This window comes from Prionailurus bengalensis, chromosome D4, assembly GCF_016509475.1.
Source record: "Prionailurus bengalensis isolate Pbe53 chromosome D4, Fcat_Pben_1.1_paternal_pri, whole genome shotgun sequence".
NCBI lineage: Eukaryota > Metazoa > Chordata > Mammalia > Carnivora > Felidae > Prionailurus > Prionailurus bengalensis.
Genome location: NC_057359.1, coordinates 57,479,011 through 57,612,062, shown reverse-complemented (window position 1 = coordinate 57,612,062; position 133,052 = coordinate 57,479,011). Strand labels below are relative to the sequence as shown.

The 133,052-nt window shown below is 48.9% G+C and overlaps 10 protein-coding genes and 1 long non-coding RNA gene across 26 annotated transcripts; 6 read left to right on the top strand and 5 right to left on the bottom strand.

Annotated features, from left to right (window-relative positions):
* Nucleotides 1–33,658: 33,658 nt before the first annotated feature.
* On the top strand, nt 33,659–34,750 carry LOC122474970 (microseminoprotein, prostate associated). The gene is made up of 3 exons (XM_043566415.1): nt 33,659–33,788; nt 34,015–34,123; nt 34,460–34,750. Exons 1-3 carry the CDS (start codon nt 33,659–33,661, stop codon nt 34,638–34,640), a joined length of 420 nt encoding a protein of 139 aa, XP_043422350.1. The 3' UTR covers nt 34,641–34,750.
* On the bottom strand, nt 34,686–39,331 carry RGP1 (RGP1 homolog, RAB6A GEF complex partner 1). 2 transcript variants are annotated; one of them, XM_043566403.1, is made up of 9 exons: nt 38,870–39,331; nt 38,350–38,484; nt 37,833–37,969; nt 37,007–37,090; nt 36,753–36,902; nt 36,332–36,478; nt 36,000–36,127; nt 35,599–35,788; nt 34,686–35,091 (listed from the first exon to the last, which is right to left on the bottom strand). In XM_043566403.1, the coding sequence occupies exons 2-9, from the start codon at nt 38,463–38,465 to the stop codon at nt 34,868–34,870; spliced, it is 1,176 nt and encodes a 391-aa protein (XP_043422338.1). In that variant the 5' UTR covers nt 38,466–38,484; nt 38,870–39,331; the 3' UTR covers nt 34,686–34,867. The 2 variants fall into 2 exon arrangements, with proteins under 2 accessions (XP_043422338.1, XP_043422339.1); XM_043566404.1 differs by having other exon boundaries at nt 38,804–39,297.
* GBA2 (glucosylceramidase beta 2) lies at nt 38,428–50,574 on the top strand. Its single transcript, XM_043566398.1, has 18 exons — nt 38,428–38,510; nt 39,295–39,879; nt 43,214–43,305; nt 43,604–43,719; nt 45,826–46,044; nt 46,319–46,558; nt 46,791–46,893; nt 47,055–47,208; nt 47,296–47,421; nt 47,620–47,792; nt 48,030–48,134; nt 48,345–48,452; nt 48,555–48,706; nt 48,832–48,938; nt 49,086–49,228; nt 49,307–49,422; nt 49,522–49,713; nt 49,992–50,574. The coding sequence occupies exons 1-18, from the start codon at nt 38,464–38,466 to the stop codon at nt 50,262–50,264; spliced, it is 3,051 nt and encodes a 1,016-aa protein (XP_043422333.1). The 5' UTR covers nt 38,428–38,463; the 3' UTR covers nt 50,265–50,574.
* Nucleotides 50,438–55,536, bottom strand: CREB3 (cAMP responsive element binding protein 3). The gene is made up of 9 exons (XM_043566405.1): nt 55,298–55,536; nt 55,035–55,182; nt 54,891–54,958; nt 54,704–54,793; nt 52,429–52,535; nt 52,250–52,318; nt 51,296–51,380; nt 51,115–51,199; nt 50,438–51,035 (listed from the first exon to the last, which is right to left on the bottom strand). Exons 1-9 carry the CDS (start codon nt 55,388–55,390, stop codon nt 50,719–50,721), a joined length of 1,062 nt encoding a protein of 353 aa, XP_043422340.1. The 5' UTR covers nt 55,391–55,536; the 3' UTR covers nt 50,438–50,718.
* A 55-nt stretch (nt 55,537–55,591) lies between these two features.
* TLN1 (talin 1) lies at nt 55,592–87,411 on the top strand. 7 transcript variants are annotated; one of them, XM_043566391.1, is made up of 59 exons: nt 55,592–56,031; nt 62,064–62,226; nt 62,471–62,568; nt 62,823–62,952; nt 63,059–63,211; nt 63,471–63,613; nt 63,728–63,855; nt 64,574–64,634; nt 65,279–65,383; nt 65,714–65,869; nt 66,618–66,719; nt 66,883–66,959; nt 67,183–67,363; nt 67,512–67,625; nt 67,748–67,856; nt 68,076–68,284; nt 68,403–68,501; nt 68,897–68,947; nt 69,501–69,668; nt 69,833–70,127; nt 70,698–70,864; nt 71,676–71,804; nt 71,983–72,099; nt 72,187–72,300; nt 72,492–72,626; nt 72,779–72,907; nt 73,448–73,550; nt 73,674–73,882; nt 74,240–74,359; nt 74,567–74,764; nt 74,960–75,099; nt 75,282–75,375; nt 75,478–75,567; nt 75,677–75,799; nt 76,965–77,108; nt 77,583–77,744; nt 77,979–78,119; nt 78,213–78,394; nt 78,586–78,718; nt 78,925–79,026; nt 79,116–79,286; nt 79,378–79,527; nt 79,637–79,738; nt 79,815–79,934; nt 80,788–80,934; nt 81,110–81,276; nt 81,391–81,574; nt 81,665–81,790; nt 81,886–82,002; nt 84,362–84,547; nt 84,675–84,782; nt 85,098–85,100; nt 85,329–85,434; nt 85,635–85,759; nt 85,856–85,981; nt 86,104–86,166; nt 86,263–86,445; nt 86,584–86,712; nt 86,842–87,411. In XM_043566391.1, the coding sequence occupies exons 2-59, from the start codon at nt 62,097–62,099 to the stop codon at nt 86,965–86,967; spliced, it is 7,680 nt and encodes a 2,559-aa protein (XP_043422326.1). In that variant the 5' UTR covers nt 55,592–56,031; nt 62,064–62,096; the 3' UTR covers nt 86,968–87,411. The 7 variants fall into 7 exon arrangements, with proteins under 7 accessions (XP_043422326.1, XP_043422329.1, XP_043422328.1 ...); XM_043566392.1 differs by having other exon boundaries at nt 55,749–55,990; XM_043566394.1 differs by lacking the exon at nt 68,897–68,947.
* A 1,861-nt stretch (nt 87,412–89,272) lies between these two features.
* LOC122474971 lies at nt 89,273–98,854 on the bottom strand. Its single transcript, XR_006295057.1, has 3 exons — nt 98,507–98,854; nt 96,995–97,092; nt 89,273–89,575 (listed from the first exon to the last, which is right to left on the bottom strand). It is a non-coding gene; the product is annotated as an uncharacterized LOC122474971 (long non-coding RNA).
* TPM2 (tropomyosin 2) lies at nt 94,835–102,883 on the top strand. 4 transcript variants are annotated; one of them, XM_043566412.1, is made up of 9 exons: nt 94,835–95,191; nt 95,656–95,781; nt 98,854–98,987; nt 99,084–99,201; nt 99,296–99,366; nt 99,505–99,580; nt 100,077–100,139; nt 100,547–100,616; nt 102,730–102,883. In XM_043566412.1, the coding sequence occupies exons 1-9, from the start codon at nt 95,078–95,080 to the stop codon at nt 102,810–102,812; spliced, it is 855 nt and encodes a 284-aa protein (XP_043422347.1). In that variant the 5' UTR covers nt 94,835–95,077; the 3' UTR covers nt 102,813–102,883. The 4 variants fall into 4 exon arrangements, with proteins under 4 accessions (XP_043422347.1, XP_043422346.1, XP_043422345.1 ...); XM_043566411.1 differs by having other exon boundaries at nt 94,878–95,191; nt 101,645–102,883; XM_043566410.1 differs by lacking the exon at nt 99,505–99,580 and adding an exon at nt 99,825–99,900 and having other exon boundaries at nt 94,926–95,191.
* A 984-nt stretch (nt 102,884–103,867) lies between these two features.
* Nucleotides 103,868–109,799, bottom strand: CA9 (carbonic anhydrase 9). 3 transcript variants are annotated; one of them, XM_043566401.1, is made up of 11 exons: nt 109,184–109,793; nt 108,303–108,332; nt 107,854–108,024; nt 107,564–107,706; nt 107,395–107,487; nt 106,254–106,320; nt 105,239–105,396; nt 104,890–105,034; nt 104,725–104,751; nt 104,230–104,311; nt 103,868–104,086 (listed from the first exon to the last, which is right to left on the bottom strand). In XM_043566401.1, the coding sequence occupies exons 1-11, from the start codon at nt 109,563–109,565 to the stop codon at nt 104,020–104,022; spliced, it is 1,365 nt and encodes a 454-aa protein (XP_043422336.1). In that variant the 5' UTR covers nt 109,566–109,793; the 3' UTR covers nt 103,868–104,019. The 3 variants fall into 3 exon arrangements, with proteins under 3 accessions (XP_043422336.1, XP_043422335.1, XP_043422337.1); XM_043566400.1 differs by lacking the exon at nt 104,230–104,311 and having other exon boundaries at nt 109,184–109,796; XM_043566402.1 differs by lacking the exons at nt 104,230–104,311; nt 105,239–105,396; nt 106,254–106,320 and having other exon boundaries at nt 109,184–109,799.
* Nucleotides 109,800–114,454: 4,655 nt separating this feature from the next.
* On the top strand, nt 114,455–118,514 carry ARHGEF39 (Rho guanine nucleotide exchange factor 39). Of its 2 annotated transcripts, XM_043566407.1 has the most exons (9): nt 114,881–115,113; nt 115,317–115,411; nt 115,673–115,793; nt 116,047–116,165; nt 116,771–116,841; nt 117,089–117,217; nt 117,398–117,627; nt 117,881–117,969; nt 118,137–118,514. In XM_043566407.1, exons 1-9 carry the CDS (start codon nt 114,976–114,978, stop codon nt 118,150–118,152), a joined length of 1,008 nt encoding a protein of 335 aa, XP_043422342.1. In that variant the 5' UTR covers nt 114,881–114,975; the 3' UTR covers nt 118,153–118,514. The 2 variants fall into 2 exon arrangements, with proteins under 2 accessions (XP_043422341.1, XP_043422342.1); XM_043566406.1 differs by lacking the exon at nt 115,673–115,793 and having other exon boundaries at nt 114,455–115,113.
* Nucleotides 118,515–118,782: 268 nt separating this feature from the next.
* Nucleotides 118,783–121,310, bottom strand: CCDC107 (coiled-coil domain containing 107). Of its 2 annotated transcripts, none has more exons than XM_043566414.1 (6): nt 121,140–121,310; nt 120,899–121,050; nt 119,501–119,561; nt 119,319–119,409; nt 119,110–119,222; nt 118,783–119,028 (listed from the first exon to the last, which is right to left on the bottom strand). In XM_043566414.1, the coding sequence occupies exons 1-6, from the start codon at nt 121,243–121,245 to the stop codon at nt 118,811–118,813; spliced, it is 741 nt and encodes a 246-aa protein (XP_043422349.1). In that variant the 5' UTR covers nt 121,246–121,310; the 3' UTR covers nt 118,783–118,810. The 2 variants fall into 2 exon arrangements, with proteins under 2 accessions (XP_043422349.1, XP_043422348.1); XM_043566413.1 differs by having other exon boundaries at nt 119,501–119,564; nt 121,140–121,309.
* An 813-nt stretch (nt 121,311–122,123) lies between these two features.
* SIT1 (signaling threshold regulating transmembrane adaptor 1) lies at nt 122,124–126,877 on the top strand. 2 transcript variants are annotated; one of them, XM_043565395.1, is made up of 6 exons: nt 122,124–122,161; nt 125,300–125,377; nt 125,492–125,627; nt 125,713–125,771; nt 125,889–125,950; nt 126,041–126,877. In XM_043565395.1, exons 2-6 carry the CDS (start codon nt 125,332–125,334, stop codon nt 126,272–126,274), a joined length of 537 nt encoding a protein of 178 aa, XP_043421330.1. In that variant the 5' UTR covers nt 122,124–122,161; nt 125,300–125,331; the 3' UTR covers nt 126,275–126,877. The 2 variants fall into 2 exon arrangements, with proteins under 2 accessions (XP_043421330.1, XP_043421328.1); XM_043565393.1 differs by lacking the exon at nt 122,124–122,161 and having other exon boundaries at nt 123,764–125,377.
* Nucleotides 126,878–133,052: the final 6,175 nt, after the last annotated feature.

Genomic DNA, 133,052 nt, shown 5'->3' with positions numbered 1-133,052 from the left:
TCACAACAGCTTCTAGAGAATGGAAATGTATTCATCACTTCTTAAATCTTTTGCTCTATTTAGAATTTCCCAGAGAAGCCACAGACTGGGAAGAGGAGGAGAAATCTGAAGCAAGATCTGACCAAACTGTACTCTTTTCTGTGCATGGTTGCAATATGTCATGAAAAAACAAAGAAGTAGCTAGCTGTGGCAATGTAGGCAGACTAAAAGCAGGAAGACCATTCTGAGGCTCCTGGAGAAATTGGAGCATGAAATGCTAAGTGCCTTATCTAAGATGATGGAATAGTAATGGAGAGAGAGAAACAAATATGAGATAATATGAAGGAAGAAACAGCAGGACTTGGTGGCAGCCTAGGTCTACAGGATGAAGAGGAAGGAGTCAAAGGTTACCCAAGGCAGGGGTCACACAGGCAAAGGCCAGGTGGAAAATGTCAATGTGAGAAGCAGCTGAATGGGGAGGAAGCCCCATGAAACCCCAGCTCCAACTAAAGTGGATGCCCCCACCCTGGGATGGAGCCCAGAGCTGCCGGCTGTTACAGTTTTCCCTCTGGACTGTTTGAACAGCCTCTGTGACAAGTCTCTGGGCCTCCCGTCTCACCTCCCTCCAAGCCATCCTCCACAATGTGTTCGGATGCCAAAGTGGCCTTTTGAAACAAAAACCTAATTATGTCACTTCCCTGCTTAAAATCCTTAAATGGTTCCCCATGGAAAATGTGTTTTTCAAACTGTTATTTTTAGCAGCAAAACCCTTCTTCAAATAAAAATGCAAGTGTAAAACGGAAGCGAAGCCCAGCTGCCTAGATGAAGTAGTAGTGGCAGGCCCAGAAACCAGTGCCCCCTGACCTCAGTGCCTTCTCAGACCGGGCCGCCAAGCCTCTGAACCTCTACCCTTCAGACAGGGGGAGCACAGATTTTCCACAGTGTACGTAGGTAAGATGGTTTCAAGGAATCCATTTCCAGATCCTCGTCTTCCCTCCTAACGTTTTAGGAGGCAGGTTTTAGGAGGTAGACCTGCCAAAGAATGACCTTGTGCTCACACAATCCTCCTGCTTTATAAAAGACAGACATGTCCCTCGCTCGTGCCAAATCTAATTATGATGAATTGTTCTAGGGTGTGAAAACTGCTGGGACACCAAGCAAAGGGATATATAAATAAAGATATTGATCTAGGCAAACTTTTAAAGATGAATCAAGGTGCCTTAAACTAATAGGGCTTCCTGCCTTTTCCCACCATATACATATTTCTGTTAAGGGTATAACAACATTGGAAATGGCACATTTAGCCCATGCTGGGATTCTCTACAATCAGCACAGACAAAGGAGGATACATTAGTGACCTATTTTGTCTTAAAAGTAACTGGAATACACTTAAAATAGCTAGACTTTACTGTATATAAATTATACCCTAATAACTTGACTTAAACCAAAAAAAGTAGCTGGAAAGTTCTGCAGGCCACCAAAAAATTCAGATACACTAGGGGCACCTGGGTGGCTCAGTTGGTTGTGTCCAACTCTTGATTTTGGCTCAGTCATGATCTCACAGTTCGTGAGTTCGAGCCCTGCATTGGGCTCTGTGCTGACAGCGTGGAGTATGCTTCGGATTCTCTGTCTCCCTCTCTCTCTTTCAAAAATAAATACATAAACATTAAAAAAATTCAAATACACTAAATAAAAACCATGGATAAAGTTAAGTAACTTATTTAGTATTTAGTGTGCTTTATTTACAAGATAGCTACAAATCTTACTTACAAATCATCATGAAATATTTGTTCCAATTACAGTCAATCCTCAGTTTATTCCAACTTATAAAATGATCAATATATTCTATCTCCTATTAACAATACATAAAGGTACCTGGGTGGCTCAGTCAGTTAAGCATCCAACTTCAGCTCAGGTGATGATCTTGCAGTTCGTGGGTTTGAGCCCCACATCAGGCTCCGTGCTGGCAATGCTTGGGATTCTCTCTCTCCTCTCTCTCCTGCCCCCTCCCACTCACACTGTCTCCCTCTCTCTCTCTCTCTCTCAAAATAAATAAATAAACTTAAAGAGAGAGAGAAGCTTGGGTAATAAATATGAGATTTCAACTTAAAAAATTGTGTGAGTAGGTTATTATTATTTTAGGGAGCTCATGAGCAAAGAAAAGTTGGAGGTCTGTGGCTCAAAATAACACTTTGAAGGGTGCCTGGCTGGCCCAGTCTGTAGAATGTGTGACTCTTGATCTCAGGGTTGTGAGTTCAAGCCCCACATTGGGCATAGAGCTACTTAAACAAATTAAATGAGGGGTCCCTGGGTGGTTCAGTCAGTTGAATGTTAAACTCTTTTTTTTTTTAATATTTATTTATTTTTAAGGAGAGAGAGACAGAGTGTGAGCAGGAAGGGGCAGAAAGAGAGGGAGACACAGAATCCAAAGCAGGCTCCAGGCTCTGAGCTGTCAGCAGAAAGCCTGATGCAAGGCTCGAACTCACAAGCCATGAGATCATGATCTGAGTCAAAGGCGCTCCAGTTGAGCGTCCAACTATTGATTTCAGCTCAGGTCATTATCTCACAGTTTCATGAGCTCAATCAAGCCCCCTGTCAGGCTCTGCACTGATAGCGTGGAGCCTGCTTGAGATTCTCCCTCTCTCTCTCTGCTCCTCCCCTGCTCGCATTCTCTCTGTCTCTCAAAATAAATAAACTTTAAACACTTTTTTAAATTAAATAAAAAATAATAAAATAAAATAAAATAAAATAAAATAACATTTGAAAATCAATGGTTACATATTGACTCCCAGTCCTACCAGATGTTAGTCTCCCTTCTGCTAACAATTTTTTTTAATTTTTTAATGTTTATTTACTTTGAGAGAGACGGAGACAGAGTGTGAGTGGGGGAGGGACAGAGTGAGGGAGACACAGAATCCAAAGCAGGCTCTAGGCTCCAGGCTCTGAGCTCTCAGTACAGAGCCTGATGAGAACCTCAAACTCACGAGCCGCAAGATCATGACCTGCTGAAGTCAGAAGTTTAACTGACTGAGCCACCCAGGTGCCCCATCCCTTCTGCTAATAAATATTTTAAATAACAGCACCTTTACTAACTAAAATGAAATTCATAGATAATGTAAGCTATCTATACACATAATTTCAAAACATCAATAAATCAATAAAATGTCCTAACTATAATATAAAACAGAAATAAAAGACAATAGCTGGTGGTAAAATAATAGGTATTTTAACACACAAATAGTTGGACATAACTATGATAGAAGACTCAAGGAAGCGCTCAGATGTTTGCATCTAATTATAAGGAGCGAGTAAATTAGGATTTAAGAGAAGATCAGAAGCCATTCCATGAAAAAAAAAAATACTAGATTAAACACTAGTGTTAGGATAAGTAATAACAGACCGAATTATTTACATAGGATACCCTATACAAGTGTTTGATGGAACATTTGAGAATCACATTGAACTCAGGAGATCTAAATCATGCAGAATTCAGGGCTTTTGACAAACAAAATTTATTGCCAGTGTTGAAGTACAAAGACTGACAATATAAATTCTTTCTCTTGTGGAATACATAACCTAATAGGACAGGTAGAAAAGTAAATACCTACTTTAAAATAATATTCCTAATTACGTGTATCTGTTCTCACACTGCAGTCTAGCATCTGTGGCCCGACTACAAAACCTCCCATCACCATGGCAATGAAAAATGTCCCACAAATGTCCAGAATGCCCCTCCACAAGCAGTACCACTGCCATTCAGAACTGCTGGCCTACAGGCTAGAGAACAAGCTCATTAGCGTATCAGGACCTGGCCCCAGCTTTTCTTTCCAGCCTCCTGTATGGCCACAGTGCCTAAACTAGATGTCTAACATCTATCTACAACTATTTGTAGTTCCCTAAGTTGGTTTTTCCAACAGGCTAAAAGGTCTCCTCTTCCCTTGCTTTCTGACTAACCACTCATCTTTGAGGCCTTGCAGGCCGCTTTTTATAACCCTTACTACATTGTTTTTAAAGTGAGTAGCTACTTTTATCTGTCGCACTAGACTTTACCTCTTTACCATGAGGTAAAGAATTCCATCATATCTAATACTGGATTATTATATTATTATTATTATTATTATTATTATTATAAACACTAGAACCAGTGATAGGTAAATTTAACTTCTTTGTTGAGCACCGAACTCATTTGGGCAGAAACATAACCTCCCACCCTACCACAGTCTTGATCTGTGCCATGGCAAATGTCTCCTTCCCACTCAACAGCATGGACAGATTCTATAACTCTCTGTCCCCTCCAGTTTTGCAAAAACTCAATCCAAGCCAACTGGCTTAAAAGCTCATCTCAGGTCCAATGAGAACTCATCTCCTCCCTTCTTCCAGCCCAAGCTTGAGCTGTGGCTTAAGGAACCTGAAGCTGGGAGGACAGTATGGTCCCTTCTATGGTTTCTCCTTCTCCTCTGCTAGTTCTCTAGAAGGTTCTCTAGAAAGGTTCTAGCTCTTCAGGGGCTGGGAACCAGGAGGACAGCAGAGAGGAACACTAAACAAGGTAGTTATTGCAAACCACTGCTGGCTGTGGGTGACAGGCCATTCCAGCCTGTTCGGCAGAGAGCAAACTGCCACATCTCTTATGGGGAGCTTGTCTAAATTCTCTAAAAAAACATGTTTTTAATGTTTATTTATTTTTGAGAGAGAGACAGAGTGTGAGTGGGGGAGGGGCAGAGAGAGAGGGAAACACAGAATCCTAAGCAGACTCCAGGCTCCAAGCTGTCAGCACACAGCCCAACATGGGGCTCAAACCCATGAGCCCTGAGATCATGACCTGAGCTGAAGTCAGCCACCCAACCGAATGAGCCACCCAGGTGTCCCTGTCTGAGTTGTTTATAAAGTCCTGTGAGGCCTTTCCACTGAGCTGTGCCCTAAAGTAGATAATCCTCTTCCAAGTCACTTCCTTTAACCTTTCTAACTTCTTGAATGGGCTACCAGTAAGATGGCTGAAGCCCAGCTATCCTTTTCAGGGTCCCTTTGACCACAAGAAACGCATATATCCTTGCTAAGCCAAACAGAAGGAATACAGGCTTCTCAAATATATGCCGAGCTGAACAAATCCACTGTCCAAACAGATAATCTAAACAGGAAATGAGAAATCAGTCTCTCCTTTATGTAGACTCTCTTTGATACCTTCTTGCTTAGTTTGGGGGCAAAAGGAGGGCTAAGTACACCCTGCTGGGCTCATGACTCCCTCGCTTGAGTCATCTTATATCTTAACATAGACTGCGAATGAGGTGGGGTGATAAGGAATGGGTAGAGTTAGTGGTTGGAAGTACCAGGGCCAGATTTGCTACCTCTCTGTAAGCCCTGGAGAGGGTGACTGACCCCAATTATTAGCAACTCTCTCTAGAACGAGTGTTACTTAGTGTTTCTTTGTCCCCATCTTTGGACCCTAGTCACCAATTCTGGGCAAAAATAAAGATTCAACTCAGTATCTTCTACAATATGCTGAAATGAACCAAAGCTTATATGAAAAAAAGCAGCTCAGCTGCATTCCAAAAAGAGGAGGTAAGGTCATCTTCTGAGCGAAAGAACCAGCAATTAAAAGTCTAGGTGGAATAAAGAAGACAGAATCAGACTGTGGATAGAACATCAGATAAAAGCCATGGGTAATTTCTCCCCAATTAAAAAAAAAAAGGGCACATACACATATATCACACAAAAGTTTGCATAACATTTCAGGGGCACATGGATCCCAGCTCTTCTACAATATCCGAAGGAGCCAAAGGACCCCAGACTAACAAGTTTTAGGCTAAGAGAAAGCCAAGCAAGGAGGTAACAGTTCATTGTTTGTATGTGTAGGAAGGAGTGGTATTTAGGCAAATTTAACTAAAGGTCAGACATTTAGGGACATGCAGACACCCAGAAGCAGTCCATGCCAGATGCCAGTTTTCTAAATGCCTCTTTTAAATGTTTAGTTATTTTTGAGAGAGAGTGTCAGTGGGGGGTGGGGGGAGAGGCGGGCGGGGTGGGGGGGAGGGGCGGACAGAGGATCCAAAGCCGGCTCTGCACTGACAGCCATGAGCCAGATGCAGGGCTTGAACTTATGAACTGTGAGATCATGACCTGAGCCAAAGATGGATACTTAACTTACTGAGCCACCCATACGCCCCTCTAAATGCATTTTAATCCAAACTATTCTGATTATTTAACACAATTCAACTTATTTTTCAGTATCATGCCATGATATAGCCTTCTATATAGTAAATATAACAAATAATTGAGGGAGTTCAGAAAAAGGGCCAAGTATTTAATTATGCCTTAAAATATAGATATTGGACTAGAAATTAGTAACACTGATTGTCTCCCTATGGGTAATGAGGTATCTAAGGGACAAGATGGGTAGGAGATTTTTTTTTTCATTATCTACCATTTGTACTTCTTTAACTTCGTAACATGTGCAAGTATTATTCAAAAATTTTACTTGAAAATTCATAAACAAGTATAAAAAATATAATATTGATATAGGTTGCTTGATATTTTGGATGTTTTAAAGGAAGGCAATGGGACATCAAAGAGAAAGATGGCATTTCCTTAAATAGGTAAACCCACATCATAAGTCCCTAATAACTGCACTAGGAATTTTTTAAATATTAGAGGGTGGAATGGTGACATCAGAGCTGCTACAGACTAAATGTTTGTGTCCTCCCAAATTCATACGTTGAAATCCTAACTTCCAAGGTGATGGTATTAGGAGGTGGGGTCTTTGGCAGGTGATGAGGTCATGAGAGTAAGCCCTCATGAGTGGGATTAGTGTCTTTATAAAATAGACCCCAAAGAGCTCCTTCACCCATGTGAGGACACAACAAAAAGACCACTGTCTATGAGGAAGCAGGTCCTCACCAGACATGGAATCTGCTGGCACCTTGATCTTGGACTTCCCAGCCTCCACAACTGTGAGAAGTAAATTTTTGTTGGTTATAAGCCACCAGGCTAAGGTAGTTTATTATAGCAGCCTGCATGAACTAAGATAAGAGCTAAGAGGCTTTTCCTGAAAACCAGTAACTTGGGACAAAAAGATAATAATGAAACATTATAGAAAGTATAATCCAAGATGAGCAGATCAGTTAGGACTAGAATATTTTATAAGGAATGGGTATCAAAAAAAAAAAACCTCTCCAAACATGATTTAGATAATTTGACATATAATGTGATAAAAACAAAGCTAAGATCGGTTGGGGTATCTCTGGACCAAGAATAAAGTCATGAAAACAATTTGATTTTCCACAAAGCAAATCCTGACCAAACACCGGACAAGATGAACTGTAAGGCTGATTTAGAGTATTCCTTGAGGACTGAGGCTGATTATTAAAACACATACATACATACATACACAGTCGGATGAGACTAGGGCTCTAAAGACAAGTGTGATATGTATGACTGCAAGACCTCCATGTAAGTAGATGAGTCAGTCATTGTCCTCAAACACCTGCTAGGTCCCTGAAAGAGAAAAATGGAGTGGTAATGTGATGCCAGCCTCTCCCACCAAATGACAGCTGAGAACATCTCTCATCGACTCTGAGAATAAAACTGTCTAACAAAAAGGGCACAGAAGGTTGCCTAACATCTAAGTTTCAAAAGAAAAGAAACTGATGTTTTTCTTTTTAATATATTTTTTTAAATGTTTATTTATTTCTGAGATAGAGACAGAGCATGAGTGGCGGAGGGGCAGAGAGAGAGGGAAACGCAGAATCTGAAGCAGGCTGCAGGCTCTGAGCTGTCAGCACAGAGCCCGACGCAGGGCTCGAACTCACGACCCGTGAGATCGTGACCTGAGCTGAAGTTGGGCGCTCAACTGACTGAGCCACCCAGGCACTCCTGATGTTTTTCTTTCAAATCTAAACTTTAACACTAAACTGACAGGGGTCAAATAAACAAATTCCAGAATCCCCAGATCAAAACCTACTTATAAGGAAAATACATGTAAATTGTACTTTGTAAATTATAAAACACTGTATAAGTGTTAATTATTATGATAATTACTAGGGATATTTCCTACCCAAATAATGAACTAGCCCCCACCATCGGCAGTTTGAGGTCATATTCTGGAAGGTGAAATGTTTTAAAAGAATGAGTATGGGGCGCCTGGGTGGCGCAGTCGGTTAAGCGTCCGACTTCAGCCAGGTCATGATCTCGCGGTCTGTGAGTTCGAGCCCCGTGTCAGGCTCTGGGCTGATGGCTCAGAGCCTGGAGCCTGTTTCCGATTCTGTGTCTCCCTCCCTCTCTGCCCCGCCCCCCCCCCCGCCGTTCATGCTCTGTCTCTCTGTCCCCAAAATAAATAAATGTTGAAAAAAAATTAAAAAAAAAAAAAAGAATGAGTATGTTTGTTTTTATAACATTGTGCAAAGGTTTTCAAATTTTTTCTCTCTTCATTGAAAAGAATGAGAAGAGGAGCCAGTCAGTGACACATAACTAAAAAGAGTTCAGAAACTGTTAAATTCAGTTCAATATAACACATATTTATTGAGGGGCCCTCAAAAGATACAGTTATGTCAGAATGTAGTTCCCCGCCTCACCCACCCTTAAGAAGTATACTAACTAGGAAGAGACAGACACCCATTCATGTGGCAAAGTGATTATGTGATTATGTGAAGTAGGAATGGATGTGCGAGCAACCCCAGTCAGTCCGCACTGTTTCTTATCAGATCCACTCCTCTCCCTTTCCAGTGAAGCTGGCACTCACACATTGAGTCCTCAGCATTGAGCCCCTGCTGAATTCAGTCAATGAGAGGCACTGGCAGAAAAGATGGAATCAGAAGGAAGTCGGAAGCCAAAATTTTCTTCCCCTTCTCCTGGTCTCGGCCAGCACCTCTGACAGAAGCTGTGTCATGCTAATGACCCCAACCGCCCTAGGCTGGCCCTCCAAAGTTTCAGCTTCTAATTTATCCTGGCCTCTGGGGTTCCTCTCCTTGTTCCTTCAACCTAGGGATGACAACAAAGTCTGGCTGTTGTTAATCTCCGGATTGCCTCACCTTCCCTTGAATGGTTTCTCAGCTCCTCCTTCACTTTTATAGCTAATTCTCTGGATGAAATTCTCTCTGGTTTCAGCATTTAGAGTGATTTCCATTTTCCCAGCTGGACCCTAAATGTGGCAACTAAATCAAAAGTGAATTTACTAGTGCGTGCCTGGGTGGCTCCATCGGTTGAGCATCTGACTCTGCTCAGGTCATGATCTCACTGTTCCTGAGTTTGAGCCCCATGTCTGGGTCTGTTCTGACAGTTCAGAGCCTGAAGCCTGCCTGGATTCTCTGTTTCCCTCTCTCTCTCTCTGCCCCTCCCCCATTTATGTTATGTCTCTTGCTCAAAAATAAACATTAAATACAAAATTTAAAAAATAGTTTACTAGTATTAAGAGCAAAGACCAATTCCAAAATCTGCTAAATTCAAAGTTGACTACTATCAGCGTGAGTCCAGATGAGTTATGTAAAGAAGTGCAGAGACAGATTGATTTTCTACTTTTACCTAAAGAACACAGGAGAGAAAAAGAGTTTGGGGTAAAGAGAGAGAAGAGAACATTATGGATTTCTTACTTGCCTGTCCTCCGGATCATATGGAGAAGGGGATGTTGATAAGGACCAAAGTGAATCTCTCCTTAAAATCTGGGATTAAAGAATGGACCTGCACAGGGCCAGACTAAGGCCTTTAGAAACCCAAAACACTGAAAGATTATGGTATTCCTTCCCATGCCAAAATAAATAAGATCAATCCTTTACACTTACAACGTAAGTGTATTTTTTTAAGTTTATTTATCTATTTTGACAGAGAGAGTGAGAGAGAGAAAGAGCATGAACAGGGGAGGGGCAGAGGGAGAGGAGAGAGAATCACAAGCAGGTTCCACACTGCCAGTGCAGAGCCCAATGTGGGGCTCAAACTCGAGAATTGTGAGATCATGAACTGAGCTGAAATCAAAGTCAGACACTTAACCAACTGAGCCACCCAAGCACCCCTCAAGTGTAAAGAAGTATAATAAACTCTTATTTTTTTCCAAAGTAACTACTTTCACATTTTAAAAAAATATATCAAAATCCTAACCGCTATTTGGTGGCCCTGCTTTGCTGGTACAGGAAGCACACATTTAGTCTGCCCTTTGGGTCATCCAGTGCAGCCTGCCTGGTCCAAAGCTCCAGCGGCCAGCCTCTTGGTGATGGTGCCTGTGTTTCTGTGTGGGCGCAGGGTGTTGAAGGAGGAGTCTCCTGAGGACCCAGGAGTGGAGAAAAGGGACTCTTAGGTTCACATGGGCCCAGAGGAGCTGTGGGATTTAGAAGTGAAGGTGAACTAGTATGCCAACCCTAAGAGTCTCTGAAAGAGCAAGAGAATGCAGGGGTCACCTCCTAGTGGTGAGGTTTACGGTGGATATGTTTCCAAGGGGTTATCATGTATGGAAAAAGCTAATACACATCCATCAAAATCATCATCCATCAAAACCACCACTGGCCATCATCTTCTTAGAACCACCTGTGCAGGAGGAAAGAGCATGACAAGCTGTTGCAGAGAGAGGAAACCACTAAGATGAAACCAATAACAAGATTACAAACCTCCCCTATAAGGAGCGAGCTGTGTACAAGTTCTGACAGAACCAAATAGGCAGGGAACAGGCAGTAAGCCCAGAGATGGAGCTTCGAATTGACCTGGGAGTTCTAAATCATGAATCATAGTTTACACACACACACTGAATTGAACCAAATATACTTGAAAAGTACAACATTAAGTTTTCTTCTATCAGTGGGAGGAAATGTCAGTTGTAAAAGCAAAAGCTAAAATCTCTGCATTTCCAAATCTGTGACTACATGATTATGTATTTATCCACTTTATGATTTCAGCTAGTGTCTAAGGTTATTAATGCCTACATTTCCATGTCCAGCTTTACTTGTCTTCAGGCTTAAGTGATTGATTCCTTCTGCCAACAATACAATCTCCACTCCTATCCCATATTTCGCATATTCGAATCCTAACACTTCAAGGTCTGGTTCAAGTTCTGCCTTCTGTAGAGAACTGCCTTTCACTTGAACCTTCATGGTGTTACATCCATCTCTACCATGGAGGCTTTCACTTTCTGCCTCATATACAAGCAATATGGGTATATCTCATTCTTCCTGCTAGGCAGTAAGCTTCTTGAAAACAGAAGACAGGGATGCCTGGGTGGCTCAGTCGGTTGAGCATCTGACTTTGGCTCAGGTCATGATCTCGCGGTTCGTGAGTTCGAGCCCTGTGTTGGGCTCCGTCCTGACAGCTCAGAGCCTGGAGCCTGCTTCGGATTCTGTGTCCCCCTCTCTCTCCGCCCCTCCCCTGCTTGTGCTCTCTCTCTTTCAAAAATGAATAAACATAAAAAAAAATTTTTTTTTAAACATTTAAAACAGAAGACATGCTTTATTCATTTTTGGATCTCCTTGGCACCTATAGTACTTGTTGATAGAAAGAACACTATCCTTCAGAGTCTAGATGATTACTTCTAAAATGATGCCTTTAAAAACTGTTCCTGAAACTCCACTTAAAAAAAAATTTTTTTTAATGCTTTTTATTTTTTTTGGTGGGATGGGGCAGAGAGAGAGGGAGACATAGAATCTGAAGCAGGCTCCAGGCTCTGAGCTGTCAGCACAGAGCCTGACGTGGGGCTCGGACTCACAAGCCACAAGATCATGACCTGAGCCAAAGTCGGATGCTTAACCGACTGAGCCACCCAGGCACCCCAGGTGCCCCTTGAAACTTCACTTTTGATGCTGCCTGCAATCAGTTTCAAAGTCACTCAAGAAAATCAGTCTCAAAAAAAAAAAAAATCAGTCTCACCAATAATTATTGCTAATATTTATTTTGTGCCATATGCCAACTACTGGGCCTGAACTTTGCATCTAGTATCTCATTTAATCTGCCTAACAGTCCTCTAAGGCTGGTACTATTATAGTTCCCATTTGGTAAAGACACTGAGGCCTAGAGATATTAACCAATTGCCTAAGACTACCCAGTAAGTGACAGAGCTGGGATACGACTACTTCAGAGTCACAACTACATTCAACCAAAAACAATGTTACCCAGGGGTGCCTGGATGGCTCCGTCAGTTAAGCATCCAACTCCTGATTTCAGCTCAGGTCATGATCTCACAGTTCGTGGGATCAAGCCCCATGTAGGGCTCTGTGCTGACAATGTGGAGCCTGCTTGAGATTCTCTTTCCCTCTCTCTCTGCCCCTCCTTTGCTGGCATTCTCGCTCTCAAAATAAATAAATAAACTTAAAAAAAAAATCATAGATTTAGTTTCAAAGATGCCCAACATAGCAATGTTTATAATAATAGAAAATCAGTAAAGATCTAAATTTCTAATAGGGCATTGAATAATTAAATTATGTTACATATACATTAAAATCAGTCCATTAAACACTGTTTCAGAGATGTATGATATCAAACACTGCTCACTGCACATAGGTAAGTGAAAACAGAAAGTTGAAACATCTATGTCATGAGCCCAGTTTCATTAAATACACACACACACACATACACACACACACAGAGTAGAAACCTGGAACAATATAAATCAAATGCTGAGAATGGCTATTTCTTGGAGATAGTATGGTTTAGAATTTTATATATCACTGTATTTTCAATGATATGTATTACTTTTGTAATTAAGAAAAAAATTGAGATTTAAAAAAAAATTTTTTTTAATGTGTATTTATTTTTGAGACAGAGACAGAATGCGAGTGGCTTAGGGGCAGAGAGAGAGGAAGACACAGAATCCGAAACAGGCTCCAGGCTCCGAGCTGTCAGCACAGAGCCCGATGCGGGGTTCAAACCCGCGAGCTGTGAGATCATGACCTGAGCTGAAGTCAGACGCTCAACCGACTGAGCCACCCAGGTGCCCCGAGATTTTTTTTTTTAAACGATGTAAGAGATGGAAGGATACCAAAAGATTTGTTTTGTTTTGTTTTTTAAGTAGCCTTCACGTCCAGCATGGAGCCCAATCCGGGGTGTGAACTCACAACCCTGAGATCAAGACCTTAACTGAGATAGAGTCCAATGCTTAGCCAGCTGAGCCATCCAGGTGCACCCCTCCCAAAAGATTTTTTAAAATCTCACTGATATAGGTCTGCAGTTTGCATTTAACAAATATACCAGTCAAAATTGATGGAGTTTTTATGTATAAATTACCAGTTTATTTATTCAAAACACTTAATGCCTCTTTTATACAATGCTACCACAGTTCGTGTAGAGATCAATAAATAATTGTTGAATTTAATTATCTAGTGTAAGATTTTTATAAATGATTAGGATGAGGTTGGGGCGCCTGGGTGGCTCAGTTGGTTAAGTGTCCGACTTCAGCTCAGGTCATGATCTTGTGGTTCATGAGTTCAAGCCCCGTGTTGGGTTCTGTGTTGACAGTTTGGAGCCTGCTTTGGATTCTGTGTCACCTTCTCTCTCTGCTCCTCCCCCACTCGTGCTCTCTCTCTCTCTCTCTAAAATAAATAAACATTTTAAAAAGGTAATTAGGATGAAGAGAAACACAGAGAAGTTCCTGCTAACCACCACCTTGCTCTTGAAACTCTCATGACTTTTGCCACGGCTCATTTGCCTAGTCATGCTCCCATCTCAGTGTCTACTAATCTATCACTGTGGTGAAGGTCCTCTTCCTCCTCTGAACTGTGAGCTTCCTCCCCTCTCCCCACGCCCTGGTCCTCAGCTTTCTGCATTCTTCTTTCTATGCTCATTTCCTTGGTGAGTTCACCCCTAGTCATGGCATCATCACCTGTCACCTCAATGTAGATAATTTCTGCTGGAACATGACCTTGTTTCACTGGGTGTGGGCATGTGTGCTGTCACTGTTACATATATAAGGTATTTTAGCATTGCACAACAGTAATGATTAGAATTTTACACAACTCACCATGGAAAAGATTGCTTGGCGGATTTGAGGAAGAGTTGTTGGCATTAATGACGGTGAACTCTTTCCCCCACCTCATAAAGTAAACCAAATAAAAATACATAAATAGAAAAAAAAAGTCAGCAAATCAGGTATTTAAAATTTGCAGGTTAATGGTATACCTTTGTTTGGAGAAGGAATAAACTAAGTAAGTGAATTAATTGGCCAACAGAAGAATTTTATTAAGGTTCCACATTTATAAAACTCACTTAAATGAAGAAAGCACACATTTTTATCAATCACATCTTTGTTTTATTATTTTTCTGGTAGTCAGTCCTAGTCAGCTGATCATATTACTCTTGTGGACTCAGCTTCAAGACAAATCTTCTAACTGCCTCCCTCCCCTTCCAATCAGATTCCTGCTCTTAAGCTTCTCCTATATGAAACTGTAACCCACAGGAGTCTTGCAAATTCATTATTTAGACCCAGGGTATGTTAATCATAGGTCCTGAAATAGGCTAAGGGCTACAGACATTCCTCAGACCCAATACCCAGAGCAAAGAGGTTACAGGCTTTTAGAATAGGAAGATAGAATTTTTAAATTAATTTTTAAAAAAATTTTTTTTAACATTTTTTATTTATTTTTGAGACAGAGAGAGACAGAGTATGAACGGGGGAGGGGCAGAGAGAGAGGGAGACACAGAATCGGAAGCAGGCTGCCGGCTCTGAGCCATCAGCCCAGAGCCTGACGCGGGGCTCAAACTCACGGACCGTGAGATCGTGACCTGAGCTGAAGAGTCGGACGCTTAACCGACTGAGCCACCCAGGCGCCCCAAGAATTTTTAAATTAATTTTTTACTAATCCTGGCAGGAAGGAAAGAAAGAAAGCACATGGTAGGAAGTTCCACAGAATATTACTCCATAGGAAAGGTCATCAAAACCCTTAAGACCACAAGCAAGGCTAGGCCCAGATACCACCAGCTCAGAATAATAGCAATAGAACCCAAAATTCACTGAAGGGTAGAACCAGCCTTAACATCTAGCTAATAATAACGCTCAGACAAGCAAAACAGGAGAAAAGGAGATGACTGAGGAAAACAAAAATTCTAAGGCTTAGAGTCACTAACACCTCTAGATACCTAGGCCTATAATCCTGGGCCATACTCTGTGGTGACTGCTTATTAGGTACATAAAGAGTCAGCTTCTGCAGCTTGCCAGCCATGCAGAGGGGTTATTAGAAGTATGTATATATGGGAGTTACTGCTCAGAAAGGGAGAGCTAGCCAAAGTAAACCAAAGATCAAGAACCAAGGGGAATGAGTTAGGCATCAGAATCAGAGTGGCAGAGACAGAAAAAAAGGGTGAGCTGCTAGGAAGTGGTAAGAATGTAACCAAATTTGTAGGATGGCTCAGGTCCACAAACTGGGATTCACTTGCATCTTGCTGAACCTCACCAGGTTAAAGGCAGAGCTCTGAGGGTATCACATCTCTGTGGGAGCCTTCTCCATCCTCTCAACCCCTGCTACCTCCTAGAGTCCAAGTTTCTTCAGATTTGACAGGCAGAAGGCTGCCACGTTATTAGTGGTCTGGGAGCTCCAGGTCTGCTCCTCTGATCCTCTGTAGCCCACCCACCCTATCAAATATTAGGGGTAACTTCAGCAGCACCAGGAGTCCAGCCAAACACTCTGACATCTCTCTACAATAGGCTGTAATGGTACACCTTCTGTGACACCATACTGTAGCTTTCTCCCAAACCACCTGGCAGCTGTCTCTTACTGACTCTTCCTTCTCTACCTGTCCCTTGGGTTGATTGGTATTCCTTGAGGCTTTATTCTAAATATTTTTTTCTCCACTCAGCTTTCTCAATAATTATATCTATACCCATGCATAACTCCAATAACTATTTCTATGTGCCAAGCATGGATTGCCAATCCATTTCCATCACCTCCAAATTAATATATTCAATTGCCTACTGGACCTCTTCACTTGATGGAGTTGCAAGCACTTCAAATTCAATGTCCAAGATCAGACACATGATTTCCCCCCCAAAATATCTTCCCACCCCAAAGTTCTCTTGCTCAGTAACTGGCACCATCATCCATCTACATGCTGAAGCCCAAAACCTCAGTCATCCCTGAATTCTCATCTCCCTCACTGTCCACATCTAAGTCTTGCTGGATACACCTCCAAAATATGCCCTCAAATCCATGCAATTCTCCACTGTGCTACTCTATATAGTGCAAACCACTATCATCTTTCACCTGAACCAATGTAACTGCCCTTTAACTTGTCTCCCAGACTCTAGTGTTGATCCTCTCCAATCTGCCTATAAAACAGCCAAAATGTAGTGCTGGCCAAGTCACTCCTCTGCATAAAACCCTTGACTTGCCTCCCCTTTAATTTTTTTTAAGCTTATTTATTTTTGAGAGAGAGACAGAGTGAGCGAGCAGGGGAGGGGCAGAGAGAGAGGGAGAGAGAGAATCCCAAGCAGGCTCCACATTGTCAGCAAGGAGCCTAACGAAGGGCTGGATCTCACAAACCATGAGATCATGACCTGAGCTGAAACTAAGTGTTGGATGCTCAACCGACCGAGCCACCCAGGCACAACTGGCCTCCCCTTTAAAGGACGAACTATAAACACCTTAACATGGATTTCAAGGTGCTCCTTGATCTGGCCCCTGCCTACCTCTTCAGCCTCATCTCACCTCACATCCCACCCCCTCTTCATGCTCCAGATACCCTGAACTTCTTTCATTCCTTTCCATTCTCTCACCTTTGCACATACTGTTCCCTCTATCTGAAACACTTCCCACCTTCCACACAATCACCTCAAAATCAGTAAGATCACTGTGTAAACATCACCACTTCCTTTACAGACAAGGTCTCCCCCCAAATATGTATAGTCCAATAATACTCTGTTCTTTCTCCAGAATATTTTTTAAATGTTTATTTATGTATTTTGAGAGAGAGGGAGGGAGGAAGAGAGAATCCCAAGCAGGCTCCACACTGGGGGCTCAATCTCACGAACTGTGAGATCATGACCTGACCCCAAATTAGGAGTTGGATGCTTAACTGACTGAGCCACCCAGCCACCCCCCCTCTGTAATGTTTTTTAAACTTCATATTGTTCAAACTTAATTATACATATTTATTTGTGTTTATTCCATTTTCTCTACAAAATGCTGTATCCTCAGTGCTTAGGACAATGTATGGTATAACAGACTCTCAACATCAGAATAAATTTAAAAAATGAGTAAATGACAAAATCTAGATAATTTGGATGGCTCCTCAAAAAATGGGTTCTTAAAAACAAAGTGGGTTCCTTAGGATGAGGAGAGATAAAAGAGGGATGCTGAGGGAAATAGCAGACTACAAGAATCTGTCCTCACAGGTTTGACAAGGCCAGCGGTAACAGATGTGTTTCAACCATACGCTTTTCTTCCAAAACTGAAACAGGAAGAAATAGAAACTTTGAACAGACCCATAACCAGTCAAGAAATCAAATTAGTAATAAAAAATCTCCCCCCAAAAAACAGGAGTCCGGGGCCAGATGGCTTTCCAGGGAATTCTACCAAACATTTAAGGAAGAGTTAACACCTATTCTCTTGAAGCTGTTCAACCATATGCTTTTCTTGGCAATGAGTGAGTGTAGCCAGCATTGGGGCACGGGTGGTGCTGAGACATGGATAAACAGTCCCCCTGAAGCCAAGTGCACTGAGCTACCTGATCAGGTAGGCCACATGCCTCTGGCATCTATCCTAACCTACTTAGATGGGCCCAATCAGCCCCTCTTGGCAACAGGTACACAGGCCTGCATCATTCCACATGCAGTCTTGCCTTACCTCATCAAAGGTAGTGGATGACTTGACTGGCACCCTCTATTCACATGAAGGTTTTATACATCTTCACAGTTGCTGATACCACATCCTTCAGAAGTGCCCAACCCATTTAAAATAGATCTGATCATTTAATCTTTAAGGTACTGCTCAGACTCTCTTGAATAAAAATTGCTTGGTCTCTTAGAGAGTCACCTCTCTCCCACTTCTCTGAGATGAATTTGGATGTATGAGGGGGAAGGGGACTTTGTAGCAGCAAGAAAAAGTTGGGACTCCTTGAGCGAGTGGGCCTCTGGCTTCCCAGATCTCCAGAGCAATGGATGGATTACATTGCACTGTCTTCCCCTGGCGCTATTTTTCTGAGTCTGGTTATGATGCTTATCACACCACACCCCTCAGATGCTTGTACATTCAGCACAGATGCAACAGAAACCCTTCATAGTCTCTGCACCAAGGACTTCCCTACTGCACCTGGGAAATGCCCCATATCTTGACCTCCTAGGTCAGACATTTTCACAAAGTCTCACTGATGCCTCTTTTACAATATCTCTCCATTTAATGTCTACATTTCTCTTCCTACTATCTAGTTCCAGTTTTACCAGCAAGAATGAGTTCTATGATGGATTAATGATGTCCACTATAAACAGACAGGGGAGTCACACCATGAATGACGCATGTACTGATCCTTCCTCTTGTCTTCCTCAAATCCATTAATCCAAATCAATCTGCCCTGTTTGTATATATCAAAATCTTACTCATCTTTCAGAACTAGTTCAATCCTTATTTCTTCTATGAAGGTTATCCTCAGCCATAGTGATCTCATCCTGCTCTGAATTAACACCACTTGTTATTTGGTTATTAACATTTGTACTAGTTTATTAATGTTAATAGTAAATAACACTTATTACTGATACTTGAGGTGGCTTGTAGAATGGTGGTATCATTAACACAAATAAAGTATGACTGGCTTTAAGGAACATATGATCGGTTAGTTATAGGAGATATCTAGTTCTCTGGTTATCAGGAAAGAGAACTAGGAGTTCTGTGATGATACTAACAGCAAACTCTTTTGGCAAAAAGATATTACCAAAAACAGGATTAGAAACAAAACCAAACTGTTTTGTATAAACCAAAGTCTGGTCACTACATCTAGTGACAGGAGCATGAGATCACTTACTATGATTTCGTGAGTTTGAGCCCCACATCGGGCTCTGTGCTGCCAGCACGCAGCTGGATGGAGCCCACTTCAGATCCTCTGTCTCTCTGTCTCTGTCTCTTCCCCACTCGTGCGCACACGTGCAAGCATGCACTCTCTTTCAAAAATAAACATAAAAAATTAATAAATATTGCATGAAGACAACAGTACACACAACAAATGTTTAAAATCTATTCTACAATATATCCTTTTCTGAGAGGTAATCACCTTTATTTCAGATTCTTCCTTTCCTACCGTATTTGTTATGCAGTGAAGAAAAGCTAAAGAAGTGATCGAAATGGATAGTTAGCACAAAAAGACCTAGGTATAATAGTTAAAATTATAAAATTTCTAGATATAGAAGAAAACACAGGAGAAAATCTGTGACTTTGTTGTAAGCAAAGATTTCTTGTGCAGGGCACAAAGAGCACTAACTGTAAAAGAAAAAAAAAGTAAGAAATTAGACTTCACCAAAATTCAAAACTTCTGCTGTTCAAAAGACACAAGGAAAAATGGCAAGCCACTCACTGGGGGAATATTTTCAATTCATATACTCACATATACTCACAATTCATATACTCACTTGTGTTTTGAATATATAAAGAACTCTTACAGCAATAAGACCAACATTCCAATTTTTTAAATAGGCAAAAGGTTTTTTTTTTTTTTAATTTTTTTTTCAACGTTTATTTATTTTTGGGACAGAGAGAGACAGAGCATGAACGGGGGAGGGGCAGAGAGCGAGGGAGACACAGAATCGGAAACAGGCTCCAGGCTCCGAGCCATCAGCCCAGAGCCTGACGCGGGGCTCGAACTCCTGGACCGGGAGATCGTGACCTGGCTGAAGTCGGACGCTTAACCGACTGCGTCACCCAGGCGCCCCTAAATAGGCAAAAGATTTAAATAGACTTCAAATATGAGATATGGTGGCAAATAAGCACATGAAAAGATGCCCAATATCATTAATTGCCGGGGAAAAGCAAATTAAAACCACAATGAGATATCACTACAAACCTTGGGGCGCCTGGGTGGCTCCATTGGTTGAGCGTCCCACCTCGGTTCAGGTCATGATCTCACAGTTTGTGAGTTTGAGCCCCATGTTGGGCTCTGCACTGACAGCATGGAGCCTGCTTTAGATTCTGTCTCTCTCTCTCTCTGCCCCTCCCCCATTTGTACACACATTCTCTCTCTCAAAAATAAATAAACATCAAAAAAGATTTTAATAGAATGATTTTAAACACTGACAATACTAGGGGTGCCTGGGTGGCTCAGTCAGTTACGCCCCCGACTCTTGATTTTTGGCTCAGGTCATGATCTCATAACTGGTGAAATTGAGCCCTCCGTCAGCTCCGTGCTGACAGCACAAAGCCTTCTTGGGATTCTCTCTCTTCTTCTCTCTCTGTCCCCCCTTAACTTGCACACGTATGCATGCACGCACACGCACACTTTCTCCTTCTCTCTCCCAAAATGAATAAACTTTTTTTAAAAAGTAGAAAGCAACCTAAATGTCCATCAGCAGATGAATGGACAAACTCAATATCATTAAATGCTGGGGAAGTAATTGTGCATATCCAACAATGAAATACTACTCAGCAAAAAAAAAAAGGATAAATTACTGACATACACAAAAACATGAATGGATATGAAAAACGTAATGCCGAATTAAAGAAGCTAAGAACAGGACACATACTGTATGATTCCATTTATATCAACCTCTACAATAGGTAAAACTAATCTACAGTGATAGAAATATAGTCAGTGGATGTCTGGGGTGGGGTGAGGGGAGACCGCAAAGGGTAACGGGGGACTTTGTGTGTGTGTGTCGGGGGGTAACAGAAATGACTAGTCTGGGAAGATGATTATATAAGTGCAAACATCTACGTTGTACACTTGAAAACACATACATCATCTTGCTTGTAAATTATATTTCTATAAAGTTGAAAAAATAATTATTTTGCAACAGTTAAGGAGTTAAACTCTTTTTTATTACCAACAGTGGCTGGCCAGCAAATCATTAGAGGTTTAGCAGCCCATATATAGTATAGAATTATCCTTTACCAGTCAGCCTTCTGAAACACACCAGAGAAATGGGTTCTGTCCAGTGGAAATGCAGTACCTTAGAATTTGTTTTCTAATTCACAGAAGTTAGTGAATTTGCACATCCTCTCCTGATTAACCTAATTTAATTTTTTAAAAATCAGGCTTAGGGTGGGGTGTCTGGGTGGCTCAGTCGGTTAAGCTTCCAACTTTGACTCAGGTCATGATCTCATGGTCCATAGATTTGAGCCCCACATTGGGCTCTGTGCTGACAGCTCAGAGCCTGGAGCCTGCTTCAGATTCTGTGTCTCCCTCTCTCCCTTCCCCTCCCCGACATGGGCTGTCTCTCTCAAAAATAAACATTAAAAAATGGTTTTTTTGATAATAATAATAAGAAAAATCAGGCTTAGGGTGTCTGGGTAGCTCAGTCAATAAGCATCTGACTTTGGCTCAGGACATGATCTCACAGTTCATGAGTTTTGAGTCCCATATCAGGTGAGCTCGAGCCCTACTTTGGGTGAGCACAAGTCCCTCTTTGAGTGAGCCCTGCTTCTTTGTCCCTCCTAGGATTCTCTCTCTCTCTCTCTCTCTGCCCCTTGCTCACTTGTGCCCTCTAAATAAATAAATAATAAAAAATAAAATAAAATAAAATTAGATTTACTTAAAAAAATAAAAATCAGGCCTGTCCTCCTGGGATTCTCTCTCTGCCCTTGCTCACTTGTGCCCTCTCTCTAAATGAATGAATGAATGAATGAATGAATGAATAAAATAGATTTCATTAAAAATAAAAAATAAAAAATCAGGCCTAAGCAAGGATAACAGCTGAAGAAAGCTATTTTTTTTTTATGTTTATTTATTTATTTTTGAGAGAGACAGCACATTCAGGGTGAGGCAGAGAGAAAGAGAGACAGAATCTGAAGTAGGCTCCAGACTCCAAGCTGTCAGTGCAGAGCCCAATGTGGGGCTCGAACCTACAAACCATGAAATCATGCCTGAGCCAAAGTTGGACACTTAACCAACTGAGTCACCCAGGTGCCCCAAAGCTATTTTTTATCTACACCTCCATCTTAGACGTTTCTTTACTGGCTTAGTTCAAGTCCTGTGGTGTGGTTTTAACATTTACTAGGGATTGAGGTGCATTGAGTTAAGAGGATGAGAGAGTGCAAGATAGAGCAGATAGGGAGGGAAGTGGCAGGTTGTATTTTTGCTTTGTGTCCTTCCTGTGCTTAGAAGAAAGCTGAGGGGGCACCCCCCAACAAATGAGGGGGCAGGTGGAGAGGGACACCTGGGTGGCTCAGTTGGTTACGAGACAGTCTGACTCTTGATTCCGGCTCAGGTTATGATCTTGCAGTTCATGAATTCAAGCCCCACGTCATGCTCTGTGCTGACAGTGTGGAGCCTGCTTTGGATTCTCTCTCTATCTGTTCGTCCCCACTTGTGCTCTCTCTCTCTCTCAAACTAAACTTAAAAAAAAAAAAAAAAAAGAAATGAGGGTAGGGGTGATGAATTCAGTGGACATTTGTCATTTCTAGTTCACAGCATCCATGCTCACTTCCAAAGAGTACTCTGATGTCATTTCAGGCAATTAACTCCCCCGTTCTATGTACATGTTTGTTGGGAGAGTAAAATCAAGTTTTCCCTCCCTCCATTGAAACCAAGCAAGATAGCTGAGCAGTTCTTTCTCTGTCAGTTCCAAGCCTGGTTCCTTAGGTCTCCCTTCCATCCTGTGAGGCTCTCCTCAATGGAGAAATAAATCTTTTAAGTCCCCTCTTCCTATGCTCTCTGCCATTGTTTTTCAATCTCCCTCCTTAGAGTCAATGTCTGTTATAGGGGTGCCTTGGTGGCTTAGTTGATTGAGCGCCCAACTTCGTTTCAGCTCAGGTAATGATCTCACAGTCCCCCATCAGGCTCCGCGCTGGCAGTACAGAGCCTGCTTGGGATTCTCTGTCTTCCTCTCTCTCTCTGCCCCTCCCCTGCTTACCCTGTCTCTCAAAAATTAAACTAAAAAAAATTTCTGTTATCAGTTTGGTGTATTTTCTTCCAGATGCTTTCTATACATCTCATTCTTGTTTGTAAACAACTGTATGTGTCACATAAATAGGGTATTATACATATTGTTGTGCAACTTGCCGTTTATGAGCTGTAATCTTCTATTTCTTTTGTATCTTTTCATCATGCCTGATTAAAACTCTCCACACAAAAATCCTGCCAAAAGTGGTGTCTAGAAGTAGGGTGGGACTCAGTTAATCTCACTATTTTATATAGCCCTTTAATTACCCATAACAGGATGGACCTGGGCAAAAGTTCAGCTAGGTGAACAATAAGGATCCTAAAGAATACTAACAATGTGTCAGGCTGAAAAGTCCTTCTAGGCAATACAGAGAAGGTTCTTCAGCAGGGAAATCTCATGATAAAGACAATGCTTCAAGAAGCATAACATGGCAGCTGTGAATATAATATAGACCAGAAGAAAGAGAGATTGGGTAGCAGAGAGACCTGTTCAGCGGCTAACAGGGGATAGATCTGAAGAAATAAAATTCTGGCTTATAGTGGAGCCAGAGAAATGGAGAGAAACTTATTACTGAGTTATAAGAAGTTAGACTAGTAGATTTGAAGCCTGGAATTAGAAGAGCTAAATTTGAATTCCAGCCCTGAAATGTATTGGCTGTGTGACTTCTGGCAAGACACTTCTCTGCTCCGTATCTTAGTTTCTCTGTCAGTAAAATGAAGAACTTAGGATATCAGGGCTTTTACAATTTTTTTCCAGTAGAACCCCCCGCCCCCTTTTTTTTTCAGGGGGGGGGGGAGGCAAGACTCCTCTGGCTGAAGCCTAGGGAAAAGGCTCAGAGCCTCAGCTGTCCTTCATCTCACTTCTCTCAGCCACCTCTGTGACATTATTGAGATATCTCCAGAGGACTAGAGAACATTTGAGAAATTTCTAAAGACTCTACTACCAACTCTAATATTCAATGACTCAGGGGGGTAAACTTGGCAGAGGTGCCTAGGAAAACAGTAATGACTTTAAGAGTTGCCACAGAATCATGTAATAGAAAGGGTAAATTGACCTCCAATAAATTTCCCTGCTTTTCTTCCAGGCCAAACTCAATTTAATGTCCCAAATCTCATCCAAACCTTGTGCAATCAGTACTCTAACCTCCATATAAACAATACCATCACAAATAATTCACTAACAGTTCAGCTCATTCCAGTCTGAGGTCAGCCAATTAATCAAACATTCTTCCTTACTGAACCGAAGTCTGTCCCTCTATCACTGTCATCTGAAATAAAGGTGTTTATTCTACCTTCTGGAACTAAAGCAAGTAAATCTGACCCCTCCTCCACAGGAGAATCCTTCAACTACTTGAAAAGAGCTATCAAGTCAACCTTATCACCCTTTATTTCCTCTTGCTCTCACCTGCCATGATGCTCCATGGAGGTGGCCTGCTCCAGTTCTGGATCAATTCAACATTTTCTAAGCATCTAAGTGTCCATATGTGCAAGCAAATTTTCATTTATTCATGGCTTTAGAGACTTAATCAAACCAGATGATCTACCTTAAAACAAAGACTAGCTTTATAATGAAATGTAAATGGAACTCAAACTCATTATCTGGTAACTATTCTTTTCTTGCTAAACGTTAGCTGTTCTCAGTTTATCAGATTGCTAAATCTTTTGACCCAAAGCTAATTGTGAAAACCTCTATCCAGGGATCCAAAAAGATTCAAGACTCAAGGTTCACTGAAGCAACTATAAATAATAGAAATAATATTATGCATCCTGATTCCAAAGCCTGTAATCACATCAACTCTCAGGTGAATATAATTCTCACCAGTATAAAAATTCAATTACCACCAACATGACACGGAATATCAATGGTGTGAGTAACAGAGCTTCATTTACCCTTCTCCATTCCACCCATTGTAGATTCCACCACCCAGTCTGTATAATTAGGATCTGTGGATTGGGCCTGGGTATCTGCCAGTCTGGGTAGTTTGGGAATGGGGAATAGAAAGTATGACTGAGCCCCCAAGAGAAATCAAGCCAGCATAGCCACAGTCCATGATGCCTGTAGGAGTTCAGAGTCTTTACGGTTTCCTGTGCTCCAGTTGTCCTGGTAACCTGAGGCCTCCTTATTTGTGTTGGCATCATGGGGCCAAGAGCGGAAGCAAAGCTGGAGCACCAGCAAGATTTGCAGGAAAAAAATGTGGGTAATGCAGCAGTTATGCCACAGGAGGGTCAAGCCTAGGGCAAAAGAATTACCTGGTTAGGGGAGAAGAGGGGGTAGCGTCTTGTAAAAATCAGATTTACAGATTCCACTTCCAATGTTTCTGATTCAATAGGTCTAGGATGAGCTCAGAAACCTGCAGTTTTAAGAAGCTACCTCCTACCAAGTAAGACAAAGACCGCACTTTCGAAAACCCAGGCTAAGCAAACAAATTGGCAGCTGGAGAGAAAAAGTACAACCACCTATCCATTTCAGAAAGCCCATATTACAGCATAGTAGTTCTCAACATAGGCAGGGAGGGTAGTGTGGATTTTGCCCTCCAGGGGGACATGTGGCAATATCTGGAAATATTTCTGATGGTCACAGTGGAGGTCAGGGATGCTGCTAAACATCCCACAGTTCACAGGACTGCCCCCCAACAATAAAGGATTATCCAGTCCAAAACATCAGCGCCATGGTTGAGGATATTCTGCCCCTCAACCCCATCACCTCCAATCCACAGAAATCAGTGCTACATACACAGTTTGAGGTCACGGCACAGAGAATTGTGTGAGGACCTCTGGAAAAAATGAGACCCCCAAAATCATTTTAAAAAATAGTAAATGTTATTAAAGATATGGATAAAGAGGAGACTGGAGGAGAGGGAGGTAGGTATGGACAATGATGGTAAGCCAAAGAAAAAATCAAGGGAGGACGAGGCATTGGGTGACAAGAGTGGGAAAGGAATGCCATTCCCTCAATGGATACAGCCCCTCCCTATGTAGAAGACAGGTAAAGAGAAGATAAATCTATTAAAAATAACATAAGTCAAAAAAAAAGAGGGGAGGCACCTGGGTGGCTCAGTCGGTTGAGTGTCTGACTTCGGCTCAGGTCATGATCTCGCAGTTGACAAGTTTGAGCCCCGCATCGGGCTCTGTACTGACAGCTGGGAGCCTGGAGCCTGCTTTGGATTCTGTGTCTCCCATTCTCTCTGCCCCTCCCCTACTCATGCTCTGTCTCTGTCTCAAAAATAAATAAACATTAAAAATTCTTTTAAAAAGAAGAAAAAAGAAAGAAGTAAAGAAAGAAGGAAAGAAATAAAAAAGAAAGAAAAAGGAAAATGGGTAAAGGAACTGTGAAGAAGGAGCTTCATTAGTATGTGTCAAGCATAGACATGGAATGAAAGAAGACAACAGAGATTCTTATGTAAAAGAATGCTAAGTAGAAACTCTTCAGCAATGATAAGAAAACAGGAGGACTCCTAGGAGGAGGTCAGGAATTATGTGAGAAAGGAAAAGAAAAATTATTTATGACACTATAGCCCTAATCTCTCATTCCCGAGCCCCTAGAAAGATAGGTAGGGGGAAAGTTCCTTGATTTTCCCAAGCAGACATACTAAAAGGGAAGGGAAGTTGAAGAGGAGCACAGCTAAGAACTCTCCTCAAAGGAGAAGAGGGTGGTACTCAAAGAGAATAGAGGAGTAAGGTTCAAAGAGGAGAAAATATATTTTGGGGAAAGAAGGAAAAAGAGAAAGGAGAGATTTGTTAGCCACTTGAGGGAGAGGGACTTCAGGGACTCTTTCTCTTTGGGGAAGAGATTAAATGCAGATTTCTCCCCCCTTCCCCCCCCCCTTTTTTTAATGTTTATTTGAGAGCGAGCAAGCACGAGCAGGGGAGGGGCAGACAGAGGGGAAGAGGGAAAGAATCCCAAGCAGGTTCCACACTGTGCTGTCAGCAACAGAGCCTGACACAGCGCAGGGCTTGATCTCACAAACTGTGAGATTGTGACCTGAGCTGAAATCAAGAGTTGGACGCTTAACCAACTAAGCCACCCAGGCGCCCTGAGAAATTTTTTCTTAAGCATTGCTTTTGGTATATGAGAGATGAGATTCTAACCTTCATCTTTTACCCCTTCAATAAAAACTGACATTACTCATCAAGGCTTTGGGTTTGTGTTGTTTCTCAGCTGTGACAACATAGAAGACTGGCCTTTAGGCAGACCAAGAGCCCAGTTACACACATTTTTACCATTTTTTGAAATGACCATAAGATTTATGGAGTAGCCAAAAGACAGCCATATGACAACATACTAACTCTGAGTTTAGAGCTGTACTAACACAACAGCCACTCACCTCATATGGCTATTTACATTTAAATTAATTAAAATTTAAAATTCCAGGGGCACCTGGGTGGCTCAGTCGGTTAAGCATCGGACTTCAGCTCAGGTCATGATCTCACGGCTAGTGAGTTCGAGCCCCGCGTCGGGCTCTGTGCTGACAGCTCAGAGCCTGGAGCCTGTTTCAGATTCTGTGTCTCCCTCTCTCTCTCTGACCCTCCCCCGTTCATGCTCTGTCTCTCTCTGTCTCAAAAGTAAATAAACGTTAAAAAAAAAAAATTTAAATTTAAAATTCCATTCCTCACACTAGCCATATTTCAAGTGCTCAAAAGCCACATGTGACTAGTGGCTACTGATTAGCCAAGACAGGTAGAGAACATTTCTATCATCACAGAAAGTTCTATTAGTGCTAAAGAAAAAAGCTTAGACAAATAGCTAACAAAAAACAAACGCTTTTCAAATCTTTAAAGAGCTGCCGCACTGAAAAACAAGTCGATTTCTTCCATATCATTTCAAAGAGCAGAACTAAGGGGGAAAATGAGATGCTATAAGAAGCCAGATTTCAGCTTAACAAGCCTCTAGTACCTAGAGCCAGATAACAGAAGGGGTGGCCTCTGACTACAGGAGGAAGTAACCCATTTTATTCAATATAGAGAAAGCAAAGATCAACTTGATCATCTTTCAGAGACAACAAAAAACTAGATGCCTTCTAAGTATCTAGTTTTGAGTCTATAATTTTAAGAAGAGAGCAATTTATAAATACAGTGAGTCATAAATAGAATTTTAAAAGTCACTACTGCCATAAATAGATTGTAGAGCAGGCAGGAACAATGAAAATTTATAAGTAGCCAGGTAATTTAGTCAAAATTAATGGTGGTTAGCTAGGGGCTAATTATTGGTGGTAGGGGCTATCATGAACGTAATAGTTCGTAAGGAGAAAAAATAAATGATAAGAACTTGTTAAGAATGGTTCAAATGGCACAGAGACAAGGTAAAAAATTCAATATGGGTTATTAATGGAATCTTGATCATAGTTGAAACCACTACTACAACCAGACAATCTTTTCTATTCTCTGCCAGAGAGAGTACCCAGCTGAGTATAGGAATGTTCTTGGACTCTGGCCCCTCTACCCCATCCTCCTGCCATTCACCAAACCCTTGCTTGTCATCTCTCAGAACTCCTGAAACTCAGCCTCCTTCGTGTGATCTCATCTGTATAGGAATGGCTTCACTCATCTTTCTCATCTGAATACAGAATACCAAAGGATGATGTCTGTTAACCTTCTATCCTAGCTATCAACTTACCCATCCTCATCTTCTACCCCAAAATGCACTTACCTTGATTATAATGTAATATCCTGAACATATATTCATACACACATACTGACTTGTTATACTATCTGTGCATTTTAGCATATACACGAGAGAATTCACACGCACGCATGTGGTAACATCTACTGTTGGCAATTGCTGAGGAAACTGGTGCCAGGATTGTGAAATTCACTATTCAGTGCCTAGCACAACATCAAGCTTAAGTGGAGTCACTCAACGGACTTTACAATTGACCATGTCATGCTGCTGGATGCAAAATGTTGGAAGAAGAGGCTGAAGTCGATGTAAATTTGAAAACCTTTTTTCCTTGTAGGAAAAAGAGTGGAAACATAAGCGTATTCTGCTGTACCTAGAGGAAGAATGCTTAATCACAACGGGAAGTTTGAAGCATTGGTTAAAGCAAGCATAACAGGGTTTACAAACAGCCCCAAATCAGAAAAAGGTGAGAGAAGAGGAAGGAAGACAGATCATGCAGAATAAATAATAAATAAAATCCAATCTTTTAAAAATCTACAGTCTTACCAAACAGAAAGGAGGAAAAAGAGAAGATTTCAACAAGAGAGTGTTAAAGATGGAAAAGAGCCAGAAAGGGCTGTAGGTTTAAAAAAAAAAAAAAATCAATGAAGAAGTAGTGGTGTACATTGGCAAAGAGAAGTGTAGAATTGAAGGAAGGGAGAGAATTTATGGTAGAGGAAGTTGGTGTGAAGTTTTCCTCTAAAGATGCCCCGCAGAGCAAAGAAGGAATGAAGGCAAAAGCCACTGGGAATAAGGTAGGGCTGGGACTGAAACAGCACAGGAGAAAGCAGCAGGGCCCAATATAGTAAATCATTTTCTTTTTTTTAAATTAACTGACCCAGATTTTCTTGTTTGGGGCCAAAGGCAACTGTAGGATTTAAAGATCTTTAAAATAAATTATTAAAATCCTAATTCTTGGAATTGCCTTCAGCCCAAGATAAAATAAAGATCATGATATGATAGAATGAGCATCAGTTTCTGAGACAAATACCATCATAGAGTTGATTTTAGAAATCAGACTAATAAGTACTGTTATATAAATACTATTGTGAATAAAACAGATTTAGCTTTCTCTCTCTTTTTATCAGCCACAGGCTAAACACAGAAACTCCACAGTTACATACATGTGCACAGAAGATAATAATATAATACATATGTAAAGCTGGGTTATTTGTATACTGTAGCCCAGTGCCCACTCCAAGAAATGTTTTACTTGGTTTGGGTTATAGGGCAGTTTAAATGGCTGCACAGAAGAAAGTTAAGGTTAAAAATAAAGACCATAAGATGAAGGAGGGGAAAACTAGAAGGATTGTGCTGATACAAAACTGAGGCACTAGAAACAGAATTCACTCAGGTCACTGCGAGAAAAAGGGGCACAAAAGCACGATAATGCCATGTAACTAATCTTGATAGCCTCAACTTTGGGTTTTAAATCAAATATTGAATCAGATTTTTCAACTTTACTATTTTTAAAAATCCAACACTTAATCGTTTGATAAATGCAGTTACACAGTGTTAAATGACTATAAAAATTAGCATATCCATGCCTAATTCTTCAGCAAAGACGGAATGGGAGGCAGTAATGTTACACACAGATAACCTTGCCTTTAAGTCAGTCACTACTCTTCTTGCTCAGAGGCTGTCATTGCCACCTGCAAGGCCAAATCCAAATTCCTCACCCCAGCATTCAAAGCCTTTAATGACTTGGCTACAGGGTACCTACCTAACCTTAAGTCCCACCACCCCCTAAACCTACCTTCCACTCTCCGAGCACACAGGCCTCTGGGCAGACCTTATGTCTGGGGTCTGGCCATTTCCACCTTCCTACCTGATACGAAGTCTCCTTTCATCTACAGGCTCTGGCTCGCCAAGGCCTACACTGGCGCTGTGATCCTCCAGCACTCCAGTCCACCGTGCTCTCACTCCACAGCCCCACACTCCTCCCCTCCCCAGACAGTCTCACCCACTTGCTGTTTTGCCCAGGGCCCCTTTCCCTTCCCACACGAGCTCTCTGGGGCCTTCTCCCTGCCCCAAGATTCTCCCAAGGGAGGCTCCCTGCCTGCCTCCATTCAGTCACGGGCTCTGTATTCAGTGTCTATTAGGGGTTTCGCGCCTGGGGTGAAACCAGGACCTCGACCCCACAGGACCCTTCCTCCCTTTACTCTCCCCAGCGCTACGGTAACCCTGAAGGGGTTCCCCCCACCACCACCCTCAGGGGCTCCGGCCACCCAAATCTCCCCTCTGCGGCCGGTCCCTCCTATCCGGCAGCGGGCCGCAGGGGTCGGCGGTGACTCACCGGAGGGCCGGCGGCCGGGGGGCCGGAATGCGCTCACTTCCTCGCCTCGCGCACCTGCCTGCTGGGCACTGCTGGAGCGCCGCCCGGCCGGGCCTCCGGCGGATGTTTTTTCTGTCCCAGCGCGCGCGCGCCAATCACCCCCTACTGGCCGCGCCCCCCCCCCCCCCCCCCCCCCCCCCCCGCAACTGGCATTCCCAACGGCCGCGGCCCCAGGAATCAGAGTTGGGCCCTAACCACTGACCTCTTCTACACATAAGCATACACACAGCAACCACAAGCGTGGCCTCGGGGCCCAAGCAGCTATAGAGACGCACACAAGAACGTGCACACCAACAGGAATGCAAGTGGATTCAACCAACACCTCTCCGACACGCCCCCCTCCCCCAAATTCTGTGAGAAGGATTCCGACTCAGCCCCCGGCTTTCTTTCTAGAAAGAAGCCCCCTACTCCTGCCCATATGCCTACCTCCTCTTCATTATAGGTGGCCCCCACTTCTGTCCCCATTACCTCACACACACACCAATCCCTACTGGGCCCCCTTTGCCTGCCGGCATCATCACCACCTTCAAGCTTCCTAGCTCCCCAGTCGTGTCTGCCCCCTACTGGGTCGGCTCCAGGTTGCAGGAGCAAAAGGCTTTCTGTGCCCCAGATTTCCAGGGTATCAGCAGGGCCCCCCTTCCCCAGAAAGGTAGCGGCAGAGCTACTGACCACTGACAAGATTTCTGGGCCCTTGTGCTAGAAAGGACTCCTAATCCACCTGCTCCAGCCAAGAGAGCAGTCCAGGGTCATGTTTCCCACACACCAGCCTACATCAAGGCACCCAGCTTCAACCATGAATTTTCTTTTTTCTCTTGGCACTCCTCTGAAATAGAAAAGGTATCAGACCTGACTAGGGTGAACATGTGGTACATATAGTTGGCATCTCCATCCACTTAAGCCATTACTTGGAAGAGGACAGATAGGGAGTCTGAGGTGGACAGACGAAGTTGTTTCTGAATGAAGAGGAGAGAGGCAGGGTGGCCCTCTAAAAAGGTCAGCCAGAAGTAGTTGTATCTGATCCACTGGGTGGCAGGGAATGAGACTCTTGCAGTAAAATGGACTGGAGACTTAGAAGGAAAAACAGAAGGTCAAAGTGGCCCTCCAGACAGGAAAGGAACAGCTAGAAAAAGGTCTTTGCAGTATGGCAAAGCGAAAGAAAGGTGTCATTAGTACCAAAGAGATGGCTGGCATTAGAGTGGTCAAATAGGAGAACTTGAGAGTTCACATGAGCGGGGATGGGAAGAAATGGATCAAAATCCTAATGAGAAAAGCAGGGGTCCCGATGTTACCTGGAAGGATGAGAAACTGACACCTTCTCCCAGGGCAGAAGTGAGGGTACTGACTGACCTAGGAAAAGTGGGTTTACCCCCAACACTTTTTTCTCAAACCAGAGGTAGTAAGGGTGACATGGAGCATGAATGCACAAAGGGCAGAAGTCTGTGATAGGAGATAGCAGCCCCCGACAGAAGTCCTCAGCTGTGCAGAGCTGCTCAATACCATTCAAACAAAGGAATGTCTCCCCATTTTATCTGAGCTTTAGCACCAACCACAGCAGCTACCATTTCCTGAGGCTCATGTGCCAGGGACAGTGCTAAAAGCATTACACGCATCATCTCATTTAAAGCCTCACAACAACCCTGAGTTAGTATTACTATCCCAATTTAAAGATAAGGAAAAGGGCCTAGAGAGTTGAAGTAGCTTGCCCAAGGTCACACAGCTCTTAAGTGGAATCAGGATCTGAATCCAAGTAGTCTGACTCTATAACCTACAGTCTTAATCACCCATCTTGGCGTTCTCCAGAGCCTGCAGGAAACCCAAAAGAGGACATCGAGGACTCCTCAATTCTCGTTCTTAGAGGAAACGGGGGCACCTCTGTGAAACCGGAGTGACTCATACCAGTAGAGTATTCAGAGATGTCCCTCTTTAAAAGAACTGTCCCCAGATAAGGGAAGATCTTGCATGTGCCGTATGTTTGGGGGTACCAAGCAATGGAAAGCGCATCCCCAGTAGGCTTGTGCAAAAGAGACACCCACCTCCTCATCTCAGAGGAGCACCCACATCTCTAGCATACTTCAGGGAGACTCTGCCCTAGGGTCTGAGAGAAACATTCCCCACTCCAGGTGTCGGTTCGCTCTCCTGGAGCCTCTGGCTGTCGCACCCTACTGCAGCTCCTGGGTTTGGCTGGAGTGCAGGATTAGCCATCCCCAGGAAATGCCTCCCTCCGGTCCAGGCAAGGATCCCAGCACACACACCCCTGGTGTGTATGTGTGTGTTGGGGGTGGGGGGGAATGCTTCCTCCTCTCCAGGTCAGGGAAGAGATGTGGGGACCACCTGGGGGCCCTTACCCCTCCCACCTCCTTGCTGGGGAAGTGCCCAGTCAGTGCCCCTTCCATGGCCACCTCCCTCCCCCTCGCTGTGCCGGGGCATGAATCAGCTCTCACAGCTTGTTAAAGCTAGACCTCTTGTTTTCATGCCCTCACCTCAGGAAACAGAGTTACAGCTTTTCCAGCTCTGCTCAGCAGGGGGCCAGGGTCCTCACTTTATAAACATCCCAAGCCTGTGAGAGCAGAGGGCAAGGAGATGGTGTGAGACAGGAGCCCAGGGGAGAAAGACAGAAACTAAGACTCAAGGAGAAAAACAAAGAAAAGCCAAAGAGACAAGACCAGAGTAGTCTGGAACAGAGGCCAAGAAGGGATCGAGAGGGCTGTGCTGCAGGAATGACCCTAATGATGCTCTGGTCTGGACAGGCGAAGGGAGTCCTGGGAAGCTGGGGGATCATCTGCTTGGTGATATCTCTGCTCCTCCAGCAGCCAGGAGTCCACAGCAAGTGCTACTTTCAAGCTCAAGGTAAAGCTGGGGGAGGTATTTGGAAAGGCCAAGGACAGAGGGAGTTGGGATGAGGGGGGCTTAGAGATGACCCTCTAACAGAAAACCCAGACTCCCTCCAGCTCGGAAATTGGAGAGACTAAATATGGAGGTGATGTGTACTTACTTTCTCCCACTGCAGACCACAAGTGATTTTTGTCTGCTACTACCACTCCCACACACACTAACATCTCCTGTTCTTCCCTAGCCCCCTGCCACTATGAAGGGAAATATTTTAGCCTCGGTGAGTCTTGGCTCCGCAAGGACTGTTTCCATTGTACCTGTCTGCATCCCGTCGGTGTGGGCTGCTGTGACACGTGAGTGACCACAGACTGCCAGGGTATAACCAGACTGTTGTGGTGGGAAAATGAACAGAATAGAGGTATGAGGCTGGCTGAACCTGAAGGTACCAACAAGAGTGAGAGAAAGAGAGAAGGCTGCAGGCTACGAAGTGAGGGATGTAGGGGGCGGTCTGGAGAGAAAATATTTCTGCTATGAAACGAAAAAATCCATATATGGCAGGCCAGGGCTTAGTCACAGGGAACAAGAGGGCACTAAAGACATGGGAAGAATGCTGGCAGAGAAGGAAAGTAGGGCAGGGATAAAGGGGGCCTTCACCATGCTGACTCCTTTCCCATGCTTTGCTTCCCCAGGTCTCAGCATCCCATCGACTTCCCCGCGGGGTGTGAGGTACGTCAGGAGGCAGGAACCTGTCAATTCTCCCTGGTGCAAAAATCTGACCCTCGGCTGCCCTGCAAAGGGGGAGGGCCTGACCCCGAATGGGGCTCAGCCAACACCCCTGCCCCTGGGGCCCCTGCTCCCCACTCCAACTAAACTCAACCGATCACCCTTCCGCTAACTGCCCACTGCTGCTGCCACTTCCAGGGAAACCACTAGCAGCTGCCAATTTATTCTGAATAAATAAATTAATGCTACAGCTAAAAGCCTGCCTCTCATTGTCCATGCCACTGGACCCAGGTGGGGAAAATGGGCCCTACTATAGAGTCCAGGTGCTGAGTTCTCAGTATCCTGAAGAAAGATAGCGTCGTGGTGAGTCAGTTTCAGATGGTTATGGTGCTGGTGCTGGGGCCTGGGGCTGCATATGAGGCCAGGGTAGGGCTGGTGGGCAGCACCTTGATTGGAAGGTCCCAGCTGAAGGTGTCTACGGGCACTTGCTCAGGCCCTGTCCAGGTGACAGGCTCAGGCTGTTCCAAGGGAGGTAGGAGCACCAACCCTGGTTCTCGCGATGTTACAAATTCAAAATGCAATCTCCACTTCAGGGACACTGTGGAAAAAAACAGATAAAGGTGGGGAGGCATTAGAAGGCAGGAGTAAAAACCAATGCAGGATATGGTTAGCAAATGGGGGGAAAAGTGGTATTCAGGAAGAAGAGAAGAAGTCACAGAGCTAGGATCAGGGATTTCTCTAAAGAAATCCAGTGTTAACCAGAAACATGTCAACAGGATAGCAAGGTCAAGCATCTAATAATCTAAGTGTGGAACAGTCAAGACTTGGTAGATTAAAGTAAACACGCTGGGGAATCAGACATCAGTACATCATAGGGTCTCAGTGGGTAGAGGCAGTGAAGGACATCTGTAAAGCTCTTAAGAATTTAGAAGTTAGTGCATCTAGGAAACAGACTGAATGTCTGAGAAAGTGTTACATGTCGGAGGCTGGGTGTGGGTATGTCCAAGAGTTTGTTAGGAATCAGGACCCATTACACTCTACCTAAATACAGCATTTTACTCCCCCCCCCCCCCCCCCCCACCGCCGATGATGGTCTGGGTCTCACCAATGGCTGTGCAGAAGCCTGGGGTAGAGCTGAGAGGGATGGGGAGGGAGAAGCTGGTTCTGGTTGTATGTAGGCAGGACTCTTGGTGCCGGGCATGAGTCACATGAGAGACAGAGGGGATACCCCCTGTCCTGCGGCGCCTCTGGTATTCAGGCTGTACACGTTCCTCAGTCTGTAAACTTACTGAAAACTGGGAGCAAGAAGAGAAGTGGTTGCTAGCAGGCACTTGAAAATAAGGACTCTAGGTGAGAGACTTGAGCCCAATCTCAAGCTATTTTACCAAAAGGACCCTGGGTGACCACACTATTCACTTCTACATACCACCCCTCTTTATGTAGGCCCTTCCTCCTTCCTCCCTAGCCCTCCAGGCCCAGCACCCCAAAATCCCCTTTCCTTCTCACCTGCAAACAAGCTACAGTTCCTTCCCCTAAGTTTAAGGTCCCCACCACATCCTCGCCGAGTCTGTATACAGATTTGAAGATGCCAAATGTCCCAACTTTTCCTCGGCCATCACTGATATTGTATAGATCTGGGAAGAATGGGACACTATGAGCCTGGAGTCCACACTGGGGAGTACCAAGGGCTGGGAGCCAGAGGCCAAGGTGGGGTTTTTCTTTATAATGTGGGATGAGTATCAGTGAATCCTCAAGAAGCATATGGCAATTAGAAAAATCTGTCAGAGACAGTAATAATATGGGGGTATGGGGGAGGGCAATTGTGAAAGGATTCTCACGGAGGCTGCGGCAGGATGTGGCAGCCATGAGACGCTCCCCAGCCAGCTCTGCTAGCCATGAATCCTTCTTCCCACCTTCATCCTCCTCCAAGAATGGACTAGATGGGGCTACAGCCTCATCCTGGGGAAACCGGATATCTTGAAGGCCTACAGAGAGAAGAGATGGAAAGGTAGTGCTAGGAGGGAATAGACAGTAGAGGTTAGGGTTTTAGACTCCAACCTGTGACGGCTGACGTTAAGGGGAGTCACATCCCAGGTACACATTTCAACCTAGTCTCCAGAAACCGCCCCCCACCCCCCAACTTGCACCTTTACTAAGACCAGGAAGCTTCCCTCCAGCCCCCCTCGCAGGCCCTCTACAGATCATTTCTGCTTTGGTGAGGTTCTTCCCCAGCCCTTCCCTCCAGGAATCCTTACTTACCTGTCAGCACAAGAACCCTCAGAGGGACCCTGAGTAAAGTGATGGGTGAGTTGACACGCTGGCAGCCAATGGTCAGTTTGTAGACATACTTGACTGACTGACCCCGAAAGGAGGGTGGTCCCTCTATGGGCAGCACTTCACTGTAGGAGTCTGGTTGGGAAGTAGTAGTCAGGCCAGCCAGAGGCAGCCAGAGAAGTCCTCCCTCCAGGAGCCTTAGAAGGCAATCCAGGGGTGGGAAAGAGATAGGCACTCACATGATTTGGACTCTCCAGGATCTAGCCTCAGATCACAGAAAAGGATTTTTGGTGGAGTGGAAAGGATACACTGACCCCTCTCACCTGAAAGAGACAAGAAAGACTGCAATTTAATGACCCACTGTCTAGGGGCGCCTGGGTGGCTCAGTCGGTTAAGCATCGGACTTCGGCTCAGGTCATGATCTCATGGCTAGTGAGTTCGAGCCCCGCGTCGGGCTCTGTGCTGACCGCTCAGAGCCTGGAGCCTGTTTCAGATTCTGTGTCTCCCTCTCTCTCTGACCCTCCCCCGTTCATGCTCTGTCTCTGTCTCAAAAACAAATAAACATTAAAAAAAAAATTAAAGGGGCGCCTGGGTGGCGCAGTCGGTTAAGCGTCCGACTTCAGCCAGGTCACGATCTCGCGGTCCGTGAGTTCGAGCCCCGCGTCAGGCTCTGGGCTGATGGCTCAGAGACTGGAGCCTGTTTCCCATTCTGTGTCTCCCTCTCTCTCTGCCCCTCCCCCGTTCATGCTCTGTCTCTCTCTGTCCCAAAAATTAAAAAATAAACGTTGAAAAAAAAAATTAAAAAAAAAAAAATTAAAAAAAAAATGACCCACACTGTCTAGTACTAGGTGAAACTAGCACAGCAAGTGGGGGCAGCCCAAAGTAAGCTACCCTTATTTTCTTGTTGTAAGATACAAACAGTCATATACCCCCAAAACAACAATTACATTCCCCAACATTCCCAATATGACAGAAACTATAAGGACCCACTAGAACAACTTAACAAATTCACTCTCAGGTGACAATGACTCCACCCCCTTCCAAAGGCAAATGCCCATCTTTAACCTCGGTGTGGTAGAAAGACAGTCTGGCTCTCAGGCTGGACGTCTGGCTGACTGGAGTCAGGGGGAGGTAGTGCTACTCGACTCTCACTGGCATGGAACTGGCAGTGGATTTGGGCACTGGCCCAGGCCAAAGCCTCACTATGGGAAGAAGAAAAGAAAGCATCAGAGGGGAGCTCCTGACCTCACAAATGCTCTCCCAAACTCCCCCCACCCCCTCACACCATCTGAGGAGACCAACATGGTGAAGTGGCTGTCTTAGGGATCGGGGAATCCTGAACCTCAAAGAGAATCCATTAAAAAGAAGTATACTGTGGGTAAAATGGAAATGGGGAAGGGGAGAAGGGAGCGTGGAGGGCTCTGTCAACCACACGTTCAGTTCAACAGCCCTTTCCTACAATGAGAGCGCAATGAGCAAGAGGGTGGTGGTGTGCTACAGGGCAATCTGAGCTCTGGCTTAGCACCATAGAAACCAGGCTTCCTCCCAGAACAACCACCTCCTTCAGTATCTGCATCCCCACCTGGATGCAGAAGTGGCTGTGGGGGGCAGGGGGTTGGTGACTGTCACCACACACTCCAGCGCCTCCCCCGCCAGGAACACAGGACCTCGGCTCAGCTCTGCTACCACTTCAATCATGGCAGCTCCGGAATCAGATCTAAAAGGAAACAAGGGGGGTCAAAGGTCAGTACCATGGCAGGGAGGGGCGTCTGCGGAGAACCTTGGGGCCAGGACAGAGGAGACCAGCGGCCACCAGCACGGTGTCTAAGTGAAGCGCCTGGCTTTGGGGTGCGGGAAAGTGGATGGCAAGTACGGGTAGCAGCTGACCCAGTAGGGGCAGGACGTCTCTCTGGGTTCCAGACCCCCGCCCCTCTCAGTACCGAGTTAGTCCCCCTACCTCCCGGAACCCCCAAACCAGCCTCCCCAACCTCCCTCCAGGCTCCAGGTCCCAGCCCAACGCCACGACCGCCCGTCACCTCGTGCCCTTAGCCCGGGCACCTCACATGGTCGAATACCCGGTCTCGGCACACCGAGGCCCTCACCTGCCCGCCTTTCCACGACCGGGCCAAGTGCGTGGCGGCGTCCGCGGCAGAGGCGGGACTTCCCTTCAGCCCCCCTTCCCCACCGAGCGCCTTCCGACCGGAAACGCCCGGCTGATCGGACCGGAAGGGGCTCGGGTTGTCCCGCCGCCTTGGGTCACCTTCCCACAGGCTGGCACCCGGGCGCAGGCGCTGTCCCAGACGCCAACCGGCGGGACCCGGCGCCCTACCCAGGGCGGGGTGGGGCCTGGCGCCACGGCCCGGAGACGGGGCTCAGGCGGCCGCAAGCTCCCAGGCCGGTCCCGGGGGCGGTTCCTTGCGGGCTGGCCCCCGGGGCTCCTCCCCTTTCCGCGGGCTCAGTCGCCCTTTGGCTGGGCAAACTAATCACCGCGGCCCAATGACGACGAGACCCGATCCTTCCCTCCCAGGACCCAGAGAGAAGACCGAGGGGGAGCCCGAGGCGGCTTTATTGCTGTCGCCGCCAACGCCGCTGCAGCAACAGCTCCCAGGCTCCACGGAAACACTAGCTCACCTCGGCTTTCCCCAGCGCCTGGCCCTCCGAGACGACACCTAACAACCACCGCCGCCCGCATCTGGACTTGCCTAGAGAGATACTTTGTACCCAAAGACTTGGGACCCGGGACCATCGAGGCCGTGGGGACCCAGGATCCTGAGAACATGGGAACCGGCGTCCCAGCCTCGGAGCAGACTAGCTGTGCCAAAGGGGACCCACAAGTTTATTGCCCTGATAATGCTGGAGGCACTGAGGCTGGGCAGGTTACAGACTGCGACAGCCCTGAAGACAATCGGCCCCTAAGTGAGCCGGGCTGCAGCAATCCGCAGGACTGTGGGCAACTGATGGCTTCTTATGAAGGCAAAGCTAAGGGCTACCAGGTGCCTCCCTTTGGCTGGCGCATCTGCCTGGCTCATGAGTTTGCAGAGAAGAGGAAACCCTTTAATGCCAACAACATCTCCCTGAGCAACCTGATAAAGCATCTGGGCATGGGCTTGCGGTGAGTAGATCCCATTGCCTAGAGTACTTTAGGTTTCACTTTGTTCCAGCACAAGATTTCCAGCAGAGGTGAGAAAGGGTGAGAAAGCAGGTGGGTGCCTTGTTCCAGTCAGTTGGCCCCTACCCCCAACATATTCTAAGCCTGTGGTTTGGAGCGCCGGTGAGACCGGGTCACATCTCTGCAACCCCCTTCCTCCCAGAAACTTGTCTTTCTAGTAGGAAAGAGCAGGAACATCTTGGGCCTGCAGTCATCCTTTCCCATTTAGGCTCCATCTCACTCCTTTTCCAAAGACTTCCCTTTGGCATTTGCTATACTTTGTAGCAAGGCGGGAAAGGATAGTCTGTCTACTATGGTACAGACACAATGTTGTTTTATTCCTTATTCCAAAGGGGCGAGTTCTCAACCTGATTCCCCTGAGTAACTGGGGTGTTCTGTCTGCCTCATTTAAAAGGCACACCACATTACAGTCCCAACACCCATTGGTTTCTTTCAAGCTTTAGCTCTAGGGAGTGGGTGACAGCCTGCCCGCTCTCACCCTAAGGAGAGGGGTGTGCTGTTCACTTTATTCTGAGATAGACAATCCCTGATACAAAAAGCAGAGATCTCTGGCCAGAGAGGCACTGCCATAAGTGTCCCTAGAGCTCTAAGTAATATAGTCTTCCAAGGCCTGCTCTGGTACCCCTTCCCCCAAGGGTTGCAGACACCCCACGAGCTTATCCTGAGCTGTAGAACTCCTTTAGATCCTTACAGATCCCCACTGAGTTCAGAAGCTAGTGATGAGAAGCCAAGACCTATTAACAGGAACAGGTGGATATGAGGACAGAAAGCATCACCCTTAGGTCATTCTGAGTCAATCCACAAAGTAAACACAGCTGGGGATGGCGGAATAAAGGTTAGAAAACCCAGCTCTAACAGCCTCTAAAGTAGGGGACCCTTCCCTTTCAGTCAGTGCTGTAGGGCTGGGTTGGGAGCACATTTACCTTACCCCAGCCCAGCCCTAAGCAGTGGGAAGGGCCTGACGCTGCCTGGGTATCTGGCTCCTCTGCTAGTTCCTGTGGGTGGCCTGTACTAAAGAACAATCATCCCTCCAGGTTACTTCAGAAACTGACTCAGCCCAACTCTGACCCCCAGAGCTCTGGGTCAAAATAAGATCTGAGGGCTAGAGTACTGAGAGAAGCACAATGGGACGCATGTGGTAGGACACTGAGATCAAGAACGGGTAGGCCTCCTAGCCCCTCAGCCCCTAAGTGTGAGCTGAGTCAGAGGCCTGAAGCTGTGTTCAGCCCCCTGAACCTTGGCTCCACATGCCAGGATAGGGTGGAGATCATTGTCATGGGGCTTTTGGAATGGGATGAGGTCCTGCACTGAGGAGAAAGCAGGGGTGAAACAAGGAACAATTAATTGTGAATGATAATTCTTAAATTGGGGCTGAAATAAGGGAGAAGGCCAAATGGGTCAGGAATGGCCAGCTGCTAAATTAGGGGAATGAGAGATGAACCCTAAGAGGAGACCAAACTGGAGGTATGCTGATCAGGAGTTGCAGTAAGGCAGAGTTCTCTTGGCCTCATTGTGGTGACTCAGTTTTGATTGCTCTCCCTTCCAGCCTGAGTCCATTCATTCAATACATGTTTACTGAGTGCTTGTTCTACACCAGATACTCTTTTATTAGGCTTACCTTCAGATCTTGCATTTCTCCCTCACTGCCCTAATCCCTGCTATAACCTCCCCCCCTTCTCCATTCCTTTATGGCCTCTAGTTTCAAAGTCCAGTTCCCTCTAAGCTGGCAAAGAGGACCTTCTGCTTTCCCATCATCTCATCCTTTGTCTTCCTCCTTCCCCCCCCTTCCCCCTTCTCCCAGAATGTACCCTCCCTATTCTCTAATCACATTTCTCCTCCCCTTGCTCCTCTTCATGTTCACCTGTGTAGTGCCCCACTGTTTGTACATTCACTGGTAAGTTCAGCAAATAATCTACAGACTGCAGACCATGTGCCCTGCCCTGTGCTTAAAGCTGTGGTAATAATCAGCTAGTCTTTGTCACTATCCCTTTCCCCAAGAAATTTAAAAGTGTGTCAGACTCGTGTGAGAAACACTGAAAGAACAAGACAGCATCTGATTGGGAGTTCAGATAGCGTATGTGCAAGTAACAGTAATACCTGACACAGGTACCCTATGGCTTTCCTATTTATAATGTTATTTGCTCTTTCAACCATTCCACGAAATAGGCAGGGCAGGAGGTACCCCATTTTGTAGATGAGGAAACTGAGGCTTAGAGAAGTTGTTTACCCAATTACATAGTTACAAGTGGTGTGCTTTGAACAATAGGTATAAAATGGCTGGCTAGGGAGGAGAATAGAATTGGGAGAGTCTGGTGGGACAAGGGTCGCTTAGTGATGACCCACTCTGAATGGGAATCTGTAGGACTTAAGATTGGAAGAGAGGCTGAAACCAATGTCAGCGCCTTGAATCCCAAACAAAACCATTTGCTTATTGGATATAGAGCTATGACAAGACCAGGAAATCCCCAGGTAGGGATTTTTAGGCTTTACTAGGATACTATGAGAGAGCAAACTCAGAAACCTTACTATTTAAATGCTGAAGTTTTAAAGACGACTTAAAAGGTTATGCCCCAAAATGTAAACACTGGTTGTCTATGGGTGGGATTTTTTCCTCTTCCATCTAGTATACTGTACAAATTTTCATCTTTCACAATCAGGAAGAAAAATAGTCACTTTAAAAAGAAGAAAGTGGGGTGCTTTGGTGGCTCAATAGGTTGAGCATCCAACTCTTGGTTTTGGCTCAGGTCATGATCCCAGGGTTGTGGGATCCAGCCCCATGTTGGGCTCTGTGCTGAGTGTGGAGCCTGCTTGGGATTCTCTCTCCCCCTTTCTCTCTGCTCCTCCCCACCCTCTAGAAAATAAGAAGAAAAAGAAGAAGAAGAAGAAGAAAGTTATCACAGCAGACTGTTCCCATGGTGGGCGGGGGGGTGTAGTCAGGGAAACAAAACTGGCCCTCTCAGCACCTCAGGCAAAGCTCCTGAACTAAAGCCAAGCAGTGGTAGTGGAGTTACAGGTGAGGCATGGTCAGAAGCTCCTGAGGAGAATAAAGAGGAGAAACAAAGATAGTCCCATGCTGTAAGCTGGGGTGACTGAGAAGAGTAGGGGACCTTGAACTATAGAGAAGTGAAAAGGAAGAGAGATTTGGAAGTGAAGGGAATGGTCCTTGGCAGCCATGTAACTGGAAGTTACAACTGGGTGACCAGAGAGAGGCAGGGGATTGCAGCCCAGGAGATACCGCCCACTGCCCCTTCCACTCACACTGCCTCTTGCTCCTCAGGTATTTGCAGTGGTGGTACCGGAAGACCCAGGTGGAGAAGAAAACACCTTTCATTGACCTCATCAATTGTGTACCCCTGAGACAGATCTATGGTGAGTCTACCCCAGCTCTGCTCTGCACAGAGAGGGCCCAGCCTCTGGGTCTACTGCAGAGCTAGGCAAGAGGCGTCCAGTTTTTGCAAGTTGCACAGCCCCTTTCCCTGGGTTTTTTTTCCTCCAGCTTTACTGAGCTATACTTGACATAAAACACTGTGTAAGTTTAAAGCATACAGTGTGTTGATCTGATATCCCCAGGGTTTTTAGAGGAACTCATCTTTATAGTCTAGAAAGTGAGGAATGGGCTTCTTTTCCTCTTCCCATGTCCCACTAACCATCCTGATTCTATCTTTAGGTTGTCCTTTGGGTGGCATCGGGGGAGGCACTATCACTCGAGGTTGGAGAGGCCAGTTCTGTCGTTGGCAGCTCAATCCTGGAATGTACCAGCACCAGACAGTCATTGCTGACCAAGTAAGAACGAGGAGGTGAAGGAGAGTCCAGGACAGTACCCCAGACCAGGAAAAGCCTCTTGGCCAGTGTAGGATGTAGAAATTAGATGTGCACATGATTCAGTCCAATAAGTATTTTCACGATGCTTCCCATGTGCCCACCCTTGTGCTAGGATATACTAGGAATGAGATACTCCCAGAGCACATGTTTCTTAAAAGAGTAAACAGCCCCAGCACCTTCATGCCCTCTATTTCTCTAGTAAATGGCTCCTACCTACTTTGCTGCCCCAGCTCCACTAGCTCAGCCAGTCCCCAGCCAGGGGGAGCAGGGAATTTCCAGATCCCTTAACCTGGTTAAAAGAACATTCAGTAGTACCAGAAGGGAAAACAAACCCAAAAGTTTATAAATGCATGGGGAAAAAAGATGTGTAGGGTACCTACTCTTCACCCTGATTGGCTAGCCTTCAGCTAGAGGTCAGCTCCTCTGCTGGTGATCACTCCTCTGGTGGTCTCCCTGGCTGAGGGCCTGGGAAGTCCCTCCTGTCTCAGGCATAGATCTCCTTTTTTCCCTTTTCTGAAGCTTCATTTCTTTTCCCTCTGTTCCTTCATCACATCTGGACCTTCAGTTGCCAGAGGCATCTAGTCTACCTTTCATCATCTCTCTCCAGCAACCTTATATGTGCAGTTGTCCACCACATTCCCATTTCCTGTCTGAGGGATGCTTCCAGCTTTCAGCTCATCTTCAAAGAAAAAATGACTAGCAGACCTTGAGTCCAATTAATGGCAATGCCCTTCCTAGTTCAGGTTTACCAACCCTACCCAATGCCCCAAGCTTCCTCTCTGGCTCATCCATTAGGTATCCTGAGGGGAAGTGCCTTCCGGAATCGTGACTCGAGTTAAAGTAATTATTGCATGCTTAACATGTACTAGAGATTGTGCTATGCATTTTGTATGATATTTAATATTTAAAGACAGTCCTACAAGGTAAGAACCATTATTACACCCATTTTATAGATAAGGAAACTGAGATCCAAAGAGATTTAGTAACATGCCCAAGGTCACATGGTTGGTAAATGGAAGCTCTGGGATCCAGAACCAGCTCTCACTGTGGTTCAAAGCCCATAGTCTTAGCCACTTAGCCAATAATTTGTGTACAAATTATTGTACACATACATTAAAATTTGTCAGGCATACTTTGAAGCAAGGGAAGAAAGATTAACCCCTTATAGCCCATATACTCCAAAAGCTTAAATTTTTTTAGGGCAATAGGACTTTGAGAAAATGGAGACTGTGAGACCACCTAAGAACCAAAATAAGAGGGATAGATAGTATGCTGAGAAAAAAGGGACGTTGCTCTAGACTTTCCTCATGCTCTCCCTACACGTGCCAACTCTGCCTGTCTCTGATGTGGAGTCATAATTGGAGAGGGGGACCTCAGTGACCTGGAGAGGGCCCTGCCTTCAAAAAACCCACAGAGCAGTCAGGGAGTCAGAATGTAAACAAAACCATTATAACATGCTAAACTAGAGGGGTAGGGGGACACACAGGAGAATGACTCACTGCTTGCGGAGAGGAGATGGCATTTGACCTAGGCCTTGAAGGATGAGAGGTTTCACCAGATGGAGAATGAGCAGGAGCAAAGGCATGGAGGAGGAAATGTAGTTAGTGTGTTCAAGAAACAGTGAGTATTCAATATGACCAGAATATTAAGTGCTTGAACAGTAATGAGTCTGATAGGCAGGGAGAGGCCAGATCAAGAAGGGCCCTCAAAGCCAGGAAGAAGAATTTAGACTTTAGCCTGAGGGCCATGGGGAGTCACTGAAACATAACCACAGACTAACATGTCTTGATTTGCCTGTAAGAAAGATCCTCTGATACCAGATGGCAAGAGGCAGAGCATAAAAGCAGAAATGGTGAGGGTGCTAAGACCACCATAGTAAGAAGGGAGAGGAAGCCTGGGAGAAGAGAGGAGGCAGGACTTGGTGGTGACTCACCACTGGGGGAGAGGTCTGGGGGATGAGTGAGGCTGTGGTGCAATGATAACCACTGCAGGCTCTGAAAGGGGACGGGAGACTAGTTTGAGGTGCCTGTGGTTACCCCATCCAGCCTATCTGCCTTCTTGGTTTAGTTCACAGTATGCTTGCGTCGGGAAGGGACGACTGTGTACCAGCAAGTCCTGTCTGTGGAGCGCCCAAGTGTCCTACGCAGCTGGAACTGGGGCCTGTGTGGGTACTTTGCATTCTACCACGCCCTCTATCCCCGAGCCTGGACTGTCTATCAGCTTCCTGGCCAGAATGTCACCCTTACCTGTCGCCAGATCACACCCATCTTGCCCCATGACTACCAGGTGAGGCTCCCACTATGTTTCCTCCATTGCCCTCCCTTCCCTGAGATCTGTCTCTGCTGGAAATTCCATGATCTGTGAAAGACATCATGCCGGTTTTCCAGGATCTCCGCTCAGTTGGTAAGACAGCCTGCTGGAAATCTGGGGAGATGCAAGTGGAAACAAAAGAGAGTCTACTGGGGGCAGGGAGTAATATTTGAGCCAGGTCCTTGGTACGGAGGAGTGGGGCCAGGAGGCGCTACACTGGGACCATCTGAGTCTGATCTTTTGCTCCCAGGACAGCAGCCTGCCTGTAGGAGTCTTTGTGTGGGATGTGGAAAATGAAGGGGATGAAGCCCTGGACGTGTCCATCATGTTCTCCATGCGGAATGGACTGGGGGGTGGAGATGATGCCCCAGGGGGATTGTGGAATGAGCCCTTCTATCTGGAGCGTGATGGGGAGACTGTACAGGGGCTGCTGCTGCATCATCCAACTCTTCCAAACCCCTACACGATGGCTGTGGCTGCACGACTCACGGTATGGAAGAGCCCGCCCTAGACCTTAGTCCGCAAACCCCTACCCTCAGCCTGGCCCCTGAGCCCACCCCATCTCGCCAGGGTCTCTTCATTTCCTCATTTCCTGAATCCCATCCTCACTACAGCCCTTAAGCCTCTAGAACTTGGAGGTGGGAATTATAATGGGAACTGGAGAGTTAGTCCAAAGCCAGCATACTTGTGGAGCTTCCCCTCAGTCTTTGGCCCCCTAACAGGCGGATACCACGGTAACCCACATCACAGCCTTTGACCCTGACAGCACTGGGCAGCAGGTGTGGCAAGACCTACTTCAAGATGGACAGCTGGACTCCCCTGCTGGTGACGGGGGGGGGTTTGATAGGGAGGTGGTGGGAAGAGAGGTTGTCCCTGTCTTGGGAGGAGGGGTGAGAGCCCTGGTCATGAATAGGCCTTATTCCCATATTAGGGATCCTTGGGGCTGAAGAGGATGCCTATGCCAATTTCTCTTGTGCTTCCCTCAGGCCGAAGCACCCCCTCACAGAAAGGAGTAGGCATTGCTGGGGCTGTGTGTGTTACGGGCAAGCTGCCACCTCGAGGCCAGTGCCGCCTGGAGTTCTCGCTGGCTTGGGATATGCCCAGAATCATGTTTGGAGCTAAGGGCCAGGTCTACTACAGGTGAAGGGATCAAAAGAATTCAGGGATCCAAGGTGCTGGAGCTCTGACCTGGAGCCCGAGTTCTCATTCCTTCCCTTTCCATCCCAGACGGTACACAAGGTTCTTTGGCCGCGATGGTAATGCAGCTCCCACCCTTAGCCACTATGCGTTGTGCCGATACACAGACTGGGAAGAGAAGATCTCAGCTTGGCAGAGCCCGGTATTGGACGACAGGTGTGAATGGGGCCTCTCTTACCCTTCTCCTGGGCACTCACACTCCAAATGGGACTCCTTGGTTCAATCTCCACCCACCACAGTCAGCAGAGTTGGGCTGGGATTCACTTGGTGCCCCCCACTCTGCAGAACTCCAAAATCCTTCCCTTCCTTGGAGGTCCACGTTCATTAGAGCATTCCCTCCTCCTGACTCCCCAGATCCTTGCCTGCCTGGTACAAATCTGCGCTGTTCAATGAACTATACTTCCTGGCTGATGGAGGCACAGTATGGCTGGAGGTTCCTGAAGACTCCTTACCAGAGGAGCTGGTGGGAAGCATGTGTCAGCTCCGCCCCATCCTCCAGGAGTATGGTCGATTTGGCTACCTTGAAGGTACAGGCTGGTGGTGGACTGCAGTACAGCAGGCCGAATCCATGGGGCCAGTTAGTGCCCTGCCAGAAGGCAGGATGGTGGGTTTTGCCTCCCCCAGGGGATTGGTTGGAATGAGGGGCTTAAGTGGCGGGTGTGGAGTATGACAGTGCCCCATCCCCAGCTCAAGGACAAGCTAGGGAGGGGACTTGGAGGGGAAGCAGGAATTCTGGAGACAGTGTGTCTCCCTCCTTCCTCCAGGCCAGGAATATCGCATGTACAACACATATGACGTCCACTTTTATGCTTCGTTCGCCCTCGTCATGCTCTGGCCCAAACTCGAGCTCAGCCTGCAGTATGACATGGGTATGGGTCCCTTTTGTTCCCTTTCTGCCCTTTTAGCTCCCCACACCCACAAATCTTTTTGGTCCCTGAGATTGTCTCCTTCCTCCTCTCTACCCAACATGTCCACATCCTGCTTACTGGTTCCCCTCTAGGGTCACAAACAGTTCTGTGCCCCACCTCAAGTCTGCCCATTCACTACTCCCGCCCCCAATTGTATGTCTGCTCCGCCAGCTCTGGCCACGCTCAGGGAGGACCTGACACGGCGACAATACCTGATGAGTGGGGTAATGGCACCTGTGAAAAGGAGGAACGTCATCCCCCATGATATTGGGGACCCAGGTAAAAATTCCTCCAGCCCTGAGTTTGCTTCCCTCCCTCAACTTTTGTACCCTCTACCCAACCCACCAATGCAAATCAGTCAGGTTTCCTCCCCTCCCACAGATGACGAGCCATGGCTCCGGGTCAATGCGTATGTGGTCCACGATACCGCTGACTGGAAGGACCTAAACCTGAAGTTTGTGCTGCAGGTTTACCGAGACTATTACCTGACGGGTGACCAGGGCTTCCTGAGAGACATGTGGCCTGTATGTCTGGTAAGACATGCATGGGCAGTGGCCAGTGTGCCCAGGGCATGACTGGTGTTTGGGGAGAACCCAGCTGGCTATTGTGTCGCTCCTTAGTATCCATCTAGGTCTTCAGTATCTTGGTCCCTCTCTAGGCCGTGATGGAGTCTGAAATGAAGTTTGACAAGGACCAAGATGGACTCATTGAGAATGGAGGCTATGCAGACCAGACCTATGATGGATGGGTCACCACAGGCCCCAGGTTGGAGAGTAGGGACTTCTAGGGTACCTGAGGTGGGGAACTGGGCACCAAAGAATTGTGGGCTCAAGGAAGAATGACTCATTGCTTGTTATGCATGGGAGTGGCTGGAGCTGCCAGTCTGACCTCCAAATCCGTGTCCCTGATCAGTGCTTACTGTGGAGGACTGTGGCTGGCAGCTGTGGCTGTGATGGTTCAGATGGCTGTCCTATGTGGGGCACAGGATGTCCAGGATAAGTTTTCTTCCATCCTTAGACGAGGTCAAGAAGCCTATGAGAGACTACTATGGAATGGTGAGTTGGATGAGCCTAAGGAGACCTAAGGCAGCTATGGGGACACAAGGAGCCTTATTTTGTCTTCCTGTACTCCAGGCCGCTATTACAACTATGATTGCAGCCCTCCACCTCAGTCCTGTAGCATCATGTCTGACCAGTGTGCTGGCCAGTGGTTCCTGAGGGCCAGTGGTCTAGGAGAAGGAGACACTGAGGTGAGAAAGACTAGGAAGAGGAGCCAGAGAGGAAGTTGGTTTTTTTCTGGAGGTGGGAAGCAAATTTAAGGAAGCGTGTCTCTGCCTTTACCCCTCTAGGTATTTCCTACCCCTCACGTGGTCTGTGCTCTCCAAACCATCTTCGAGTTCAATGTCCGGGCCTTTGCAGGAGGAGCCATGGGGGCTGTGAATGGGATGCAGCCCCATGGTGTTCCTGACAGATCCAGTGTCCAGTCTGATGAAGTCTGGGTGGGTGTGGTCTATGGGTTGGCAGCCACCATGATCCAGGAGGTAATACACTCCCTTTCCATCTCTCTACCATCTGTACCTTGGGCTGGCAAACTTGATCAGCCATCAGACCTCTGTAGGGCCTGACCCATCTGGAAGACCTCTCCCTTTTCCCTGGCATGCCTTCCATTTCCTGCCTCAGTCTTCTGCCTACGGATCATGTTTGTTTCTACCACAAGCTGAGAACTCCCTGAGGGGAGAGACCCTACTGTCTCCATCTGTCCAGCTTAAGTGGCTACTCAGGGATTGCCGAGTAATGTGACTGACATCTCTTCCTACAGGGCCTGACTTGGGAAGGTTTCCAGACAGCTGAAGGCTGCTACCGAACTGTGTGGGAGCGCCTGGGCCTGGCCTTCCAGACCCCTGAAGCATACTGCCAGCAGCGGGTATTCCGCTCATTGGCCTACATGCGGCCGCTGAGCATCTGGGCCATGCAGCTGGCCCTGCAGCAGCAGCAGCATAAAAAGGCCTCCAGGCCGATAGCCGAACAGGGCACAGGACTAAGCACAGGGCCTAAACTTGGACCAAAGGAAGCCATGGCAAACCCAAAGTGAGCTCTCTGAACTGTCGGAGAGAGGCTCTAACAGCCCAGCCTCCAGCCTGGCCTTTCCTCTTCACCCCTCACCCCACCAATCTCCTGCAGCCCTGAGCCACCAAGACAATCATGCCCCTACCCTTCTCCCTACCCAATCGCGCCAGTAAAGAGGGGTTGAGGGTGACCCAGGAGTCAGAATCACTTATTTATTTCTTCCCTCACCCAATCCCCTCACTGCATGAAATGATTGAGGAGGTTAGTTGACTCCCCCAGGCCCATTCATGGGGTGGCAGACATACATGGGTATAAATAAAAGACCCAGAAAGCCAGTGAAGTGTGATGTGTTTGAACTCCCAGGCTTCCTGACAGGACACGGGGGCTCAGGCTAGCCCTCTCCCATTCCTTTTATTTGGACACAGACTAGGAACTCTGGGCTCTGGCTTAGCCCCCCCCCCCCCCCCATATCCTCACATCTAGCCTGAATATCTGCCCTGTAAGATAACAGATGTGGGGCTGTGAGTAGGGAGCCATCCCCCTTCTCTTGTGAAGTTTGCGGGCAGGGGAAGGACTGGACCTGAGCAGGGGGACTTTGGGGAGGGGACAGGAAGTGGCAATGTCAAGGCAGGCTCGGCACCAGGAGCCTGAGGCATCTGTCTCAGCACACAGCAAGAGTTGCCGAGAGCCTGGAGCTCCTGGTCTGAGCTGTCCTTTGGTACCTCTGACTGCAGGGCAGGCAGCTCCAGCTGGTGAGGATCCTCGCTGGAGAGGGCACGAAGCTGGCGGGACAACACTAAGGAAACAAAGACTCTTAAAAGGGCAGGCCAGGCTTTCCCCCAGCCCTTCTTTAATGGCATCCTCCAGCCTCTCACCTCCATGCTCAGTTGGCAGGCTCCCCCTTGTGTCAGAGGAGTACATAGCAGGTAGGACGAGGAGACAGAAGGAAAAAAGTAGGACCTGGAGAACAGGAAAAAGAAAATGAAGAAGAGCTCTAGGTTGTACCCCTATGGCTGCTGCTGAGAAAAGAATCTCTCCTGCCGTCACCATCCTCACCAAGACACAGGTGCTGCTGCTGCTGGTTTTGTTGGATATCTGAATCACCATGGCCTGGAGTCTCCTCAGCTGGTCCAGAAGGGACCTAGAAGGGGGGGCGAGTGGGGGGAGACCATGAGCAGCCCCTGGCTGGGCACCCTGAGATACAATGAAACCCTCCTTGTTAAGTCCACTCCTCCATCTGCACCAAATTGTCCCTTTTGCTTTTTGTCCTATTTTGCAAATGACCTCTTCCTCTCTGTGGACAAAATGCCTGAAATTCCTCATTAAACACCTTTCTGGGGCACCTAGGTGGCTCGTTTGGGTGTCCAGCTCTTGGTTTCGGCTCAGGTCATGATGCCAAGGTTGTGGGATCAAGTCCCATGTTAGGCTCCGTACTGAGCATGGAGCCTGCTTAAGATTCTCTCCCTCTGCCCCTCTCCCCTGCTCACACTCTCTCTCTAAAAAAAAAAAAAAAAAAAAAAAAAAGAACATTTTGATTTTGGACAAAAGATAAGCCCCTTTCCGTCCTGCCCAGACTTAAACTCCTTTGCAGATACATTCAGCGGTTCTACACTGACTGATCAGCTATGCACATAATCCTCACCAGGCATTCTATGTTCTCTACCTTCTGGCTCAACTTCCTATGTTAAGGTTCCAGCCAGACTGAACTATGCTGTGTTCTTTCTGCCTAGAATGCTCCCTACCCCCACCCCAGAATCTTACCTACTATCAAATGTGATCTGTCCCACAGGGTCTTTCTTACTCCTTCCTCTCTCTTTTTGGATACTTATCCTTAGTTACTTGTGAATTTGTTCCCTGTTACTATGAGCTGCTTGGAATCATCCACTTAAGGGCAAGCACCAGACCTTGCATGTGGGCGCTGCCCAGTGAGAAATCCAGTGTGGAGCAAGGGAAAGAGTACAACAGCATAAAACGGGAGGAAGAAGGAACTGATGTTAGAGAGTTGCTTACGAATTCTGTTCCTCCAGGAGCTGTACTTTGTTCTGTAGCTCCAGATTCTGGGCTGTATATTTCAAGACTCTGAGGGAATAACAGGATATGAGGACATGGACTGTATCCCCCCCATCTTTGAACCCCAACACTTCCAACTACCTCTGTTCCCACCCCTTGGATCCCTCTCCCTTTTGTACCTGCTTTCTAAGCCTCCCATATACAGCCGCTTCTTCCTGCGGCTCTCTTGAGCAGACTTTTTGTTTCTAATCTTCCTCCGCACTCGTGTCAAAATTTGTTCCTCCATCTAAGAGAAGACAGGGAAAAGAGATCTCATTAGAGGAACATTGGACCAAAGAGTTGGAAGGCAACTAAGTTCAGTCTTTTCAATGCAGGAATCCCTTCTACAGCTTCCCTGGCCAATAGGCACTTGGCTTCTGTCTGAATGCCTCTGAAGACCTAGGGTTAACGCCCTCACAAGCCAGACAATTTTTAACAATTTTATTAATTAAAAAAAAGATCTTTCTTATACTAAGCCAACATCTGTCTCTATAGTTTCTATCAACTGGACTTACTTAGGATCTACCTCCGAGACCAGAGAGAATGAACAGTCTTTAACTGTTTTAAGGCATTTACTGTTTCTTCAGAGTTAAAAAAAAAAATCTGGGCAAAATTTAACTCATCATCTTCCCTCAGGATGGACTGCATCTTCTTAATATATGTCAAACATAGGTTCAAAACTAGACACTAAAACGTGCTCTGGGGGTATAAAGGAGAGCAAGATGGTCACTGACCTTCTAGAGGCAACACCTCCATTGATAGAGCCTTCAAACCCCACTCACTCTCTTAGTCATCTCAAACTGGTAACTCTTCTTGTACTTTTAAGAAATTAAAATTCTCGGGGCGCCTGGGTGGCGCAGTCGGTTAAGCGTCCGACTTCAGCCAGGTCATGATCTCGCGGTCTGTGAGTTCGAGCCCCGCGTCGGGCTCTGGGCTGATGGCTCAGAGCCTGGAGCCTGTTTCTGATTCTGTCTCCCTCTCTCTCTGCCCCTCCCCCGTTCATGCTCTGTCTCTCTCTGTCCCAAAAATAAATGTTGAAAAAAAAAATTAAAAAAAAAAAAAAGAAATTAAAATTCTCAGGGAAGCTGGGTGGCTCCATCACTTAAACATCCAACCTTTGTTTTCAGCTCAGGTCATGATCTCACAGTTTGTGAGTCAGAGCTCCGAAATGGGCTCTGCACTGACAGCATGGAGCCTACTTGGGATTTTCTTTCTCCCTTTCTCTCTTCCCCTCCCCCGCAAAAAATAAATTAAAAAAATTTTTTTAAGAAATTAAAACCCAACCTTTCTATCAATGAGTGTTGATTTCACAATAGTACTATGGTACTGTGCTTATAAAGTTGACCCTCATCACTTAAAACTTAAAACTTGGGATTTTACAATTATTCTCCCCATACTACTTCATCCAGCCTTGAGGAATTCTTGATGAATTCTAAAACTTAATTCTGCCATTCAGCTATCAGTGGGTTACCCTGAAGCCAGTGAAATCCAAGTGTCAGGGCCCCTTGCTTGTACAGTCCTTTCCAGGTCCCTATACTAATGTTGCACTGATGGTTTGAATTCTTCTCTGTTAAAGAGAACACCAAAGGGCAGCTGGGTGGCTCCCTCAGTTAAGCTTCTGATTTAGGCTCAGGTCACGATCTCATGGTTTAGGAGTTAGAGCCCCATATCGGGCTCTCTGCTGTCAGCACAGAGCCTGCTTCAGATCCTCTGTCACCCCCTTGCTCTGCCCCTCCCCTGCTGTTTTTTTCTCTCTCAAAATAAACTTTAAAAAAAGGGGGGGGGGGGCGCCTGGATGGCTCAGTTGGTTAAATGGCGCAGGTCATGATCTTGTGGGCTCTGTGCTAACAGCTGGGAACCAGAAGCCTGCTTGGGATTCTGGGTCTCCCTCTCTCTCTCTGCCCCTCCCCCACACACTCAAGCAAGCAAGCACACGCGCTCTCTCTCTCTCAAAAATAAACTTTGAAAAACTTTAACAAAAAGAGGGGCACCTGTGTGGCTCAGTCAGTTGGATGTTTGACTTCAAGGTCATGATCTCACGGTTCATGAGTTCAAGCCCTGCATCGCGTTCTGTGCTGACAGCTCAGAGCCTGGAGCCTGCTTCAGATTCTGTGTCTCCCTCTCTCTCTGCCCCTCCCCTGCTCATACCCTGTCTCTCTCTCAAAAAGATAAACGTTAAAAAAATATTTTAACTTAAAAAATTTTTAAAAAGAACACCAAAATTTGTGAAAGCCTCACAAAACCAGGATGTGACTCTGCATCCACCATATTAACTACAGGCTCCAGCTTCCTATTAGCAACAAATTTGGTAAATTTTCTAATCTCAGTCCTTCCTGATATAAAATTAACAGAACCAGCCTACTTGGGACTCACAACCCCCACCTCCAGCCTTCACTCCACCAATGGGAGTCTTACCTTAGTAAGAGGAAGTGTCCCAGGCAGAGTAAGCCCCTCCTTCTCCAACAGCCTCTTCTCCTCATCTGTCAGTATCAGCCTAGCAATCCCCTGGGGTTACCAGGAGGTGGGTAGCAGAGTTGCAAGGGGGTGTCAGAAAGGAATGTGCAATGTGGGCATAATCCCGCCGGTAAATCAAGTCAAGTACCTGTTCCGCCGGCTCCTCCACATGGAGTGGAGTCGTCTGGGCCCCCTCTTTTCCATACTTCCCACCATCTGCAAAAGGGAAAATATAAAAAGCCAGGCCTACGAATCCTCCCCTCCCCCTAAACTTCATTTATTTCAGACTCACCTACATCTATAGAGACATGTTGCTGTGGGAGAGAGTAGGTGTGATCATGGTGGACAAGACAGGAATCAGAGGAGCTGAAAACGTTCAACGACGTTGGGGGACTCAGCAGGGAGATCAGGAAATCCTCTACCTCCCATTCATTCAGTGCCTGCACAGGGTTCAAAGGAACAAGCCTTGACCTATCACTACCTCCTGCCTCATTGACGTCCTCCCCACAACCTCCCGCCCGCCCTGCGCCAACCCGACTCACAGCTCCCACCCACCTCGGAAAGCGGCTGCTCTGCCCCCAAATCTCCGCTTTCTTCTAGCAGGAAGTCCAGCAGCTCCTGGTCACCCAAGTCCAATGCCAGCTCCATACCGGATATCTACGGGAAGGATGGACAAAAACACAAAAGCTCACCCCTCCACCTGTCCACAACTCCGGACCCGTCGCTGTCAAACCACACCAGCCCCCAAGACTCGATTCTCCCCAACTTCCAACACAACGGAAGTGACGTGACTACCCCCGAGGCATTCGGGATTTGGAGTTTCCTTTGACGCGGAAATGGCATGGAAGCTGCGCACCACGTCCCGGGAGCTATGCAAATAGAGGGGACGTCCCTGCTGCCTCCTCACCCCCTCAGGGCGGGCATTCTGGGGAACCGGCTCCGCCCTGACCCCCGGCCGAAAAAAGGAAGGGTTAGAGACTAAAAGGGAACTCGGGCGCAGTCGGACGTTTTCTCCGAATTGCGCCGCACCCTTGCTTCCTGCCGGGGAGGGGCAGGAAGCCCCTCTTTTCGCCGGCTCCCGAGCATCGAGAGCTGGGGCCAGAGCAGCTTCCTGCAGTCCCCGCAACCATAGAGCGCGGGCCCAGGGCGCCGCCCGCGGGTGGGGGACGTTTCGGGGACGGAAGTGGCCGCGAGAGTGTCGAAGGGAGGGCGAGGCCGGAGCCCGATTGCCACCCGGAGAACGAGCGGGTTAGCGGGCCGGCGGGCGGGGCACAAGCCGGGCAGCGCAGGTAGGCCGGACCGGGCCGAGCCCGAGTCTCAGGGTGGGGTCGCGAGGCCAGGCCCGGGAAGCGAGCGGGCGGGAGGCCGGGCGGGGCCCTTGACTTCTCCTGCGTCTCCTGTTTCGGGTACTGTTGGAGTGGTCATCGTCCAGTGTATCTCGGCCTGGGATCGGAGTTAAGTAGGCCGTTAAGGGTGCCAGGCCCTTCCTGGGATCAGTCCTCTGTCTGGGAAAAGTTTTGGGGAGGGTGACGAGTGGGGTGGCAGTGAGGCGCAGGGCGGGGATCGGCTTTGAGGTTAGCTGATAGCGGGTATAGGGGTAGGGAGGGAGCTTCTGGTGAGTTTGGGATTAGGTGGAGTTGGGTTTAGGAATCAAGGTTGGCTTTAGGAGATATAATGGTGGAGTTAAAATTTAGAGTTACTGGCCTGAGTCAGGTCCGTTTAATGTACGTAAAGTTTGGATTAGGTCATTATTTTTGTTTTCTAGCCAACCTAAGTCAGAGTTAGGGTTCAGGGCCAGGTTAAGAGTCAGCACAGGAATTAAATTAGAAATCTAGTTTTAGAGGTTACAAAACATTAGGACAGTACCGGGGTAAATAGCGAAGGGGATGGGTCAGGAATCAAGTGACAAAGGAGTTTTAGGCTTAGGGATCAACATTTAGGGTTAAAGTCAGGGAATTTGGTGCTAGTGGTAAAAATTAGATCAATATTAGGGATCAGTGATTGGATATGGGTGTCTGCTAGGAAAGGGATGAATGTCAAAGCCAGTATTGGGAACAGGAAACAAATGAAGGTCAGGGTTAATGTTAGGAATTAGGATTAGTTTTAGGGGGGTTATGGTTGAGGTCAGGGTAGTTAACCTCAGATAGATAAAATTTAAGAGATTGGCAGTACGTAGGCACTCTTGTTTTGCGGGGAAGTCTAATTCCTGCATGGTTGCAGAGGTCCTTTAGCCCAGAGATATGACAGACTAATTTCAGGTTAGGGTCTGGGCTTCTGCTAGATTTCAGGCATCTGAGATTCTAGCTTCTTTATTCTGTTCTCTAAACCCAAGGCTCTTGATGTGGTCACCACAGTTGAGGGGCAGGAGTTTCTGGACTATGTTGTTTACAAGGTAGGAGTTGGGAAAGGGACTGGGACACAGGAGATGTACAAGGCCTAGTCATAAGAGGAGGACTGCTTAGGGAGAAGGGGCTATGATTAAGTAGCAGCCCACCAAGGAAACACTGCTGCCATGGAAGAAAGAGATGACTGAATCCTCTGACAGTTCAGCCCCACTGCCTCCCAGATCCCTCATTCTCTAGTTATTAAGTCCTCTCTCCAGCTCTCCTCCCTGGCCCTGCAGTTCACACCTCCCTGCGTACCCCCTTTCTGCAAGCACAATCCTGCATACAGAATTCTCCCCTCACTGGTAATTTTCCCATGTTGTTCATCTTACCACCGGTTCCCAGCTGCCATTCTGCCTCCCTTCCTACCCCTGAATCGTCACATCCTACCATATTTTGCCCTTTCCCAAATCTGAGCTTTCCCATCCTCTTAAAACACTCTTCCACATTTTCACTCACTCACCTACCTGCATACCTCGTGGTCATCTCCTAATACCCCACCCCCAGCCCAATATAACTATCCAGTACTCCCAGGCCCTGCTATGTGCCAACCCCTGGTTCTAAGCCTCCTTAATTTCTTGATCCAGTTGTAGATCCCCTTCCCCCACTCCCCAAACAGAAAAGAGGAAACGAGACCCAAAGAGGAAACTGGGTCTTGCTGATCTCATGCCCAGCCAGGCCACTGACCACACCTCCATTTCACTCCCAGCCTGACCCTGCCACTGACCACAGCACTATGCCCTACCCAGCATGACCCAGCCACTGGCTGTGCCCTATACCCACCCCACCCCCCACTAACCCCAGCTTTGCTTAGACACTGCTGGTGTCCCTTCGCTCTCCCCCCATCTCAGCCTTATTTAGCCACTGACCACAGCCCCACCTCTTCTCAGCCTCCTGTATCTTGCTCTGGCCTCTGACCTCATTCTTTCATTCCCTGACTTATAATTATTTTTCCCCTTCCCCTAGCCGGATCCAGTGACTGGTCATATATGTATTTTTCCTATCACCAGCTTCCCCAGCCTTTCTCTACACCTTGTATTCCCCATTTCTAGTCCAATACAGTCACTAACCTCATCCTTTCTGCCCATGCCTGGTGCTAACCACCTCCCCATCCCTTGTGCCCCAGAGCCTCATCTTCATATACCTAGGTTGACCGACCCTTTCCTTCTTCCCTTCCCAACTCCTTACCCACACTCAAGCCACCCCAGTCACTTAAAGGCTACTGGTGATAGAAGCTATGGGACCCCAGTCTAACTTCGGGCTCTGGTCCCTGAAGGTTGATAGGACAGATTGTCATCGGGTCCTCTTAAAACTACAATTGACCAACATCCTCCTCTCTACCATTCTAACTACTGACAACGCCTCTCACTTGTGCTAATACAGTGTCTTTCTGACTAATCTCCAAGGTAACTGCTAGAGTTATTTTCCAAAATCCAGTTCTGGTTATGTCCCTTCTGTGCTCAAAGCCTCCCTTGACCTCCTGTTGCCCTTCAGTAGGTAAAAATACTCCTTTCTCTCTAGTCCTCTCCTTCCCTTTCCACACTAACCCTGACTTCCCCATCACTGCTCCCTTGCAGGTACCCTGTGCTTTAACCAGCCTGCCTACTCAGTTCCCTGAATGCTCCTCCGCAATTAGCTGCTTCTCCATCTTTGCTTATGCTATTCTCTCTGCCTGGAATGCTAACCCTGACTCACCTCCAGCTGGCATAGAGAGCTTGGGCTTCAGAGTCAGAGAAGCATGTGGATTCAGATCCTGGCTTCACAACTTAATTAGCTGTATGACTTTGGATAAGTTCCTCGAACAAGTATTTAACATCTTTGCACCTCAATTTCCTAATCTGTAAAAATGGAAATAATGATACCTACCTTGCCAAGTTGTTGTAAGGATTAAATGAAATTATGTATACGAGGAAAGTGACATAATGGTCAATAAAAGATCATTATGATTTTTTATTACCTTTAATAAAGTCCTAACTTCAAATGACACTTTTCACAGAGACTTTTTGGTCCCTCTTCTCTGACCTAAAGGGATCTTTCCTCTGAGGACGCATCTCTGGACTCTTACCACATCCTGCCTTGTATTATAATTCTATATTTAGCTTATCCACTCAACTAACTGGGAGCCCCTTGAAAGCGAAGGCTAAGGCTTACTCTTCTTGCTTCCCAGTCAGTGAGAGTTTAGCCCAGAGCCTTTTCTACAGCAGACCCTCAGAAATGCTTGTTGGATGAATGGAGGGAGAATGTGTAATGGGAGATGTTGGGGCAAGTTGTTCACTTACCGATAGAGGTGTGTTTGTGGGGAAGCTGTGTGAGTGGGATGGGGTCTTTACGGGAAGATAACGTGGTTGTGATAGGGTCTGTGTAGGGACTGCGTGTTTGAGATAATGTGTGTGGAGACAGTGTAAGTAGCTTTGTGAAAAAGAGCTCTGTGCGTAGGCTGGGGTGCAGTTAGGGAGGGTGAAAATGCATGGGTAGGGTGTAGGTGGTGAGGGGCTATGTTGAGGGAGATCAGGTCCAGCCCTTCAGCTGCCCAGTCCAGCCCTAAATGAGCCTCCAGCAGCCTGAGGCCGGATATGTCAGTCTCACCCACAGTCCTCCCCCCCTCCACCGCGGTTGCGGACTCAGAGGCCAAATTTGGTAACAGAGTGAGTGTTACTCCCCCAACCCTCATACGTTCTGACTTTGTCTTCAGCTTTCTCTCTCCCTTGTACTTCTCTATAGCTCCCTGTCTTCCTGCAGCTCCCCTTGTGGGTATCTGCTCTGACTACATCTCCGTGTACCCCCAATTCTTTACCACCACCACCACCACCCCACCCCCCCGCCCCGTACATTGACATTCCATTCCTTGCTGGGATTTGACCTCTTGTCCTCCATTCCCCCCCCCCCAATTGCCCAACTCCTCTGGAATGCATCTCAGGAATGTCTTGAGGGAGGAGGAGCTCCCTGGGAGGGGGGTATGGGGGGCATTGTTGCTGTTCCATAAAACATGATGGAAACGGGAGCAAAGTTCTCAGGCCAGAGCAGGAACTGGATAGCTTCTCCCCATACTTCCAAGGGCCTTGTTCTTTGCCCTCATCACCTCAAGTTCACTCTTTAATTCCCTTTCCTCCCTCACCCTCTGGTAGCTGTATGGGTGTCCACTCAGTACCAGCCTGGGAATAAGGGTAGGCATGACTCATCTCCCTTATCGGGGTGTCACCAGAGGTTTCCGTGAAGAAGATGGGGGCGTCCATGTCCGGAGGAAATGGGGGAGACATGCAATTTCAGGTTAGGGTAGAGGGTCCTTTCAGTCCTGCCCTCAGCTCCTCTGACTGCTCTACTTCACTGACCCTCCAGCCCTCCAGCAACCCACAGCCAGGTCTGTCAAGCTACTGGGAGAGGTGGCCGAGGAATGGGGAGGTGGGCAGCGAGCTGGAACTTGGGAGACTGGAATGGTCCTATCTTGTTTGGAAATAAAAACAGAGAGTGAGCTGTGGTTTCTTCTCTTGTGAGACTCTGGACTGTTTATAAGGTCAGAAACGTCTATCAGATTCCCTGATCCACACCTTTCCCACATCTGCCAGCCTCCTGTTTCTACTTAGATTTCCAGTCCCCTTCACCTCATCCTTCCTAACCTCTTTATTCTCCAAATACATCTCTCTTCCCTTTTCCTGGTTCTCAGCTGGCTGCTGTATCCCAGCACCTCCACCTCTTGTTTTCAACCTTCCCCCGAGCCCAGCTTTTCCCCTTTTCCCCACCTGGGGCCAGCAGTTTGCCGGGGTGGGGGGATCGGCAGCCCGGATTTGCTCATTCTCTTAGTTGAGAGGAACCAATCCCCGTACCAAACTGGGTCACATCATCAGCTGCCAGGCAGACTGGTCCTCTTGTGCACTGGGTGCCACCTGCAGGGGTTCCTCCAGCCTGCTGAGAGGTGGTGCCAGGAGAGTGGGGGAGGTGAGCATGGGACTGATATCACAAGCTACACTGAAAATACCATCAAGGGAGGCAGTGAGATGGAGAGCAGAGTATGAGGAGGACTTGCTGAAAACCAGAGAGCATGAGAGGTGTGGTGAGGACTGGGTATTAACTTGGTGACTTGGAGCAAGGACTGAGTTAGAGGGACAGGGCTCTCTGTCTGACCTGCCTTGAAACTACCCCACCTGCCCCACCATGGTCTGATATCCATTCTGCAAAATTGGGGAGTTGACTAGGTAATTTCTGAGATCCCTCTGGATTAGAGAATCATAATTCTACCTTGACTGCCAGGGAAGCCAACCACGGGGCCTGGCTCTTTGGGAAGGCCCCCACCATGTGAGGTTAGAGGAAAACCGGGACAAAAGTAGGCCTAGATAGCTTGAACCACCAGTGTTTGGTCTTCCGGCCGGGCTAGGTCGAGTCAGTGTTTGCAGGCTTCAGGAGCTCTCGGGAATTCTCTCATATAACATCCTCATTTTGCAGAGGAGGCTAAAGCTGTCAGAGGGGAGGTCACATGATGAGTCAGGACAGAGTTCTGAAAATCCCAGACAGGAAAAAGCTAGCAAGACATAGTGGGAGACAAAGAGAAAAAAAGACTGAACCAAGAAAAGATGAAAACAAGGCAAAGGCAGGCCTGGGAAAGGAGCAGGGATAAGGGGCAAGAGAGAGACACTTGGTAGAAAGAAGGGAGGCACAGATTCTAGTGATAGGGATGGGGCAGTGTCCTCAGGGAACACTACATTTCAGACCTGCTGTTGCACCTTGCAGACCGACTCTCCTTCACTTATCTTAGATGGTTAGGGTTGGTTCTTTTGGTATAAATAATCTTTCACGCTTTAAAATTCTGAAATGAAACAAAAACAACCGCATTACTATCTGCTTTGGTAAGTCCCTTTCAAAAACACGGCTCCCTGGGGCACCATCTGAGGGACCTCCTCTCCTCTAATGAGGGTGTGCTCTAATGCCCTAACACCACGGACCAGGTGTAGCCAGGCTGGAGAGGAGAAGCTGCCACCATGGTTGCACTTTCGCTGAAGATCAGCATCGGGAATGTGGTGAAGACGATGCAGTTTGAGCCGTCTACCATGGTATACGATGCCTGTCGCATCATTCGTGAGCGTATCCCAGAGGCCCTGGCTGGCCCTCGTGAGTCTGAGTTACCTCGGTGGGTGGGGTGGGAGTCTTCAGTCCCTTCTTGTTCCCAGGCTCTTGGCTTTAAGGGATGACCCCATCGTCCCTCAAGGCTACTCATCCCTCACGCCTGTGCTCCGCGGTTCCCTCTCTCCCCTTTAGGCCCGCAGTCCCTGGGGAAATAATAAGGGGCAACAATGCAGCCATTCAGCCACACTGGGGTCCTCATAGGTCTGAGGTGATCCATCCTCTCTTTTAGCCAGCGACTTTGGGCTGTTTCTGTCAGATGACGACCCCAAAAAAGGCATATGGCTGGAGGCCGGGAAAGCTTTGGATTACTATATGCTCCGAAATGGGGTGAGTATCACTTCTTCAAGGACCACCAACATCCTCTTCCGTCAGCTTCCCCACTCCACCTCCTGTTTTCAGCACCCACATCCATTGCCTCTGACCCTCTCCAGACTATCACAGGCAATCAAAATACCCTGCTTTTGAGTGAGCCATCGTCATCTTACCTTCAGTAATCTTCTTTCCTCCCCTCTGGCCATGGAAAAAGGAAGTAATACCGCTAGCTTAAAGTAGGCTCCTACCTCCTATTCCCGCCCCAATAGGACACCATGGAATACAGGAAGAAGCAGAGGCCCCTGAAAATCCGTATGCTCGATGGAACTGTGAAGACTATCATGGTGGATGACTCTAAGACTGTTACCGACATGCTAATGACCATCTGTGCCCGCATCGGTAAGGGGTCCTGGTGGGGCTGAGGGCTCGGGGATGGAGGCTCCAACTCTACCAGAAAACACGGGTGCAGTGCCTGGGATGCTACCAACCCCTCGTGCTCCCCCAGGCATCACCAACCATGATGAATATTCACTGGTTCGAGAGCTGATGGAAGAGAAAAAGGAGGAGGTGACAGGGACCTTACGAAAGGACAAGACACTGCTACGAGATGAAAAGAAGATGGAGAAACTAAAGCAGAAGTTGCACACAGACGATGAATGTAAGCAGAAATAGAAAAAAGAGGGCACTGGAAAATGGGCAGGGGGCCAGGGGGCAGCTGTTTATTTGTTAGTTATTGACTACCTGCTTTTGTAAGATGCCGTTTTAAGATACAGGATGCATCAGTAATAAAGTTCTACACTCATGGAACTTATCTGTGAGAGAAGGTAGGAGATAAAGAACAAACAAACAGAAAGCCAAAGACCAGGCAGCACAGGCGCCCTGGGGGCTTAGCATTGAGGGGACTCTCTGTGTCCCAGTGAACTGGCTGGACCATGGCCGCACACTGAGGGAACAGGGAGTGGAGGAGCATGAGACGCTTCTGCTGCGGAGGAAGTTCTTCTACTCAGACCAGAATGTGGACTCCCGGGACCCCGTGCAGCTGAACCTTCTTTATGTGCAGGTGTGGAGAGGATTTACCTGGGATGAGGGAGGTACAGAGAGGGGGGCAGAAGCACAGCGAGGGGTATTCCCGCACCCCCACACAACATTCACCTCCTTTCCTTGTGCTCTCCAGGCACGAGATGACATCCTCAATGGCTCCCACCCTGTCTCCTTCGACAAGGCCTGTGAGTTTGCTGGCTTCCAATGCCAGATCCAGTTTGGGCCCCACAATGAACAGAAGCACAAGGCTGGCTTCCTCGAGTGAGTGACCCACATCCCACACCCTGTCAGGACCCAGGACTCCCTGCCATTGTGACCCCAACAGCCCTGCCCCCATCCCGGGCCTTCTCTCTCCATTTCCTCTTCTGAAGTACCAGGGTTTGACCCACATGGGTACCTGTTTCGCTGCCATCAGCCATTTGTTTCCTCACTGGCCCCCTGTGGAACATGAAGGTAGCCTAGAATCTGCCTCCACCCCATACCTCTCAGGCAAGCATGTAGCTTTTTGAGATTCTCTGAAGAATTTTACCGTAGTGGCTAGAGGGAAACGGTACATTTTTCCTCATAGGGAACATTAGACTTAGAAAGCTTCACAAGTCTCATCCACTGAGAGTTCTCAGAGTGTATAGAGTTCGGCGCCGCTTGCTTAACTTCCTACATGCATGGTCATCCTTCTACCGAGCTCCTTCTGCTCTTGGTTCCCTGCAGTAGTGCTCTAGACTCTTTCCCTCAGGGACTGGGCCTGCAACTCAGGTTCCCTTGTCCCTTTCCCTGCAGGGAGAGACGCAGGCTGCACTCCAGAGCTAATGCTAAGTCATCTCGATTTCATGGACAATCCAGACTCTATTCCCTCGAGCTTTCCCTCTCCCCAAAGATAATACTGTCCTAGACATTTCCTCACGCCCCTAGGCCCACAGTCCATGGCCCACATACCCCCGATGCTGTCCACTACATGCTGACCCTCCCTTTTCTGGTGTAGCCTGAAGGACTTCCTGCCCAAGGAGTATGTGAAGCAGAAGGGAGAGCGTAAGATCTTCCAGGTGAATGGGGGCAGGGGAAAGTGTTTGGGATGCCCCGGGAGCTTTGCTGCTTAATCCTACTGACTGAATGGACCCCCGGCCCCTTCCTTGTCTCCTCCCACCCCGCTTCCACCTGCCAAGCTGTTCTCCCACCTCTCCTGTGCCAAGAAAGCGGAAGACCTGGGCTTTTCATCTCAGCTCCATCACTGCATTTGCTGTGGAATTCAGTTCAATATTCTTGGTTGTTTTTTTCTTTGCATCTAACATGGGATGACAGTACCTGCCCGGGGTAGGATTGATAGGAAAATCAAATGAGATAGTATGCCTGAAATTACTATGAAAAGTGTATCTTTGTACAGACATAAAGTGTTATCCCCATCTCTTGAATATTCAGCCCCAAAAGTCTTCTATCTGACCTTCTACTTTCTATCTGTTCACGTCTCCAGAATATCTGCAAATTCTTTAACTATATTCCTTGAATTGTTGCTTCTGCATATCCTTTGTCAGTCCTCATCCCGTCACCCTCACGTTTCTCATACCTTGCACCCCCTAACCTTTCCTGTGCCCCCCACAGTACGCTCCCATCGTAGTTAACGTCACAACTCCTTGTCTGTGATGCTGTCCTCCCACGTTTCGCTAAACATTTCTCCATTTTCTACTCTAAGGCACACAAGAACTGTGGGCAGATGAGTGAAATCGAGGCCAAGGTGCGCTACGTGAAGCTAGCCCGTTCCCTCAAGACCTATGGTGTCTCCTTTTTTCTGGTTAAGGTGGGTTACAGACCCTTCTCACCATCCTCCTTATTTCCACTCTTACTCTTTCCTCTCAAAGTCAGGCCCTGCCCTTGGTTACACTTTCCACCATCCCTACAAGTCCCATTCTCTCTACTTGCTCTGACCTTGTGAAAACTTGCCCTGTTGTCAGCCCTCTGCCACCAACTTTCCTCCAGACCCTGCCTTCTCCCTAGTGGAGCTTGTCCTGGGTCCATCCATAGACACCCAATTCAGCTCTCCCACCCTCCTCAGCACCCCCTTGTGGTCTAGATCTGATCTGCTCATTCACCTCTCGGGCACTAATACCAACAACAATCTGCCTCACAGGAAAAGATGAAAGGAAAGAACAAGCTGGTGCCCAGGCTTCTGGGCATCACTAAGGAGTGTGTGATGCGAGTGGATGAGAAGACCAAAGAGGTGATCCAGGAATGGAGCCTCACCAACATCAAACGCTGGGCTGCCTCTCCTAAGAGCTTCACCCTGGTGAGTCCGGGTGCCCAGGAGGGAAAGGGCTTTGGAATTTCCAGACGGGGGCAGCTGAGAGGTCTCTCCCCTCCCCTGGGATAGTGCACTGAATGTGACTTCAGAAAAAAGGAGGACTTTACAGGACCCTGGGGGTCAGAGAGAAGGAGAAGCTTTGCTGGAGAGTTGTGCTTAAATGACACAAAGTTTGCAGTCCACAGAACTTAACTGTAACCAGCAAACTGAGCTCACAGGAGACTTGGGGAGAGGGAAGAAAAAGGTGAAAGAAAGAAAAATAAGCCTCCCCTCTTTCAGCAGCAACTATACAATAGTTTTCCCCCTGGCTTTATATTTTGGTATTAGGGATTAGAAACTGATACCACCTCAATGAAGTGCCCTATCGAGGGGACGAGAATTTACTAAAGGCTATTTTTCCATTTTGGATACTAGTGCTAACTTTCCATTATGGTCATTCAATGACAAATGTTTGTGTCTTCCCAGCTTTATTATCAGGGTGAGAGAAAAGCTGTTTCTTAGACAGCATGCATTTGAAACTATGTAGCATAGAGACTGCTCCTCAGAAACAAAATGTTGCCCTCCAGGGAGAAAAATAAAGAAATGGGAAATTGAAGAAGGGTAGGCTTCTCTCTAGAGGGCTGTTGGCAGGGGAAGACACCCTCACCAGCTTGGCCTTGGGGCTCCCATCCTACCCTTTTCCATCGTGGGTAGATGCAGGCTCTCCCACTGAGCCCCCACCTTGTCACCCTAGGATTTCGGGGACTACCAGGATGGCTACTACTCAGTACAGACAACGGAAGGGGAGCAGATCGCACAGCTCATCGCCGGCTACATTGATATCATCCTTAAGAAGGTGCCTGCCCCAGCCTTTTCCTTATCTTCCCTCACCTTCTACCCAAGCCAGTCCTTTAGAAGTGAGAACCTAGGTTCTGGAAAAAGGCTGAGTAGGGAAAGAAGAGGCTGCTTTTTCCCTGCCTCTCTCTTCTTTAATTCTTGTTCCTTTTTCCTTCCTACAGAAAAAAAGCAAGGATCACTTTGGGCTGGAAGGAGACGAGGAGTCTACTATGCTAGAGGACTCAGTGTCCCCCAAAAAGTACGAAGGTTGCTGGGCTGATCCCATCCCCCAGGGGCAGGGAAGGCAGGGCTTGACTCCAACAACTGTTGAGGGGTGGGGAGTCCCTAGGATGGTTCCTTAACCGGTCACAGGCTATCACACATCCCCCTAGACCACAGGACCTGCAAAGGTAGTACAGCTGGGTGGCAAGGGGGTCAAGACAACAGTCCTCTGAGTGCCGCCCCGTGTGTCCCCTCTCTAGATCGACAGTCCTTCAGCAGCAGTATAACCGGGTGGGGAAAGTAGAGCACGGCTCTGTGGCCCTGCCTGCCATCATGCGCTCTGGAGCCTCTGGTCCTGAGAATTTCCAGGTGGGCAGCATGCCACCTGCCCAGCAACAGATTACCAGTGGCCAGATGCACCGGGGACACATGCCTCCTTTGGTAAGAGTGCTTCCACTGCCACCACGGTACCAGGCCTTCCTCCCCATATCAGCTGTTTGTCTTCCCACGTCCCTGTTCGTAGTCCTGTCCCCAGCCCACCTCCTCTTTCCTCTAAGCGTTCTCTGTTTCTCCTCCCCTTGTCTTGTAGACATCAGCCCAGCAGGCACTCACTGGGACCATTAACTCTAGCATGCAGGCTGTGCAAGCCGCCCAGGCCACTCTGGATGACTTTGACACTCTGCCCCCTCTGGGCCAGGATGCTGTGAGTATGGGACGGAGGAGAGGCCAGCAGTGCTGAGGCTGGGACTCACAGGAACGGGATCGGGGTTAACCGGACCAGAGCAGATCCTGAACTTTGCCTCTTTCTCTCTCTCTCTCTTTCAGGCCTCTAAGGCCTGGCGTAAGAACAAGATGGATGAATCAAAGCATGAGATCCACTCCCAGGTAGATGCCATCACAGCTGGTACTGCCTCCGTGGTGAACCTGACAGCAGGTAGGCCGGATGCCAAGTCCTATCTGTATGTGGTGGGGGTGGGGGAGGAGGAGCATGTGCAGGCGCCCAGTGTGACTGGCTCCGGGTGGGACTGCCCCTCAACTCAGGGAAGAGACCGTGTCTCTCTCGGCACACGTTTGTGACTAACGCCTGTGATTGCCCCTCTCTAGCCCATTGTCTGGCCTGCTCGCCTCACGTGTGCTCCTCTTCCTCCCTCAGGGGACCCCGCGGAGACAGACTATACGGCAGTGGGCTGTGCAGTCACCACGATCTCCTCCAACCTGACGGAGATGTCCCGCGGCGTGAAGCTGCTGGCCGCCCTGCTGGAGGACGAAGGCAGCAGTGGCCGGCCTCTGCTGCAGGCTGCGAAGGGCCTTGCCGGGGCGGTGTCAGAGCTGCTGCGCAGCGCCCAGCCAGCCAGCGCTGAGGTCAGGGGCCACGGCTGGCACTAGGGAGGAGACCCCAAAGGAGGAGGGGGCAGTCCAGATTGTGGGATGGAAGTGTGGGAACTGTGGGCAGCTTCTGACCGGTGTCCACTCTCCACAGCCCCGTCAGAACCTGCTGCAAGCAGCTGGGAACGTGGGCCAGGCCAGTGGGGAGCTGTTGCAGCAAATTGGGGAAAGCGATACTGACCCCCACTTCCAGGTTAGTGACTTACCCAGCCCCTAGAACGGAAGCTTCTTGGAAGTAACCTCTGACCCTGAATCCAGCTCCTAGTCCTGTTACTACAAAGTGACTTCTCAGCGCCAAACGGAACATCTGTTTGCAGGGAATGACACTGGGAACCTCCATTCCCTTTTGAGGGCATGAAAATTTAGAACCCCTGAATCCAAACTGAATCTACCAGGTCACCCTTGGCTGATGATATTTTGTAGTCGCCTGCCATCTTCTCCTTGTCTTCCCCATATATAGCCTGTGTCCCAACTCGACATCTTGAAGCTGCCTCCATACCACCCTGAGGACACTGTTCCTCTAGCTCCCCCTTCCCCACCCCATGCCAGTTTCCTCACCTGACTTGTCATCCTGGATTTCCCACGCAGATATGTGCACCCAGAGGGGCTGGGGTTCGATCTCCCCCCGAACCCCCCACGGTAATGGCCTCTGGCCTGGGCCTTCCCAGCTTTGTTCTCTCTGAGCCGCATACACTCGCTCTGCACCTCTCCCCCAGCCTCCTCGGGGGGCAGAACATGATGGAGATGGGGAGGCATGTCACAGACAGGACTTGGGAAAATGGGATCCGGGAGGGTTGTATGGGGTCTTGTACTCCAGGGTGACTGCTTCCAACCAAGATTGAGAAGAAATGGGGAAAAAAAGCTGGGGGTGGGAGGGACCCCAAGAGGTACCTCTCTCCATCCCATTGTAACAGCACCGCCCCTCCCTCCCCATTGCGGTCCGAGTGTATCCGCCTCGTGCGTTTCTCCCTCTGGTGTAGGCTCTCTTTCTCTCGGTGTGGGTTTGTTCCTTGGTGGGTATTCTGTCCTCCTGGGCGCTCATGGCAGGGGCTTGGGGTAGCTTCTGGTTGCTTCTGCATACACTATCCAGTGATTGGAGTCAGTGGGAATAATGAAACCGCTCATGCCTCTGAGAAGGGTCCATGGATCCCAAGCTCAATCTTAGGCCATGCTGACAGTGCTTTTCTCACAGGACGTACTAATGCAGCTAGCCAAGGCCGTGGCAAGTGCTGCAGCTGCCTTGGTCCTCAAGGCCAAGAGTGTGGCCCAGCGGACAGAGGACTCAGGGCTTCAGACCCAGGTCATTGCTGCAGCGACACAGTGTGCCTTGTCTACCTCCCAGCTGGTGGCCTGTACCAAGGTGAGCCACAAAGGTTGCATTAGCCTGTGCTGAGGGGTGATGGTGCCACACACAGGAGCCTCTCATTTCACCTCTCTGGCTCCTTCTTACCGATTCCGGTGGCTGTGGGACTCCTCACGACTCCTTTCCGCTGCCTTCATCTCTGACACTTGCTTTGCCCACAGGTGGTGGCACCTACAATCAGCTCACCTGTCTGCCAAGAGCAGCTGGTGGAGGCCGGACGCCTGGTGGCCAAAGCCGTGGAGGGCTGTGTGTCCGCCTCCCAGGCAGCCACGGACGATGGGCAGCTGCTGCGGGGGGTAGGAGCGGCGGCCACAGCTGTCACCCAGGCCCTGAATGAGCTGTTGCAGCACGTGAAGGCCCATGCCTCAGGGGCTGGGCCTGCTGGCCGTTATGACCAGGCCACTGACACCATCCTCACTGTCACCGAGAACATCTTCAGTTCCATGGGTGATGCTGGTAAGGACACCACTCCTGGGAAGACAGAGAACCCTGTTGAGGCTCCCCGAGCCCATTGGGCATTCCCTTGCAGACCTGCCAGTCCCCGCTAAGGACTCAGCAGAGTAGACCATGTACTTATTAACCTCTCTGAAACTTCCAGTTTCTCATCTGTAAAGCAGGAATGTGATCCCCGTTCTGCCTTCTTTGGTATATTTTGGAGAATATACAAAAGCATACACAAACGTAGCTGGAAGTTGGAAGGTGGCATTAAGAAATAGCCTTCTCCACTCCACCCTACCTGCTCACTCCCGAAAGGAGTGCACGCCCTCACAAGGAGTGCAAGACTATTTACTGAAAATACTTGTTAGAGACTGTCTTCTCTCCCATAAAAGTTCACCAGGAAATCTGTCCCTCTCCAAGATCTTCAACCCAAAATACAGTAACTCTAGGGGAATCACTTTGAGAACCTTTGTGTCTCTTTAACTGCCCCCCAAGAGCCCTATCTACCTTGCCTGCACCCCTTTCCCCCACCCTGGCACCCTCGCAGTGTCTCTGGCTTCCTTACCTGATAGTGCTCTGTCCTCTCAGGTGAGATGGTACGACAGGCTCGCATCCTAGCCCAAGCCACCTCTGACCTGGTCAATGCCATCAAGGCTGATGCCGAGGGGGAGAGTGATCTGGAGAATTCTCGCAAGCTATTAAGCGCTGCTAAGATCCTGGCCGATGCCACAGCCAAGATGGTGGAGGCTGCCAAGGTATGAGCCTTCTGTGGCCAACTCCCAGACTGAGACCTGAAGGGAAGTAGAAGGGTCCAGATGGTCACCCTTTTCTGATGGGAGAAACCCAAGAAAAGCAGAAAATATAAGAGCACTCAGGAAGTAAAGGCACCCTCAGCTTCAGGTGCATAGGGGCCCAGGCTTCCAGCCACGGTGACTGCCAGGGTACTTGGTGACCGACATGCCCTTTTTCTTCCTCTGAGTCCACGCTCTGCTATCCTTACTTTTCCCTACTTTGTTGCCACCATCTGCCTGCTTCCTGGATCCCTCTGCTTAATGGCCTGTCCTGGGAATGCATATAAGCACTCAGTCCTGGGGCCTCTGCTGCCAGCAGTACAGAGAAAGACAGGCAGTGGGACACACGGTGCAGACGACCGTCGGGAAGAAGCCGAGAGGTTCTTGCACTCCCCGGGGCTCTGGGGCTTTCCAGTTTGCAGGAGTAACCAGCTCCCCTGCTTTGGTTTTTGAAATCCCTGCTCTAAACTGAGTCCTCCTTGTCCCAAAGAGCCTTAAACACACCCTTTTGCCAGTGGCATTTAGGGGGCAGTAGGGAAAGAAACATGGCTTCTTCCCCCAAAAGGGAAAGAAGAAACGGTTCTACCTAAAAAGGGCCCATAGGGAATCTAGGGGCCCCCTGATTCCCCTTTGCCTGCTTGAGGCAGCTCATCTCAGCTGTGATTACCTTTCAGTGGGGACTTTAGGAAAACATTTGAGTCTGGAGAGGTCAGAGCAGAGCTTATTTGGGGCGCACAGGGATGCTGGGTGAGGACCGTCTCTCCACTTCTCTCAGGGAGCAGCCGCTCACCCTGACAGTGAGGAGCAGCAGCAGCGGCTGCGGGAGGCGGCTGAGGGTCTGCGCATGGCCACCAACGCGGCTGCGCAGAATGCCATCAAGAAGAAGCTGGTGCAGCGCCTGGAGGTGAAGCTAGGAAATAACCCAGGAGCGGGAGTGTGGGTGCTGTGGGAGGAATGAAACTGGGAGGGTTGTGCAGAGAGAGACTCTGTCACTGTTTCCTTATGGGATAGTGTGGCCAGGGTGAGCCAGGGACTGGGCAGGGGAGCGCCTGGGGCTTGTCCTAACTACTCTGTCCTCACAGCACGCAGCCAAACAGGCTGCAGCCTCAGCTACACAGACTATTGCGGCAGCCCAGCATGCAGCCTCCACCCCCAAGGCCTCTGCTGGCCCCCAGCCTGTGCTGGTGCAGAGCTGCAAGGTGAGACTTGGTGGGAGGAGATGTGGGACGAGTGGGACTTTCCCCCAGTCTATGGGGAGGTGGCTCTCATGACATTTTCACCCACAGGCTGTGGCAGAACAGATTCCACTGCTGGTGCAGGGCGTCCGAGGGAGCCAAGCTCAGCCCGACAGTCCCAGTGCTCAGCTGGCCCTCATTGCTGCAAGCCAGAGCTTCCTGCAGGCAAGGCACCCTCTCCCCACCTCTCAGACGAGACCCTTCCCACCCTTCTAAATCCCCTAGATCACCCACAGTTTGAAGCTCTAGCAGTAGCCTCCTTCCCAGACTGAGCTGCGGCACTCAGTGTCCAGACCATCTTTAGTCCCTGTACCCAAGCAAATGGTACATTCATCTGCCCACCTGTTCCTCAACAGCCAGGTGGGAAGATGGTGGCCGCTGCAAAGGCCTCAGTGCCAACAATTCAGGACCAGGCTTCGGCCATGCAGCTGAGTCAGTGTGCTAAAAATCTTGGCACTGCATTGGCTGAACTTCGGACCGCTGCCCAGAAGGTAAGGGAGCTGGCCATCTTTGGAAAATGAGGGTGGAGTTCTGGGATGATGGGGAGTCTGCAGAATAACCTAAAACAGGGATAATTGTATAACATGGGACATTAGTGGGACACAGCAGTACCTCTTGTACCCAGACTTCCTTGTTATTGTAGGCTCAGGAAGCATGTGGGCCTTTGGAGATGGATTCTGCACTGAGTGTGGTACAGAATCTAGAGAGGGATCTGCAGGAAGTGAAGGCAGCAGCTCGAGATGGCAAACTTAAACCCTTACCTGGGGAGACCGTAAGTATTCTTAAGACCTTTTTTTTTTTTTTTTCAATGTTTGTTTTTTTTTGAGAGTGAGAGTGCAAGCAGGGAGGGGCAGAGAGAGAGGCAGACACAGAATCCAAAGTAGACTCCAGGCTCTGAGCTGTCAGCACGGAGCCTGATGCAGGGCTCAAACCCATGAACCATAAGATCATGACCTGAGCCAAAGTCAATGCTTAACTGACTAAGCCACCCAGATGCCCCTAAGATCTCATTCTTTTTTTGTTTGTTTTGTTTTTATATTATTTTTGGGAGAGCACAAGCGGGATAGGGGCAGAGAGAGGGGGATAGAGGATCTGAAGCAGGCTGTGCGCTGAGCCAAAGTTGGACGCTCAACCGAGCCACCCAGATGCCCCCCTTAAGACCTCGTTCTTAATCAGACTGTGAGGTTTTCTTTTCTGCCTGCACCCCGGAGCTGCCCAAAACCTTCATTAAACTGCCAGCTGACCTCAACTAGTTTCTTAAGTTCCCTTTTCCTGGTTCCTTCTGCACCTGAGTCTCCTGCTTCTTCCCTAGATGGAGAAATGTGCCCAGGACCTGGGAAACAGCACCAAAGCTGTGAGCTCTGCCATTGCCCAGCTGCTGGGGGAGGTTGCCCAGGGCAATGAGAATTATGCAGGTATGTGGGCAGGGCTGGGAATGGAGCTCGGAGCAGGAGCTGAACGAGGGATAGAGCTGATGGAGAAAGCCACTGGAACCAGGGCCTGGCAGTGAAAGCCCCTTTTCCCTTCTGTCTCCCCAGGGATTGCAGCTAGGGAAGTGGCAGGTGGGCTGCGGTCACTGGCCCAGGCTGCTAGGGGTGTAGCTGCCCTGACATCGGATCCTGCAGTGCAAGCTATCGTGCTTGACACGGCCAGCGATGTTCTGGATAAGGCCAGCAGCCTCATTGAGGAAGCAAAGAAGGCAGCTGGCCATCCAGGGGACCCTGAGAGCCAGCAACGGCTTGCCCAGGTCAGGTTTGGGAAACAGACCGCTTCCCCGTACGGCCCACCCTGACTGGAACAGAGTCTCAGCCACACTGACAGACACCTTCTCAGGTCTGCTCTTGACAGCTGTCTGGATTCCACCCTTTCCTTCAGTCCTAGTAGAAGTGTCTCAACCTGCAGCAGGGTTTAGCTGAACGCCAAGTGTGGGGCAGTTTGGTCACTATCACTTGAAACTCTAACTTCAGCCCCTTCAGCTACACACGCCCTTTCCTCCTCACTTTTAGAGGCAGTAGAGCGCTTATTTCCCAGGTCCCATGAGTGGAGGAGGTGCTCTCCCAAATGGTTTCTTTTTTGGCAACACCCGTCTCCTTTTCTACCTCAGGTGGCTAAAGCAGTGACTCAGGCCCTGAACCGCTGTGTCAGCTGCCTGCCTGGCCAGCGAGATGTGGACAATGCCCTGCGAGCGGTGGGAGATGCCAGCAAGCGACTCCTGAGTGACTCGGTAGGAAGACCAGGGGTGTGGGGGGCACGTAAGAGCTGAAGACTCCAAGCTTCTCTCCACGTCTAGACCTCTCCTTGACCTTGACTTCCCAGTTTTACCCCCTTTTGTTACTCCCAGGCTCAGTGCCCACCTCCCAGCACTCCTTGACTAGACTCTCCCTCACATCGTCCCCCATGCTGGCTTCTGACTTTCTTTCTGACCCCGCAGCTTCCCCCCAGCACTGGGACGTTTCAGGAAGCTCAGAGCCGGCTGAATGACGCTGCTGCTGGGCTGAATCAGGCAGCCACAGAACTAGTGCAGGCTTCTCGGGGAACCCCTCAGGACCTGGCCCGAGCCTCAGGTCGATTTGGACAGGACTTCAGCACCTTCCTGGAAGCTGGTGTGGAGATGGCGGGACAGGCACCGGTATGCAAAGGCACGGGGTCTGTTTCAGGGGTTAGACAAGAGGTGCCTGTGTGACTGCATGGTCCTAACCTGCCTGGCTCCCCCCCACCCCCCACCCCCCTCTAGCACTATTTGAGTGTCTAGGACACAGAGCCTTTTAGAGACAGATAAGAAAGGACTGACCAGACAACATGTTGACCTTTTCGCCTTCAACAGAGCCAGGAGGACCGGGCCCAGATCGTGTCCAACTTGAAGGGCATCTCTATGTCTTCAAGCAAACTTCTTCTGGCTGCCAAGGCCCTATCCACAGACCCTGCTTCCCCCAACCTCAAGAGTCAGCTGGCTGCAGCTGCCCGGTAAGTAGGAGCTGGGAAGCCCAGCCCTGGAATGTTGAAGAGACTGGGGACAGGACATGTCATGAGAAGTCCCAGCTTAGGAACGGTTACAGATGAAAGAGAAATAGCTAAAGACTTTCTATGGGTATAAGACCCAAGAATGATGACCTGTGCATGCATTCACTCAACTCTGTTCCTCCCAGGGCGGTGACCGACAGCATCAACCAGCTCATCACCATGTGTACCCAGCAGGCGCCAGGCCAGAAAGAGTGTGACAATGCCCTGCGGGAATTGGAGGTGGGTGCTTGGCAGGCTAAGTGCTGTGAGGTTAAGGAAGGTACTCTGGGTTTGGGGGTCAAAAAGGTGTCTTGAACCTTACTTTGTCCTCCCCCTATACAGACAGTCCGAGAACTCCTGGAGAACCCAGTCCAGCCCATCAATGACCTGTCCTACTTTGGCTGCCTCGACAGTGTAATGGAGAACTCAAAGGTAAGTGTGGCAAGGAACCCGGAGGGCAAAGGACAGGAAGATGGAACTAGGGACTCCTCTACCCCTCTGAGGACAGGAACTGGCTCTCCTGAAACCCTCTGTTTCTTAGGTACTGGGCGAGGCCATGACGGGCATCTCCCAAAACGCCAAGAATGGAAACCTGCCGGAGTTTGGGGAAGCCATTGCCACGGCCTCCAAAGCCCTCTGTGGCTTCACCGAGGCGGCTGCTCAGGTTATTCCCCTGCGACGGTCCCTGCAATACCTCTGCTTTCTCTACCCCACCTCCTCAACAGCCGGGCACTTGAGTAGATAATCAAGAAGTTACGTTTGCAAAACCAACTCTGTGGAAACTAGTTCTTTCCCCTTCTGAGTGGGGGTGTTTGTCAGCAATCATAGAATACCAACAGTTCTGGCTGCTGTCACCCCTGAGCCACTGATACCTTGGGTTATGATTATACTGTCTAAAGAGGGGGCCTTTTCCAGCCCTGGCTTTCTTGGTATATGCTAATTACCAAGTGCAAGTCATTTTTCACATAGTTACTACTTTATTAAAACAGTGCCAGTAACTAAATTTCCAGTTATTTGAGTCACCGCTTAACTGTGCCTTTTTATGCAGTTATGAAGTATAAACACAACCCATTAGCTATGAGACTGTTTTGCTTTAGTATATGAAGCCTTAAGACAAACTGGCTTGAGAGTTCATCTCAGAGTGTTTCTCTGAAAGCCTCAATCTTGCTTCCTCAATCTCTCCTATTGCCCTTTGCCCTGTTCTGTTGGGCGGCCTCTTTTTTATGGTATGAAAAGCATAAAGAGGAAACAGAAGAGCTACTATGTGTTAAATGAAGTATGAATCAAACCTATGATGGTCTTCTAATCGTAAAAATAAATTTGGCAATCGTTATACCAACCCTTCCCTCTTTCCAAATCTCTGAAGCTTGGAAGTGTTATAAATGAAAATGATCCTAACAACCTTCCCAGTATTGGAAGTGTTTCAAAGAGACTTTGTGCTCATGCACATGTGTGTGCACGTGTGTGTGGCAGGGTGGCTTTCAAACCTTTTTTTATTTCTACGTAGAATAAGCACTACTTTTTTCCTTATGATCCAGCAGATACACATTTCAACAGAAGTTTGATTAAACTTTGTGTGGTTTTTCTTTTTTTTTGCTTTTCGTTTTTTGTTTCTTTTACTTTTTTAACCTTCTGAAACGTTCAAACACATTTAACAAAACAGGAGCGTTTTTTTCTTTTTTATAACGTAATTATTATTTGTGAACATACTGCCACTCACACAGAACCCTGGATGCCAGACTTGTCCCTACTATCACTGTTTGATCCCACGTGGGGGATATTCTTGATTTCTCACCCCACCCCCAACCCCAACCCTTCTCTCTCTCCAGGCTGCGTATCTGGTGGGGGTCTCTGATCCCAATAGCCAAGCAGGGCAGCAAGGACTGGTGGAGCCCACACAGTTCGCCCGTGCAAACCAGGCGATTCAGATGGCCTGTCAGAGTTTGGGGGAGCCTGGCTGTACACAGGCCCAGGTAACTTAAGGGAGCAGGTGCTGTGAGCGAGCCTGGGAGAGGGTGGCGGGCCAGGATGGACCGGCCCCATGAAGAGAGAGGGAGAGGTGAGATGTGGGGAAGTAGAGGCTGGAGACGCATCTGTGACCTTCCACACACAGCTTCTCTGCGGGTGATTGTCTTCTCCTGCCGTGTTTCTTGTCACTCTTAGTTACTGCTAAGTTCACAACTCCTCTGTAGGAGTTTGAATCCACTCTCCTACTTACCCTATTATGGGTTCTCCATCAGTGTGTCTGTCTCTCATTTCCCCTGCCCCATACCGTTCACCTTCGGGTATCTGTCTCTCACATCTTCCCTTTTCAGGTCACTCTGTCCTTCCTAATTAGACTTCCAAAGGTACCGCTTTCCATCCCCAAGCCTGCAGGGGCTCTCACCTGGGTGTGGAGACTTCCTTCCTGCCCTCATCATGGCTCTTCCACGTGTCTGTCTCCTCAGGTGCTCTCTGCAGCCACCATTGTGGCCAAACACACCTCTGCACTGTGTAACAGCTGCCGCCTGGCTTCTGCTCGCACCGCCAATCCTACCGCCAAGCGCCAGTTTGTACAGTCGGCCAAGGAGGTGGCCAACAGCACAGCCAATCTCGTGAAGACTATCAAGGTTGTCAGTGTTTGAAATTCCCAGCCTCCCTCTGACCTGTCCGGTCTTCTCTCCCCTGGTCCCCCCATCAGTCCCTGAAGCCTTCCACCAAATCCCATCTGCCTGAGCCCAAGCCCTATCCTGTCCATACTGCTCATCACCAGCCTCTCCTCACCTCTGGCCCAGGAGAGGAGAGCCAGGCGTCACTTTCTTTGCCTACAGTCAGTCCTGAGGGCCTGTCACTTCCACTTCCAGGCGCTTGACGGAGCTTTCACAGAGGAGAACCGTGCCCAGTGCCGAGCAGCAACAGCCCCTCTGCTGGAGGCTGTGGACAATCTGAGTGCCTTTGCATCCAACCCTGAGTTCTCCAGCATTCCTGCCCAGATCAGCCCCGAGGTGAGGCGGTGTGAAGACAAAACTGATGCACCAGCTGCCCCCTCGTCTTTGCAGGAGTCTTGAGACTCACCCCCCTGCCTCTTCTCTCCCCAGGGCCGGGCTGCCATGGAGCCCATCGTGATCTCTGCCAAGACAATGTTGGAGAGTGCCGGGGGACTGATCCAGACAGCCCGGGCCCTAGCAGTCAATCCCCGGGACCCCCCGCGCTGGTCAGTGCTGGCTGGCCACTCCCGTACTGTCTCAGACTCCATCAAGAAGCTTATTACAAGCATGAGGTATTGAGTGGGTAGACAGCCAGTGTGACCAGGGAACATACTTGTAGCAGCGTGGGGCAGGGACGAGTAGTGCAATGAGGTGGGATAGTGTTGGAGGGCCCTTGTTGTCCAAGAATCGGGATACGGGGAAAGATAGGCCAGCCTGTTTTAAAGGGATCTTCTTGGTGTTGGAGCCTATGATGTATCTATAGGGACAAGGCTCCAGGGCAGCTGGAGTGTGAGACGGCCATTGCAGCTCTGAACAGCTGTCTGCGGGACCTAGACCAGGCTTCCCTCGCTGCGGTCAGCCAACAGCTTGCTCCTCGTGAGGGAATCTCTCAAGAGGTAAGGGGGAACAGGGTTCTACAAAAGGTTGTGTCCGGGAAGAGAGATGGCAGACTCGAGAGGATGGGGGGTCCAGGTGTGTGCCTCACAGAGACATCAAGGGTATGGGAGGAACATTCCAAGGGGACTCCGTCAGTTCGGTATGGAAGGAAGGGGAGGGTCCTGTTCCAGCTCACAGTTAGGGCTAACGTTCACTTCCTCCCCAGGCCTTGCACACTCAGATGCTCACTGCAGTGCAAGAGATCTCCCACCTTATTGAACCGCTGGCCAGTGCCGCACGGGCTGAAGCCTCCCAGCTGGGACACAAGGTACCTGGGAAGACATGCGGGTAGTCCCAAGGTAGGGCAAGCGAGGGTTCCTGGCCCAGCTGACCTTCCACTCGAACCCCTTGCCACAGGTATCCCAGATGGCCCAATACTTTGAGCCGCTCACTCTGGCTGCAGTGGGTGCCGCCTCCAAGACCCTGAGCCACCCACAGCAGATGGCACTCCTGGACCAGACTAAAACCTTGGCAGAGTCTGCCTTACAGTTGCTGTACACAGCCAAGGAGGCTGGCGGGAACCCCAAGGTACCGAGGGCGGGAGGGAGGGTCTGCTAGTAAGAGGTCAGTGAAGCAGGAACAACAGAGCCCGCCTCCACTCACTCACTCTGTCCCACAGCAAGCAGCTCACACCCAGGAAGCCCTGGAGGAGGCTGTGCAGATGATGACAGAGGCCGTAGAGGACCTGACAACGACCCTCAACGAGGCAGCCAGTGCTGCTGGGGTTGTTGGCGGCATGGTGGACTCCATCACCCAGGCCATCAACCAGGTTAGAGTCTTGGGGTGCCTGTGGTCAGTGGCTACCCTGGGCTAGGGTCCCCGAGCACTGTGTCAGACACTCTGATAATCTTCCTACTTCCCCCATCTTCCCCCCTCAGCTAGATGAAGGACCAATGGGTGAACCAGAAGGTTCCTTCGTGGATTACCAGACAACTATGGTGCGGACAGCCAAGGCCATTGCTGTCACCGTTCAAGAGATGGTGAGTTTGGAAGAGTATAACATTACCCCCGGAGAGCTCAGTTTGGAAATAACTTTACTTCTTCTGTTATCATCAGGTAACTAAATCGAACACCAGCCCTGAGGAGCTGGGCCCTCTTGCTAACCAGCTGACCAGTGACTACGGCCGTCTGGCCTCACAGGCCAAGCCTGCAGCTGTGGCTGCTGAGAATGAAGAGGTAAACACGGGGGCAGCTGCCGTGAATATCTTCCCCCAGGCCCTCACAGAAAGTCACAGTGGCGTGTCCCTTGTCCCCATCATGTCAGCCTCTAGGGCTGTCCCACCTTTACTCTGTCTAGTCTTCTATAGAAAAGGGAACACACGCTCAGGACCACTCCACTAAAGAGTGATCAGGGGCGCCTTGGTGGCTCAGTCAGTAAGCATACGACTCTTGATCTTAGGGTCATGATTTCAAGCCCTGCGTTGGGCGTGGAGCCTACTTAATTAAAAAAAAGAAAAAAGTGATCAGGGCTGTGTAGGGACAGGATCAAAGTCACAGGGATAAAGGAGATAGCCCACGATCTAGAGATTTCCTGGTCTGCCGCCATTGCCTCTGTCGACACTCCTGCTGTCCTGCAGGTCTATAATCTCTTCTTAGTTCCTCCTTGTTGCAGACCCATGAAGCTCTTCCTTCCCTAAGCTCCTGGCTTTCCAAGAAAGCAAGTAATTGGATCTTAGCATGACACACCTAATCCCCAACCCCAAACCCCTCCCTTACCACATACGACCAAATTGTAGTCCCTGGCCCTCTGATTCACATCCCCCAGCATAAAGGGCTTCTCCTCCACCTCCTCACTTTGCTTCACATAATCCTCACCAGTTGGTGCCTACATGCTATTATTTTCCGTGTGTAGGAGGTGGCCTCCCGCCTGAAGGACATGAAACAGGGAATCTGCACGCTGGGCACTTGTTCTCACCACCCTTTAGTCTACGATGCGTGTTTTGTTAGGTCCTTAGTGACTCCTCCAAGCACAGTTGGGGGCACCGTGAGTGTCTTGTAAAATCCATGTCCCTTTCCTATCTGCTCACAGATAGGCGCCCACATCAAGCACCGGGTGCAGGAGCTGGGGCACGGCTGTGCTGCTTTGGTCACCAAGGCAGGCGCCCTACAGTGCAGCCCCAGTGATGCCTACACCAAGAAGGAGCTCATAGAGTGTGCCCGGAGAGTCTCCGAGAAGGTGACGGTGCTCATCCCCATGGACTGGGGGGCTGGCTCCCCCTCCCTGTAGCCTCCCTTCCCATCCTCCTCCAACCTTCCCAGCCCTCTCCTCCGTCCCTTTTCCCAGGCACCAGTGACCCCTTTCCCTTCCACGAGGCACTGACCAGAGTCTCCATGTGACTTTCCTCCCCCAGGTCTCCCACGTGCTGGCTGCACTCCAGGCCGGGAACCGTGGCACCCAGGCCTGCATCACAGCAGCCAGTGCTGTGTCCGGCATCATCGCTGACCTCGACACCACCATCATGTTCGCTACCGCCGGTACCCTCAATCGCGAGGGTGCTGAAACTTTCGCAGACCACCGGTGAGGAGGGAACTGGGCCTCACAGAGGCAAGCGGGGGAGTCGGGGGGAGCAGAAGAGGCTGGAGGGGTTGGAGGAGGACTGAGAAGGGCTGACTGGGCTGGGCCCTCCCTCAGGGAAGGCATTCTGAAGACTGCAAAGGTGCTGGTGGAAGACACCAAGGTCCTGGTGCAGAATGCAGCTGGGAGCCAGGAGAAGTTAGCACAGGCTGCCCAGTCCTCCGTGGCCACCATCACCCGCCTTGCTGATGTGGTCAAGCTGGGCGCAGCCAGCCTGGGAGCTGAGGACCCTGAGACACAGGTATCCATTTGACACCCCTAATTCTGGCCAGAAACACTGCCTGTTCCCCCTTTCCCTCCCACAGACCAGAGCCTCTGCTCTCCCACGCAGGTAGTGCTGATCAACGCAGTGAAAGATGTGGCCAAAGCCCTGGGAGACCTCATCAGCGCAACAAAGGCTGCAGCTGGCAAAGTTGGGGATGACCCTGCTGTGTGGCAGCTCAAGAACTCTGCCAAGGTTGGAGGGAATGAGAGAGGGAATGAGGGGCCAATCGGTGCACTTTCTCCTGTTCCTTAAAACGCCCCCCTCTCCAACTCCTCTGATGGCCCCAGGTGATGGTAACCAATGTGACATCATTGCTCAAGACTGTGAAAGCCGTGGAAGATGAAGCCACCAAAGGCACACGAGCCCTGGAGGCAACCACAGAACACATACGGCAGGAGCTGGCGGTGAGCGAGGGTCTGGAGCACTGGGGACTTGGGTTAGAGAGGGATCGAGACAGATTGTGAATCTGTATTTCACATATATTCACGGACAGAAATGTAAAGAGTCGCACTCATTGTCCGCGCTCACTGCCCGACTTCCTAAGTGAGCTGCACTGGTGTCTTTCCCTCCCCCACCTACTTAGTCCTCAGCATTTCACAACTGCCTTCCCTCACCCTCCCACTTTCCCCAGTCACCAGTGCCCCTTAGCTGCCACATTCAGTGCCCTCTTCTTGGCCTTCATCTTCTTCAAACATTTCCAAAACATTTGACTTTGTTAACAAGCCTCTCTGGAATCTTTCTTCCTTTGGTCCTCCTGACACTGGCTTTGCTCTTGCTTCTCCAGCATCTCTTCTGTAGTCGTCATCAAACCACCTTCAACCTAGTAAACGTGGAGGCCGGCCCAAAATGGTGCAAATCGCCTGATTTCCCTGTCCTCTTCTTTGGCAAGTTTAACCACTTTCACGATCGTTCTCTGGCAAGCTGACTTCACCTCTGAGTTTAGTTGTTCTCAACTGCCTGTCTGACATCACGACCAAGAGGCCATGCCACCCAGCTTCTGGCCCCCAAGCGACTTCCTCTTCCCATGGTAGCAGCCTCCATCACCTGTGACTTCCCTGTCTTCTTCACCAAATCCCGGCCACTGCAAGTCCTCCCAGCCACCCGCCCTTCTCTTCTTTCACCCCTCCTCTCTCTGCCCCGTCAGCACCCTGGTTGGGATCTTCATCCACTCTCCTCCACTTTGATTGCTGTGTTAGTTTTCTGCCTCATCCTCCCCTCTCCCTTCAATCTCTTGTCACTCTCGTCTCCTTCTCTTCTTTCTCATTTCCGAATTCACCTTTCTGACCCTCTCCTTGGAGAGGAAAGTTAACTGAAATTCTTAATTTTCTGCCTCCCAAACCTTATCTTTCACTCATCTTTCCTATCTTGGTAAGTGGCACCTTTTAATAACTCAGCTTCTAAAGCCAGGAACGCAGCTGTAATGTTGTTCTCTCGTTCCCACATCTGAGCGCATCAGCAAGACCTGTCAATGCTCCCTCCACGCGGATCTCATGTTCTCTCTTCTCCATCACTACCACCTCCAGATCATCCCCAGTCCTTCCATGCTTCTGTGTATTTGTGCGCTAGCCTCCATCTGTTCTCCCTGCCCCGACACTCACCCCTCTGATGCATTCTCTGTACACTGTAGCCGAATACACTTTTGAAAATATAAATTAGATTGTGTCACTTTGCTTAGAACCCTTTAGTGACTGCCCTGCCATCTTTGGTAAAATCCACTCTTGGCCGCCACTTCCCAGGCCCCGGCCAACTTCCCTAGTCTCATTGGTCTTGCTCCTCGCCCTTCCCCAACCCCAGGCCGCTGCACTGTCACTCCTGCTGCTGCAGGCCCTTGCACTTGCTTTGCTTCAGCTTTTTTAACATCTGGCTCCTTCCAGTCCTTCAGGCTGAAGCTTAAAGTCCTCTCCTCTGGGTTGCCTGGCTGGCTCAGTCCATAGAGCATGTGACTCTTGATCTCAGGGTTGTGAATTTGAGCCCCACATTGGGTGTAGAAATTACTTTAAAAAATAAAGTAAAATCTTTAAAAAAAAAAAAAAAAAAAAAAAAAAGCCTCTTCTGAGAGAGGCTTCCCTGGCCATCTACTGGAGAAAGGACCTCATTTTGTTTCTCAGCACAGCACCCTCTTTACTTCCTTCACAGCCCAGTTCAGTCTCTAGTTTTTCTGTGTGTTTACCTATTTATTGTCTGTGTTCAAAACTATAGGGTAAACTCCATGAGAACAAGGACTTTGTCTCCTTTATTCCCCATTGCATTCCTAGCACGTCACACAGAATCTACCACTAGCCGATTTTTAATAATTTGCTGGATGAACACATACATCAAAATATTTTTGATTTTTATATGTTATGTGAAAGTCCAAGTTCCTTGGTCTGATAGTCAAGGCCCCAAAAACCTTTTCTTCACCATCCCTGTAATTCTAGAACATTTTTTGGTACTCTCTCACTTGACATTCTGGTTATTCATGCCCCCGTTTACCTAAAATGCCTTCCTGTTATCTATGTCTTTTAAGATGCAGCCCCTTGCCCCCACTCTGCCACTCACCCCTTCAAGGCTTCTCTGTAGTTGAGGAATAAAAACTCAGCTCAAATAACCCAGCTGTGATGTGTGATGTGTGAATGTCTCCAAGGACCTGACCTACAATAAGTACTCATTGAATGTCTGTTCTTGAACACATGGATGAATGAACCGGATTATACAAGTAGAGTGCTACGCTGTCTTATGGTCTCACACACTGTACAATTTTTCTTTTTGTCTTATCTGCAACAGGTCTTCTGTTCTCCAGAGCCACCTGCCAAGACCTCTACCCCAGAAGATTTCATTCGCATGACCAAGGGTATCACTATGGCAACAGCCAAGGCTGTTGCCGCTGGCAACTCCTGTCGCCAGGAGGATGTCATTGCCACAGCTAATCTGAGTCGGCGTGCTATCGCAGATATGCTTCGGGCTTGCAAGGTAAAAACCCTGATAGGCAGAAGCCTGAGATGGCGCAGCAGCTTTGGGGCAAAACACGGGAGGGGCGAAACTGCGGGGGCTTGGGCCTGGAACTCTTTGGGATCCTAAAGCTAACTGTATGGGATAGGAAGCAGCTTACCACCCAGAAGTGGCCCCTGATGTGCGGCTTCGAGCCCTGCACTATGGCCGGGAGTGTGCCAATGGCTACCTGGAGCTGCTGGACCACGTGCTGCTGGTAAGGAAAGCGGGTGTTGTCTGCTCCTCACACTGGCCTCCCTGAGTACACAGTCCCCTCCCGTGTGCCTCAGTCCCAGCTCTCGATTCTTTTGTTCAAATCTCCTTCCCACTCCACCTTCTCTTTCCCAAATCTGTTCTGATTTCCAAGTCTCCCTTCCACTGGGGCCCCATCATTCTTAGCATCTTTGGTTTTCCCACTCACCTCTTCCTCTTGGTTTTTCTTATCTCTTCTCTTCCCACCCAACCTCCCCCTTCTCTACCTTCATCGTCTCTTCTTTCTTCTCATTTCATCATTCTCCTTGCTCCTTGTCAGCCGGTGAGTGACACACAGCCCCTGTCTTCACCCTGTGTACAGTGTGATGCCCAGGGTGCACCTGCCCAGGGTGCACCTGCCCAGGGGGCATGGTGTTTGAGGGCTGTGGTGTGGAGGGGTCTAGGGATGGGGTGGGGGGTCACGGTCTGCCCTGTTTCTTACCTCTGGTAGGAGCTCAGATCTGATGCTTTCTGCTCCCTGCCCGCCCCCGACCCCCCCCCCCCCCCCCAGACTCTGCAGAAGCCAAGCCCAGAACTGAAGCAGCAATTGACGGGACACTCAAAGCGTGTGGCTGGTTCAGTCACTGAGCTCATCCAGGCTGCTGAGGCCATGAAGGGTGAGAAGTGACCAGGGACAGGGAGGGAAGGGAAACCTTTGTCATGGGGAGATCTCTGCTTCCTGGTTGGGCTGCTCTAAGTTGGCCGCTGCCCACAGTCCCCACAGGTGCCAGGGGCCAGTGATACTAACCATGCTGCCCAGTGCTTCTGACATCCCTGCTCTGCCTTGGCCCTTTTCTTCCTCCCTTTGTCACACCAGGAACAGAATGGGTGGACCCAGAGGACCCCACAGTCATCGCTGAGAATGAGCTCCTGGGAGCTGCAGCTGCCATTGAGGCTGCAGCCAAAAAGCTGGAGCAGCTGAAGCCTCGGGCCAAACCCAAGGTCAGTCCTCCTGCCTCCTGTTCCCTACCCTCCCGATGGCAGAATGTCCCTACCTTCATTTTGCATCTCTCTCTACAATCTTTCTCTTCATTTTAGGAGGCAGATGAGTCCTTGAACTTTGAGGAGCAGATATTGGAAGCTGCCAAGTCCATTGCAGCAGCCACTAGTGCCCTGGTAAAGGCTGCATCAGCTGCCCAGAGGGAACTGGTGGCCCAAGGGAAGGTAAGTACTTGGATACCCAGAAGAATGGGGACAGCTCTGCTGTCCTCACTCGAATGGATCCCAGGCATTTACACACCTACGGCGAGCACAGGTCTGAGTAGGCTCTCCTCTTTCCTCCACAGGTGGGCGCCATTCCAGCCAATGCACTGGATGATGGGCAGTGGTCCCAAGGCCTCATTTCTGCTGTGAGTGCACAGTACCCACTAGGTCCCTCAGCTAGGAGACTAGAGGGGAAGGACCAGGGCAATAGGCATATGTTAATCTAATCCTCCTCACTTTAGGCCCGGATGGTGGCCGCAGCCACCAACAATTTGTGTGAGGCGGCCAATGCAGCTGTGCAAGGCCATGCCAGCCAGGAGAAGCTCATCTCATCAGCCAAGCAGGTAGCTGCCTCCACAGCCCAGCTCCTTGTGGCCTGCAAGGTCAAGGCTGACCAGGACTCGGAGGCAATGAAACGACTTCAGGTGAGGAACCGTGACCATCCTGCTGTACCTTGGGCTGTGCTGCTTTAAACTTTTCCCCCAAGATGTGCTTTTCTGTGAGGGAGTAGAGGGACTCTCTCTCAGCTGAGTTCCCAGCCTCACACTGCTTTCTCTGCCCAGGCTGCTGGCAATGCAGTGAAGCGAGCCTCGGATAACCTGGTGAAGGCAGCACAGAAGGCCGCAGCCTTTGAAGACCAAGAGAACGAGACAGTGGTGGTGAAGGAGAAGATGGTTGGGGGCATTGCCCAGGTGAGCTTTGCCCCGGACACCCTTAAGCACACTGCCGGCCAGGCAGTCACATTGCCTGTGCCGGCCCCAACGGCCCTGTACCCTAATGCATATACTTGCTGAACTGAGTCACCGATCTCCATCCCTCAGATCATTGCCGCACAGGAAGAGATGCTTCGGAAGGAACGAGAGCTGGAAGAGGCGCGGAAGAAGCTGGCACAGATTCGGCAGCAACAGTACAAGTTCCTGCCTTCAGAGCTTCGAGATGAGCACTAGGGCAGCCGCTTCTATTTAATGCAGACCCAGCCCAGAGACTGTGCCTGCCACTACCAAAGCCTTCTGGGCTGTCGGGCCCGACCTGCCCAACCCCAGCACTCCCCCAAGTGCCTGCCAAACCCTGGGCCTGGGCCTGCCCAGTCCCGCTGCACATCCCCTGTCCCCTCCCTGACTCCAAGTGCCTTCATGCCCTAGGGCCCCCTAAGTGCCTGCCCCTCCCTAGAGTATTAACGCTCCAAGAGTATTATTAACGCTGCTGTACCTCAGTCTGAACCTGCCAGGGCTCCCGCCCGCTCCACCCTGCCAGCAGCTTCCAGCCAGTCCCCACAGCCTTGGCTCTGCTCCTTTTTTGATACTGTCTACCCCTACCCCCAGCTACCTGTGGGGACCGCAGGGTTACAAGCCCCAAACAGGTCATGCTCCAATAAAGGTGATTCTGCCTGCAACCTCTGCCTGGCCTTGTGAGGAGATGGGAGATTCTCCTCAAAGAGAATGTGGGGGAAAGAATGGGATTCAGTTCTGTCACCAGCTTCATCTGGCTCAGAAATGGGAGTGGGGGCACACTGTGGCAATCTGCCCCCCGCCGCCCCTTCTTCCTCCTTGCACCCAGATCCCCAAAGTCACCACGGTTGGGAAGCTGAGAAGGCCTGTTCCTGTGGTCCCCTATCTCACTGGCCAGCGCCTATGCCTCACCAAGTGGCATCACCCTGCTGCTGGGACAGCAGCTGCCAGTGCTCTTTGTGACTACCAGGGACACTCGATCTTCGTAACCGTTCGGAGTATTTGAACAAATCCAATTCCTGGCCAAATTCAAATTTTCAAAAGCAGCTTTGCTAAAAAGAATAAGTCGATAAGATACAAGTGTCTGAGCCTCAGAGAACTATGGCCACAGATTTGGTTGAGGGTCCTAACAAGCAAAATACCCCCTGAGGCTGCACCGGCTAGGTTCTATTGTTGATGTGCTGGGGGACTTCTGGGCCCTTCTGGGCCTGTTACTCCTGCCGAGAACAGCGCTGGAAGAAAAAAACTGAAAAAGCTTGACCCGGGTGTCTTGGTTAGCGGGCACAGCTCCCTGCTACTGGCAGCCCTGTTCCAGCTGCCATGCCTGTCTTTGAGGTTAAGCAGAGGGAGGTGGTCAGGGAGGTGGGTGTCGCTTCCCCTCCCATCCACATTCACCACCTCTGCCCACACAGCGTGGACCACATGGCAGTCCTCAGGCCTGTCGCTATTTTCATGCGTGGTTCTTTAACCAGCCCTGTTGCCCAGGAGGTTAATTCCTTGCCTCCCCCTCCAAGTAAAACACAAACACCACCCACTACTACTCTAGGCACCTTTCACCTCCTTGAAGCCGTGACATCTTCCATTCCCGCTGCATTAGAATAAGTTTAAAGTAGATGCAATTGCTTTGCCCTCCCCAGGGCAGCCGATATGGAAGGTGCCAACTTCCTACCATCACTCCTGTCACTTGTGATTAATTCATTCAATATTTACTAAGCCATGCCCAGGCTAAGCACTGGAAAATAGAGATGCATTATCACCTCTGACGCAGAGACCTGGCAACTCCAGTACATATCACTGTGGCCCCCTAACCCCAGATTCAATGTCCTAGCGTTGTGACTTGGGAACCGTAGAGATCAAATCCCTTCCACAGCCTCCCCAACGAGTGGTAGTCCAGACTGTCTGAACTCCTCCAGCTATAAGCCCAGGGCAGCTGCTTATTCCTTCCACCACTTCCCCGCCATGTCCTCAGGAACTGTGACCAGTCACATACCTCTCACTAGTGGTACAGCAGGGAGCCTTCTGGGGAGAGGCTCAAATACCCATTAGACCAGCAGTTCTTAAAATGTGATCCACCTAAGGGTGCCCAAGACCCTTTCAGAAATCCTCAAGTTCAAGTTTATTTTCATAATACTAAGGCATTTTTCTCCTTCACGGCACCCAACATTTGTACCGACACTGCAAAAATAATGGTGGGTAACATTGCCTTAGCACACGTCAAGGCCCTGGCCCAAACCGCACTAACAGTCACTGTGATTCTTCACCACCATGCACTAGCAATTCAAGAGGTAAATGCCAGCTTCACTTAAGAATGTCCTTGGGGCTCTTGGGTGGCTCAGTTGGTTAGGTATCTGACTTTGGCTCAGGTCATGATCTCTCAGTTCCTGAGTTTAAGCCCCACATCAGGCTGTCTGCTCTCAGCACACAGCCCGCTTTGGGTCCTCTGTCCCCCTCTCTCTCTGCCCCTCCCCAGCTTGTTCTTTCTCTCTCTCTCAAAATAAATAAATAAACAAAAAAATGTCTTTGATGAAACAATAAAAAATTATTAACTTTATTCCATGTAAATCCCTGAGTAACAAGTCTTCTCAATATTCCATGTGATGAATCGGGAAGCTGCACACCAAAGTACGGTGGTGTCTGGAGGAAAGCACTTACACAATCATTTGAGTTGTGAGCTGAGCTAGCTGCTTTTCTCACAGAAGACCACATACACTTGAAAACAACCGGCAGACAAATCAGGGCTAGTGGACTTTGGTGTCAGGCAGAACTTCTCTCAAAAAGGAACAAAGTGACTCCATAATATCAGGGAAAAACCAACAGTATTTGTTGCCTAGGAATGATACAATTTGAGCTTTCAAGTAAGGATTCTGGAAAACTTGGGTCTGCTACCATGAGCTTTACAGCTTTCCCTAACTTAAAACTTGGACTCTTCTGTTAAAAACAATCCTCATATTAAGGAATTTGATTTCTTTTTATAATGTATAATGAAATGTGTCAATATCCGGAACATTTGCATAGTTCAGTGAATCAGTATTTTCCAAATGACCACTGCATGATATTACATCATTCTCCCTGGGTAAACGATCCAACCACAGTGCAACACAGACCAATGGATTTTAATGTAACATAGTACAAAAAAGTTATTGATGTAGTTTCAGATTCCACATTGCAAATAACCCTTAAGAAACAACCATTTGTCCAGTTTTCAGGTAGTATTGGAGAAGAATACACATGATTACCTGAAAAGGCTAGAAATATGCTACTCTCTTTTCCAGCTATATATCTGGGTGAGGCTAGATTTTCTTCACATACAGTACTTCAAATAAACCACCACATATCAATAGAAAGCACAAGTAGATTTTGAGAATCCATACATCCTCTATTAAGCCAGATATTAAAGAGATTTATAAAAAATGTAAAATAACTGCCATCCTGTCACTAATTTAGGGAAGTGAAAATAGTTTTCATTAAAAATTTTTATGTTCAAATAGAAAACTTTTGGGGTGCATGGCTGGCTCAGTTGGTTGAGCTTCCAACTTGGATTTCAGCTCAGGTCATGATTCCAGGGTAGTGGAATCAAGCCCCGCAGCAGGCTTAAGAGTCTCTCTCTCCCTCTGCCCCTCTCCCGGCTCGTGCTCTCTCTCTAAAAGAAAGTACAAAAAAATTTTTTTTAATTATCATTAAAAAAAAATAGAAAGATTTTGCACAGCAAAGGAAACCGTCAACCAAAGGAAAAGTCAACCTACAAGGGTGCCTGGGTCAGTTGAGCACCAGACTCTTGATTTCGGCTCAGGTCAACATCTCATAGTTGTGAGATGGAGCCCGCACAGAGCCTGCTTGAGATTCTCTCTCTCTCTCTCTCTCTCTCTCTCTCTCTCTCCCTCTGCCCCTCCCCTACGCACATGTGTGTGCACTCTCTCTCTCTCAAAATAAATAAATAAACAAACAAAAGGCAACCTAATGAATGGCAGAGGATATTTGCAACTGATATATCTGATAAGAGGTTAATATCCAATATATATAAAGAACTTAAACAACTCAACACCAAAAAAATACAGTCTGATTAAAAAATGGGCAGAGGACCTAAGTAGACATTTTTTTTCCAAAGAAGACATACAGATGACCAACAGACACATGAAAAGATGCTCAACATTATTAATCATTAGGGAAATGCAAATCAAAATCACAATGAGATATCACTCCACACCAGTCAGAATGGCTAGTATCAAAAAGGTAAGAAAATAACAAGTGTTGGCAAGGACGTGGAGAAAAAGGGACCCTTGTGTACTGTTGGTGAGAATGTAAATTGGTGCAAATACTATGGAAAACAGTATGGAGTTTCCTGAAAAAAATAAAAATAGAAAAACTATATGACCCAGTAATTCCACTACTGGATAACTACCCAAAGAAAATGAAGATTCTATTTCAAAAAGATGTATGAACCGTACGTTTACTGCAGCATTATTTACAATAGCCAAGATATGGAAGCAACCTAAGTATCCATCAACAGATGAATAGATAAAGATGTGATACTCTGCCATAAAAAAGAATGAGATCTTGGGTGGCTCAGTCAGTTAAGCATCTGACTCTAGATTTTGGCTTAGGTCATAATCCCAGGATCATGGGACCGAGCTTTGCATCAGGCTCTGCACTGACACATGGAGCCTACTTGGATTCTCTCTCTTCTTTCTGCCTCCCCCCAAAGCACATGTGCATACATGTGCTCTCACTCTCAAAATAAATAATAACACTGGGGCGCCTGGGTGGCTCAGTTGGTTAAGCTTCCGACTTCGGCTCAGGTCATGACCTCACGGTTTGTGAGTTCAAGCCCCACGTAGGGCTCTGTGCTGACAGCTCAGAGCCTGGAGCCTGTTTCAGATTCTGTGTCTCCCTCTCTCTCTGACCCTCCCCTGTTCATGCTCTGTCTCTCTCTGTCTCAAAAATAAATAAACGTTAAAAAAATTAAAAATAAATAAATAAATAATAACACTAAAAAAAAAAAAAAAAGGAATGAGATCTTGCCATTTGCAACAACATGGATGGACCTAGACAGAGGGTATTATGCTAAGTGAAATAAGTCAGAGGAAGATAAATACCATTTGATTTCTCATATATGTGGAATCTAAAAAACAGATGAACAAACAAAAAACAACAATAGACTCTTAAATACAGAGAACAAACTGGTGGTTGCCAGTGGGAAGGTGGAAGGGGATAGATGAAATAGATAAAGGGATAATATTAAGAGATACAAACTTCCAGTTATAAAATAAATGTCATGGAAATGAAAAGTAGAGCATAGGGAATATAGTCAATAATATTGTAATAACATATGGTGACAGATGGTGACTACAGTTACTGTGACAAGCTTTGAGTTGAGTAATGTATAGTTGTTGAAGCAATATGTTGTACACCTGAAACTAATATAACATCATACATTAGTTATAGTTCAATAAAAAAAATGTATGCTAACAGGGTTAATCTGTAATGGGTTTACTTGTTATTTTTAATGAATTAGTATTTAAAATTTTTGTTTCCATTTTACTATGTTAAGTATTGATAGATATAATCCACTTCAACAAAAGCTTTTTGGATCTTCAAAACCCATTCTTAATTTTTAAGAATATAAGGCTTTTGGGGCACCTGGGTGGCTCAGTTGGTTAAGTGTTTGGCTCTTGATTTTGGCTCAGGTCATGAACTCACGGTTCATGAGATCAAGCTCTGTGTCAGGATTCTCTCTCTCTCTCTCAAAATAAATAAATAAACTTAAAAAAAAAAAAAGAATGTAAGGGGTTCTAAGGCCAAGTTCTAAAGAAAAAAAAGTTTAAGAACTGCTGCACTAGACCATGAGTCCCTTCAGATCCACACAGCATTAACAGTTTTATATACACGAAACCTGGTGCATAAAAAATATACCCAGCAAATGTTTATTAAGTGCATACTCTTATGCCTGATGCTATGCTAGGCATTGGGGATTCAGAATTGAAAAAGATGGTCCCTGTTCTAGAGGACTCACAAGCCAGTGGAGGAGACGCACAGGTAGGTACAAGAACAATTATAACAGGAACTACGAGGGGAATTATAGGAGCCTACACCAAGAACACACATCTATTAGGTGGAGGGAATGAGAGGGGCAGTGGCCAGGGAAGGGTTCCCAGAAAAGCTATCATTTGAACTGAGTTTTTAAGGCCACAAAAATCAGCCAACAGAAGAGAATTTTAGAAGGAACAGAATGCATAAAAGGTGGAAGTTTTAAGAAAAGTATGATCATTTCCAGGTCCTGCATGTAGTTCAGTATGAATGCAGCATGAAGTATATAAGTCTGTGAATTGGGGGTGAGGTTGGGAATTAGAGATGAGGCAGAGAGGTAGGCAAGGGCCAAAACGAAGGACCTTATATACCATATTAAGAAATGTGGATTTTCATCCTCAAAGGAGGGAGGGAATAGGGAGGGGTTTTGGAGGATTTTAAGATCTTACTCGCATCAACTTTGGTAACAATGTCGAGGTTCAGCTGAATGAATATATGCATTGGGGAACCAGGACTGAGACCCCAACAGACACAGGAAGGAGGTACTATAAGGAGCTACCAAGGCAACCCCCTGAGACTTGGAGGAACCTCATGTGTAGGAAGTAGAATCCACAGGAATAAGTGGAAGTGGGAAGTGAGGAACAGGGGAGCGCTTGGTAACTCCCTGGGGTTTAGCACTGGCTACTGGGAGGGTGGAGGTGTCTTCCTTGAGTCTGGGGAGAACAAGGAGATGGTTGGAAGGAACACTGCGAAGGTCAGATTTGTTCCACTCGTAGCAGGCAGGCAGCTAGGCAAATCTAAACACATTTCCGCACCCCCTCCCCCGCGGCCCTGGCCCGGGGCCCACGGTTCCCACGGTTCCCACCCCCACCAGCAAATCCAAGCCTCCCACCCTTCTGCCCCGGGGGAGCTAGGCATAGAGCTCCCTCCTAATTTCCTTCGCTTGGTCACCCCTTCCCCCTCCGCCGTACCGGCTCTCCACTTCCTCCCCTCCCCCCCGAAGAAAAACGAAAACAAACAGTCCTGAGCCCCGCACCTCACACTTTCCGACCCCAGGACCCGGCTGCTCCCGGGGCAACTTCTAGCGGCCTCGGTGGGAGGAAGCATCTCACCCCCGACTCCCCGACTCCGGGGGCTCAGTAACTCTTTCCCTCGCCCTCCGCCTTCCCCGTCCCAGCCCGGCCCCGCCTCCCCACGGGGAAACAGCCCAAAAAAGGGCAGAAAAGAAATTTTGGCGTAAAGTTGGCCTGCAAGAGGAGACGGGAGAGTCCGCTGGGAGAAGGGGAGGGGAGGCAGGGCGCGCGGGGCCACCACTGAGAGAGGAAAGCGGGGTGGGGTGGCGGAGGGGAGGGCGAGAGGAGGGGGCTGGAGAGCCGCGTCCTGGGGATGGGGGCGGGGAGCGCGCCGGGTCCGGCTGGAGCCGCGGGGAAAATATGCGGGGCACGTTGGGGGGCAGGGCGGGCGGGGCGCGGAGCCGGGTACCTAGCCGCCCCGTCACGGTAGAGGAGGGGCCCTGGCTCCACCGGCTCGGGCTGGACGGGGAAGCGAGGGGAAGAGAGGTCAGGCCCGCCCTCGGGGGCAACAAACTGGGCCTCATTCCGCACTGGACCGGGGCTCTGGACTCCCCTCCTGGCTCAGTTTCCCCAAGTCCCTGGTGAAACTCACCGTTGTCACTACCACGTTGGTAACGCAGACCCAGAGTCTGGGACTCAGGGTAAACTGAGGTACTCGAACCACGGAGGAGCCCCGCCTCCCAAGAGACATTTAATCCAGGGGGATTTACAGGAAACTTCTAAATTAAGGGCAGCGGCTGCTGCAGCTGAGGGGGGCACGCGGGACCCAGCGCGCCCGCGCAGCTGCCGTGAGCTCACGCCCCGAAATAGCCCCAGGGGCCCCAGTTGCAGCTGCCACTGGGTCGGGCTGTCACTCAGAGTAAGAGCAGAGCCCCCAGCCCGAGGGTCCCCTCCCCTCCGCAGGGCCGGGGTTTTTCCAGCCGACCGTCTTAGCTGCTTTACCTTCCGACGGCTGGGGGCGGAGGGAGGGGCCTCGAGGGGGGCGGTCCCGAGGGGGTGGGCACAGGGGGCGGCCGCGCCCCCCCTCACCGGGGTGTGCTTCTGCCCCTACAAGGTTTGGGCCGCGGTGGGGGAGGGTCCCGGCCCCCGGCTCCGCCCGGTCCCTCCCCGCCTTTTAGGCGCCCGCCCGGCTGGGACATCCCAGTCCCGCTTGGTCCTCCTCGCCGGCCACCCGTGCGCCCAGTTCGTCCAGTCCGCACTGCCTGCCCGTCGGCCCGCCCCCCACCGCAGCCATGGACGCGATCAAGAAGAAGATGCAGATGCTAAAGCTGGACAAGGAGAATGCCATCGACCGCGCCGAGCAGGCCGAGGCCGACAAGAAGCAGGCTGAGGACCGCTGCAAGCAGGTGGGGGCACCAGACCCAGTGCAACCCCCTCCTCCCCAACGAGGGAGGGGTAGGCCCTGTGCACCCAGCCTGAGGCCTGCTGTCCCAGGCTCTTGTGTCCAGTGGGGGGGGGGGGGGGGGTGGGGTGGGGGGAGGGGGGGAGAGGGAGGGTAGACCTTCACAGTACCCTCAGGGACCTAGCCAGAGCCACACATAATCTCTCATCCACCATACCTGGGGAGCTGCAATCCCCCAGTTTCCACACCTGCCCCCTGCACATCAATGATGTGCCCAGCTCCTCGGGGCTGGAAGCTTTCTCTCTACCCTCACCAGGTCCCTTTAACAGCCCTGACTACACTGTCCCTCCTCTGCTATCCTGCTTCCTCCCTGACAGCCTCTAAATATCTTCTTGTACCCCCCCTCGCACACACCCCTGCCTCCTTCCTGGGTCCCTGGCCTGACTAACCAAGGCCTCTCTCTCCCAGCTGGAGGAGGAGCAGCAGGCCCTCCAGAAGAAGCTGAAGGGGACAGAGGATGAGGTGGAAAAGTATTCTGAGTCTGTGAAGGACGCCCAGGAGAAACTGGAGCAGGCTGAGAAGAAGGCCACCGACGTGAGTGTGGACCTGCGGTAGGGTGGGAGAGTGCACTGGGAGGGGTCCCAGACCTGGGGATGAAAGAAGGAGGGGACCTAGACATCCCCAGCACCAGGACAGAAATCGTTTCCTCTCAGAAACCCAGGCTAGGACAAGCTTGCACAAACAATCTAAGGCAGCGGGTAAATCAAAACCACCTACCACTTCCCCTAGAGGACACAGCCTTGTAACTCCATTTGGTTCCAGTTCTTAGAATGTACAGTGATCAAGCAGTGAGTCATCCTGGGGGGCGGGTGGTACAAGAATTTACCATCTATCTTATTAATCCTCTAGATGGAAATGGGAGAAGAGGCTGCAACTCCATGTGCGGGTGTGGGGTGTAGGTGTAGATACTGTTGGGCAGGAGGAGGGAGAGGAATCCAGAGATGGGGCCTGACTTGAGTTACACCCCCGGGGGGCCATTAGAAATTCCCTGGCTTTGACCTCTGGCTCCAGCAGCCCTCCTGTGCACTGGAGCCCAGCTCAGGTTCTAATGACCCCTCATTTACCCTCATTAAGCTGTCAGCCTTGAGACCAAGCCAGGCCACAGGGCAGAGGGACAGGGCTACAAATGCCAAGGCAACCACCTTAGCAGGTCCGGTTCACTCAAATTTCTCTGCCCACCCCACACCCACTAACTAGACTTCTCTGCTTTCTGCCATTCTCAACCCCCACCTTGGTGTTGGAGAATGGCCATATGACTTTGGATATGATACTTGAACCATTCTCTGCCTCAATTTCCCCACTTGCCTTCTATCGAGGATTAAGATGAGCCTATGGTTGGAGTTATGGAAGGATTAGAAAAAGCATGTCTGAACATCTGAGATCCGAGATGACATTACTGTTTATATTGACCATTATCCATGTTCCCCAACGCACACCCCCTGCCCCCCGGCCCCAAGGTTGGTTTCTCTGACCTCTAGGCTTGGTTTTGGTTCTCCATCAGCCCTGGCACTTGGGAGGGAACTGACCTGCAGCTGCTAGCAAAGACAACCCTGGGCATCTGACGCTCTATAAATAACTAAGGCCCGGTGCAGCTGGAGGCAGGACTGGAAACCCAAGGAGCTGGGTGGGGGCTGGAGGGGAGGGGAGGACAGGGACAGAGCTGGGGATGCAGGGAAGCAGTGCCAGGGGCCGATAGCAAACACTGTCCAAACTTAATGTATGACCTTGAACACAGCACTTCACTTACATGGTGCCTCAGTTTCTCCTTTCTCTCTTCACATTTATCCAGTGGGGACAGTAGTGCCTGTCCTGTGGTTGGAGAGCAGCATCCATAACTGGAAAGAGCTTGAAAAGCAGAAAATGGCAAATATCAGTCCTGTGATGAGGACCCCAGGACTTCCCAGACTCTTCAGAATCATTTGTCACTCCACTATCACGAAGAGAGTTTTCCTTTTATAGAGTTCATCTCTCTCTAGAGTAGACCCCTAATGTCCCCCAGAGTCATTCTTCCCAACCCCCAGTGCTGTCCCCAGAATCCTTCCACACTGAGTCATCTGGCCCCCTGCCCGTGAGGGCCTTTGTCACTCTAGGTGGCCTCCAGCACCTGGAGGACAAGCTACTACTTTCTATATATGGTGCTATGTTTCCCCTGCTGCAGGTTACCTCCCAGGACCAGTTTTCTACCCACTCTGCCCCCAGGACTGCCACCCATCCCTTCCTTCTTTCACTTCTTCCCCTACACTGGCCCTTTCTCCTTTCCAGTCTTAAATCTCATGGTCTCTACGATAAGTTTCTGAGGGAGAGACAGGAACAACCTAACATTTATGGAGTGTGGACTCTGCAGGCAATGTGCTCAAGTGCTTTCTACATATTATTTTACTATTTCCTGAACTTGGCTTATCATCAGAATCACTTAGAAGCTTAAAAAAAAAAAAAAAATTTTTTTTTTTTTAAAGATTTCCAAGCTCCTGCCCTGGAGATCTCATTTCAGTGGATTGAGCCTGGAGCTAGCGAGCCTGTTTAGTTTTCTAAACCTCCCACGTGATCCTGTTGATTGAGTCATTATGTCAGAACAGCCTACAGAGGAGGAACTGCTTGTGTCAACTCAGATTTAAAAAGGAGGAGGGGCACCTGGATGGCTCAGTCCATTGAGCAACCCACTCTTGATTTCGGCCCAGGTCATGATCTTGTGGTTCGTGAGTTTTAACCCCACATCAGGCTCTGCGCTGACAGTGCAGAGCTAGCTTGGGATTCACTCTCCCTCTCTCTCTGCCCCTACCCCTCTCTCAAAATAAATAAATAAAGTTTAAAAGGAGGCATCTGAGGCCTAGAGAAACTAAGTAAGTTGCTCAAGGTCATACAAGTGCTAAATGGCTGAGGGTAGCTCACAATGGTCTGACTCATAGCCCGTGCTCTTAACACCAAACTGTACTGCTTCTCTCATTTTTCTTTTTGGGGGCCCTTCTTGCTCTGACCTCATTTTCTCAAGGTATCATTTTCAATGGACCATCCCCCAAAAAACCTCCATGGTTTTGCCTCTGTATTGCAGATCAGGGGATGAGTATGTGTCACTCACACAGCCTTTGGCAAGAAGCCCCTTCTTATAGGCATGGACGTCCCATAGAGGCCTGGCTAGCCTCCTGAGCCCCTCACTGGGAGACTGACTGGCAGCCAGTGACATCAGGGATCTTGACTCTGTGATTGGCTATTTTTAGCAATGGTGAGGTCTGGTTGGCCTGATGTGTCCCCACCCTCTTACCTGGGCCAGGCTTTGCTGTGGAGGAATCCCAGCTCCTCTGACCTGGTCCCAGCACTTATACTGCTTTCAGTGGGTACAGAAAGACCTGCAGATAACCATTGGGAGACTAATTATGCACCGTGTTAGAAGAGGCCCTGAAGCAGGGGAGTGGAGCCTGTTAAGAAATGCATGTTTTGGGCCTCAATAGACCCTAGACAAGATAGCTGGTTAGGGGGAAGAACGGGTGGAAAGTCTGGGAGCGAGGAAACAGATTCTTTCTAACAAGAATCTTACTATCCTCTGAAACCTCTCTGATCCTCATTCAAGGTAGACAAAGCCCCCTCTGACCTCTGGCCTTTACCCCACAGGCTGAGGCAGATGTGGCCTCCCTGAACCGCCGCATTCAGCTGGTAGAGGAGGAGCTGGACCGGGCACAGGAGCGCCTGGCTACAGCCCTACAAAAGCTGGAGGAGGCTGAGAAGGCAGCTGATGAAAGTGAGAGGTGAGCAGGGGGCCTCCCCAGGGGTGGGCCGGGGAGGGTCTGGGAGCCCGTCTCTGCTGGTCTTGACACCACTTCCGCCCCCTCCCTGCCATTCAGAGGAATGAAGGTCATTGAAAACCGAGCCATGAAGGATGAGGAAAAGATGGAGCTGCAGGAGATGCAGCTGAAGGAGGCCAAGCACATCGCCGAGGATTCAGACCGCAAATATGAGGAGGTGACAGCCCTGTCCCACTTCCTTCTCCCCCCCAAACCCCAGATACTCCCCGTAACTCACCCAGGCTCTGCTGCTTCTCTCCCTCATCCCCCAGGTGGCCAGGAAGCTGGTGATCCTGGAAGGAGAGCTGGAGCGCTCAGAAGAAAGAGCCGAGGTGGCTGAGAGGTAAGGGTACCCTGGGCGGCAAGTGAAACTCAGCCTGGTCCCGTGGCTGAGGGGCACTCTGGACAGTGGGAGGCAGTTTCCCAGGCTTGGGGCCATAGGGACAGGTCCTGTCCTCTGACTCCTAACTGCTGCCCCCAGCCGAGCCAGGCAGCTGGAGGAGGAGCTCCGAACCATGGACCAGGCCCTCAAGTCCCTGATGGCCTCAGAGGAGGAGGTAGTGACCTCTCTGGACCTTTCTGGGCAATGGTGCCTTCTCTCAGCTCACCTTTCCCCTGATCTCAGGCTGTGCTCTCACCTGCTGGGGGTCGGGAAGAGCCTGGGGCCTTCAAGTTCTGCTCACTGTCACTCTCACAACTTTGCTCTTCTCTTCTCTCCTCCACCCCTTCCCCAACTGTGCCGTCTTCACTGTCTCCCACACTATGCCCTCACACCCTCCCCCTGCCACACACCCCCTGCAGTAAATGTGGGGACCTAGAGGAAGAGCTGAAAATTGTTACCAACAACTTGAAATCCCTGGAAGCCCAAGCGGACAAGGTAGAGGGGGGTAGAGGGGCAGTGAGGATGGGGTCCTGCAGGGGAGGGAGGCGATGGGCCCAGGCAGGGAGGGGCTGGGTGTTCCCTGGAGACAAGATCAGGAGCAGCCTGTGGACTCGGTGGAGCGAAGGATTTGTGGAGGCGATCTACTAATGGCGTGTATATGTCCCTAAAAGTATTCCACCAAAGAAGATAAATATGAAGAGGAGATCAAACTGCTGGAGGAGAAGCTAAAAGAGGTGAGAGTCTTAGGGCACCTGGTGACTCAGTCGGTTGAGCATCCGACTCTTGATTTTGGCTCAGGCCACGATCTCACAGTTGGTGTCGGGCTCCATGCTGACAACGTGGAGCCTGGTTGGGATTTTCTCTCTCCCTCTCTCTCTCTCTTCCCCTCCCCTGCTCACTCGAGTGCACACATGCTCTCTCTCTCTCTGTCTCAAAATAAATAAATAAACTTAAAAATAATAATAAAGTAAAAGAGGTGAGAGTCCTTCCAGTCCCCACTGTCCCCTCAAGTCCCCCATCCCCTCCAGAGACAGCCTGTGGCAGGGACTTTGGAAAAAGGGATGGAAGAGGAGGTTGACTTAAGTGAAAGTATCTGGGAGGCCTAATCTTTGTCATTCTCCCGTCTTACCTCAACTCCCAGGCTGAGACCCGAGCAGAGTTTGCCGAGAGGTCTGTGGCAAAGTTGGAGAAGACCATTGATGACCTGGAAGGTAAAAGGGATACTCCCCTGTATCCAAAGCTTTTTAAGCAGGTCACACTCCCCATGACTATCAGTCTGTCCCTTATTTTCCCATCCCATAATACTTGCCACGGATAAATTAGTGTTGGATCACCTGGGATTCCACCAGCTCCCAGGGTGTGACCCGCCATCTGAGGAGTTGTACCTGGTTGCAGTGTGTCAACTCCAGTGCTCCTCAAACATGAGTGTGCATGAAAACACCTCGGAGAATTTTTAAAACACAGCATCCTGGGTCCTAATCCAAAGTAGTTGCTGACTTTGGGCTGGAGAATTTGTGTATCTAACAAGCTCCCCGGCAATGCCAATGCTACTGGTCCTCAGACCACACTTTGAGTAGCACTGACCTAGACAATCCTGTCTCCAAGTGCAACATAATAGAGCTGTGTCATAGAGACTTCTTTATTAAATATGGAGAGATTTGGTTTAATATCTAGGTTTTCACGACATTAATGGAAAATACTGTTTTAAGCTAGATTTAGTGAAAACGAACATCTGGGTATTTGCTAGTCTGTGACTATTTCTCATTAGTATCAAGAATGTTGTGCCTAAACTGTATTTTCTTTTTATTCTATAATAACCGTTTCACCTTCATAATTCCCACTTCTCATGCTTCCAGGCTTTCAGGCAAGCCTCAATTTTATCTCCAACTTTAGGACCTTAGACCCTTCTGGCTCCAGCACCCTCCCCCTGAATCAAGCATTCCTGCTTATTCAAAGCACTGTACCCCCATGTCCCTGGGGGAGGTAGGAGCTCCAAGGGGAAGAACCAGTTTGGGCTACAGAGAAAAACAAGAGAGACAGGGATACAGAGAGGGGAGGAGGGAGCCCTGATGGCTGTCCAGCTTGTTCTCCAGCCTATTTCTCTCACTCCATCTTTGTCTACCTCTCTCTGATTCTTGTTCTCTTTCCATTACCCTCTCTCCTTCCTTTCCTCTTTCCCTCCATTCCCTCTTCCCACACTCCCACCTGGTCCCCCTCCCCATAACCCCCCCCCCCCCAGACGAAGTCTATGCACAGAAGATGAAGTACAAGGCCATCAGTGAGGAGCTGGACAACGCACTCAACGACATCACCTCCCTCTGAGCCCCACGCCAGTGTGGCCCCTCAGCCCCTTTTCTCCTCTCCTTTCCACTCTCTTTGTGGGGAGGGGGCAGTCAGGAGGAACAAAGTTGTCAGCATCGCACAGCCAGGCTGGGCGCAGCCTCGGAGAAGCCCCACCACACCTGCCGCCCACCCTGGCACTTGCTTCATCCTTCTATCCAACCACTCACTCCACCCTCCAGCCTCTACCTCTTTCTGCTGCTTAATAAACTCAACTTGGTCTCCATGCTGTCTTCCTGCCCTCCAGAGAGCACTTCTATCATCCCCACAGAAACCCTGGCTTACAGACACCCCCAATCTTGTGCCCCCTCCTCCCCTGCTGAGCTCACCCACAAAACACTGTGACCCATGCCAGAACCCCCTCCACATGGCACTCTCAGTCTGTCACCATGTCACGGCTGCATGTGGGCATGCATAACCCCATCAGTCACCATGAGCCCTCTAGTGCCTCTGACAGACATGCTCTTCGGCAGACCCAGGTCTGTCACTAACCTCCAAGCCTTCAGCTGCAGTTCCGGGATTTAAGGGAATGACTGGAAGGGAAGTGGGTGGGGAGGTGCCAAGGAAGCGCAAGAAGGTTGTGAAAGGTCTGGCTGGGGTAAAGTTTGGAAAAATGTCGGATGCCAACAACATGGGGCTTTCCCTGCAGGTCTGTTTTCTGCCTCAAGTCTATCTGTCTGTCTGGTCCTTCCTTTTGTGGTTCAGTCTTTGTCTTTCCTTCCATTTCTAACACTCTTAAACCTTCTAAAGAAGGAGGATAAATTAGTTCATGACTCAAGCCTTCCCATCCCACCCCCATGACCCTGAAGCCTTGAGTCCACGTCCGTCTTGGTCAGTCCATCCATTTGCCCTTGGCACCGGGTCCTCAGACCTCTAAGTGCTTATGTCTTCCTATGCCTCCAACCCACACCAAGTCTATTTGTCTCATCCCCCATCTCCCCCCATGTCTCCCTGCCCTTCCTCATGTGCTGCTTCCCCTCACAGAGACCTTGGCCAGTGCCAAGGAGGAGAACGTGGAGATTCACCAGACTCTCGACCAGACCCTGCTGGAACTCAACAACCTGTGAGGGCTGGCTCTGCCCCCCAGCGGGGCGATAGTTGCTGTCCCAACTCAATAAAATGGATGTTACCTGCGTCACAGGGCCCTTTAAACCTTTCTTTGGTGTTGGCGACGGTGGTAGTTTTCCAAAGTGGAAAAGGCTAAGAGGATGCCTGAGGGGAGCAATGGAGTTGGAAGGCCCCCTGACTGAACAGGGCCTGAGTCCAAGCTCTACACTAGGACTTCCTTTTCAAAGGGAGCCAAGGGGTGGGGGCACCGGGCTCATTGAGGAGGGTTATGAAGAGGCTGTGTGAAACAGAGAGGCCCCACAGGGCTTGGGGGGAACATCCTGGCCCTACTACCCGCAGGGCAAAGGAGCCCGCTGTCCGCAGCACTGCCCCATTCCAGCAGGCGGCTGGGCCAGACAACACAATCTGAAGGCAAAACTGCAAAGCTACACAGATTTATTTGAGCAGGGTTAAAGACCAAAAGCCTCACTATGATTTTAAGCCTAGAGGCTAAGCCTGCCCTGCCCCCCAGACACATGCACTGCTGCGTGTGTGCGCACACACGGCCATTCTATTTCAGTCACTTCCACCCCCTTCCTGATAACATCTGTGGTAGGCAGATAATGCCCCCCACCAAAGATGTCCACACCCTCATCCTGTGAAATATGGCCTCACACGGGAAAAGAAATTTGTGATTAAGGTAAGGATTTTGAAATTGGGAGAGTATCCTAGGTTATCTGGGTAGGCCCAATGTAATCACAAAGGTTCTTATAAGAAGGAGGCAAGGTCAATGGCAGAAGAGATGTGAGGGTGGAAGCAGGAGGCTAGAGTGATAATGAGGAAGGGGCCACAAGCCAAGGAATGTTTTGCTTCTAGAACCTGAAAAAGGAAACCCTCCCCTCAAAGTGTCCAGAAGGAACCTGCCCTTATACCTTGACTTCAGCCTATAAGATTCATTTTGAACTTCTGACCTCCAGAACTCTAAGAAGATAAATTTGCATTACCATAAAGTGTGGTAATTTGTTAAAGGCAGCAATAGAAAATGAATACACCATCCTGATTTAGAGAACAAAGCTGCCTTCCATATATTTTATTAGAAACTTTTATTTAAAAAAATATTTGGACCTTAAAAAGGAAGTGATGTAAAGGGTAGGACAGGACAGTCTCCAGCTCCCCTTCAGATTCTTCTGGCTGGCTTCTCTGCACATTCTCCAAGTTCCAAGGACTCTAGGCAACAGTCTCGGTGACCTCTGCTGGGTGGTAGCTAACATTCCCTTTGGTCCCACTTCGGAGTCTACACAACACAAAAGCCTAGTCAGAAAACTGCCCCTCCAGATGAACTCATTTGCACACAAAGTACATGAAACGTCTGGACTCCAGCCAGGGAGGTGGGGCAGTGCCTGAGGAAGAAGGGCGCAAGGAAGCAGGTAGGTATACCTCTGCTGCCTTCTCATTTGCACAAGGAAGGCGATGCAGGTGACGGCAAAGAGGAGGCCAAAAACCAAGGCCAGGATGTCACCTGGAGGGAGAGGAGAGGCCGCCTCAGAGTGAAGAGTCTAGGATTCAGCCCGCTTCAGTATATTTCCCCCCTGCCCCCCAGGTTTTTCAGCTGCCCTCAGTGTCTCAGAATCCAGAAGAAGCCCTCAAAGGGATGGGGGTAGATACACAAGAACGAGTAAGATAAGCACCTTTTTTACCTAAAAGCAAGTAAAAGAGGTTGTTTGGGAAGGAGGATGCTAGATTTCTGGGGCTTCTTTCTAACCAACTTTTGCCCTGGGGACAACAGAGGAGCCCCCGCTCTTGATCCGACCCTCTTTCTTATTGGGGTTGGAGGTCTATTCTGCAGAAAAGGAGAAGGGGTACAGGTGGCCCTAGCCCCTGAGGCTGAACAGTGCCAAGGGGTCAGGAGCTAGAGAAGGGGCACAGACTCACCAGCAGCAAGGCAGGGATTCTGGTGGACTGAAGAGAGAAAGGAGACATTAGAACCAGGGGCTGTGACTACCGATGACAGACACAGGCACAAAGGAAGACACATGGGACGATGAGGGACCTGTGGCCAGGGGGGACATGGCAATATGGGTCACCACCAAGCTGCACCTGGCTCAACGGTCCTGGGGCTGCTCTCCACTCCAGCCGGGAAGGAGGCCTCGATCATTCGCCCATTCAACGGCTGCGTCTCTCGGAAGTTCATCTGTAGCCGAGCATCATCAGGTCCCCACAGGGAGGCAGAGAGGGTATGGAGCTAGGGAGGTCAGTAGACAGGGGGGTGGGCTCATGACAAGAAAATGAAAGGTTCACAGGCCTACTCACAGCCAGCACCTCAGGGCTTCAACCCCTTTGTCCCCTCTTCCCCCATAAGGCCCCCTCATCTCCTTATGCATCTTGATCTCATCCTTATACCTCTTTCCCCCACATCCCCTATGTCACCACCATGCCCCAGCCCCACCTGCTTAGCACTCAGCCTCACTGTCTGGTTGAACACAGTCCAGATGACCCCCTGGGCACAGGGGGGTGTGGTTAGAGACCCCTCATAGCGGAAGTAGCGGCTGAGGTCAGAGGGCAGCAGTGCAGATACATCCAGTCCTGGGACCCAAGTCTCTGAGTCTGCGGAGAGGACCTGTGCTGGAGTCCCACCTAGATTTCTCCCCTCCAAAGCTTTTGGGTGCAGGGATATAGTTTCATCTCCCAGAAGCCAAGCGGAGGCAAGTTCCTGAGAGCACTTGTTCACCAGGTGTGTCCCTTCCCATAACTCAGCACAAGACATAACTGAGAAAAAGATAAAGGGCTGAGGGGCCTCCCAGAGTGAAAGAAGGGCTCCTTAGGTGCTCCTTCTGACTCTTCACTCTTACTTTGCATACTATGATAACATGCTGGACTACAGGTTTAAGCCCAAAATGAACGAAAAGGGAAAGTGAGCTGAAGAACTTAGATGTTTGAAACTATAAAAAACAGACACAAAAACTCAAAAAGCACAGTTCCTTCTAGTTTAGTAAAATCTAAGGTCCAGTAGTGAGGTTTAAAATGACCCAGAGTGGCTGAGAAGGGAAAGATTTCTAACAAAAGTACAAATTTAAAATATTTGATGCTTGTGAAGGAGAACTAGACAGTTCTCAGAAAACTTTTAGCTCCCCAGACTCAACCTCTTAAGTTCCAAACGCTATTTTATTTTTGCAGTCTTTTTGTTGTTGTTGTTTTGGCTCTTATTTTGTTTTTTGTTTGATTTTGGGTTGCTGGGTTGTTTTGTTTTGTTTTACCGTAAAGCCTGTGGGCAGCAGTATGGTTGTGCCTGTTAACCTCTTCTCAGCTTCACAGTTATTGTCAACACCATAGTCAGTCAGCTCACATGTCGGTTCCCTGCCTGTGGGAGGGGGGCCATCTCCATCCTCTCACCTGAGGCTCCCCCAAAGGTAACTCTTCATGAACAAGAGTACTGAGGGTAGTGGCCCGACTAACAAACTGACCTTCCTCAGCAATTTCTTCCAAATGTGACAGCAACTGCTCATAGGCGCTGTTTTCTTCTGGGCCCTCCTGGGAAATAACAGTACAAGACAAGCTCTTACAGGTATCTAGGGCCATGGCTAGAGGCCTGAAGATGAGGTAGGCTTCCCTTAGCCCTCCTCCACTTCTCAGTTCTGAGAATGCTGGGGAACACAAAATCTTATGTATTACTACTCAATCATTTTACTTCCACTTTGCAAACTAACCTAATATGCTTGGTGGGCTGGTTTTCAATGGCAAATTGGAAGAGAAGGAAGATAGGCCACTTTACTAGGATAGAAGGCTCTCAGTGATCTGGATCCTACTACCTTTACCAGTCTCATTGAGCCCACCTCCACCTTTACACTCCATGGTCTCCCCACAGAAAACCATAATAACCTTTGTATTCTCATTACCTCTGCATTCACCTTAATAATTCATGCGTTTGACTTTTGTAGCAAGGACATGCTATTTCAGTGGCACTTTTCTGAACTTTGTGCTGTCAGGGTGGCATTAAGTAGTCAGTTAGGCAGTGACTGAGCCTAGAAGGTACCTCACCATCCCTCCACTTTACTAGTCTCTTCTAATCACTGTGTATGTAGCCTTGATCACTACAGATCCAAAGAGGTCACTAAATGTTTCTTTAGGCTTTATCGCATTTCACAAAGTGGAAATTAAAGGAGTAAGCAAGAAATCACTCTTCCTGGTGTCCTGTCCATTCCACCTGCCATTCCCTGAGTGGGCCATATTCTTAGTCCACGTATACTGTTGGCTCTGTGTGGAATATCTCATTTTCTTTCCCACTAGTGAAGGCTTCCAAGTTTCACCTCCTCTGTTAAGTTTTCCCTGACCACCTCTCTTACTATGTGTCCTTTGTATATGTCTATCATTTCAGCCTCTCCCACTGGTGGTGGACTCCTTAGAGACCGGGAACCACAGTTTCTGACTCCTTGGTGTGGCTCAACTCCTGGCTTACGGTGGGTAGGTGTTGAATGAATTAATCAGTAAGTGAATGAGGATTGCTGGGTACCAGGGTGAGTGTGCTAGGATGGGGTGTCTGGGGTCAAGATACACTGAGCTCTGGGGTACGGGGAAGCAGGGAATAGGGGTGTCCAGGGCTGGTACCTGCAGAAAGGCGGCCAGCACGGCTAGTCCCCCCGGGCGCCCCAAGGCATCATCAACTTTGGCAAATGCAGTGCTGAGGTGAACCACGTGGATCTGGAGAGGAACAGAGGTTAGGAGTGGACAAGATACCCGCCCAGCGCCCCCCTTCGCCTCTCCGCTGCGCGCTCACCTCGGCAGGGAAACGGTGGCCGTCAACCGTGTGCTCCGAGCCCGGGCGACCCGCAGCCCCCCAGTGCAGATGCAACTGCAGGGCCCGGTACTCCCGCCCGGGACCCAGAGCCATTTCCAGCCCCGGAGGCAGGGTCAGTTGCACTACGAGGGAAGAGCCCAGTGAGCCCGGAGAGCAAGCCTACCTAGGAGGGACAGCCAAACTCCTTAGCACAGCCCCCACCCGCCTTCTATTATAGGCCAGGTTGCATCCCCAGATAGCCTCCGCCCCTTCCCGGAGGCTCCCCTCACCGGTGTGGCCATTGTTGCGCAGGCGCAGTTCTGGGAGAGGCGGGAGCTCAAAGCCTAGGAGTTCCAGGGGTTGCAGGGCGGGGCAAAATGCGGCGAGCTCCGGGCGGATATCTACCGGCGATTGGAAGCGGCCTGCGCAGGCTGGGGACACCTGGGGCCAGGGCGGGTCGGCTGGAATGAGAGAGTGTGGACTGGAAGTCTAGTGACAAGACCAGGAACTGTTAGGGAAGCAGGGTAGAAAAAGTGAGGGGGTGGAGTGAGAAAGAACGAGGCGGGAAATAGAAATCAGGGATGTGGACCGACACAGGCAGCGGGCGGCGGTGTCGGGGACTCGCAGTCGTAGATGCACTGAGTGGGACGCACAGGACCAATGTTCGGGGATAGCTGGGGGTTCAGATCAGCAGAGCAGGATGCCCAGGTTGGGTCTGTGCAGGGGGTAGGTGTCTCACCTCCATAGCGCCAATGACTGTGGTCATCTCCTGCATAAATGAGAAGGATGAAAAGCCTTTCTTTAAGCCCAGTCCCTCCCCAGCGTCCAGCATGAGGTGGGTCCCCCTCACTAGTAGGGGTTCTCCAACTCAGATGCCTTACAAAGGCATAGCAGGTAAGGCAAATGCCTTAAGTGGCTAGGTATAAAGCACAACAGATTGCAAACAAACATAACACCATAGCTTGGTAGCCCAACGATCCTACTGGCCCCAGAGATACTAGTTTGCAACCACTGTCTTAGAGTCTCTAAAGTGGGCCAGGGCCTCAGTCTCCAGGCCCAAGTCAGTCGACCCTCTCCCCTTTCTCCCTGTGTCCAACTCCCTTCCCAAAGTTCCTGGGTTCTGAGTCAAAATAGCAGGATCCTCTACTTGCTATTCCTTCTTCCTAGGTCTCAGTTTCTTCAGAGGAGGAAAGATGGGGGTGGGGTAGCAGAGAAAGAGCAGGACGGGTCTGTAGAGATCACCTCACCTGCAGTCTACAGACCCGTCCTGCTCTTCCTCTGCTACCCCACCCCCATCTTTCCTCCTCCCTCATATTCTTATTTCTCTTATGTCTTCTCTCTTTCCACATTCCTCAACTTTCTCCTCCCCAACCATACTCTTTCTTCTTTCTCATCTCTTTCTGTTTCATCTCCTATCTATGCTTTTTTTGTCTCCATTCATCCCCTTCTAGCTCTGAAAGGGGGAAGGGTCTGGTGGCATGAGATCCCCCAAGAATGGAAAAAGCTACTGTCAGAGTATAGGTTCCTCCCCTTCCCTGAATAATCCCTGCCTGGGTTGGGGTTTAGTGGGGGGAGGAAAACCTCCTGGAACCTAGATTTGGAGGGCTGTTGACCACTTACCTTTGTTGTGCCTGTGGGCATTATTCTGGGAGCCTTGAGTATCCCTGGGTACCTCAACAGTAGGTAGATCCTCTAACTTCAGAGAGTCCTCTTCTCCTGGTTCAGTCTTCATTCCAGATGGGTCCTCTCCAGGTGGGTCCCCCTCTCCAGGTGGATCCTCCTCTCCAGGTGGATCCTCTTCACTGGGTGGGTTCTCCCCATCCAGTTGATCATCTTCCCCAGATGAATCTCCTCCCAACCCAGGTGCCCCCTGCATCTGGGGCAGGCTCTGGGGATGGGCAGGCACCAGGAGCAGCAGTAACAGCAGCAGTTGCACAGCAGGGCCCCGGGAAGGGACCGGGATCCACAGAGGGAGCCAGGGACTAGGGCACAGGGGAGCCATGCGGCTGACTGTGGGGTGTCCCAGACACAGTGTGTACGGGCTGTACGTGCATCGGAAACAGGAGCTGGGTGGGGGAGGAGCAAGCCTGGAGGGGAGCAGGCTGACTCACAGAGGGCCCTTTTGTAGAGATGGAGCCAAAGTCCTGTGGGTCTGCCTGGCCCTATGCCCCTTCCCCGATACCAAAGCCTGGGTGGGGGTGGAGTGAGGGGCAGGTATGTGCACAGGCAGGAGGTTATCGGGGTCACAGGCTCAGCCTGGAACCCAAGGCACCACCTGGCACAGGCTCCCCCTGGCACCGCCCAGCTGCTCACCAGCCAGCCTCAGCTAACCCTGGCCTGCTTCCCAGCCCCAGGCAGAGAGGGGGAAAGACAGGGAGCTGGGGCCCCCACAGCTTCTGGCTAAGAGGGGAAGCAGCCCATGTATATCTCCCTGGCCCAGACAAGGAGCAGGTAAAGGGGTAGGACAAACTGCTGGGGAGGCCTGGGGTGCGTGGACAGATAGGCAGGTGGGAGGCTAATCTGAATATAAATGGAAAACTGAATATATGTAGGAGAGGGACTCTGATGGGCTGAAACTAAATTTATTTATCATATTACACCTCTGCTCAAAAACCTTCATTGACTTCCATCTGTCCACCTTCTTCTTCTAGTTGACTTCCAAGTCCCTTCAAAATCTTACCCAAGAAGCCTTTCCATTTTATCTCCTACTACTCTCCCTCATACTCCATTCAAATTAAACTATTCATTTCACCCTGCCCCCCAGACTTTTGACCACCTTTGTTCATCTAGTGTCACTCTTATATTTAACAGTTATTTAGCATCCACTATGTCCAGCACTGGCCTATGGACTAAAGGTACAGAAATGAATAAAACACAGTCCCTGTCCTAAGGAGCTCACTGTCTAGTGAGTGAGGGCAAACACTATCATAATATTCAGGGGAGAGAGATCAATTTTGCCTCAGAAAGTAATACAGGAGTAGGCAAAATTTGATCAGGACTTTGAAGAAGTAGAAATTCAATTACTAAAAACAACAGGGAGAGTGGTATTTTGTGCAAAGGAAAGGCATCAAGTATCTTGTGCAAGAGAATGACAGAATCCAAGTCTCATACTAGGTTGTGTTGATGGCTAGTGTGCAACATGGATTGGAAGGGAAGAGTGGGTGCAAGGAGATGAAAAGTAAAAGGACCCCAAGACTTGGGGTTCCCAGTCTGCCTACTCATTTGAGAAACATTTATTAAGACTCCTCCAATTCTCCAGGGACCATTCTAAGCCCTAGGGATACAGCATTGAACTAGAGAACAGCCTCTACTGTTCTGTAGGTCACATTCTTTTTTTTTTTTTTTTTCTTTCTGTAGCTCACATTCTAATAAGGTTTCTATGGCTTCAACAAACCAGAAGAGAGTCAAGCCATCTCAGGAAGTTCGTATCTGGGGCTACCATTCAGCACATATGTACCAGTTTGGTTGTATGGATTAGAGAAATATATTGAAGTATTTCTAACCCTGTTGAGAACTAGCCCCTAGCTTCCGGGTGCTCTGCTACCTCACTTCTTCCTGGGGACTCTAATGATCTCTTATCTAAAGAGGTAACGCCTGGGGGCGCCTGGGTGGCGCAGTCGGTTGAGCGTCCGACTTCAGCCAGGTCACGGTCTCGCGGTCCGTGAGTTCGAGCCCCGCGTCAGGCTCTGGGCTGATGGCTCAGAGCCTGGAGCCTGTTTCCGATTCTGTGTCTCCCTCTCTCTCTGCCCCTCCCCCGTTCATGCTCTGTCTCTCTCTGTCCCAAAAATAAATAAACGTTGAAAAAAAAATTAAAAAAAAAAAAAAAAAGAGGTAATGCCTGGAACAGCAGAGGCCCAAGGACCCCATTTGAATGTCCCAACCAGCTTCTAGTACATGAATCAGTACTTGTGCACCCACTACCCTGTTAAATAGTTTTACTCTCTCGTCTGTATACCTTCTGTGGTTCAAGACTCAGCTCAAAGGCCACCTCCTCCACTCTATACCACAGGAAGAGATTTCTGGTGCCTCTGAACCACCCCGGTTCTTTGCGTGCCCTTGCTAATTACCTTGCCCACCATCCAATTTATATTATGGTGATTTATTACATTTTATCTGGTCTAATAGCCTTGAGTTCCATAAGGGCAGGGTCCAGTATTTGATTAAATCTTTTATTCACTAACCATTATTGAACATTTTTCTCTCTGCAGATCAGCTTGCCAGGACTTGAGAAAAACCAAATTGACTAAGACGCCTTCCCTGCCCTCAGGGAGCTCATTGTCAATGACTTGTGTTTGTCAAACCACAACTGTTCCAAGAGCATGACATTGCATTTTTATAGCACCCCAAATTATCTGCCCTGTCAGACTGTCATACTGTACACCAAAACTTGCACAGCTGAACAACTGCTGTCTTCCAAGGAGGTGGTCAGCCTAGCAATCTAGGTTGCTATTTCTGGAGCCAAATTGAGAGCCATCTACAGAAATCTGATCCAGTGTGTAATGTGGAAGGTCAGCTCATTGTCTGGGTTAGCTATGATGTCAGCACCTTGGTTAGACACTGACACATGGAAGGTACATGTTAGTATCTGAATTGGATGGACCTAAACAAGATAGAATGTGGTAATGACTTATCTAGTTGAAGTGGAGAAGGTCATGGGAAGCACAGAGGACAGAAGCACCATGTTAACTGGAGTCTCGAGTCTGTATGTGTGATCTTTCTCTCACATCCATTCCAGCTTTACTTCATTTTCCCTCTTTCCAAATGTTCTTCATATTTCCATTGTTTTCCTTTCTAGGTCTCTGTCAGGATCCCCTGGTACACTGCTCTGCAGTGCTCTATATAATTACACACATCTCCCTACCATCTCAGTTGCTTTTGGCCAGTTGCTTTTGGCCAGCCTAGATCTGCATCTATGTGCGGGTCTCTCTCTGTTTTGGTGTTTTATTTTTTTGTTTTTTAAAATGTTAATTTATTTTTGAGAGAGCATAAGCGGGGGAGGGGCAGAGAGAGGTGGACAGAAGATCTGAAGTGGGCTCTGTGCTGACAGGCTGACAGCAGCAAGCCCCATGTGAGGCTTGAACTCACCAACTGCAAGATCATGACCTGAGCTGAAGTAGGACACTCAACTGGCTGAGCCACCCAGGTTCCCCTCAGCTTTTAAATTTAATTAAATTTTGAATTTAATTCCCCATGGTGCTATCTTTCTTAAGCTCTTTGTTTCTGTGTGTGACTGTGTCTCTGGTGTGGGTGGGGAATGTAGACTCTGACCCTGGATCGTGTCTTTGCAGCTGGGAGTCTGCCAAATCCTAAAACAGGTTTGAGCTCCCAGAGTCTTGTTTCCTGAGCATGTCCAGGTTGGGATATGGCATACTCAGGACCAACTGGCTGGGGCACCACCTGCCTGATTCATGACCTCTCTGTGGTGTTTAAGGCCAAAGTGTTTGGTCATTAGGGTCTGTGTCTTCAGACATTGAGGGCCACGTTTCTGCTCATCCTATGGTTGCAGAAGAGACTCATGGTGATACTAATTACAATGGGATTATCTGTCCCCTTCTACTCTTGAACTCTTAGTGTGGACTGTCCCACATTCACTGGAGACAGTGTAAACAGTCCTCTACCTATATGGTATCACCAGTTTCCTTGCAACTGGAGTCCAAGGCAGTCTGACCCAAACTTTCTCTTTCCGCCATCCAACCCTTCAAGTTGTTTTCCCCTGATTTAAGTCCAGCATACCTCTTTGGAATTCTTAGAATGTCAGAGAGCTAGAGGGGACCTCAGAACCCTGACAGTACCCTGGTTCTTGGTTTGGAGTCCAAATTCCTAGGAGTCCACAGTGGTAGGAATGGGGTCTGAAGGTTTCTTAACATTTTGGTCTTTAACAGCATTTCTTTCTCTAATTAAAAAGTAATGCATGTATGCTCAAGCAGAAAACTTGGGAAAAGGAGAAAAACAAGGGAATTTTAAAAGACCCCTATATTTGAATTATTCACCCTTTTAACCTCAGTGATCCAGTGCCTGGCACAGATTAGGTGCTTAAAAAAATATTTGTGGAGTGCATTAACTTTGATCCGATCACTTAGAGATAACAACCACAATTACCTCAATTGTTTATCCTTCCAGTCAGTCACATATATGCTATACATAAATGGGATCATATTGTACAAGCAGCTTTGTAGCATGCTTTGTTTGGTCGTGGCAATACACTATATGTTTTTCCATATTGACAGGTTTTTTTAACATCATTTTAAAAAGTTTATTTATTTATTTATTTGGGGGGGGGGTGGGCAGAGAGAAGAGAGAAAGAATCCCAAGAAGGCTCTGCCCAATGTGGGTCAGTATAGAGCCCAATGTGGGGCTCCATCTCATGAACTGTGAGATCACGACCTGAGCCAAAGTCAAGAGTTGGATGCTTAACCGACTAAGCCACCCAGGTGCCCCAAAGCTCCCACCATTTTTAATGCTTTCATATTATTCCTTAAATAGCTGTACCATAATTTTCCTAGCCAATTCCCTACCACTGGATATTTAGATAGTTTCTAGTTTTCTGTTGTTATGAACAACACTGTACCACCCATCCTGGTATACATATTTTTGTCCACATATCTGTTTCTTTAGGATGCATTCCTAAAAATGGAATTGCTAGGTCATAAGAGTAAGCACATTTTAAGACTTCTCATACACACAAGACGGCACTGCCAATTTACCCTCCAGGGCTACTGCCTGGTCTTTTTTGAAAGACCTAAGTAAGGAAAATCTGGTCCATTTTATCTTTGACTAGGTAGCACCGACTAATCAACCACAAGCTTTAGCCTTTAGCCCGAATTACAGCAATTCGACCACCACGTTGGTTATTGACATTTGCTGACCAGGAGCTAATTGGTTGTCAGGTTTTGGATCTGTATGAAAGGAGAAAACAAGTTAGTAACTTAAAACCTACCAACTTTTGTCCGAGGGGGGCAAAATATTCAATCCTTGTGACCCATGAGGTTTCCTAGTAGTGAAAAGCACTGGGGACGACTGTGCCCTAGTGTCTGGCACAGGCCCAGGGCAATATGTACCATAACTATTGTCCCCTACCTTATTTACTGATGGGACACTGAGGCCCTGCCGGTGTCCTACCTCAAGGTCCAGACTGCTGCCTCAACTTCGCATAACTCAGAGGAGGGCCACCTACCTGCCCCACCCGACGCTGCCCGAGCCGGCTTCGCGCGCCTACAGCGCCGCCCTGGCGGTAGGGCGAGGCCGTAATGGCAGAGACTGGATGCGGTTCGGTGGCCCCCGCTGGTGCTCTGTCCTGTGCGGAGCCTCCCGACGCCAGGGGGCGCATTCTTCTCCTCGGCCCTGCCCCAGGAGCCGTTGGAATTTGAATCACCGGCGGGCTGAGGCCGGAAGCATTGACCCCCTAGCCAGGCATGGAGAGCCCGGGAGCCAGTGCTCGGTGCCCCGTGCAAGAGCAGCGTGCCCGTTGGGAGCGGAAACGCGCCTGCACTGCCCGGGAGCTGCTGGAGACCGAACGGCGCTACCAGGAACAGCTGGGGCTGGTGGCCACGGTGCGGGCTGCGCACACCCTCCCGTTTGCGGCGGGGACCCCAGGGTATGGGAGGGTCTCCGCGAGGTCCCTGACCCCGAGTATAGTGGGCCTTGGACTGTCTCTCCTGCATAAAGGGAGCTCAGGCATTCTGCCGTTTCTAGCTGCGGCTTGGCGTTAGCTTCGTCTGCCTACAGAGTATATACCGGTATTCTCCTCCTGCAGTACTTCGTGGGGATTCTGAGAGCCAAGGGCACCCTGCGACCAGCGGAGCGCCAGGCCCTGTTTGGGCCCTGGGAGCTCATTTACGGCGCCAGCCAGTGAGTAGAAGGGGCGTGGGGAAAGAGAAGAGGGAGAACCCTGGCCTCTGGCAGTGCACGAAGCTTGGAGGGTGACCCGAATTCAGATACGGACTCTGCCAATTAACTCACCTGTGGTCTTGGCCCAGTGCCGTAACCTGCCCCGATTTCCCTCTGCAAAATGGGGTAATACCACTACCTCCGGGGCAAGGTTATGCGAATTAAATGAGGTGGTGCTTGCGTAGTTGTTGGACTGCTCTTTTACTGTCCTCACCCACGCAGAGAGCTGCTTCCCTACCTCGAAGGAGGGCACTGGGGACAGGGGCTGGAAGGCTTCTGCCCCCACCTGGAGCTCTACACCCAATTTGCTGCCAATGCAGAGAGGTCCCAGACCACCCTGCAGGTAACCTGAAGATGATCTCAAGTCCTTTCCCTCATCCCCTCTTGCCCCATACATTGCCTCTTCCTCTGGAGATACAAACTTCATTCATACTGTTACTACATTTATAGGGCCCTCTGGGTGCCCTGGTCTGTACTAAGTTCCCTGTAGGGGTTCTCTCAGGAGCACACAGCTTACAGAGGGCTGGGCACACAGATGGGTACAATATAAGGGGTGGCTTCTCCCCCTGCTGCCAACCCTTTCTTCATCACTCCAGGAACAACTAAAGAAAAATAAACGTTTCCGGAGGTTTGTGCGACTTCAGGAAGGCCGCCCTGAGTTTGGAAGCCTGCATCTTCAGGACCTGCTCCCTCTGCCTCTGCAGAGGCTGCAGCAGTGAGTAAATTCACCTTGACTCAGCCAACTTCTCTGAGTCTGTATGACTGCCGCTCTCAGCTTTGTGGGGTCTTATGGCTTCTGTCCCACTGCCTCTCTCTCTTCTGGGACAAACTGCTCCTAAGAACCTCACAAGAATACATGTGAACCCACTGGAGTACCTGGGGTCTGCAGCCTCAGGCCCTTAGCTGGGAATGTGGAACTCTACATTGAAGTGAGGGGCCTGTAATAGAGCTAGTGACACGGTATCTGGAAGTTTGTTGAGATGAGAGGTTGGTCTAGCTTAGAATTTCTGTCCCTGGGGATGTTAAGAGCATATAGTGAGGTTGTCTGTAGCATCCTCCTTGGGTTGATTAACTTCATCATGGGATGTAGACTCCCAAATTATGCTCAGTCTGCTCCTGACTCTTTGGTGTGGGATGGAAGAGGGCCATGGGGTATGAGCCTGAGTCCCAGATGAAAGGGTGGGGCAGGGGGACACAATAATCTGAAGTAGATCTTTCAGCCTTGAACTGAAGTGTGTGTAGGGGGTGATATGTAGGTCAGGCAGAGGGAATTTTGCCCGCTCTGCTTCCCCTCATGGACTTCCACCTGTCTAACTCCAGGTATGAAAATCTTGTCATGGCTTTGGCTGAAAACACAGGTCCCAACAGCCCTGACCACCAACAGCTCACACGTATGTTCTTGCTCCTCTGAAACACAGGCAGGAGGCTGCCTCTCCTGTATCCCTTTCTGGTTCTGACCTCCAACAATATCTGGTATGCTCCTATCTTCCACTGACATGTACACAATGTCCCTGTTGCCCTGCCTGCTCTTCAAGTGGTTAGACCCTAACCCCAGTCCCCTCCAGAATAGCCTTTCACCACCATCAGTCACCCACAGTCAAAGCTGTACTGGGAGTAGGGCTGGGGATGTTATTGCAGGGGCTGCCCGGCTGATCAGTGAGACTGCTCAGAGAGTCCACAGCATTGGTCAGAGACAGAAGAATGACCAGCACCTCCGGCGTGTTCAGGCTTTGCTCAGTGGCCGCCAGGCAAAGGGGCTTACCTCAGGTAGTCTGCACACTACTCCCCTTCTTCCCCCACTCCTCAATCCTCGAACTGCCCTTTTCTGACCCACCTTTTTCTGTATTGCCAGCACATACACCCTATTTCCTCAGCCTCCCCTTCCCTCTGTTCCCATGGATCGTGGTCCTAGAGCAGCACCAGAGTAACAGCTCTCCCACCCCTCAGGTCGCTGGTTCCTACGTCAGGGCTGGCTACTGGTAGTGCCTCCCCGTGGGGAGCCTCGGCCCCGAATGTTCTTCCTCTTCTCGGATGTGCTCCTCATGGCCAAACCTCGACCCCCACTGCATCTGCTGCAGAGTGGCACCTTTGCCTGCCGTGCCCTCTACCCCATGGCCCAGTGTCAACTCCACAGGGTCTTTGGCCACTCAGGAGGCCCTTGTGGTGGACTGCTCAGCGTAAGTTATAGCCGGGAGCCCCAGGTAAGGTAGGAGAGGCTCAAAATAGACCTCAAACACCTGTGTACCTAATTTATCTCCTGGGCCTGGGCCCCCTTCAGAGGAACTAAGCCACCTATATTGAGATAATAGGAGTTTGGGGTTCATAGTTAGTTCTCATCTCAGCCTGAAATTACGTCCATGGAAACAGCAAGGCCTTCACCTTTAGCCTGGACCTTTCTGAACTGTGCACTAAGAGGTGATTTCTCCCCAGCTGTCCTTTCCCTGTGAGAAGCTACTGCTTATGTCCACAGACCAGGAAGAGCTGTTGCGCTGGCACCACAGTCTGACTTTGGCCATCAGGTAAGTTGTGTCTTCCCTCAGGAAGACCCACGAGGTAGAAATGAGCAGTTCTAATCCTATCTCAGGTCCTCCATCTGCTGGGCCGCCCGCACCCCCAATGCCATGAGGGATTTTGTCTTAATAGAGTGCTCATGCCAGTGCCTGAACTGACCATCTTCTCTCCACAGCAGCCAGAAGAGCTAGAGGAATCTTACAAATTCCAGAACCCAGGATACTTGAGGGATAGATCAGAGTCAGGAGTACAAAGAAATCTTCAGTACTAACCAAAACACAGAACCCTTCATGGTTTGAGAAGGGTCATTTTGTGTTTGTTTGGGACCAACCAGCCTCTAAGAATAAGGAAACAAAGTCCGACCCAATTGAACCTCTGCTGAACCACCCCCTCCAATACAGATGAGGGGCTTTGGGACTGATAAGCCCGGTGCTGTGTTTATAGCTGGTCGTTCATCAAGACTACAGCTTTGTAAACGTGGATGTTTTTATGTTGTATGCGTTTCTATAATTTATTTTCCCATTGGATTTTAGTAAAGTGGTTTGTTTTTGTTTTTGTTTTCCTTTTTGGAAAGGCCTCTCTATCTCAGCTCTGGGATTTGAGAAAGAGGGTTTTCTGTGCCAGGAAGGCTGGCATGATGGTGGTGGCCTCAGGAATACAAGGAAAAGAACTAGAGCTCCCTCTGTCTATCAGCTCTCACACTGGAAGGTGGCCTCGTTTTGTCCTAATAAGGGAAGCTTTTCAAGAAGGCCCAGTTGTTCTTGGGCACCTAGTATGGGTGTGTGTATGGCCAGCTGGAATGGAAAAAGCACACAGGAATATCCAGTCACAAGAACAGACTTTGTTTTACTAAACCTTCAGCTGTCGTTCCTCCTCCCAGGCGGGGATTGGGGCCGCGGCCCTTCCCACAGCCTTGCTGCATCTTCTCCTTAGCCCCTGCTCCACTTCCCAGGGAGGAGCTAGGTTCCTTGTCTCTGTGCTCCAGTTCAAGGGCTCCTCCCAGGCCTGACTGTCACCAGCCTCCTCCTCCTCTATACATAAGTCCTCAGGAAAGGGTATGCTGGCCTCTGTGAGGGGAAAGATCGGGAATATTCCTGTCTCAGAAACGGTCGCTACCTCCACCAGACTCTCACCTCCCAACCTTTTACCTGGTTCTGGAACCTCCACACCCTTGTTTGGCTTGCTCTCTTGTAGCAGCTGGTGGATGGTCTGAAGCTTCATGTTCAGAAGCTCCTGCTGGGCTCCAGCCAGGGTAGTCACACTGCAGAAATATCCACTCAGAGGCTACCCAGTACGTGTCCCCACCTCTTCCACCTATCACAAGTTCCTCTGGCCACAGGCTCATTGCTCTTCTTACCGCTCAAAAAGGGGGTCCAGCTGGGCCATCAGATTGTTCAGGTGTTGCTCTGTCTGGGCCAGCTGTTGTGTCAACTGGGCCAACTGTTGCTCTGGGGGTAAGGGAGAAAGGAGAGCAATGGTTATTTATGCCTTCTGCTGTCCCCTGATCCCCCACCAAACACAGACTTGTGCAAAACCCACCTGACTGCAGTGATTCTTTCTTGCCTGCCTCCTCTTGGAGAAGAGCATTCTCATCTTTCCCCTGCTGTAGAAGAAGGAGAGGGCTATACTGCAGCAACAAGGTTCTCCATCACCTCAGTCTCCAAAGCCAGCGAGACGTGGATAATTTGTAGAGAAAGCTATGGGGTCTTTACTTCAGAGAATCACAATCACATCCAGTCAAGCTCCTCACCTGTGACCTGAAGCAGGTCAGTATGCCCCCCCTCCACAGTCACGGAGTCTAAAGAAACACCTCCGGGAATGAGCAGCTGTCTCCAATTTGATAAAGCTCTGGTTGTTAGTTTATATACAAAACCAAAAATTGTCCTTCATGTCTCTTCTTTCCATGGTGCCTTCCAAAATCCTGTCTTTTCAACATCATAGCCACTCAGGAATTGGAAGACCATCTTCCTTGCCCACCGCCTTTCCCCATTGTCTTCTCTGGGTTAATAATGCCAACTTTATTCAAATGAATTGGTGCTCATTTGACATGGTTTTCTCTGGTTGCTCTACTGAGCACATAATACTCTTAAGTAGCACCTTGAAGAGAATAAAATTCTCCAGGAGTGTTGTGAGCAGAAGATACAGTGCAATACCTTGTTGCTAGCTTTGATTTGGGAAGTGGTAAGTTGTTACATCACACAACTGAACTTTATTATTCAACTAATGAACTCCTAACTTAAGTTTCCTCCAGACAGTACGTGGGTCCAAAAATAGAATATATTATCATTTCTAGTTCAATGTCATCAGTGAATCCGATCCCTCATCCTAGCCTGTCCATGATTCTATTTGGAATCATGATTAGCTATCCTTTTTAATTTCGTATCCTCTCCAAATTGGTTCAGCCCCCTATTTCCCAATGCAAATAAGTAATAGGGCTGGGGTTGAACCCTGGGAGGTACTACTTTCCATTTCAACTATTTCAATACACCAAAATGTTCTGTCAGTTCACATTTCAGGGCCTCCTTTCTAAGGTGAACATGAAACTGCTTGGTACCTTGAGCGCTGGCTACAGCAATCCACACCTTGTGTCAAGACTGGAATCCTACCAGGAGCCACTTTTGTAGTATGGACATTTAGCTGTTGGGCTCAAATCCCAGCCCTACTAGTTACTACTTGCTCGGTAAGTTTGAGCAAGTGACTTAATCTCTTCATTATATTGTCGGGAGGATTAAATGTGGTGGTCGTTATTTACAATTTACCAAATGCCCTTTACATCCGCTACCTCGATGGGTGCTTAAAATAACCCCATAATGTTGGGAAGCCAAGGAACTCTACTATATTCGTTTACAGACAGAAAGATGTGTCTTGTTCATGGTACCATAGCGCCCTCATGGGAAATTCAGGCCCGGGATATCCCCACCCCTGGTCGTCCCGCACCTGCAAACACTTGTACAGCACAAAAGCCACGACAGCTGCGGTGTACAGCGCCCCCAGAGGCAGAGCCCCGGCCCGGGCCCGCTCGCGCTGGTCCTTGGGCGGCGGCCGTCGCCGGGGTTCCGCGGCCTCAGGGCCGACCTGGAAGGGGTCTCCTGCGGAGGAGGGCAGAGGCGGGTCAGTAGGGCTGGGGCCTGGGACCCGTGGGCAGTCCTAGCCTCCCTCCAGTAGCCCTCGCTGATACCTGGGTGTGCCCGGAGGTCGGGGCTGGAGCGGTCTCCGAGGACCCCGGGCAGTGCAGACACAAGTAGCAACCCCAGCACACCCACACATGAAACCGAGTCCGCCATTGCAGACCACAGAATGACGGCCCCGAGCCGCGCCAGCGTTGTCCGGGAGCACCAGCGCGCATGCGTACACGGAGCAGTGTGTGTGGGTCCTGCTCGCGGCTGCACTGGGAGGCCACGCCCACTCAGCGTGTGGGCGGGGCAGACTTATTAGCATAGGACTTTTGGCCTGCTTTCCTAAATTAATTCATTTCTTATCTAGTTAGGAATCCTATTAATCAGAAAGCTTCTAGAAGTGTACAGTCTTGTAAGGTTATGCTGGAAAGTCGTTTTTATTTCTCATGCTACCAATCTATTCACCCTAACCATTTGATGAATAGCGTCTTGGACCTATAAAAGAGTAGAGCCTGTACACCCTTGCACAGTTCGTGCTGAAGGCCTGTTTCCTAGGCTACAAACGGAGGACTTGTTCCTTATTAACGCCTAGGGGAAAGTCCCCGGACCGCGGGCAGAGAGTGCCACGTGCATGCGCACGTAGACCTTCCCTGTGTTTCACTGTAAAGTCCGCCAAGAAGCGACCCCCCCGGTGTACGGCGGTGGGGGAGCTGAGCGGTGTGTTGCAGGGGTGTGTCCTCAGTCAGCTCTCCTAGTTACGCAGGCAGTGCGTTTGTGCGCACCAACCACACGGGGCTCATTCTCAGCGCGGCTGTAGTTTTGGTATATGCCACGGACATTTAGATATATGCCACGGACATTTAGACTTTAGCTGGGACGCGTTGGGGATCACCCTGGCATCGTCTAAGCCCCTCGGCAGCGCTCCTGCAGCCATTGAAACACCACTTCCTCGTGTGACTTAACACGTTTAACAAAAAAATTTTAACACTGAGAGAGACAGGGGAATGGCAAGAGAGAAGAGAGAGAAAATCCCAAGCAGACTCCCTTCGATCAGCGGAGAGCCTGAGGCTCGAACCCATAAACCGTGAGATTATGCCCTGAGCCACAATGGGGGGGGGGGGGGGGGCGGACACTGTTTTTTTTTGTATCGCTATTATATATATATTTTGCAATTCCCTTTTCTTGCCACGGTCTTTTCTTCTCTACCCTCTCCAATGGGCAAAAATGCCTGTAATAGCCACTATTTATTGTGTACCATGGCACATAGTAGAATGTGGACTGATAGCCTGGACTAGCATCCTGCCTCCCCTATGAAAGCTAAATGACTTTGGTCAAGTTACTTAATTCTCTCTGTGCCTTAGTTTCTACTCTGAGGAATTTCCATTCCTCAGTGTGATAACGTAGTGATAACACAGATTTATCTCACTGCTGTTATGATGATTAAGTGGGATAATTCAAGTAAAATGCTTAGAATCGTGCCTACTTACTAGTGATTTTAACTTGAGCAGCTGCTTTGAGTCAGGCACTTGAAATTATAACTCCTGGGCACCTTCCACTGAGACTTACTTTCTGTACAATGACTATATGTACAACCTTCAGATCTCAAATTGTGTTTCCTTCATTCAGAACCCTTAACTTTTTTATTTTTTTTAACGTTTATTTACTTTTGAGACAGAGAGAGACAGAGTATGAACAGGGGAGGGGCAGAGAGAGAGGGAGACACGGAATCGGAAGCAGGCTCCAAGCTCTGAGCCATCAGCCCAGAGCCCCACGCAGGGCTAGAGCTCACGGACCGCGAGATCGTGACCTGAGCTGAAGTCGGACGCCCAACCGACTGAGCCACCCAGGCGCCCCCAGAACCCTTAACTTCTAATTTATTCATTAGTGCAACTATTGTGCTTTCTTCAAACTGATGAAATTTGAAGTGGGGTTCATGAGAGAACAGCTAAGAAAAAAATTCTTGAGACATTTTTGGTGCAAAAAGGTGATTTTATTATAGCATGGGGATGGTGCAGAAAGAACTGTACTGGGATTGTTAAGGAGTGACTTGATTATATACTTTTAAGTTTGTGGAGGGAAGGGGCATAGAGGTAAAGTAAGTTTCTAAGGAGTTTTGAAGCAAGGCTTTCAGGACCATGAGGGGCTAGTTGCTGTTAAGTAAGGTCACTTTTAGCGTTTAATAAAATATAAACTTTAAGGCATTAAGGCAGCTACGAGTTCTTTGAGGAAGGTCACGCTCTGCATATTTCAGGTATCTATCAGTGGGCTTGCAAGCTGTAAGGAAATTTGAACTACATTTTTCTTGCCTTTGTTTCCCTGATCAAAACCACTATCACATGTCAATTATATCTTAATAAAATTGGAAAAAATCCATTTTGGTTTATTAAAATCAGTTAATTAAAAGTCAATTATTCTATGAAAATTGCTTATAAAAAGAAAATACTGCTAGACTGTTAATTGCAGGAGAGCAGGGGCCATATTTCTTTTCTTTATCATTTTATCCCTATAGCTAAGTATAGCACCTGGTGCTAGCCGGCACTCAATGAATCCTTGTTGAAAGAAATATGATCCCGGGTCATGATCTCACAGCTTGTGAGTTCGAGCCCCACGTGAGGCTCTGTGCTGACAGCCTGGAGACTGGAGCCTGCTTCAGATTCTGTGTCTCCATCTCTCTCTTCCCCTCCTTCACTCACGCTCTCTCTTTCCTTCAAAAATAAACATAAAAAAATTTTTAAAAAAAGAGAAAGAAATATGACCCAACAGGTAAATATAATTAAGCTCTTTTAAAGAATTATGAAACAAAGGTTCAGGAAGGCTGAGTAAGTTAATCAGGTACAATACAGGTAAGAGGCAAGTCAGAGATTCCAACTCTTTTCTGTCTCCCTATCAGGCACCTCATATCATCCCAACCCCCAGCTCTTCCACCCAGGACTTCTCCAGGCAGACTTGGGTAGTTTCCCTGTGTTCCACGCTGACTTTTAATTGTCTGGGATACATAGGGTCGTGTTCCTAATTAGATCAAGAGCACTTTGAGGAAGAAAACCATTTCCCACTCACAATTTTATCTCCAAAGCTTGGCACATAAGCAAGCAATCAGCACGTGTGACTTAAATGAATGAAGTATATGTATGTTAATGAAATGAATGGAATAAGAGTGTATCTTGTTCTTCCAGAAAGGTAAGGGGCAGGGTAGGGAGGAGAGACCCACACTCAGGGGAGTTGTCATAGTTTAGCTGATGATCAGGAGGCAGCCTGGTTGCAGAGCAGTGTAGTCCAAACCTTGAACCTAAGCCAACTGGCACAGTCAATGTAAACAGGTGGTTCAGGCCAGGTATAATATAATAAATGGTCCTCAACTGATCATTGCCTTTAGGGAATTTGGCCAGACATATCACTGACCTCTGGTCTAAGGAACTTGAAATCCTTCTTCCCATGTCAATAGCATCCCATGTGGTTGGTCTGTATCTGGGTAGGGCAGGTACTCTACTCCCTGAAGTGAACAAGTGCAAAGACATGGCTCAGTTTCCCAGGATAATACTGGGGCAGAGGTTTCTTTAATTCAACTAACTTTTGAGATTGACAGTTCTTAGGGACAGTTTGGATGAAGTGGGTCTGGAGCAGAGAATTTAAATTTCCTCTATCCCCTAAACTATTATACCAGTAATAATAAGAATGACAATGGTGATCTTATCCCCTATAGTCAGCCTTAGGGTGTGGTGGGATTGTAGGTATCGGGAGGCCTCCCCGTCCCATTCCTCTTTGCAGCACGCTCGGTGAGGAATACATTCTCTTGCATGGGTCTCAGAGTTGGAGAGAAAAGGCAGACACCTGTGGCAGAAGGGAATCTCTGTCATAAGGTGTGGCTTCCTTGTCTTGTTGGTCCTGCCTCATGCTACTTTGTCCCCTGCGAGTCTTTATGGGCTTACCTGCACAGCGGCACAGTAATCTCAGGCCTGCGTCTCCTCTGGCCAAAGGGGGTACAGGGCCACAAAGGGTGGGGGCGGAAGCCTGGAAGCTGCTGGGTGGCGCAGGTGCAGGCACAGGGCGGTGTCTTTGTTCTTGCACTCATCCATCCCCTCCCCCTTCCTCCCCGGAAACCAGTGACTCTGCCACCACCAGTATTGGAGATGCTGAGCTGTGGGGGCCAGGCCCAGGGAGGGGTGAGAGTGAAGGGGCCTGCAGCGGCTATCAGGTCATAAACCAGGCTGACCCTTCGGCACAGGACTTGCAGACTTGGCTCCCACATCAGCAGTCATGAGGAGCAGATGTGACAATTACACTTCGGATCAGCTAGTGCCCGGTGAGCTGGGCGGGGCAGGGGCAGGGGGAGGGGTCACATGGTCCGAAGTCCCACTTGCTAGGACCTGGAGGGTTGCGTTGGGCAGTAATGCCCTCCATCCTCTGGCATCCACAGGAATCCCCTCCATTGCCCAGGCCTGGGGACTATGGGCCCTCTCAGGGGCTGTGATGCTGCTGCTTCTCATCTCACTGGCTGCGCACTTGTTCCGATGGACTAGTGGCCGAAGCCAGAGCCACCCAGGACAGAGACGGTGAGTAGGGGACAACAGAGATAGGTGATCAAGAGTTCCTCCTTACCAAGAAGTCCCCACTCATCCTCTAATCTCTGTCTTGCAGCCCTGGAGGGTCTGTGGAAGAGGTCCCTCTGTATGGGAACCTGCATTATCTTCAGACTGGTAGGAAGCTGACAGAGGGGAGGGGCACAGAGGCCACGCACGTCCTGGGTGGGTGGGATAAGGGACTGCAGGAGGAGGAACAAGAAGTAACCAGATCACTACTGTTCCCTGTCTCAGGTCGGCTGTCTCAGGAACCAGGGCCAGATCAGCAGGATCCAACGCCTAGAGGCCCCAGCACGGTGAGTCATTTGTGGTGAGGAAGAGGGGAGGGAAGGAAGTGGGGGCTTTTCCAAGGGTCCAGTGAACTTCTAACAGCTTTGAATCTCTAGGCTGCAGAGGAAGTGATGTGCTATACCAGCCTGCAGTTGCGGCCTTCTCAGGGCCGTATCCCCAGCCCTGGAACCCCCATCAAGTACTCAGAGGTGGTGCTGGATTCTGAGCCAAAGCCCCAGGCCTCAGGCCCTGAGCCTGAGCTCTACGCCTCAGTGTGTGCCCAGACCCGCAGAGCGCGGGCTTCCTTCCCAGACCAGGCTTATGCCAATAGCCAGCCTGCACCTAGCTGAGATGGAGGGCCTGGCAGAGTGGGGCAAGCATCGCCCCAGCCTCCATTAGCCTACTGCTACCCTGTCCCTGGAATGACTGTTTCCCAGCCACCCCTCACCCCCACCCAAGACATGCAGCCATTGCCCAGTCACAGGAGGTAACGTTCCCCAAACTTCCTATCTGAGCTATGAGGGAGACATCTCAGGGGAACAGTAAGTAGGTCCCCAGTTTCTTGGGAAGGGAGGAAACAAAGGCAGTGGCCCCCTCTCCATCCACCTCCCCCCATCTATTACTCTAAGGCCCCAAGCTCCTAGGTTCTCACTTCCTCCTCCTTGTGGATTTTAACCAGATCCTCTCCACTCCCGCTCCTTTAAAGTCTACCCCTAACACTTCAGTGTTCCTTCAGACACAGGAAGTGGGCAGTGGTGGAAAGGGGAACAGCCTGAGAGGACAAGGATGGGTATACTCCTCAGGAGCCCATAGTCTGGAGGGATCCTGGAATCTAGTGACCTGAGGAACCCAAGCCTGGCTTCTTATCTGAGAACACTGGCAGGAGAATACCAGTCCACATCCTGCTGCCTCTGTTGTGTCCCCAAGTTTTCAAATAAAACTTCTACGTCTCAGAAAGTGTTTAGATTTTTATCTAGAGGGCTACAGACCTGCAACAGGCCCCACATTGTAGGCGTGTGAGCTTTGCTGTCTGCACAGAGCACTTCCGGGGGCACCTAGCTGGGGAAGATGGACCAAGAGGGTCGGTGACATCAACAGTGCCAAGGGTGGGTGCTGGGGTGGAGGCAAGAGCCCTGCTCCTCAAGCTGCTGCTAGAACATTGCCAGGATGTGCAGTCACCCCACTCCCATCACCTGGAGCTCACCAGCCCCCAACCTACTCTCCCCATGGCCTCTATGACTGCGTTGCCACCAGCCACAACCTCAGGTCTACCACAACCCATCTTCCTACGGCCTCTGTAGAGGCAAGTGTGGCTTGACAGACCTTTCGGAGGTTTCACGGGTAGAAGACAGTGGAAGCCGAGGCTTCTACTTCTGAAATTCTCTCATTCCCACTCACAGTCTCGGAGAAAAGCAGAGGAGAGAACGGTGCTCCTGAGCCCAGCCTGGTGATCCCAATGAGATGGGGGACCCTCTGCACACACACAGAATAACCCAAATGCCCCGGGGTTTCTGGACCTCTGAGGACCCCAACATGGACCTCCCCCAGAAGAGGCCCCGGTCGGGTCGCGGTAAAGAGCAGGCAGCTGAGGCTGTGTGGGAGGGAAGGTGGCTTCCGGGGCCTGCACTGGCTGCAGGGAACCACTGGCAGCGGGGTGTGGGGTTCTGAGAATTGCTAGTCTGAAGACTGCTCAACGTGTCCGCGGTCTGGGGTACGTGAGAGCCTGACTCTGTAAGAGAAGGGATTTGGGGTCCCCCAACCTCTGGGACGAGCCGGAAATTGCAGCCGATCCAGTACCACCACCAACCCAGGCCTTAAACTCCGCCCCCACACCGGCTTCCCTTGTCTGCTGAGGTCTCCGCCAGCTCACGACCGAACTCCGAGCGCCCCCGCCAGGCACCATGCAGGCCTACCACGACCTCTGCGCATGCGTACAGCTGCCCCTCCGCGGCATGCTGGGAAATGTAGTCCCGACAGTTCCGTTCCCCACCCCCCATCCTCCCTATCCAACCCCCCCCACACCCCCCGCGCCGAGTTTAGCCCTGAACTTCGCTGAGCGCCAAACTTGCGGTTCCCTGATCCCTACAACCTTTCAATTTTTCTCACTGTTTTGTCTATCACCGAGGTTCGTGCCCTAGCGTAGGCCCTCAGGCCCTCAGGCCAGGGCTGTGGCAACTTACTCATTGATCCCTGTATCTGGAAAACATAATTTGGGGAAGCCGGATCCACCTCAGACACCGTCCGACGACTCCCATGCCTCATCTCTCTAGCTGGTCAACTCCTTTCCCAAATACCTGGTAGTTCCCTCCCCTTCTGTAGCTCCAGGAGTGCATTCCTTAGTGGCCTCCCTTCCCTGACTGGTTATGATTCCAGCCATAAGAAGTGCCCTGTTCCTGGCAAATTCCCAGGGGCGGATCATTAGGGGAAGCCACTCTGGAGCCCCAGCTTTCTCCCTCTTCCTGAAATTCCAGCTAAGAGGATAGAGGATAAGCCTAAGATCTGAAGAGGAAGGGTTTTTGGGACGGCCAAATGCTCAAAGATTGGAAGTTCTTAAGGAATTACTTATAGGTGGGCGGGGCTTAGGAAGCCATCCAGCCAAGACCCCTCCCATCTTTGGCCTTGCTCTGTACTCCGTCAAGATGAGTCTAAACTTCCAAGCTTGTTCTGGCCCTAAGGAGGGAAACAGAGCTGGGACATGGAGAGAGACCAAGTCTAAATGACTTCATTTGAACCTTGGAATCAGACATGACCAGAGCTAGATCTGCCTTCTGAACTTTTTGGTTATGTAAGCTAATGCATTCTCTTTTTTTTTGCTTAAGTCATTCTAAGTTAGATTTTCTATCTCTTGCAACCACGAGTTCTGACTAATTCTGTGGGGGGAAAGACCAGCACACCAGGGCCAGCGGAAGATGCTGAACCTCTGAGATCTTCCCTTATTGCTCAACTCCTCCACCAGCCACCCTCCTCTGCCTTACTTAAATGTACTGTTGTTCCATTTGACCCTAAAATATTTTGCCTAGTGTGTGCCTCTTTCCAGGTTTTTAAATATCTAGAATTCTATAACTGGGAGGTGGCTGACAGATCTGGCCCAAGCTTATACCCACTGCAGGAACCACTCTACCAACTTCTTAAACATTTCCAGAAATAGGGACCTCGCTACCTTACAAGCACTCCTTTCCAGTCTTTCTTTTTGAGAGAACTTTTTTTTTTTTTAATTTGGAGCCAAAAGCTGCCCCCTATTATTTTTGTCATCAATTCTGCCTCCTGAGCTACAATCATACAAGCACACTTCTCCCTCCTGTACATGACAGCTCTGATGGATGGCCTAAGTTGTTTTTTCCCCCACCTTCCCAGGAAAAGCTCTCTAGAGTTCCTTTTACAGACCTTATGTGAAGTCTACTCATCATTCCCACTGTTTTGCTTGAGCAGAGTCTCTCTTTTTTTAATTTACTTTTTATTTTTTTAAGAGAGAGTGTGAAAGTATGAACAGGGAAGGGATAGAGGAAGAGGGAGAGAGGGAATCTTAAGCAGGCTCCATTCTTTTTTTTTTTTTTTAATTTTTTTTTTTAACGTTTATTTATTTTTGGGACAGAGAGAGACAGAGCATGAATGGGGGAGGGGCAGAGAGAGAGGGAGACACAGAATTGGAAACAGGCTCCAGGCTCTGAGCCATCAGCCCAGAGCCTGATGTGGGGCTCAAACTCACGGACCGCAAGATCGTGACCTGGCTGAAGCTGGACGCTTAACCGACTGCGCCACCCAGGCGCCCCAAGCAGGCTCCATTCTTAAGCAGAGCCGGATGTGGGGCTTGATCTCACAACCCTGGGATCAGGACCTGAGCCAAAATCAAGAGTCAGATGCTTAACCAAATGAGCCACCTAGGTGCCCAAGCAGAGTCTCTCTCAAAGTATTATGCTAAGAAGTGAATATAGTACTGACAGCACACAGTGGAGAACCCATCTCTCCATTGGGCACTAAGTCTATGGGCTTTGTTTGTAAGGAATACACTCCTTTAGCCTAGCTTAAAAGTGAAGGGGTGTTTACTTTTAGGACACCTGGGCAATTAACAAGCTGAATGGAGTGGGAATCACCGAATAGTGGCTATTGTATGTTTGGGCATCTGCAGACTGTTGTTATTGGATTTCAGATCTCAGATCTCAGCATCACTGGGGACCTTGGAGAAAGGAGTACATGGGTCTTCCCACTCCTGCTCCTCCTGTCCCATAACTCAGATACTCTCTCTGACAGAGTTTCTGCTTCTTTTATTTATTCCTAATTTTTTCCCAGTTTGCTAACTTGCTTCCTCATCTTCTACTATAAATTCTCTACTTCTTGTTTTTGCTTCCTTCACAACAGCTTCATATTTTCTCCCCTATCTCATGATCTCAGCTAAATGTTTAATTACTGAGCACTGAGCAATAGTGCTCAGTACTGCACTGAGTACTGAGCAATAGTGTGAGCACATGTGTTATAAAAGTCAAATAGAATCGAAAGGTATACAACAGTGGTTCTCAGACAGAAGTGATTTTGCCCCTCAAGAGACATTTGGCAACATCCAGAGACATGTTTAGTTGTCACAGCTGGGGAGCGAGTGCTATTGATATATAGTGGGTAGAGGCCAGGGATGCTGCTGAACATCCTACAACACACAGGCCAGCCATTCATCATACAGAATTTCTGTCCTCAAAAGTTAAAAGTGCTGAGGTTGAGGGGCACCTGGGTGGTTCAGTCAGTTGAGTGTCCAACTTTGGCTCAGGTTGTAATCTTGCAGTTTGTGAGTTCAGACCTTGCATCGGGCTCTCTGCTGTCAGTGCAGAGCCCACTTCAGATCCTCTGTCCCCCTCTCTCTCTGCCCCTCCCCTGCTCAAGTGCACATACACTCTCTCTTTCTCTCAAATAAAGAAACATTAAAGAAAAAAAAAAGTGCTGGGCGCCTGGGTGGCTCAGTCAGTTAAGTGTCCGACTTCAGCTCAGGTCATGATCTCATGGTTCCTGAGTTTGAGCCCCACATTGGGTGTATGAGAGTCTGGGTATATGGAAACCCTCTCCATTCCACAATCCCTGATGACTCCCAGCTATAGAGGACGAACTTTAAATGGGCTCTTCTGAGTTCCTGGCAGAGAGAATTTCCTGCAGACCAGTTTCTGGAGGACAGCCTCAGAGCCAAGAACAAGGACCTTCAGGAAGGCAGCAAGTCCCAGAAACAGCCGACTTCCCAGGAACAATCAGTGGCTTTGCTGAATCTCTCCAGCTCTCTGAAAAACTAATGGTGGGTTGAAATTCTCGGCCTTTGAGGCCAGGAGAATGCAGACAAACCAGAAGGCAGAGAGACCTGCTGGAGGGAACAAATGAATCTCTGACTGAATGAGAGCCTGGAGGAGATATGTGTGAAGGTCAAACACAAAAGATTTCCCTGAACTAGAAAATGTGATATCAGAACTAGAAATTTCCATACATAAATCAAAGGAGAGGATGGTTACTCCTAAACCCCAAAAGAGGTCCAGAAAATTAAACAGATGAAATATCTCAAAACATGTAACAAAAATATGGAAATGCAAATTATGTGGTGAAAGATGAGAGCCTGAACCAGACCCAGGAGATTTAGCCTGCAAATTCTGTGAGTTCCAGGAGAAAAGGAACAGTAGAGAAGAGGTTATGATTAAATAATAGGTGAAATTTCCCTGAGCTGAAGAAAGACAGCCCTATACAGGTTAAAATTCCTGAACTCTAAGGATAAGGGAAATCTTACACATTTCCAAGCAGAAAGAAAGTTCTTTCTTCTTATGCAACCCTGGAAGTTAAAAGACAGCAAAACTGAATGTGAGTTAATGGAAGAAAAGGCCTTCAACCAGGGCCTAGCTAAAGGAGGAAAGAAAGATATTTGAAGATTTACAAAAATTAGTCAGTATCTCATCTGAGAAATACTTTTAAGAAAAGACTCTAATGAAACAACAAATGAATTAGAACAGACTTCAAGATAGGGGAAGGTCAAGGGAAGAGGAAAGAAAACGGTGGAGTGCAACGAACCATGATCTATATATTTATATCTATATTTCTATATATGTATAGTACATCATATAAATGCTAAAACTCTTGAAACAGAAGGAACACGTACATTGTAAAGGAACTTCTAATAGGGACTGAATCATCTCAAGAAAACTCTGGAATCAGGTGGTGAGGGTAAGTCAAAGGTAAGTGTTCCAAGGATCTGGGGTGGTGGGGGGGGGAAGGAGGAGGAAAGGTAGTGAAAGTAGTCTAAAGACCATTTCTTATTGAGGTGGGGAGGAAGTAGAAGATAAGTAAAGTATGATGGAAATAGTTGTTCTGTTTTCACATACTAGAACAATCATGTGCATCTATTTCAGAGAACAAGGCAAAAGATGGTAACTATTAATAGAACGACAAACTCCAAATTAACAAGGAGAAAATGGGATGAATAGCCATTCATTCAATCCAACAAAGGTAAAGAAGGGTTCACAACAATGTTTACAAATTCAAAAACAAGTAAGATGGAAATAAATCAAATATATCACTCAGTATAGTAAATATGAGTGGGCTGAATTCTTCCATTAAAAGACTCTAAGACTTTCTTATAAGTCAAAATCTGGTCAATGCTACTTAGAAGAAACATACTTCTTCTAAGCAAAGTGATCAAGGGGCACCTGGGTGGCTCAGTGGGTTAAGCACCCTACTTGGGCTCAGGTCATGATCCCACAGTTCGTGAGTTCAAGCCCCACATTAGGCTTTCTGTTGTCAGCGAGGAGCCTCCTTCAGATCCTCTGTCCCCCTCTCTTTCTGCCCCTCACATGCGCTCTTTCTCTCTCTCTCAAAAACAAATAAACATTAAAGAAAAAAAAAAGGCAAAGTGATAAAGATTCAAATTAAAGATATGGGAAAGAGACACCAGGCAGATAAACAGAAAGCAGTGGTAGGTAACACTGGTATCCAACAAGGGGAATTTAAGTTACCAGCTGGAAGTGGTGTGAGGATTGCTTGCAAAGAGGTAGGAGGGAACTTTTAGGATGATGGGAATCTTCTGGATCTTGATTGTGGTGGTGGTTACATGACTGAATACATTTGTCAAAACTCATAGGATTGTACACTTAATACTGATAAAATTTATTGCGT

Bases quoted from the DNA above. Each gene is read 5' to 3' on its own strand.
- SIT1 (XM_043565395.1), top strand. From the start codon at position 125,332: ATGAGGAGCAGATGTGACAATTACACTTCGGATCAGCTAGTGCCCG. The intron at 125,378-125,491 runs GTGAGCTGGGCG...TGGCATCCACAG, and splicing joins TTCGGATCAGCTAGTGCCCG to GAATCCCCTCCATTGCCCAG. The intron at 125,951-126,040 runs GTGAGTCATTTG...TTGAATCTCTAG, and splicing joins CGCCTAGAGGCCCCAGCACG to GCTGCAGAGGAAGTGATGTG.
- GBA2 (XM_043566398.1), top strand. From the start codon at position 38,464: ATGGCAGCTCCGGAATCAGATCTAAAAGGAAACAAGGGGGGTCAAAG. The intron at 46,894-47,054 runs GTGACGGGGGGG...TGCTTCCCTCAG, and splicing joins ACAGCTGGACTCCCCTGCTG to GCCGAAGCACCCCCTCACAG. The intron at 48,939-49,085 runs GTTGGAGAGTAG...GTCCCTGATCAG, and splicing joins TGGGTCACCACAGGCCCCAG to TGCTTACTGTGGAGGACTGT.
- RGP1 (XM_043566403.1), bottom strand. From the start codon at position 38,465: ATGATTGAAGTGGTAGCAGAGCTGAGCCGAGGTCCTGTGTTCCTGGCG. The intron at 37,091-37,832 runs GTTAAAGATGGG...TGTCTCTTTCAG, and splicing joins TGTCTTTCTACCACACCGAG to GTGAGAGGGGTCAGTGTATC. The intron at 36,128-36,331 runs GTGAGAATCCTT...CATTCTTCCCAG, and splicing joins CACATCCTGCCGCAGCCTCC to ATCTATACAATATCAGTGAT.
- CA9 (XM_043566400.1), bottom strand. From the start codon at position 109,565: ATGGCTCCCCTGTGCCCTAGTCCCTGGCTCCCTCTGTGGATCCCGGTC. The intron at 107,488-107,563 runs GTGAGCGCGCAG...GTTCCTCTCCAG, and splicing joins GCCACCGTTTCCCTGCCGAG to ATCCACGTGGTTCACCTCAG. The intron at 104,752-104,889 runs GTGCAGCTTGGT...TTCTCTCTTCAG, and splicing joins CCCCAGGACCGTTGAGCCAG to TCCACCAGAATCCCTGCCTT.
- CREB3 (XM_043566405.1), bottom strand. From the start codon at position 55,390: ATGGAGCTGGCATTGGACTTGGGTGACCAGGAGCTGCTGGACTTCCTG. The intron at 54,794-54,890 runs GTACTTGACTTG...TGGTAACCCCAG, and splicing joins TGGAGGAGCCGGCGGAACAG to GGGATTGCTAGGCTGATACT. The intron at 51,381-52,249 runs GTAAGCAACTCT...CCCCCCTTCTAG, and splicing joins CTCCTGGAGGAACAGAATTC to GTCCCTTCTGGACCAGCTGA.
- CCDC107 (XM_043566413.1), bottom strand. From the start codon at position 121,245: ATGGCGGACTCGGTTTCATGTGTGGGTGTGCTGGGGTTGCTACTTGTG. The intron at 121,051-121,139 runs GTATCAGCGAGG...CCTCCTCCGCAG, and splicing joins CGACCTCCGGGCACACCCAG to GAGACCCCTTCCAGGTCGGC. The intron at 119,223-119,318 runs GTAAGAAGAGCA...ATATTTCTGCAG, and splicing joins CTGGACCCCCTTTTTGAGCG to TGTGACTACCCTGGCTGGAG.
- LOC122474970 (XM_043566415.1), top strand. From the start codon at position 33,659: ATGACCCTAATGATGCTCTGGTCTGGACAGGCGAAGGGAGTCCTGGGA. The intron at 33,789-34,014 runs GTAAAGCTGGGG...GTTCTTCCCTAG, and splicing joins GTGCTACTTTCAAGCTCAAG to CCCCCTGCCACTATGAAGGG. The intron at 34,124-34,459 runs GTGAGTGACCAC...TTGCTTCCCCAG, and splicing joins GGTGTGGGCTGCTGTGACAC to GTCTCAGCATCCCATCGACT.
- ARHGEF39 (XM_043566406.1), top strand. From the start codon at position 114,825: ATGCGGTTCGGTGGCCCCCGCTGGTGCTCTGTCCTGTGCGGAGCCTCC. The intron at 116,842-117,088 runs GTATGTTCTTGC...ATGTTATTGCAG, and splicing joins TGACCACCAACAGCTCACAC to GGGCTGCCCGGCTGATCAGT. The intron at 117,628-117,880 runs GTAAGTTATAGC...ATTTCTCCCCAG, and splicing joins CTTGTGGTGGACTGCTCAGC to CTGTCCTTTCCCTGTGAGAA.
- TPM2 (XM_043566412.1), top strand. From the start codon at position 95,078: ATGGACGCGATCAAGAAGAAGATGCAGATGCTAAAGCTGGACAAGGAG. The intron at 95,782-98,853 runs GTGAGTGTGGAC...TTTACCCCACAG, and splicing joins CTGAGAAGAAGGCCACCGAC to GCTGAGGCAGATGTGGCCTC. The intron at 100,617-102,729 runs GTAAAAGGGATA...TTCCCCTCACAG, and splicing joins GACCATTGATGACCTGGAAG to AGACCTTGGCCAGTGCCAAG.
- TLN1 (XM_043566391.1), top strand. From the start codon at position 62,097: ATGGTTGCACTTTCGCTGAAGATCAGCATCGGGAATGTGGTGAAGACG. The intron at 62,953-63,058 runs GTAAGGGGTCCT...GTGCTCCCCCAG, and splicing joins GACCATCTGTGCCCGCATCG to GCATCACCAACCATGATGAA. The intron at 77,745-77,978 runs GTTGTCAGTGTT...TTCCACTTCCAG, and splicing joins ATCTCGTGAAGACTATCAAG to GCGCTTGACGGAGCTTTCAC.